This window comes from Salmo salar, chromosome 15 (genome assembly GCF_965601325.2).
Source record: "Salmo salar chromosome 15, fSalSal1, whole genome shotgun sequence".
Taxonomy (NCBI): domain Eukaryota; kingdom Metazoa; phylum Chordata; class Actinopteri; order Salmoniformes; family Salmonidae; genus Salmo; species Salmo salar.
In genome coordinates, this window is record NC_138305.1 from 12,325,382 (window position 1) to 12,428,268 (window position 102,887).

At 44.9% G+C, this 102,887-nt stretch overlaps 2 protein-coding genes across 5 annotated transcripts in view; both read right to left on the minus strand.

Moving 5' to 3' along the window:
• The window catches only part of ypel1 (yippee-like 1), a 65,366-nt gene extending 48,719 nt beyond the window's left edge, over positions 1-16,647 (minus strand). Inside the window, exons 1-3 of one of the 2 annotated variants that reach the window (XM_082961585.1) lie at positions 15,852-16,643; positions 13,809-14,101; positions 4,316-4,628 (exon numbers count right to left, since the gene is read on the minus strand). In XM_082961585.1, the coding sequence (XP_082817711.1) occupies positions 4,316-4,432 (117 nt within the window). In that variant the 5' untranslated portion in view covers positions 4,433-4,628; positions 13,809-14,101; positions 15,852-16,643. Of the gene's footprint in view, positions 1-4,315; positions 4,629-13,808; positions 14,102-15,851 lie in introns of both variants that reach the window. The other variant, XM_082961586.1, reaches the window with a different exon arrangement.
• A 3,159-nt stretch (positions 16,648-19,806) lies between these two features.
• LOC106570952 (mitogen-activated protein kinase 1) lies at positions 19,807-91,269 on the minus strand. Of its 3 annotated transcripts, none has more exons than XR_014380587.1 (9): positions 90,955-91,269; positions 68,349-68,531; positions 64,096-64,285; positions 58,651-58,767; positions 50,823-50,937; positions 39,302-39,543; positions 36,585-36,714; positions 30,129-31,664; positions 19,807-30,068 (listed from the first exon to the last, which is right to left on the minus strand). XR_014380587.1 is itself a non-coding variant. In XM_082961587.1 (8 exons), exons 1-7 carry the CDS (start codon positions 91,089-91,091, stop codon positions 36,598-36,600), a joined length of 1,101 nt encoding a protein of 366 aa, XP_082817713.1. In that variant the 5' UTR covers positions 91,092-91,269; the 3' UTR covers positions 19,807-31,664; positions 36,585-36,597. The 3 variants fall into 3 exon arrangements, 1 of the variants encoding a protein (XP_082817713.1); XR_014380586.1 differs by having other exon boundaries at positions 19,807-29,768; positions 29,799-31,664; XM_082961587.1 differs by having other exon boundaries at positions 19,807-31,664.
• Between the last annotated feature and the right edge of the window lie 11,618 nt (positions 91,270-102,887).

Sequence of the window (102,887 nt, forward strand, 5' to 3'; positions counted from 1 at the left end):
TAGAGCTGGCTGTCCGGCCAAACTGAGCAATCAGGGGAGAAAGGCCTTGGTCAGGGAGGTGACCAAGAACCTGATGGTCACTCTGACAGAGCCCCATATTTTTATTTTACCTTTATTTATACAGGTTTATTCTCATTGAGATAATATCTCTTTTCCAAGCGAGACCTGGTCCCATAGCAGCAAGGGGAACAACGTTTCAGACAAACCAAATTACATACACTCACACAACATTAAACAAAACTATAAACACACATACAGTACAACAAAAACATATTACATTTAAAAACACAAACATCTTGACTAAAAACAGCTGGCCTAAAAACAATTACACTCTTCTATAATATATACATCGATCAAGTGTTTGAACTCCGCCAATGAAACTAAATCATCACATTTTAAAATGTTCAGGAGAGAATTCCAGGACCACGGAGCTGAGTAACTAAAACTATTTCTACCATGACCTGTTCTAATTCTTGGTACTGTTAGAAGCAAATCAGAATGGGACCGTAATTGATACTTATTTACTGACCTGACTAAAAAAGAACAGAGATAACATGGCATTTTACCCAATATGGCCTTATAAATCAGTGTATACCTGTGTTTAAGCCTACGCAAGGTCAATGACGTCCAGCCAACAGCGCTGCAGAGATCACAATGATGTGTTAGACGTTTCTGATTGGTAATGAACCTGAGGGCTGCATGATACACTGAATGAAGTGCTCTCAGGGTAGTGGCTGAGGCCTGCATATATATAACATCACTAAAATCTAAAACCGACAGTAATGTACATCGTACCAGCCCCTTCCTGGCCTCAAAAGAAAAACAAGCCTTATGCCGGTAATAAAATCCTATTTTCATCTTGAGTTTCCTTATCAAGTTCTCTACATGCACAGTGAAGCTCAGCTTATCATCAGCCCCCACACCCAAATATTTGTACACTTTAACTTGCTCTATAGTATGTCCAGCCAATGTAGCAATGACATGATTTGTAACATGCCTGGCATTTGAAAATACCATGCATTTTGTTTTACCCGAATTTAGAACCAGCTTTAAATCATACAGATTCTGTAGTATGATGTTAAATGCTCTTTGGGCATTTTCAAAAGCTAAAGATAAACTACTACCACTTGAATAAAGAACAGTATCATCTGCATACAAATGAACATCAGCTGTTTCAATAAGATCCCCAATGTTGTTGATATACAAAATGAACAACAGTGGGCCCAAAGTAGAACCTTGCGGAACACCTGAGCACACCTCTATGGACTCAGATTTACAACCATCCGCCATTACACATTGTGTACGATTTGATAGGTAATTTATAAACCAATCTAGAGCAAGACCAGTAATTCCACAACATTTTAACCTTTGCACTAACAGCATGGTCCACGGTGTCAAAAGCCTTCGGCAAATCAATAAACAGACACACAATGTAACTTCTTATCAAGAGCACAGTGGATGTCATTTAAAACCTTCATAGTTCCTCTGTGAAAATGTGAGAACCTTCCAGAAGGACAACCATTTCTGCAGCACTCCACCAATCAGGCCTTTATAGTAGAGTGGCCAGATGGAAGTCACTCCTCAGTAAAAAGGCACATGACAGCCCGCTTGGAGTTTGCCAAAAGGTACCTAAAGGACTCTCAGACCATGAGAAACAAGATTCTCTGGTCTGATGAAACCAACTATTTGGCCTGAATGCCAAGTGTCACGTCTGGAGGAAACCTAGCACCATCCCTACGGTGAAGCATGGTGGTGGCAGCATCATGCCGTGGGGATGTTTTTCAGCGGCAGAGACTGGGAGACTAGTCAGGATCGAGGGAAAGATGAACGGAGCAAAGTACAGAGAGATCCTAGATGAAAATCTGCTCCAGAGCACTCAGGACCTCAGACTGGAGCGAAGGTTTACCTTCCAACAGGACAACGACCCTAAGCACACAGCCATGACAACATAGGAGTGGCTTCGGGACAAGTCTCTGAATGTCCTTGAGTGGCCCAGCCAGAGCCCGGACTTGAACCCAATCGAACATCTCTGGAGAGACCTGAAAATAGCTCCCCATCCATCCTGACAGAGCTTGAGAGGATCCACAGAGAAGAATGGGAGAAACTCCCCAAATACAGGTGTGCCAAGCTTGTAGCGTCATACCCAAGAAGACTCTAGGCTGTAATCGCTGCCAAAGGTGCTTCAACAAAGTACCGAGGAAAGGGTCTGAATATTTATGTAAATGTCCATTTAAAAAAAAAATGTTAAACTGTTTTTGCTTTGTCATTATGGGGTATTGTGACGTCATTATGGGGTATTGTGACGTCATTATGGGGTATTGTGTGTAGATTGATGAGGGAAAACAACAATTTAATACATTTTAGAATAAGGCTGTAATGTGACAAAATGTGGAAAAAGTCAAGGGGTCTGAATACTTTCTGAATGCACTGCAGGTAGTCTGCGGGGTAGGTAGTATGCGGGTAGGTGAGGTAGTTAGCCTGCAGCTTGGTTTCCTGCAGGTACAGCAGGTAGTCTGCAGCTTGGTAGCCTGCAGCTTGGCAGCCTGCAGGTACAGTAGCCTGCAGCTTGGCAGCCTGCAGCTTGGCAGCCTGCAGCTTGGCAGCCTGCAGGTACAGTAGCCTGCAGCTTGGTGGCCTGCAGCTTGGTGGCCTGCAGGTACAGTAGCCTGCAGGTACAGTAGCCTGCAGGTACAGTAGCCTGCAGCTTGGTAGCCTGCAGCTTGGTAGCCTGCAGCTTGGTAGCCTGCAGGTACAGTAGATAGTTTGCAGCTTGGTAGCCTGCAGGTACAGAAGATAGTCTGCAGCTTGGTAGCCTGCAGCTTGGCGGCCTGCAGCTTGGCGGCCTGCAGCTTGGTGGCCTGCAGGTACAGTAGATAGGCCACCAAGCTGCAGACTGCAGGTACAGTAGATAGTCTGCAGCTTGGTAGCCTGCAGCTTGGTAGCCTGTAGGTACAGTAGATAGTCTGCAGCTTGGCAGCCTGCAGGTACAGTAGATAGCCTGCAGGTACAGTAGATAGTGTGCAGCTTGGTAGCCTGCAGGTACAGTAGATAGTCTGCAGCTTGGTGGCCTGCAGGTACAGTAGATAGTCTGCAGCTTGGTAGCCTGCAGGTACAGTAGATAGTCTGCAGGTACAGTAGATAGTCTGCAACTTGGTGGCCTGCAGGTACAGTAGTCTGCAGCTTGGCAGCCTGCAGGTACAGTAGATAGCCTGCAGCTTGGTAGCCTGCAGCTTGGTAGCCTGCAGCTTGGTAGTCTGCAGGTACAGTAGATAGTCTGCAGGTACAGTAGGTAGCCTGCAGCTTGGCGGCCTGCAGGTACAGTAGCCTGCAGCTTGGTAGCCTGCAGCTTGGTAGCCTGCAGGTACAGTAGATAGTCTGCAGGTACAGTAGATAGCCTGCAGCTTGGTAGCCTGCAGGTACAGTAGATAGTCTGCAGGTACAGTAGATAGTCTGCAGGTACAGTAGATAGTCTGCAGGTACAGTAGATAGTCTGCAGCTTGGTAGCCTGCAGGTACAGTAGATAGTCTGCAGCTTGGTAGTCTGCAGCTTGGTAGCCTGCAGGTACAGTAGATAGTCTGCAGCTTGGTAGCCTGCAGGTACAGTAGATAGCCTGCAGCTTGGCAGCCTGCAGGTACAGTAGATAGTCTGCAGGTACAGTAGTCTGCAGGTACAGTAGATAGTTTACAGCTTGGTAGCCTGCAGGTACAGTAGCCTGCAGGTACAGTAGATAGTCTGCAGCTTGGTAGCCTGCGGGTACAGTAGATAGTCTGCAGCTTGGTAGCCTGCAGGTACAGTAGATAGCCTGCAGCTTGGCAGCCTGCAGGTACAGTAGATAGTCTGCAGGTACAGTAGATAGCCTGCAGCTTGGCAGCCTGCAGGTACAGTAGCCTGCAGGTACAGTAGATAGTCTGCAGCTTGGTAGCCTGCAGGTACAGTAGATAGTCTGCAGCTTGGTAGCCTGCAGGTACAGTAGATAGTCTGCAGCTTGGCAGCCTGCAGGTACAGTAGATAGTCTGCAGCTCATCCATAAAGGAGGCTAATAGATGTTGACAACCTGGGTGGGGTTCAGAGGCTGATTACCTGTGGCTCGCTGGGTAATCAGCTTAAGTGTCTGGACCAGCTAGCAGAGCTCTGGATTGGCTCCCTGGTAAACAACTAGATTGATTCTGATCTAGTCAACAAAATGAAGTTGATATTTTTTTGTAGTGTGTGTGAAAATGCACTGGACTTTGCATTGTGTGTGTGTGTGTGTGTGTGTGTGTGTGTGTGTGTGTGTGTGTGTGTGTGTGTGTGTGCACGCTTCCAGCCCCCCTACCTTAGAGATGAGTTCGTCGTGGTTGGCCAGGTGTGCCCGACAGTGTATACAGCTGTAGGTGCGATGACACGAGGGCAGGTAGGCCTGGAACGTCTTCGACTTGGTCATCTTCACCATGTCACATGGGCGGGGCTCTGGGCTAAGATTGGCTGATGTGCCGGGGGCTGCGGCGTCCGGGCTAGCGGCGGACGAGCAGCAGCTCTGCTGAACTTGCTGACAGAAGAAGCACTGGAAGATGCAAGCAAAAGCCGTCGTTGTTGAGGAGTGGGTGTGTGGCGGCAGGCTCCACACAGCAACCACGAGGAAACTACACCTGGAGAGGAAGACAGGAAGAATATTAAGACAGACAGTTAGGAGAGAGGAGAAGAGGAGAAAGGAGAAGGAGAGAGGGAGAGAGGAGAGGGGAGAGAGAGAGGGGAGAGAGGAAAGGGAGAGAGGAAAGGGGAGAGGGGAGAGGAGAAGGAGAGAGGGAGAGAGGAGAAGAGTAGAAGAGGAAGGAGAGGGGAGAGGTAAGGGAGAGAGGAGAATAGGAGAGGAGAGGGAGAGAGGAGAATAGGAAAGGGAGAGAGGAGAATATGAGAGGGAGAGAAGAAAAGGAGATAGGAGAATAGGAGAGAGGAGAATAGGAGAGAGGAGAATAGGAGAGGAGAATAGGAGAGGAGAATAGGAGAGGGGAGGGAGAGAGGAGAATAGGAGAGAGGAGAATAAGAGAGGGAGAGAGGAGAATAGGAGAGAGGAGAATAGGAGAATAGGAGAGCGGAGGGAGAGTGGAGAATAGGAGAGAGGAGAATAGGAGAGGGGAGGGAGAGTGGAGAATAGGAGAGGAGAGGAGAGAGAGGAGAAGGAGAGAGGAGAATTGGAGAAGAAGAGGGGGGAGGGAGAGAGGAGAATAGGAGAGAGGAGGGAGAGAGGAGAATAGGAGAGAGGAGAATAGGAGAGGGGAGGGAGAGAGGAGAATAGGAGAGAGGAGAATAGGAGAGGGGAGGGAGAGAGGAGAATAGGAGAGAGGAGAATAGGAGAGGGGAGGGAGAGAGGAGAATATGATGAAGCAACATCTCAAGACATCAGTCAGGAAGTTAAAGCTTGGTCGCAAACGGGTCTTCCAAATGGACAATGACCCCAAGCATACTTCCAAAGTTGTGGCAAAATGGCTTAAGGACAACAAAGTCAAGGTATTGGTGTGGCCATCACAAAGCCCTGACCTCAATCCTATTGAAAATTTGTGGGCAGAACTGAAAAAGCATGACGTGCAAGGAGGCCTACAAACCTGACTCAGTTACACCAGCTCTGTCAGGAGTAATGGACCAAAATTCACCCAACTTATTGTGGCAAGCTTGTGGAAGGCGATCCGAAACGTTTGACCCAAGTTAAACAAAGGCAATGCTACCGAATACTAATTGAGTGTATGTAAACTTCTGACCCACTGGGAATGTGATGAAATAAATAAAAGCTGAAATAAATCATTCTCTCTACTATTATTCTGACATTTCACATTCTTAAAATAAAGTGGTGATCCTAACTGACCTAAAACAGGGAATTTGTACTAGGATAAAATATCAGGAATTGTGAAAAACTGAGTTTAAATGTATTTGACTAAGGTGTATGTAAACTTCCGACTTCAACTGATCAGTCACTGTGGGGACGACGTCCTCGATTTACTTATTGATAGAGCCAGTGACTCCTCAATGCCATTGGAAGAATCCCGGAACATGTTCCAGTCTTTGATAGCAAAACAGTCATGTAGTTTAGCATCTGCTTCATCTGACCACTTTTTTATTGAGCGAGTCACTGGTGCTTCCTGCTTTAATTTTTGCTTGTAAGCAGGAATCAGGAGGATAGAGTTGTGGTCTGATTTACCAAATGGAGGGCGAGGGAGAGCTTTGTACGCGTCTCTGTGTGTGGAGTAAAGGTGGTCTAGAATTTTTTCCCCTCTGGTTGCACATTTAACATGCTGATAGAAATGAGGTAAAACTGATTTAAGTTTCCCTGTATTAAAGTCCCCGGCCACTAGGAGCGCCGCCTCTGGATGAGCGTTTCCCTGTTTGCTTATGGAATACAGCGGAACACAGCTCATTGAGTGAGGTTTTAGTGTCAACCTCGCTCTGTGGTGGTATGTAGACAGCTACAAAGATTACTGATGAAAACTCTCTCGGTAGGTAGTGTGGTCTACAGCTTATCATGAGATACTCTACCTCAGGCGAACAAAACCTCGAGACTTCCTTAGATATCGTGCACCAGCTGTTGTTTACAAATATACATAGACCGCCCCCCCCTCCTTGTCTTACCAGAGGAGGCTGTTCTATCCTGCCTATAAGAGTGTATAACCCGCCAGCTGTATGTTCTTAATGTCGTCGTTTAGCAACGAATCGGTGAAACATAAGATATTACAGTTTTTAATGTCCCGTTGGTAGGATAAACGTGCTTTCAGCTCATCTCATTTATTTTCCAGCAATTTAACGTTAACTAGAAGGACGGAAGGCAAGGGCAGATTAGCCACTTGTCGCCTGATCCTCACAAGATCTCTTTCCGCGGAATCTCTGTTTCCTTCTCCAGCGAATCACGGAGATCTGGGCCTGGTCTGGTGTCTGTAGTAGTATATCCCTCTCGTCCGACTCATTGAAGAAGAACTCTTCGTCCAGTTTGAGGTGAATAATCACTGTTCTGGATGTCCAGAAGCTCTTTTCGGTCATAAGAGACGGTAGCAGCAACATTATGTACAAAACAAGTTACGAACAACGCGATATATTGTGTATAAACACCATATACACACACACACTCTCACAATTCACACACATAATGACACACAGACACACCTGGGGCCTAAAATTGATAAACAGTACCAATTAAAAGTTTGGACACCGACTCATTCAAGGGTTTTTCTTTATTTTTACTATTTTCTTCATTGTAGAATAATAGTGAAGACATCCAAACTATGAAATAACACATATGGAATCATGTAGTAACCAAAAAAAGTGTTAAACAAAACAAAATATATTTTATATTTGAGATTCTTCAAAGTAGCCAACCTTTGCACACTCTTATTCTCATTCTCTCAACAAGCTTCATCAGGAATGCTTTTCCAACAGTCTTGAAGGAGTTCCTACATATGCTGAGCACTTCTTGTCTGCTTTTTCTTCACTCTGCGGTCCAACTTATCTCAAACCCCCTCATTTGGGTTGAGGTCGGGTGATTGTGGAGGTCAGGTCATCTGATGAAGCATTCCATTACTCTCCTTCTTGGTCAAATAGCCCTTACACAGCCTGGAGGTGTATTGAGTCATTTGTCCTGTTGAAAAACAAATGATAGTCCCACTAAGCCCAAACCAGATGGGATGGCATATCGCTGTGGTAATCATGCTGGTTAAATGTTCCTTGAATTCTAAATAAATTACTGACAGTGTCACCAGCAAAGCACCCCCATCACACCACCTCCTCCTCCATGCGTCACGGTGGAACCACATATGCGGAGATCATCTGTTCACCTACTATGCTTCTCACAAAGACACGGCGGTTGTATACCAACCCTACCTTGTCACAACACAACTGATTGGCTCAAACGCATTAAGAAGGAAAGAAATTCCACAAATTAACTTTTAACAAGGCACACCTGTTAATTGAAATGCATTCCAGGTGACTACATCATGAAGCTAGTTGAGAGAATGCCAAGCGCGTGCAAAGCTGTCATCAAGGCAAAGGGAGGCTACTTTGAATAATCTCAAATGTAAAATATATTTTGATTTGTTTAACACTTTTGGTTACTACATGATTCCATGTGTTATTTCATAGTTTTGTTGTCTTCACTATTATTCTACAATGAAGAAAATAGTAAAAATAAAGAAAAACTGGAATGAGTCGGTGTGTCCAAACCTTTGACTGGTACTGTATGTCACGCAGCGAGAGTTGAGTGGAGGCGAACTGATTGGGTTCAGTCCTCCTGATGAATCCTCCCCAGCTAGCAAGTTTAAGCGTGTGACTAAAAATTTTAAGTGAGAATTTCAGAATGGTCTGACGAAATTTAGACTTGGGAGAGTTTTCAGAATGATTCAGTTTTATCTGACTAAAAAAAGCTATGTAGCTGTCACTCGCCTTTATATGAGCTACGCTATCCAACTACTTTCCTCTCCTTACTGGCCTGATATTGACTACACTATCTGTCATGGTTGTCGTGGGAAGGAGCGGACCAAAGTGCAGCGTGTGTGTCGTTCCACCTTTTATTTACACTGTGAAACTATGCAATACATATAAATAAACTGAATAAGAAAACAACAAACCGTGACGCAGAGTCGAAACATACACAAACTCAAAAACAATATCCCACAAACCCAGGTGGAGAAAAAAAAAACTACTTAAGTATGATCTCCAATTAGAGACAACGAGGACCAGCTGCCTCTAATTGGAGATCATCCCAAACAAAACCCAACATAGAAATACAAAAACTAGAACCCAACATAGAAATACAAAACTAGAACCTGACAACATAGAAAAACGAAACTAGAAAACCCCCGTCACACCCTGACCTACTCTACCATAGAAAATAATATCTTTCTAAGGTCAGGACACTATCCAACTACTTTCCTCTCCTTACTGGGCTGATATTGACTACACTATCTAGCTACTTCCCTCTCCTTACTGGCCTGATATTGACTACACTATCTAGCTACTTCCCTCTCCTTACTGGCCTGCTATTGACTACATTATCCAGCTACTTCCCTCCAAGTTACTGCAGGACAGCAGTGCTCGGCAATCGGGACTCGGGTGCGAAGGAAACCCTGTATTGTTGTTGTGTTGCCGGGTTGCAGCGCCAACTCTCCTCATTGAGTAGTATTACTGCATCACGGTAACATCCAGATGCTTACTACCAATATTACAAAGTTTCTCTCATGTAGGCTGCTTTCCTACTGGAAATATAAAATCAGTGGAATGAAACAAATGTTCTATGTTAGCTACCGCCAGCGACATGAGGATGCAGCCGCGCGGGTGGGAAGCACCTCTAAACAGGGCCGCCGCGCTTGTCGTTACGTTAGCTGGCATGTCAAGGTGACATCCAGATTCTAGACGGTGACCAAATAATACTCAAAGTTATTTCTCCTTCGCAAATCGAAATTAACTTTATTTGACTAGTTTTAAATAGCACCGTGCTAATGTTTTTGCATAAACTATCTGAGAGGGACTCGTCGGGACGACTGACTGAACCCAGTCTATTCATTTCCGCTCCATACTCAACTGTGCGACATATGTCATCAATTTGGGCACCAGGCATGTCCTCGTAGCAGCCTCTCCCGTTCACAACCCTCCCCCTGTGAGGCTGCTACGTTCACAACCCTCCCTCTGTGTTAATTGAACAATCAGCTTGTAAACACCTTTAAAAATACAAGCACATTACCAGAGCACTGCCAAAATGGCGCTGTGTGTATGTAAGAGAGAAAGTCATCTTACGTCCGAAAACAACGACACAGATGAACGAGGAATTTCACCCTGGGGGGACCCTGCTACTGTTTTAATGGGGGAATTTCACCCTGGGGGACCCTGCTACTGTTTTAATGGGGGAATTTCACCCTGGGTGGACCCTGCTACTGTTTTAATGGGGGAATTTCACCCTGGGTGGACCCTGCTACTGTTTTAATGGGGGAATTTCACCCTGGGGGGACCCTGCTACTATTTTAAATGAGGGAATTTCACCCTGGGGGGACCCCGCTACTGTTTTAATGAGGGAATTTCACCCTGGGGGGACCCCGCTACTGTTTTAATGAGGGAATTTCACCCTGGGGGGACCCCGCTACTGTTTTAATGGGGGAATTTCACCCTGGGTGGACCCTGCTACTGTTTTAATGGGGGAATTTCACCCTGGGTGGACCCTGCTACTGTTTTAATGGGGGAATTTCACCCTGGGTGGACCCTGCTACTGTTTTAATGGGGGAATTTCACCCTGGGGGGACCCTGCTACTGTTTTAATGGGGGAATTTCACCCTGGGGGATGAATGATGTGTTTTAATGATACAAAAAGACAGACATCTTTATCTAATGCCATTCTTTATAAACAAAGACCTGCCGTGACGCGTCGAGCACAACTTCTGTAACAGGGCTGTTTATGTTTCCACTTGGCACTGCAGAAATCTGTATTCAATTTGTATGTATTCCTATTGGTTGGTTAAATTTACATATCAATAAGCTGTTATGCCATTGGTCATGCTTACAGATAGGTGGAGATTGCGAATGTTAATTCTTCCCTGTCGAATATTGACATGCAAGCGGTAGGTCACGTTCTGAAATACTGTATTATATTGTCATATTTACAATGTGTAAGAGTCCGCTATGTACACGTCCTGATGTATATATACTGTATGTTACCTGTTAGATATTGTGGGATGTGCTTTTGTATGTTATTGGTGTAAGATCACATTAGCTAGCAGATTAATCAGGAATCTCCTGCTATCGACATAATGTCGTCCTGCATATCTAATGTTCTTCCTATCGTCCGGTACTTAGGTACTTAAATGTATTGTATTTTGTACTATTTCTGTCATTGTTTTACACAAATAGCCAGTCTGATATTGACATGCTATCAGTCCATCATCAGAATAAACACCAATCAACTGGGGCCGCTGGCTGGCCAGTCATTATAAACACCAATCAACTGGCTGGACAGTCCCTTCCTGAAGAGAGTTACTAAGTACGATCACATGTTACACTGACCAGTCACTGCTTGTGAGACATACAAAAATACATACAGAAATACAGCCCCAGACCATTATTCCTCCTCCACCAAACTTTACAGTTGGCACTATGAATTGGGGCAGGTAACGTTCTCTGGCTGGACAGTCCCTACGCACAAAAAAATATGATGCAACCATGTATAAAAAATTATGACGCAAAATTTCTTACAATCAATGGCGGCCATTATTTGAGATGAAGTGAGAGAAAATACACTCCGACTTCGGAATGAAATGTTGCCTATTCACATCTCATATGTCGCCTGACTACAACATTTTATCTTGATAATGTTAATGTTAATTTTGGCATGTTTACGTAATGTAGATTATAAGCCCATAATAAATTAATAGGGCTAACTGGCTAACTACTAGTACTGTTAGCTAGCCAGATAGCCACAAAGAATTGACATCTATCTTGCATAATATTTGTTTTAGGTCATTTTTGCCTGTTAAACTATCTGGTTAGCTACATTATTATGATTCACATATAGATAGCTGATAGTTACGAAGTCAAACTGTTGCTTTGTGTATATCTTCTTTAGTCTCTATTGCCATTATCCTGGCTGGAAGACGGTTCAGTTAATGGGTAAATCCATAGTAAGTCAATAGGGCTAACTGGCTAGCTAGCTAGCCACGAAGAATTGGTAGCTACCTTGCATAACATTAGTTCTAGGTCATTTTGCTTTGTTTATATCTTAGAGGAAGGGGAGGTGAAGCGTGAGGTAATACCACAGAACAATGCAACATATTTCACCCGATGTATAATTGTGAAGCATCCGCTTGGCATTTCCATTCACTACCAAATATGGTAATGACAGGAAGCCCACTGGCCGGCAGTGGGAGAAGATGGAACAAGATGGATTTTGGCCGACATTCTGCAAATTTTGTCATTGATGAAATATTTGATCTCAATACAGTTTGCTGTTCCCAAAACTACAATCTCTTACGAACAGAGTGGACTAAGTTTTGTAGACTTTACCCTTTGCCAAAGTTTAAAAAAAGAATAATGTTGTTTAGAAGGAGTGCAAAGGTGAATTGAATGCGTGCATTTCACAGAATAGGTGTTCCCTAATGGATATATGCAAATAAATGCTAGAAAGCACCAATAGGATCTCGCTAGCTCGTGCTTGGCTCTGCCCACTATGACTCATTTGTTCCAATTTAAAAGGTCGGGCTGTGGTCTCTCTTGGTTCAGTTGAAAAATCTTTGATAATACAGTGCGAGTGCTTCTCAAATGTATTGTTTTATGCATTCTTCACACTCTCTTCCTCACAAGAACGTACTCGGAGAATCATCGGCGCGTGAGAGTGTGGAGCACGGGAGTATGCACATTGAGAAACACCCATAGTGTATGTGGCTGATTAGCCAGCCTGGTCTCATAGACTAGACGTAACATATAAAACGTAAAGCCAGGACACTGATATTAGTATATGTTATGTTTGGTATGGTTACATAAGATAGAAGATTACTTAAGGCAAAAACGAAAGTAGGGTGGGCGTATAACGCGAATGCCTAGCAAACCAAAGGTTGTGTGTTCGAATTTCATCATTGACAACTTTAGTATTTCAGATAATTAGCAAATTCTTACTACTTTTTTAGCTACATAGCATGTTAGCTAACCCTAACATAACGCTTTAACATTGACCGCTAGCCTAGCTCATGTTTGCCATCTAGCTAAAATTACCATTAGCCACCTAGCTAACGTTGCCACAACAAATAGGAATTCCTAACATATGTTTAGCAAATGTGTAACATATTGTACGAATTGCAATTAATAACACGTCATAATAATTGTAATTCGTAACATATCATACGAAAATGGATGATGGACATCCACAATTAATATCATACTAATTTGCCTGCCCTCGCTCTACGTTTAATATGTAACGTCTACCCCTGAGTCCAGGTTGGTCTGGCTGGTGAGATGAATGTATTTGGTTTCCTTGTTTGGCTCCTTGATGCCTCGCTCCCTCAGAAAGACCACGGGAGCTTCCGAGCCTGGCGGGTCTCACAGCCAGCCAACCAAACCAGCATGGATATATTTTTCACGTGTCCAGGCATCCGCATACACACACACACACACAATAGGAAAAGGCTCTATTATACATTATGAAAAAATATAAATCCACAGCAAATGTTAACTTTTGACGTCAGCTAAATGAACTTGCACTATTGCCATTGAGCTACATATAAGGGATGTGTGATTTAAGAGTTATGACTGGAAACCTCGAAGCAGCAGTGTGAAAATGTAACAAAAGAAAAAGAAGCGCACGGCAGAACAGAGCAGAGCGCAGGAGCTGCGGTTCGTAACAAAGGAAGGCAGCGTGCTTCATGACCACTGAGGTATGGTCTAGGTAACCAATACAGGAAGAAGAATGAAGAACAACACCAAACAAAAGGACAGCTATCGTTTCTCTCCCCAAAATCAACAACACAAAAACAAACCAATGAGCAAAACATTGGATGAAGCAACAGGAGACACGTTTTACGACCCCCCCCCCCCCCCCCCAAAAGACAGCAATAATATTTAAAAAAAGGCATTCTCATTTCAACAACATCTAGTTTGTTTTTATGTTATTAATGTGTTAATACAACCAAATGCATGAAATATGTACTTGTCTTTATGGTCAACGACAATTGTTTTGTTCTGGCTGTCAAATCTAAAACAATAAGAACTACTACCGTACAAAGAAAAACAACTCCACACGTCAAAATCAACTTTAACAATACACACAGTTATCTCTCCCATCATCAATACTGTCTGTAACAATTTATAACACTCACCACCTGAAGCGAATCTGCTCAGAGCGAAGCTTGACATATATTGACTTGTGTGCTTGATGGTAATGTTTTTCATATCATGAGACGGTTGTCCTCTTTCTAGTGTACTTGTGTAATGGTCAAGGAGTGATGTTGTCAGGTGTCCAGCAGTAGAGATAACTAAAAGCTTTCCTTCCCTCTGTCCGCCTTTGTTGTTGTCTTTGTGTTCGTGGTTAGCCTCGTCTGACGTCACTGCTGGGGGACAGACCCCCAGGTTATGACAGACAGCTACAGCGGCCAATAAGGTGGGGCTGCGGCTGAGGTTGGAGAAACACCCGGATGTGTAAATAAATACAGGGAGATATTATCATATGTGAACACGACATGATACACACTTATTATACGTGCAGGTGAGGCTGTTTATACAATACATATGTTGCCTAAAAAAATAAATAACATAGGTTTATATTCTGTAGGTCCCTTAGATTAACTGGTTAGTGGAAATACAATATAATTACTTCCTATAAAATATTCATATATTTGTTCTGTCTTCTATATGTGAACAAACACAGACACAAGGTTGATATTTCATGATAATATTTCTGACCAAATCAATTTCTAAATGAGATCTTCAGGTAGTTTTATGGGAGGTGGGAGGGCTATGCATCCATATTACTGCTGACCTGTTGCACCCTCTGTAACCACCTTGATTATTATTGGACCCTGCTGGTCATCTATAAACATCTTGAAGAACGATCTGGCCTTAATGACAATGTACTCTTATAAATCTCCACCCGGCACAGCCAGAAGAGGACTGGCCACCCCCTCTGAGCCTGGTTACTCTCTAGGTTTCTTCCTAGGTTCCTGCCTTTCTAGGGAGTTTTTCCTAGCCGCTGTGCTTCTACACCTGCATTGCTTGCTGTTTGGGGTTTTAGGCTAGGTTTCTGTGCAGCACTTTGTGACATCTGCTGATGTAAAAAGGGCTTTATAAATACATCTGATTTTGATTGAGAAATGTAAAAACAAACAAAAAAACATCCACTGACAGCATAGCCTACAAGTGGCATGTAAAATATTTAATCGATTGCTTTCTGATTCCAATCTTTAAAACAAATCCTGTCCTCAGCTCTCACTGGCTATGCGTCACCTTAGAACATCTATCAGCCTGGGATATATCTCATACTGTAAATAATAACTGAGTCTGTATGGGATGTCTAAGACCGCCACCACATCTCCTCTGCGCCAGCCCTCACCTCTTCTCTACATGCACAAATCTCATTATCTCACATTACATTGGCCAGATTAAAATTAAAATTAAAAAAAACATTTAGATATTAGGCTACGACCCAATTCCCTGTAGACGTCTCTGCCTCGACATTGTTGACGACGGCTCTCTAGTCACTGCATCACTGGACCCGGATAGAGCAGACCACGACCCATTCATGACTGTTATGTAATATTAGGCTACAGGCGGGAAAGCATCTATAAGGCGCAGTGTGTCATGGAAATGAATGGAATAACTTACAATAATAACTAAAAGTCTGGGTGTTGGTATGATTATGGTAACAGCGGGGGGGGGGGGGGGGGGACATCAATGAACCTATAGGAGGGAAGAAGCGTCGAGCAGGCCTGATGATGTCATGTGTTTTGTATTTCTGCGTCGGGTTTTGTATTTCTGCGTCGGGTTTTGTAATGCTCTGTGCTACATCTCATGTCATTAGCCCACTGCAAGTTAGGACAATTAAGAGACGAAATTGACCGTTGATAATCATTTAACTGGATCATATAGACGAGTGATTTTATTGTCATTGAGCATTATCCTCCAGCTGATCAGCATCATCAATGGGATATCAGTCAATGTGACCTTTGAAAGCGAGTGGCAATGCGAAATAAATTACACAATGTGTTTATTATAGCCTACTTATTACTAGGTTATAACCCATTATAACCAATGGGCTACTTATAGCCTATGTACATGTCCAAGTTTAAACTCTCCAGAACTAAAATAAATAAATAGCTGTAATCATTGTATTGATTAAAGCAGAACCATTATACACAGATACTTACACAAAACAAATGATTTATTCCCCTTTGAACGTAGGAGGCGGAGGAAATAATTACTCCGCTAAAGCTGGACGTCACAGCCCCGCGGCCCCAGGACGGAGACGTCACCTCACTGGGTTTCACTCATGTTTCCATTCGGTCGAGCGGTGCAGGTAACTAACTCAATAATACAGGAGATACTGTTGGCCTAGTCTGATCTGGCTGAAAGACTACCGCTGAACAGCAGCAGCAGCATGCAGGTCCGGGTTCCACACAAACAAACTCCTTCCTATCTGTACATCCTTTTAGGCTTCAATATGTTCAGCTCGGGTCTTTCTCCAGTCTGTGCAAATCATTACAGATTCCTACTGAGCCTCAAGTCATTTATTCCATGCACGAATAACACAGCGGACTGGGGGCAGTTAAAGCAGAGATGTGGAGTAGCCTTGTCTAGGCTGGTTCCTGTCTACACTGTCGGAACAACACGTTTAAGTCCCCAAATGAAAAAGTGTGCAGCTTAATTAGCGGGCTTGGTTTTCTGGATGATGTTAATTCCCATGTAGCTAGGTCACCGCCGGTATCAGCTGGACAGGAGGATATCCCGTCCTTACTGCAGCTTGTCCAATATCTGGAATGGAATTAAAATCCGTGTTGTTTTCTTCTCGGCGAGGTTTAGCATTAGAGATGAAATAATGAACTCCACGCACGATTCTTCAGTATATTCTTAGTATCAATTCTTGCAATTGAATGAGTTGTGTTTTTATTGTGTAATGACAGCTGCTTTCTCAAATGAATCATTTACATTCTAACTTGTTATTAACGAAGAGTCTGAATAAAATCATATTGCCCTCCTCTACAATGACTAAGGACCAATTAAAATCGGAACAACTCTCCAACAACCAATCGCTTTACCTCGGGGGGGCGGTCTCAGATGTGATCGAGGGCCAATAGCTGGACGTCTGCAGGCGGTTAGTGATGCGCGCCCCCGAGGAAGACACGTGCCCAAAATATCAACAATGTCCATTTTATTTATTGATCTGACGTAGTTAACATGACGTAATGTTTTGGTGTTATATATATATATATATAGACTGTAGTCTTCGCTGTTGATCCACGTACTCTTCAGATTAAATATTGAAAGAAGGACCTTCTGGACAGGACAGGCTACAACATTCACTTAATGTAGCTTAATGATAAAAAAAATATATAATATGCAACGACGTTTTCCCTAAATATTGTTAGTTAATAGACTATAATAAACAGTTTCTGTTATTCATGTAGCCTATGAATTGGTAGACTGTCAAGTTATCAAAGAAAAATAGAATAATTAGTTACACTACAGCGCCTCCTTCAGGACATGATACAGATTACACCCCGTTTCTTCATTGTGTTAAGATTTGATTCTATATTTTATAAACATAAACAAAACATCACCTCTGGCCAGAACCACTAACAGAACCACCACGTTGTTTCCTTATAACACATACAGGACATTAAGAGTCATCTGTTCTTATTAAACACTTATTTCTAGAATTACAATCTTTCATTTATTTTTATCCATGTTGTGATTGTGTAAAAGAGGGACCCCACTGAGACTACTTCACAACTGGCACCTTATTAGCTGTACACAGTGTTCAAAACATTAAGAACACCTTCATAATATTTAGGTCAGAACAGCCTCGATTCGTCGGGGACATGGACTCTACAAGGTGTTGAAAACGTTGAAGCAAGGAATTGCATATTCTGATACCATTTGAAAGGAAACACTTTGAAGTTTGTGGAAATGTGAAATGAATGTAGGAGAATATAACACATTAGATCTGGTAAAAGATAATACAAAGAAAAACCAACTGTTCTTTTGTATTTTTTTGTACCATCGTCTTTGAAATACAAGAGAAAGGCCATAATGTATTATTCCAGCCCAGGTGGAATTTAGATTTTGGCAACTAGATGGCAGCAGTGTATGTGCAAAGTTTTTAACTGATCCAATGAACCATTGCATTTCTGTTCAAAATGTTGTATCAAGACTGCCCAAATGTGCCTAATTTGCTGATTAATAACTTTTCAAGTTCAAAACTGTGTACTCTCCTCAAACAATAGCATGGAATTCTTTCACTGTAATAGCTACTGTAAATTGGACAGTGCAGTTAGATTAACAAGAATTTAATCTTTCTGCCCATATCAGATATGTCTATTTCCTGTGAAATTTTCTTGAAACTTACAACGTCATGCTAAGCGCATTAGCCTATGTTAGCTCAACCGTCCCGTGGACGGGACACCGTGTCCCGTGGACGTAGACGGGACACCGATCTCGAAGAAGATTTATAGTACTGAACAAACCCGTGGCTACATTGGATCCCTGTTATTGTACACATGGCTACATTGGAGCCCTGTTATAATACTGTACACATGGCAATTTAAAGAATTTACAAATAAATTCACAGTTGAGATAGTTGATTGATCTTCCATTTATAGTTTAATTCTAAAATGAGAGGTGGAGCCACCTGGATTAAAACAAGTATGAATATTCTCTACCTCACACATCCAGTGGAGTCTTCACATCGCCACAGAGCACTCAGCTGTCTGTAGTCAAGGAAATCGCTCTGCTGCCACGGAAACCATCTGCCCTCTGCTGCCACGGCAACCATCTGCCCTCTAACAAGCCAACGATTTGAAACTTTTTTCCTCTCGGGCCGGCCCTTCCCTCCTCTCCGCCTTCTTCCTGTACGCTCTTCTGAGAGCTGGTTAAGTTCCCTGTCACCATGCCAACCAACAGCCTTGAATGAAGCAGGCGGGGGGGGGGGTTAGATCGACATGCAGACAGACGGACATGCAGTTAGATCGACATGCAGACAGACGGCATGCAGTTAGATCGACATGCAGACAGACGGGCATGCAGTTAGATCGACATGCAGACAGACGGGCATGCAGTTAGATCGACATGCAGACAGACGGGCATGCAGTTAGATCGACATGCAGACAGACGGACATGCAGTTAGATCGACATGCAGACAGACGGACATGCAGTTAGATCGACATGCAGACAGACGGACATGCAGTTAGATCGACATGCAGACAGACAGACATGCAGTTAGATCGACATGCAGACAGACAGACATGCAGTTAGATCGACATGCAGACAGACAGACATGCAGTAGCGTTGTGTTCATCTGTCAACCAAGAAGCCTGCCCTACACAATCTGCTGAGAAGAAGCCAGGTCTGTTTAGTGAATATTATAGTAATGACAGTAAAGGAATAACAGGCTCCATTCAACCACTGCATTAGTGAAGATCTCATGTAGCAATGAAGGATTAAACACGCAGCCTTGTTTCCTCTGACTCAAATGGCTTGTTCTGATCATGTTGCCTATGATCCAACAGTCTCATTCTTGTCGGCATCCTGAATGGCACCCTATTGCCTATAGAGGGAACAATGCCCCCCTAGTGCGCTTTAGAGGGAACAGGGCCCCCCTAGTGCACTATAGAGGGAACAGGGTCCCCCTAGTGCGCTATAGAGGCAACAGGGCCCCCCTAGTGCGCTATAGAGGGAACAGGGCCCCCCTAGTGCGCTATAGAGGGAACAGGGCCCCCCTAGTGCGCTATAGAGGGAACAGGGCCCCCCTAGTGCTCTATAGAGGGAACAGTGCCCCCCTAGTGCGCTATAGAGGGAACAGGGTCCCCCTAGTGCGCTATAGAGGGAACAGGGCCCCCCTAGTGCGCTATAGAGGGAACAGGGCCCCCCTAGTGCACTATAGAGGGAACAGGGCCCCCCTAGTGCTCTATAGAGGGAACAGTGCCCCCCTAGTGCGCTATAGAGGGAACAGGGTCCCCCTAGTGCGCTATAGAGGGAACAGGGCCCCCCTAGTGCACTATAGAGGAAACAGAGTGCCATTTGGGACACAGATGAGACTTTATGAAAAAAACAGCGATTTAATTATGTTTGTTTTCGAAAGAAAAAAAGATCCCCAGAGACGTAGAATAGGACACAAGTGTATTTATTTTCCAGGTTTACGCGTCATGGCAGAGATGTAAAATAACAGATCGATATCATCAACATCAGCAGAAATGCTGCTTCAATATGCCAGATAACCAGATCATGAAGGGTTGGTTTCAACCTCTTTCATATGCACTGTGCACAAAACATATACACTGAGTGTACAAAACATATACACTGAGTGTACAAAACATATACACTGAGTGTACAGAACACATGTTCTTTCCATGACAGACTGACCAGGTGAAAGCTATGATCCCTTATTGATGTCTCATGTTAAATCCACTTCAATCAGTGTAGATGAAGGGGAGGAGACGGGTTAAAGAAGGATTTTTAAGCCTTGAGACAATTGAGACATGGATTGTGTATGTGTGTCATTCAGAGGGTGAATGGGAAAGACAAAATATTTAAGTGCCTTTGAACAGGGTATGGTAGTAGGTGCCAGGCGCACTGGTTTGAGTGTGTCAAGAACTGCAACGCTGCTGGGTTTTTCACACTCAACAGTTTCCCATGTGTATCAAGAACGGTCCACCACCCAAAGGACATCCAGCCAACTTGACACAACTGTGGGAAGCATTGGAGTCAACATGGGCCAGCATCCCTGTGGAACGCTTTCGACACCTTGTAAAGTCCATACTCCGATGAATTAATAAGGCTGTACTGAGGGCAAACAGGGGTTCAACTCAATATTAGGAAGGTGTCCCTAATGTTTTGTACACTCGGTGTAAAATCTGGTTTAGCTACTAACAGAAACCTCAAAAACACAACCAACCAAAATAACAAAACTTGATCTTTGTGGGGGGAGTTTTTTTGCTTGAAAGTGAAATTGACAATTAAAAGGTTTTCTACTGATCAAAACAGAGGAGTATTTCAATTCATGGCAACAATTCTCAAGTTCCCACCTGTGTAACGGGTTGCCAAAATGGATAGGGCTACATTTAAATGTTTCTTACAGAAGGAATATGAAAAGCATATGTATTACCATGGAGGAAACAGTGGAGATTATGGGAAAATCATCAGACCAAAGTTCACTTTACAAGACCGAGTCTAAACATTACGCTATTGGTTTTATGTGCTTTTTACATTTACTGTACTTTTCACCACATTTGTTGATAACAAAATCTGAAAATATTCTGGATACATTCAGTAACATGTTAAGAATATTCCTGGAAAACGTGGTGTAGATGAAACATAAGACCAAACGATTACAAGGGTTTGAGTGAGAAGACTAACTGGTGTCTCCAAGTGGACACACCTCTCCAGAGTTCACAGTTCATAAGACATTTCAATGCACTTTTATGACTCAACGAACAGTCTTCAACAATCAGCACTCCCAGCTATGAGGAACTACAGCACTCCCAGCTATGAGGAACTACAGCACTCCCAGCTATGAGGAACTACAGCACTCCCAGCTATGAGGAACTACAGCACTCCCAGCCATGAGGAACTACATCACTCCCAGCCATGAGGAACTACAGCACTCCCAGCCATGAGGAACTATCATCACTCCCAGCCATGAGGAACTATCATCACTCCCAGCCATGAGGAACTATCATCACTCCCAGCCATGAGGAACTACTGCACTCCCAGCCATGAGGAACTACTGCACTCCCAGCCATGAGGAACTACTGCACTCCCAGCCATGAGGAACTACTGCACTCCCAGCCATGAGGAACTATCAGCACTCCCAGCCATGAGGAACTATCAGCACTCCCAGCTATGAGGAACTATCAGCACTCCCAGCTATGAGGAACTATCAGCACTCCCAGCTATGAGGAACTACAGCACTCCCAGCCATGAGGAACTACAGCACTCCCAGCCATGAGGAACTACAGCACTCCCAGCCATGAGGAACGATCAGCACTCCCAGCTATGAGGAACGATCAGCACTCCCAGCTATGAGGAACTATCAGCACTCCCAGCCATGAGGAACTATCAGCACTCCCAGCTATGAGGAACTATCAGCACTCCCAGCTATGAGGAACTATCAGCACTCCCAGCTATGAGGAACTATCAGCACTCCCAGCTATGAGGAACTATCAGCACTCCCAGCTATGAGGAACTATCAGCACTCCCAGCTATGAGGAACTATCAGCACTCCCAGCTATGAGGAACTACAGCACTCCCAGCTATGAGGAACTACAGCACTCCCAGCTATGAGGAACTACAGCACTCCCAGCTATGAGGAACTATCAGCACTCCCAGCTATGAGGAACTATCAGCACTCCCAGCTATGAGGAACTATCAGCACTCCCAGCTATGAGGAACTATCAGCACTCCCAGCTATGAGGAACTATCAGCACTCCCAGCTATGAGGAACTATCAGCACTCCCAGCTATGAGGAACTATCAGCACTCCCAGCTATGAGGAACTATCAGCACTCCCAGCTATGAGGAACTAGAAGACACTTGTATTGTTTTGTTTGTAACACATCCCTGCATCTCCACCATCACACAATGACTGTTGTTGTTTCCCCAATCCGGTCCATTATAAATCTCAAATCTGGGTCAGGTGGTCTGAAAGCTTGTTCTTTCGCCACGTCATCTTCTAACTGTACATCAAACACAGTGATCATAAACATGGACACTATGTGACATGAGTTTTATGATATGGAAATGTGAAGTCCACATTTGGGGTGTTTGGTTTGCTTCTATGACATCAAAGCGTTATTCATTATAATCCTCAACATCTCATCTTTCAGAATACATGGACACCTCTTAATTTACAGCATTTCCCTCAATCAGACAACAACAAAATGAGTAAAAGTTGCCCAATTACCTGGAGTGATGGGGGGGGGGGGGGGTGACTTCTTGTTGTTTGCGGTGTTCATGTTCAGAACGGCTGTCAGCCAAAACACATACAGAGCTGTGAAGAACAGAGCCTGAGCTCTGACATGTATATCACGTAACTGTACAATCACTGCGTTCCAATTTAGGTGCTTATTAGTGCCCAAATCTGCCATTTCAACCTCTATACAGATACGAGGGTAAAAGGCAATACTATACAAGAGTAATATTCTATAGAAACATTCATTTTACAATAAAAAAAATGTATAAAATAAAAGGATGGAGGGTAAAATATATTATCTCCATTTCAGTCCTCATCACAGAATCAAAGCTTCAGCAACATATCTAATATAAAATCCCATAATCCTCAGCGAGACTAAGTGCATTTGTTTTTCATCCTTTTTCTTTCACAGAATATACTGCGATCCCAACGACCCCCACTAAACACAGAATATACTGCGATCCCAACGACCCCCACTAAACACAGAATATACTGCGATCCCAACGACCCCCACTAAACACAGAATATACTGCGATCCCAACGACCCCCACTAAACACAGAATATACTGCGATCCCAATGACCCCCACTAAACACAGAATATACTGCGATCCCAATGACCCCCACTAAACACAGAATATACTGCGATCCCAACGACCCCCACTAAACACAGAATATACTGCGATCCCAACGACCCCCACTAAACACAGAATATACTGCGATCCCAACGACCCCCACTAAACACAGAATATACTGCGATCCCAACGACCCCCACTAAACACAGAATATACTGCGATCCCAACGACCCCCACTAAACACAGAATATACTGCGATCCCAACGACCCCCACTAAACACAGAATATACTGCGATCGCAACGACCCCCACTAAACACAGAATATACTGTGATCCCAACGACCCCCACTAAACACAGAATATACTGCGATCCCAACGACCCCCACTAAACACAGAATATACTGCGATCCCAATGACCCCCACTAAACACAGAATATACTGCGATCCCAACGACCCCCACTAAACACAGAATATACTGCGATCCCAACGACCCCCACTAAACACAGAATATACTGCGATCCCAACGACCCCCACTAAACACAGAATATACTGCGATCCCAACGACCCCCACTAAACACAGAATATACTGCGATCCCAACGACCCCCACTAAACACAGAATATACTGCGATCCCAACGACCCCCACTAAACACAGAATATACTGCGATCCCAATGACCCCCACTAAACACAGAATATACTGCGATCCCAATGACCCCCACTAAACACAGAATATACTGCGATCCCAACGACCCCCACTAAACACAGAATATACTGCGATCCCAATGACCCCCACTAAACACAGAATATACTGCGATCCCAATGACCCCCACTAAACACAGAATATACTGCGATCCCAATGACCCCCACTAAACACAGAATATACTGCGATCCCAACGACCCCCACTAAACACAGAATATACTGCGATCCCAACGACCCCCACTAAACACAGAATATACTGCGATCCCAACGACCCCCACTAAACACAGAATATACTGCGATCCCAAACCTATGGCCCATTGCATTGTAATGTTATATAAACCTTTGTCCCATGGTATTGTAACGTTGTACAGATGGCATTGTAATGTTGTTGATGGCATTGTAATGTTGTTGATGGTATTGTAACGTTGTACAGATGGTATTGTAACGTTGTACAGATGGCAATGTAACGTTAAATAGATATCATTGTAACGTTAAATAGATATCATTGTAACATTGTACAGATGGCATTGTAACATTGTACAGATGGCATTGTAACATTGTACAGATGGCATTGTAACATTGTACAGATGGCATTGTAACATTGTACAGATGGCATTGTAACATTGTACAGATGGCATTGTAACATTGTACAGATGGCATTGTAACATTGTACAGATGGCATTGTAACATTGTACAGATGGCATTGTAACATTGTACAGATGGTATTGTAACATTGTACAGATGGTATTGTAACGTTGTACAGATGGCATTGTAACATTGTACAGATGGCAATGTAACATTGTACAGATGGCATTGTAACATTGTACAGATGGCATTGTAACATTGTACAGATGGTATTGTAACGTTGTACAGATGGTATTGTAACGTTGTACAGATGGCATTGTACCGTTAAATTGATAGAAAGCAAGTGCTGTTGGTCAAACTAGGAGGAAAAGCAATGACAACTCATAGGGAACTACATGGATAATGTTGTCTTGGCATCTCAACCTGGGTAACTTGGCAAATAGACTGGGTGACTTGGCATCTCAACCTGGGTGACTTGGCATGTCAACCTGGGTGACTTGGCATCTCAACCTGGGTGACTTGGCATCTCAACCTGGGTGACTTGGCATCTCAACCTGGGTGACTTGGCATCTCAACCTGGGTGACTTGGCATCTTAACCTGGGTGACTTGGCATCTTAACCTGGGTGACTTGGCATCTTAACCTGGGTGACTTGGCATCTTAACCTGGGTGACTTGGCATTAGACTGGGTGACTTGGCATTAGACTGGGTGACTTGGCATCTTAGACTGGGTGACTTGGCATCTTAGACTGGGTGACTTGGCATCTTAGACTGGGTGACTTGGCATCTTAGACTGGGTGACTTGGCATCTTAGACTGGGTGACTTGGCATCTCAACCTGGCATCTTAGCCTGGCATCTTAACCTGGGTGACTTGGCATCTTAACCTGGGTGACTTGGCATCTTAACCTGGGTGACTTGGCATCTTAGACTGGGTGACTTGGCATTAGACTGGGTGACTTGGCATTAGACTGGGTGACTTGGCATCTCAACCTGGGTGACTTGGCATCTCAACCTGGGTGACTTGGCATTAGACTGGGTGACTTGGCATCTTAACCTGGGTGACTTGGCATCTTAACCTGGGTGACTTGGCATCTTAACCTGGGTGACTTGGCATCTTAACCTGGGTGACTTGGCATCTTAACCTGGGTGACTTAGCATCTTAACCTGGGTGACTTAGCATCTTAACCTGGGTGACTTAGCATCTTAACCTGGGTGACTTAGCATCTTAGACTGGGTGACTTGGCATTAGACTGGGTGACTTGGTGTGAATGCAATAAGTGTGATAGATGTCGGCAGTTGCTGGAGCAGAGATCTGTAACGCCACAGCCAGTTACTGGAGCAGAGATCTGTAACGCCACAGCCAGTTACTGGAGCAGAGATCTGTAACGCCACAGCCAGTTACTGGAGCAGAGATCTGTAACGCCACAGCCAGTTACAGGAGCAGAGATTTGTAACGCCACAACCAGTTACTGGAGCAGAGATCTGTAACGCCACAGCCAGTTACTGGAGCAGAGATCTGTAACGCCACAGCCAGTTACAGGAGCAGAGATCTGTAACGCCACAGCCAGTTACTGGAGCAGAGATCTGTAACGCCACAGCCAGTTACTGGAGCAGAGATCTGTAACGCCACAGCCAGTTACAGGAGCAGAGATTTGTAACGCCACAGCCAGTTACTGGAGCAGAGATCTGTAACGCCACAGCCAGTTACTGGAGCAGAGATCTGTAACGCCACAGCCAGTTACTGGAGCAGAGATCTGTAACGCCACAGCCAGTTACAGGAGCAGAGATTTGTAACTCCACAACCAGTTACTGGAGCAGAGATCTGTAACGCCACAGCCAGTTACAGGAGCAGAGATTTGTAACACCACAGCCAGTTACTGGAGCAGAGATCTGTAACGCCACAGCCAGTTACAGGAGTAGAGATTTGTATAGATGTTTGGCCACTTTGTAATGTAGTAGATACTACGGCCAGTGAAATGGCAGCAGAGAGAAGCCAGTGTGCAACGGACAATGTTCTCTCTGAGCATCTCAAATAATGACCTGGGAGCTCAAGCTACGAGCCACTAACCTGCTTCCATTGAAATGGTTCTTTATGTAACTGAAATAAGTGTGAAACAGGTATGAAGAACCTTCGACATAACCAGCGGTTAACTATGGCCGCTGTAATGGTATCGGAGAGAAGCCGGCGTATAGATCTAGCGAGATGCAGACATCTTGTGTTACTGATAATGCCTCGGTTAATAATCCTTGGTATTTGTTCCTGTAGTTGAGGGAAGGAGGGCGCAGCAGACGAGCCTAACTTCTGTTGTTACGTCGCGCTCTCACTCATCCAGCAAGTGTTGACATCTTAAAAGGGGCCACGTACATAAACCTGCAAACTAATAAAACGGATCCTATGTATAAATATGGTGTTAGGATAATGTACATGTAATCTGACTCATGACTCTGTACTAAGGTTTCTCAGTATAAATGGCTTTTAATTCCATGACATAGACTGACCAGGTGAATCCAGGTGAAAGCTATGATCTTTTATTGACGTCTCTTGTTAAATCCACTTCAATCAGTGTAGGTGAAGGGGAGGAGACACGTTAAAGAAGGATTTTTAAACCTTGACACAATTGAGACATGGATTGTGTATGTGTGCCATTCAGAGGGTGAATGGACAAAACAAAATATTTAAGCGCCTTTGAACAGGGTATGGTGGTAGGGGGAACAGGGTATGGTAGTAGGTGAACAGGGTATGCTAGTAGGTGAACAGAGTATGGTGGTAGGTGAACAGGGTATGGTCGTAGGTGAACAGGGTATGGTGGTAGGTGAACAGGGTATGGTAGTAGGTGAACGGGGTATGGTAGTAGGTGAACGGGGTATGGTGGTAGGTGAACAGGGTATGGTGGTAGGTGAACAGGGTATGGTGGTATGTGAACAGGGTATGGTTGTAGGTGAACAGGGTATGGTAGTAGGTGAACAGGGTATGGTAGTAGGTGCAACTCAATATTATTAACTTGCTCTTAATGTTTTGTTAGAAGAGAGCGAGACCAGGCCGTAGGGAAGAGCAGAGAGAGAGACCAGGCCGTTGGGAAGAGCAGAGAGAGAGACCAGGCCGTTGGGAAGAGCAGAGAGAGAGACCAGGCCGTTGGGAAGAGCAGAGAGAGAGACCAGGCCGTTGGGAGGAGAAGAGAGAGACACCAGGCCGTTGGGAGGAGAAGAGAGAGACACCAGGCCGTTGGGAGGAGAAGAGAGAGAGACCAGGCCGTTGGGAAGAGCAGAGAGCGAGACCAGGCCGCTGGGTGGAGCAGAGAGCGAGACCAGGCCGCTGGGTGGAGCAGAGAGCGAGACCAGGCCGCTGGGTGGAGCAGAGAGCGAGACCAGGCCGCTGGGTGGAGCAGAGAGCGAGACCAGGCCGCTGGGTGGAGCAGAGAGCGAGACCAGGCCGCTGGGTGGAGCAGAGAGCGAGACCAGGCCGCTGGGTGGAGCAGAGAGCGAGACCAGGCCGCTGGGTGGAGCAGAGAGCGAGACCAGGCCGCTGGGTGGAGCAGAGAGCGAGACCAGGCCGCTGGGTGGAGCAGAGAGCGAGACCAGGCCGTTGGGAGCAGCAGAGAGCGAGACCAGGCCGTTGGGAGCAGCAGAGAGCGAGACCAGGCCGCTGGGTGGAGCAGAGAGCGAGACCAGGCCGCTGGGTGGAGCAGAGAGCGAGACCAGGCCGCTGGGTGGAGCAGAGAGCGAGACCAGGCCGCTGGGTGGAGCAGAGAGCGAGACCAGGCCGCTGGGTGGAGCAGAGAGCGAGACCAGGCCGTTGGGAGCAGCAGAGAGCGAGACCAGGCCGTTGGGAGCAGCAGAGAGCGAGACCAGGCCGCTGGGAGCAGCAGAGAGCGAGACCAGGCCGTTGGGAGCAGCAGAGAGCGAGACCAGGCCGTTGGGAGGAGCAGAGCGAGACCAGACCGTTGGGAAGAGCAGAGAGCGAGAACAGGCCGTTGGGAGCAGCAGAGAGAGAGCGTTAGGTAGCCTAGTGGTTAACAGAGTTGGGCCAGTAGTTGAAAGGTCGCAGTTTGAATCCCCGAGCCGGCGAGGTGGAAAAATCTGCCGTTCTGCCCTTGAGCAAGGCAGTTAACCCTCAACAACAACAGACGTGGAAATAGATTAAGGCAGCCCCCTGCAACTCTCTGATTGAGGGGTCAGGGGTTAAATGACCAACACACATTTCGGTCGAATGCATTCAGTTGTGTAACTGACTAGGTATCCCCATCCTTCTCTGTCTGTCCAGATACTGTTAGTATTACGTCAACCTGTCCAGATACTGTTAGTATTACGTCAACCTGTCCAGATACTGTTAGTATTACGTCAACCTGTCCAGATACTGATAGTATTACGTCAACCTGTCCAGATACTGATAGTATTACGTCAACCTGTCCAGATACTGATAGTATTACGTCAACCTGTCCAGATACTGATAGTATTACGTCAACCTGTCCAGATACTGTTAGTATTACGTCAACCTGTCCAGATACTGTTAGTATTACGTCAACCTGTCCAGATACTGTTAGTATTACGTCAACCTGTCCAGATACTTTTAGTATTACGTCAACCTGTCCAGATACTTTTAGTATTACGTCAACCTGTCCAGATACTGTTAGTATTACGTCAACCTGTCCAGATACTGTTAGTATTACGTCAACCTGTCCAGATACTGTTAGTATTACGTCAACCTGTCCAGATACTGATAGTATTACGTCAACCTGTCCAGATACTGATAGTATTACGTCAACCTGTCCAGATACTGATAGTATTACGTCAACCTGTCCAGATACTGTTAGTATTACGTCAACCTGTCCAGATACTGTTAGTATTACGTCAACCTGTCCAGATACTGTTAGTATTACGTCAACCTGTCCAGATACTTTTAGTATTACGTCAACCTGTCCAGATACTTTTAGTATTACGTCAACCTGTCCAGATACTGTTAGTATTACGTCAACCTGTCCAGATACTGTTAGTATTACGTCAACCTGTCCAGATACTGTTAGTATTACGTCAACCTGTCCAGATACTGTTAGTATTACGTCAACCTGTCCAGATACTGATAGTATTACGTCAACCTGTCCAGATACTGATAGTATTACGTCAACCTGTCCAGATACTGATAGTATTACGTCAACCTGTCCAGATACTGATAGTATTACGTCAACCTGTCCAGATACTGATAGTATTACGTCAACCTGTCCAGATACTGATAGTATTACGTCAACCTGTCCAGATACTGATAGTATTACGTCAACCTGTCCAGATACTGATAGTATTACGTCAACCTGTCCAGATACTTTTAGTATTACGTCAACCTGTCCAGATACTGTTAGTATTACGTCAACCTGTCCAGATACTGTTAGTATTACGTCAACCTGTCCAGATACTGTTAGTATTACGTCAACCTGTCCAGATACTGTTAGTATTACGTCAACCTGTCCAGATACTGTTAGTATTACGTCAACCTGTCCAGATACTGTTAGTATTACGTCAACCTGTCCAGATACTGTTAGTATTACGTCAACCTGTCCAGATACTGTTAGTATTACGTCAACCTGTCCAGATACTGTTAGTATTACGTCAACCTGTCCAGATACTGTTAGTAGTACGTCAACCTGTCCAGATACTGTTAGTAGTACGTCAACCTGTCCAGATACTGTTAGTATTACGTCAACCTGTCCAGATACTGTTAGTATTACGTCAACCTGTCCAGATACTGTTAGTATTATGGTAACCTGTCCAGATACTGTTAGTATTATGTCAACCTGTCCAGATACTGTAGTAGTACGTCAACCTGTCCAGATACTGTTACTAGTATGTCAACCTGTCCAGATACTGTTACTAGTATGTCAACCTGTCCAGATACTGTTAGTATTATGTCAACCTGTCCAGATACTGTTAGTATTATGTCAACCTGTCCAGATAATGTTAGTATTATGTCAACCTGTCGAGATACTGTAGTATTACGTCAACCTGTCCAGATACTGTTAGTATTACGTCAACCTGTCCAGATACTGTTAGTATTATGTCAACCTGTCCAGATACTGTTAGTATTACATCCATGCATAAGTAAGTCGATCTCATCAATGCAGGGTCTTTCTTGGCAGGGTGCTGTGACAACATCCTGTTCATAACTTCAGATAGAAAGATCTAGAAAGACCATTCACAACGTCAAGCTTTTGAAAACAAACCTGACAACTGTGTACCGCTGCATCAGCTGCGCAGGCCAGGAGTAACAATGAGGACTAGACCATAAACCAACACTTACTTGACTGAAGACAAAGCGTCTGATTGAACAGGTGTCTCCAGAGCCAATAACTGTGTCCCAAATGGCTCCATGTTCCCTACATAGCGCACTACTTTTGACCAGGGCCCTATGGCACCCTGTTCCCTACATAGTGCACTACTTTTGACCAGGGCCCTATGGCACCCTGTTCCCTACATAGTGCACTACTTTTGACCAGGGCCCTATGGCACCCTGTTCCCTACATTGTGCACTACTTTAGACCAGAGCCCTATGGCACCCTATTCCCTACATAGTGCACTACTTTAGACCAGAGCCCTATGGCACCCTGTTCCCTACATAGTGCACTACTTTAGACCAGAGCCCTATGGAACCCTATTCCCTATATAGTGCACTACTTTAGACCAGAGCCCTATGGCACCCTGTTCCCTACATAGTGCACTACTTTAGACCAGAGCCCTATGGAACCCTATTCCCTATATAGTGCACTACTTTAGACCAGAGCCCTATGGCACCCTGTTCCCTACATAGTGCACTATTTTCTAATAGTAGTACACTATATTAGGGAATAGGGCACCATTTGGGACACAACCCTCCGTTGATTTTTGACTTGAAACACACAAGACAAGCATCTCCTTAACGATAAGCCAACATGTGACGCCCCTTTACCCCGTAGGCAGAGAGAGAGGGAGAGACAGAGAGAGAGAGAGAGAGAGAGAGAGAGAGAGAGAGAGAGAGAGAGAGACAGAGAGAGAGAGCGAGCAGAAAGCAGAGAGAGAGAGGTTGATTCCTGATACTGTTCCTGAGCATGGTGGTTCGACTGACTAGGGGAGGTAGGAAGTATACAGGAAATGCTGAAGACAGGAGGAACCACAGCACATGACAAAGAGGCGGAGAGAAGAGAGGTGGAGGAGAGGAGTCCAGAGCAGAGTGTGATCTGTGGAGAGAGAGAGAGCGAGAGAGAGAAGTGTTAAACAGAGAATGAGATCTGAAGGGAAGCTCTATCCAATGATCAAACCAAAATTAAATGTTATTTGTCACATGCGCTGAATACAACCTTACTGTGAAATGCTGACTTACAAGTCCTTAACTTTATTTTCTTAAAACTGCATTGTTGGTTAAGAAAATATTTAAAAAATGTAAACAAAATAACTATGAGGCTATATACAGGGGGTACCGGTACAGAGTCAATAAACAGGGGGTACCGGTACAGAGTCAATGTGGAGGCTATATACAGGGGGTACCGGTACAGAGTCAATATACAGGGGGTACCGGTACCAAGTCAGTGTGGAGGCTATATACAGGGGGTACCGGTACAGAGTCAATGTGGAGGCTATATACAGGAGGTACTGGTACAAAGTCAATGTGGAGGCTATATACAGGAGGTACCGGTACAAAGTCAATGTGGAGGCTATATACAGGGGGTACTGGTACAGAGTCAATGTGGAGGCTATATACAGGGTGTTACAGTACAGAGTCAATGTGGAGGCTATATACAGGGGGTACCGGTACCAAGTCAGTGTGGAGGCTATATACAGGGGGTACCGGTACAGAGTCAGTGTGGAGGCTATATACAGGGGGTACTGGTACAGAGTCAATGTGGAGGCTATATACAGGGGGTACCGGTACAGAGTCAATGTGGAGGCTATATACAGGGTGTTACGGTACAGAGTCAATGTGGAGGCTATATACAGGGTGTTACGGTACAGAGTCAATGTGGAGGCTATATACAGGTTATGACGGTACTGAGTCAATGTGGAGGCTACATACAGGGGGTACCGGTACAGAGTCAGTGTGCGGGGGTCCAGTTAGAGGTAATATGTACATGTAGGTATGGGTGAAGTGACTATGCATAGATAATAAACAGCGAGTAGCAGCAGTGTACAAAACAAATGGAGGGGTCCATGTAAATAGTCCAGGTGGCCATTTGATTAATTGTTCTGCAGTCTTATGTCTTGGCGGTAGAAGCTGTTTAGAAGCCTCTTGGACCTAGACTTGGCGCTCCAGCACCGCTTGCCATGCGGTAGCAGAGAGAACAGTCTATGACTGGAGTCTTTGACAATTATTTGGGCTTTCCTCTGACACCGCCTGGTATAGAGGTCCTGGATAACAGGTAACTCGGCCCCAGTGATGTACTGGGCCGTACGCACTACCCTCTGTAGTGCATTACGGTCGGATGCTGAGCAGTTTCCATACAAGGCGGTGATGCAACCAGTCAGGATGCTCTCGATGGTGCAGCTGTTGAACTTTGAGGATCTGGGGACCCATGTCAATTATTTTCTGATACTCTGGTGCAAAGGCACTCAACTCCATCACTACAAAACCCCTCAAAAGGCACCCTACTCCATCACTACAAAACCCCTCAAAAGGCACCCTACTCCATCACTACAAAACCCCTCAGACGCACTCTGCTACATCATTACAAAACCCCTCAAAAGTCACTTTGCTCCATCACTACAAAACCCCTCAAAAGGCACTCTGCTCCATCACTACAAAACCCCTCAGACGCACTCTGCTCCATCACTACAAAACCCCTCAGACGCACTCTACTCCATCACTACAAAACCCCTCAGACGCACTCTACTCCATCACTACAAAAGGCACTCTACTCCATCACTACAAAACCCCTCAAAAGGCACTCTACTCCATCACTACAAAACCCCTCAAAAGGCACTCTACTCCATCACTACAAAACCCCTCAAAAGGCACTCTACTCCATCACTACAAAACCCCTCAAAAGGCACTCTACTCCATCTCTACAAAACCCCTCAAAAGGCACTCTACTCCATCTCTACAAAACCCCTCAAAAGGCACTCTACTCCATCACTACAAAACCCCTCAAAAGGCACCCTACTCCATCACTACAAAACCCCTCAGACGCACTCTGCTCCATCATTACAAAAACCCTCAAGTCACTTTGCTCCATCACTACAAAACCCCTCAAAAGGCACTCTGCTCCATCACTACAAAACCCCTGAGACGCACTCTACTCCATCACTACAAAACCCCTCAAAAGGCACTCTGCTCCATCACTACAAAACCCCTCAAAAGGCACTCTGCTCCATCACTACAAAACCCCTCAAAAGGCACTCTGCTCCATCACTACAAAACCCCTCAAAAGGCACTCTGCTCCATCACTACAAAACCCCTCAAAAGGCACTCTGCTCCATCACTACAAAACCCCTCAAAAGGCACTCTACTCCATCTCTACAAAACCCCTCAAAAGGCACTCTACTCCATCACTACAAAACCCCTCAAAAGGCACCCTACTCCATCACTACAAAACCCCTCAGACGCACTCTGCTCCATCATTACAAAAACCCTCAAGTCACTTTGCTCCATCACTACAAAACCCCTCAAAAGGCACTCTGCTCCATCACTACAAAACCCCTGAGACGCACTCTACTCCATCACTACAAAACCCCTCAAAAGGCACTCTACTCCATCACTACAAAAGGCACTCTACTCCATCACTACAAAACCCCTCAAAAGGCACTCTACTCCATCACTACAAAACCCCTCAAAAGGCACTCTGCTCCATCACTACAAAACCCCTCAAAAGGCACTCTGCTCCATCACTACAAAACCCCTCAAAAGGCACTCTGCTCCATCACTACAAAACCCCTCAAAAGGCACTCTGCTCCATCACTACAAAACCCCTCAAAAGGCACTCTGCTCCATCACTACAAAACCCCTCAAAAGGCACTCTGCTCCATCACTACAAACCCCTCAAAAGGCACTCTACTCCCTCACTACAAAACCCCTCAAAAGGCACTCTACTCCCTCACTACAAAACCCCTCAAAAGGCACTCTACTCCATCACTACAAAACCCCTCAAAAGGCACTCTACTCCATCTCTACAAAACCCCTCAGACGCACTCTGCTCCATCATTACAAAACCCCTCAAAAGTCACTTTGCTCCATCACTACAAAACCCCTCAAAAGGCACTCTACTCCATCACTACAAAACCCCTCTACTCCATCACTACAAAACCCCTCTACTCCATCACTACAAAACCCCTCTACTCCATCACTACAAAACCCCTCTACTCCATCACTACAAAACCCCTCTACTCCATCACTACAAAACCCCTCTACTCCATCACTACAAAACCACTCAAAAGCAGTAGTTGAATTACACCTCCATCGTATTGATTCCAGTCCTCTCAGATCAGGTGCCTGAGAGACGGGGTCGATTAGGGGATTCCCCTTCTCTCATTACAGGTGATGTACTGCACTTGTCTGGAGGAAGTAGATTGGGCGCGCCTGTTTTTCTTCAAGCGGGATGACCGATTCTTGCCCGTGTGAGCAGAGTTCACACCGTTTCATCAGTCTGCGTCCAGCGGTACACGCTGAAAGATCTGCTCACAAAATGCCAGCCATGAGGGGTGGAGTTGACACTGTCGCATTTGCCCGTTTTTGTTGCTGTCTGCCATTAGTTAGACAAAATATTCTTGTTTTTTCCACCCCCTGATATTCTGTGTTTTAGTTACTAATGAGCCCCTATAGCACTCTATCAAACTCCCCTCATACCCAAATGGACCCCTGGACCCTATGCATTTGGGGCAATCTCAGATGATTTGACAGGTGCTATGAGAACTGTGAAAAAAAAAGTCTACATTCTTGTGTCATGTCTGATCTAGAGTACAGTCCAAGCTGTTGTTCCAGACGCTTCCAGAAGCTTCCAGACGCCCACGCAGACATGCCGTGTGATGTTTAACTGCAAAAGTGGATTGGGATTTGAATAAGCTGTTTGTACCTGTGTGTATGGGTTAGGACCTGCAGACTGTGTTGAAGCTGGTTGTACCTGTGTGTATGGGTTAGGACCTGCAGACTGTTTTGGTACGGGTTAGGGCCTGCAGACTGTGTTGCAGACTGTTTTGGTACGGGTTAGGGCCTGCAGACTGTGTTGAAGCTGGTTGTACGGGTTAGGACCTGCAGACTGTGTTGAAGCTGGTTGTACGGGTTAGGACCTGCAGACTGTGTTGAAGCTGGTTGTACGGGTTAGGACCTGCAGACTGTGTTGAAGCTGGTTGTACGGGTTAGGACCTGCAGACTGTGTTGAAGCTGTTTGTACGGGTTAGGACCTGCAGACTGTGTTGAAGCTGTTTGTACGGGTTAGGACCTGCAGACTGTGTTGAAGCTGTTTGTACGGGTTAGGACCTGCAGACTGTGTTGAAGCTGTTTGTACGGGTTAGGACCTGCAGACTGTGTTGAAGCTGTTTGTACGGGTTAGGACCTGCAGACTGTGTTGAAGCTGTTTGTACGGGTTAGGACCTGCAGACTGTGTTGAAGCTGTTTGTACGGGTTAGGACCTGCAGACTGTGTTGAAGCTGTTTGTACGGGTTAGGACCTGCAGACTGTGTTGAAGCTGTTTGTACGGGTTAGGACCTGCAGACTGTGTTGAAGCTGTTTGTACGGGTTAGGACCTGCAGACTGTGTTGAAGCTGTTTGTACGGGTTAGGACCTGCAGACTGTGTTGAAGCTGTTTGTACGGGTTAGGACCTGCAGACTGTGTTGAAGCTGTTTGTACGGGTTAGGACCTGCAGACTGTGTTGAAGCTGTTTGTACGGGTTAGGACCTGCAGACTGTGTTGAAGCTGTTTGTACGGGTTAGGACCTGCAGACTGTGTTGAAGCTGTTTGTACGGGTTAGGACCTGCAGACTGTGTTGAAGCTGTTTGTACGGGTTAGGACCTGCAGAATGTGTTGAAGCTGTTTGTACGGGTTAGGACCTGCAGACTGTGTTGAAGCTGTTTGTACCTGTGTGTACGGGTTAGGACCTGCAGACTGCGTTGAAGCTGTTTGTACCTGTGTGTATGGGTTAGGACCTGCAGACTGTGTTGAAGCTGTTTGTACCTGTGTGTATGGGTTAGGACCTGCAGATTGTGTTGAAGCGAGCCGTCTCTTCAAAGATCAGCTCCTTCAGGGTCTCTTTGGGAAGATCATCCAGCTCCATGTCAAACTTGAAGGGAGCCTCGGTTACAGGCTAACAGAGAGACAGACAGGAGGTTAGGGTTAGAGTCTCTGTTACAGGTTAGAGCAGGATATAGAGATAACTGAATTAATACAACAGAAGAGACTAGTTAGTTACATATCATCACTGGTCAGGGACATTTAGGACATACCTGAAATCTAATCCACTAACATTTTTCATCGACAACTGATTTCTGACAAATACCTCATCTGTAAGGTCGTAGACTGCTCCAGGTAAGTGTGAGTCAGGGTCAGGGTTCATTACCTCATCTGTAAGGTCGTAGACTGCTCCAGGTAAGGGTGTGTCAGGGTCAGGGTTCATTACCTCATCTGTAAGGTCGTAGACTTCTCCAGGTAAGGGTGAGTCAGGGTCAGGGTTCAATACCTCATCTCTAAGGTCGTAGACTCCTCCAGGTAAGGGTGAGTCAGGGTCAGGGTTCATTACCTCATCTGTAAGGTCGTAGACTGCTCCAGGTAAGGGTGAGTCAGGGTCAGGGTTCATTACCTCACCTGTAGGGCCGTAGTACTGCTCCAGGTAAGGGTGAGTCATGGTCAGGGTTCATTACCTCATCTGTAAGGTCGGAGTACTGCTCCAGGTAAGGGTGAGTCAGCAGGGGCGAAAATCTGATATCCACTTTGGAGGGGACAATTACATGAAATTTTCTCAAGAGCAATTCCTGAGGGGGACACCAAAAGTAGTGCTGTAACACATAGCCTACATTGTAATATGGTAAATGTATATTGAGGAACCAAAGAAATAAGGTGTTTGCCGTACTCCTAACTACCGGTACCCAAAACTACACAACTAATCACAACAGCAATACCATTGCCTTTAACAAATCTTAGTTCAGTCACCAGTTTAAGTTGAGAGTGGGGGTATCCATGGTATTTTCCAATTATGTTCCAATTTTACAAGTCAAAAAAATTGAGAACCTTTCCTAATGTTGTCAAACAAAGACTCAACAAACTTACCTGAGACTCCCTGTCTCTGCCAGTCTGTCCCTGCATATCTGTCCCCAACTCTGCTGTCTGTGTGCCATCTGTTGCCTGCTCTGCCTAATGACATCATTGTGAAACATTTCCATTAGAATTTCATTTCTTTCTTATGAACATTTTATCAACTAATATTTGAGATATTAGGCTACTAGGGTTCTTACTTTGCGTTTTGGTGTACTGAAAAATACTCTGATGTCCGTCTTTTATTTTTCTGCCATTTTTCTACCTGGCTGGCTACACACACACACAGTGTGTAGGTTATTTACAGTAGGAGATGGGCTTCTATCATCTTCAATCATTCTATATGGGCTTCGATCTAAAAGGTAGCTAGCAAATGTGAAACGGATTAAAATGAGAAGAGTTGACAGTTGTATGAGTTCACCATTTACACAACATATGCTGCAACCTTTTGTAATTTTAATAGTTTGTTTCATATTGGCTGGCTTCCAACAATAGCTGAATTTGCAAAGCTAGCGAGCACCAATTCAGTTTCAGTGGTGTTTGCTATAATCTTTGCTACCCGGGTTAAATAAAGGTGAAATAAAATAAATAAATAAACGTTCCCTTGCGACAATTTAGCTTTTGCAACGAGACCATTAAATATATTTAAGACAACGGTAGAAGAGAGTGTAGTTCTGTTCAGTTTGGACTTCAGTTTATCGCTAACCTTATCACAGGGACTTTGAAGCACTAACTTACATCATCTGCATGCTGATTCCATCTTTGACGACGCCACATAAATGGAATAGGTACTAGCTAGCTTAATAGTTCATATTTGCGCGCTAGCTCTGCATATTCAGCTAGTGTGTGTGTGCGCGATTGACTGGATGAACCTCACGGCAGTTACGTAGCAAGCTAAGGAACTGGCAGTGGATCAAACCATTGTGAGGCAAAGGGCGGGGGGGGGTCGCAATCTTTTGAAACTTAAAAACGCGCTATTAAGTGTCTATAATCAGCACAATTGCTTTCATTGCGTATTATTAATATTATTTAAATTACGTAGTTATGTTTCAGTGATATATCGGGGGGGACAAATCATATTTTTCCCAGGATGGGGGGGTCGTGTCCCCCCCGTCCCCCCGGGATTTCCGCCCCTGTGAGTCAGGGTCAGGGTTCATTACCTCATCTGTAAGGTCGTAGTACTGCTCCAGGTAAGGGTGAGTCAGGGTCAGGGTTCATTACCTCATCTGTAAGGTCGTAGACTTCTCCAGGTAAGGGTGAGTCAGGGTCAGGGTTCATTACCTCATCTGTAAGGTCGTAGCACTGCTCCAGGTAAGGGTGAGTCAGGGTCAGGGTTCATTACCTCATCTGTAAGGTCGTAGTACTGCTCCAGGTAAGGGTGAGTCAGGGTCAGGGTTCATTACCTCATCTGTAAGGTCGTAGACTACTCCAGGTAAGGGTGAGTCAGGGTCAGGGTTCATTACCTCATCTGTAAGGTCGTAGACTGCTCCAGGTAAGGTTGAGTCAGGGTCAGGGTTCATTACCTAATCTGTAAGGTCGTAGACTGCTCCAGGTAAGGGTGAGTCAGGGTCAGGGTTCATTACCTCATCTGTAAGGTCGTAGACTGCTCCAGGTAAGGGTGAGTCAGGGTCAGGGTTCATTACCTCATCTGTAGGATCGTAGTACTGCTCCAGGTAAGGGTGAGCCAGAGCCGCCTCCACCTCGATCCTCTTGTGGGGGTTAAAGGTCAACATCTTATCCAGCAGGTCCAGAGCTTTGGGGTCGGCTTTAGGGAAGAGGCTGTTCCAGGGGACCTTGCAGCGCAGCGGAAGAGACAGCAGGTAGTTCCTGGCCTTAATGTTGATGATACAGTTCAGATCCTCCTGGGAAGGAGACCCTAGGATACCTTGAGGGGAGGGAGACAGAAACGTTGTGATAACCAACCATCTCATCGCCATCACTGGTAAACCACAACAGAGGTGGAGAGAGATGGGGAAGATGAGAGAGGAGAAGTTTACATTTTAGTCCATCTTATCCAGAGTGACTTATCAAATCAAATTTATTTATATAGCCCTTCTTACATCAGCTGATATCTCAAAGTGCTGTACAGAAACCCAGCCTAAAACCCCAAACAGCAAGCAATGCAGGTGTAGAAGCACGGTGGCTAGGAAAAACTCCCTAGAAAGGCCAAAACCTAGGAAGAAACCTAGAGAGGAACCAGGCTATGAGGGGTGGCCAGTCCTCTTCTGGCTGTGCCGGGTGGAGATTATAACAGCACATGGCCTAGACTTACAGGAGCAGTTAGGGTTTAGTGCCTTGCTCGATGGCACATCGACTGATTTTCAACTAGTCCGCGCAGGGATTCAAACCAGCGACCTTTCGGTTACTGGCCACTAGGCTAACTGCACCCTGAGGGGAGAGGGGAGAGATGAGAGATGGGGGAGAGATGAGATATGGGGGAGAGATGAGATATGGGGGAGAGATGAGATATGGGGGAGAGATGAGATATGGGGGGTGGCAGGTAGCCTAGTGGTTAGAGTGTTGGACTAGTAACCGAAAGGTTGCTGGATCGAATCCCCGAGCTGACAAGGTAAAAATCTGTCGTTCTGGAGAGGTGGAGGGGGGACTGAGAAAAAGCTCTTTACGCTTATGATTGGCTCAGATTGTGATGTCAATTTCTGCCGTTTCTTAGGTGGATAACATCTGTGCCAGGCCACAATCAGCAGCCTGATCATCTCTATGTGAAGGAGATGTGTCGCACCAGATACCGACTGGTTCTCTCTGTATTTAAGGTCCCTGTGACCAACAGATGCACATCTGTATCCCCAGTCACCTGAAATAGATCAGGGCCTAATGGACTGAAATCAGTCCATTGAAATTAGAAGTTGTTGCATGTTGTGTTTATATTTCTGTCCAGTGTAGATGGTTCAGTGTAAATGGTTCAGTGTAGATGGTTCAGTGTACGCTTCTCTCTCAGATGACCAGGATTATCAAAAACTTCACATTCTTTGGGAACACAGCATCAACTTGGCAATCAACCACAATTTACAGAAAACCACAGTTGCGATTTTCCAGAAGAAGGCCAGGATTCAGAGCTAGAAACACCTCTTCAAATGAGTTAATACCATGATTCAACATGTCCAATAGTACAACTACCTGGGCCTAAACGTCAGCGCCAACTACCTGGGCCTAAACGTCAGCGCCAACTACCTGGGCCTAAACTTTCAGCGCCAACTACCTGGGCCTAAACGTCAGCGCCAACTACCTGGGCCTAAACGTCAGCGCCAACTACCTGGGCCTAAACGTCAGCACCAACTACCTGGGCCTAAACGTCAGCGCCAACTACCTGGGCCTAAACGTCAGTGCCTCTGGTGGATTTGGTGAATGCACTGCAAAGCATTTTACTCCATACAGATCCTAACCAAATACAGGCTCAATGACCACCAATTGGCTATTAAAAAAAGGGAGACAAAAAGACATGGCTACCCAAAGAGGAGCATCTATGTGATCACTGCACGATAGTGGAGGTAGAGACAGAGATGCACTTTTCCCTCTACTGTTGAGAAATGCTCACAAATAAGAGAATATTGTTTCAAGAAAATATCGCAATCAATTCCAAACTTCTCTGCATTTACTAGTGACAATAAACCTGGGAATTATTCTGGGTGAGGGAGAAACCACTAATATTACTGGATTATTCTGGGTGAGGGAGAAACCACTAATATTACTGAATTATTCTGTGTGAGGGACAAACCACTAATATTACTGGATTATTCGGGGTGAGGGAGAAACCACTAATATTACTGGATTATTCTGGGTGAGGGACAAACCACTAATATTACTGGATTATTCTGGGTGAGGGACAAACCACTAATATTACTGGATTATTCTGGGTGAGGGACAAACCACTAATATTACTGGATTATTCTGGGTGAGGGACAAACCACTAATATTACTGGATTATTCTGGGTGAGGGACAAACCACTAATATTACTGAATTATTCTGGGTGAGGGACAAACCACTAATATTACTGTATTATTCTGGGTGAGGGACAAACCACTAATATTACTGTATTATTCTGGGTGAGGGACAAACCACTAACATTACTGGATTATTCTGTGTGAGGGACAAACCACTAACATTACTGGATTACTCTGGGTGAATGAGAAACACTAATATTACTGGATTATTCTGGGTGAGTAAGAAACCACTAAGATTCCTGGATTATTCTGGGTGAGGGAGAAACCACTAATATTCCTGGATTATTCTGGGTGAGGGAGAAACCACTAATATTACTGAATTATTCTGGGTGAGGGACAAACCACTAATATTACTGAATTATTCTGGGTGAGGGACAAACCACTAATATTACTGGATTATTCTGGGTGAGGGACAAACCACTAATATTACTGGATTATTCTGGGTGAGGGAAAAACCACTAATATTACTGGATTATTCTGGGTGAGGGACAAACCACTAATATTACTGAATTATTCTGGGTGAGGGACAAACCACTAATATTACTGGATTATTCTGGGTGAGGGAGAAACCACTAATATTACTGGATTATTCTGGGTGAGGGAGTAACCACTAATATTACTGGGTTATTCTGGGTGAGGGACAAACCACTAATATTACTGGATTATTCTGGGTGAGGGACAAACCACTAATATTACTGAATTATTCTGTGTGAGGGACAAACCACTAATATTACTGGATTATTCTGGGTGAGGGACAAACGGCCATGGCTTGAAGGACATCCCATGATCATTAATTCCATGAAGTATTCCACAATACAACAGCAGTAGTGTTGTACCTGTATCCATGATTATATGAACTTGTATTATTACTACTGAAATGACCTGGATTTCATTATCCCCATTGAACTGGATTGACCTGGATTTCATTATCCCCATTGAACTGGATTGACTGAAATGACCTGGATTTCATTATCCCCATTGAACCGAATTGACTGAAATGCTTTCCCACTACACTGCTTTGGCAAGATCTACAAATTGTATTTCACGGTAATAAAGAAATCTGAATCTGACAGAGACGTTAAAGGGCTTGTCCTTCCAATTTCAGACAAAAAAAACGATTAATTTACATTTATTTCAACAGGGAAGTCATATTGAGACTAAAGTCTCTTTTACAAATGAGCCCTGCACAATACAAAAACACACACAGACACATATAGATAAACAAATACATACACATTAAGATACAAATATATACACATTAAGATACAAAACAGTAAATTCAAACATTCATTTTGACGACAACAAAGCCAAAAGACATGAATAATAACAATACAATTCATGTTTCCTTTTGGGTCTTCGGGACAAACGATTCAATCCCCTCTGCTCATACAGAGATATAGTCAGACTTAACCTTAAAACAGACACGACATGACCAACAGTATGTGGACACCTGCTCGTCCAACATCTCATTCCAAAATCATGGCCATTAATATGGAGTTGGTCCCCCCCCTTTGCTGCTATAACAGCCTCCACTCTTCTGGGAAGGCTTTCCACTAGATGTTGGAACATTGTTTCCATTCAGCTACAAGAGCATTAATGAGGTCGGGTAGTTAGGCCTGGCTCGCAGTCATCGTTCCAATTCATCATAAAGGTGTTCAATGGGGTTGAGGTCAGGGCTCTGTGCAGGCCAGTCAAGTTCTTCCACACTGATCGACAAACCATTTCTGTATGGACCTCGCTTTGTGCACGGGGGCATTGTCATGCTGACCCTAGCCAAAACCCTGAGAAATGGCCCCAGACCATTATTCCTCCTCCACCAAACTTTACAGTTCAAACTGTGCATTAGGGCAAGTAGCAGTCATCTGTAAAAACTAGATACATCCATCGGACTGCCAGATGTTAAAGCATGATTCATCATTCCGGAGAACGCGTTTCCACTGCTCCAGAGTCCGATGGCAGCGAGCTTTACACCACTCCAGCCGACGCTTGGCATTGCGCATTGGTGATCTGTCAATCACCACATTCTTATCGGCAGACTCAACAGCCTTGGTTTCTCAAATGACTGCCTCGCCTGGTTCACCAACTACTTCTCAGACAGAGTTCAGTGTGTCAAATCCGGACAACAGGCCCCTTCCGTGATGCAGAAATGTGTTGGTACCCTTCCCCAGATCTGTGCCTCGACACAATCCTGTCTCGGCGCTCTACGGACAATTCCTTCGACGTCATGGCTTGGTTATTGCTCCGACATGCACTGTCAACTGTGGGACCTTATATAGACAGGTGTGTGCCTTTCCACATCATGTCCAATCAATTGAATTTACCACAGGTGGACTCCAATCAAGTTGTAGAAACATCAAGGATGATCAATGGAAACAGGATGAACCTGAGCTCAATTTCGAGTCTCATTGCAAAGGGTCTGAATACTTATGTAAATAAGGTATCTGTTTTTTTTTTTTAATACATTTGCAAACATTTCTAAAAACCTCTTTTCGCTCTGTCATTATGGGGAATTTTGTGCAGATTGATGAGGGAAAAAACATTTTATACATTTTAAAAAGGCTGTAGCATAACAAAATGTGGAAAATGTCAAGGGGTTTGAATACTTTCCAAATGCGCTGTATGCTGACATGTATTCATATGATGAACAGTAACAATGAAATGGCAGTACCTAGATACAGTAAATTAACATGTAAAGGTACTTAACTCCAGTAGGAAGATACAAAGATGATATTTAGATGACCAGCCATCCAGTCTGGAGGTATAGCTATCAGTCAGCCATCCTGTCTGGGTCCTGACTGGAGGTATAGATATTAGTCAGCCATCCTGTCTGGGTTCTGGCTGGAGGTATTGATATTAGTCAGCCATCCTGTCTGGGTCCTGGCTGGAGGTAAATCTATCAGTCAGCCATCCTGTCTGGTGTAGTGGTCCTGGCTGGAGGTATAGCTATTAGTCAGCCATCCTGACTGGGTCCTGGCTGGAGGTATAGCTATTAGTCAGCCATCCTGACTGGGTCCTGGCTGGAGGTATAGCTATTAGTCAGCCATCCTGTCTGGATCCTGTCTGGAGGTATAGCTATTAGTCAGCCATCCTGTCTGGATCCTGTCTGGAGGTATAGCTATCAGTCAGCCATGCTGTCTGGTGTAGTGGTCCTGGCTGGAGGTATAGCTATTAGTCAGCCATCCTGTCTGGGTCCTGGCTGGAGGTATAGCTATTAGTCAGCCATCCTGTCTGGATCCTGTCTGGAGGTATAGCTATCAGTCAGCCATCCTTTCTGGTGTAGTGGTCCTGGCTTGGGGTAAAGCTATTAGTCAGTCATCCTGACTGGGTCCTGGCTAGAGGTATAGCTATTAGTCAGCCATCCTGACTGGGTCCTGGCTGGAGGTAAAGCTATCAGTCAGCCATCCTGACTGGGTCCTGGCTGGAGATATAGCCATTAGTCAGCCATCCTGACTGGGTCCTGGCTGGAGGTATAGCTATTAGTCAGCCATCCTGTCTGGGTCCTGGCTGGAGGTAAAGCTATCAGTCAGACATCCTGACTGGGTCCTGGCTGGAGATATAGCTATTAGTCAGCCATCCTGACTGGGTCCTGGCTGGAGATATAGCTATTAGTCAGCCATCCTGACTGGGTCCTGGCTGGAGGTATAGCTATCAGTCAGCCATCCTGTCTGGTGTAGTGGTCCGGCTGGAGGTATAGCTATTAGTCAGCCTTCCTGTCTGGGTCCTGGCTGGAGGTATAGCTATTAGTCAGCCATCCTGTCTGGGTCCTGGCTGGAGGTAAAGCTATCAGTCAGCCATCCTGTCTGGGTCCTGGCTGGAGGTATAGCTATTAGTCAGCCATCCTGACTGGGTCCTGGCTGGAGATATAGCTATTAGTCAGCCATCCTGACTGGGTCCTGGCTGGAGATATAGCTATTAGTCAGCCATCCTGACTGGGTCCTGGCTGGAGGTATAGCTATCAGTCAGCCATCCTGTCTGGTGTAGTGGTCCGGCTGGAGGTATAGCTATTAGTCAGCCTTCCTGTCTGGGTCCTGGCTGGAGGTATAGCTATTAGTCAGCCATCCTGTCTGGGTCCTGGCTGGAGGTATAGCTATTAGTCAGGCATCCTGATTGGGTCCTGGCTGGAGGTATAGCTATTAGTCAGCCATCCTGACTGGGTCCTGGCTGGAGGTATAGCTATCAGTCAGCCATCCTGTCTGGTGTAGTGGTCCTTGCTGGAGGTATAGCTATTAGTCAGCCATCCTGTCTGGGTCCTGGCTGTAGGTATAGCTACTAGTCAGCCATCCTGTCTGGTGTAGTGGTCCTGGCTTGAGGTAAAGCTATTAGTCAGTCATCCTGACTGGGTCCTGGCTGGAGGTATAGCTATTAGTCAGCCATCCTGTCTGGTGTAGTGGTCCTGGCTTGAGGTATAGCTATTAGTCAGCCATCCTGTCTGGGTCCTGGCTGGAGGTATAGCTATTCGTCAGCCATCCTGTCTGGCTCCTGGCTGGAGGTATAGCTATTAGTCAGCCATCCTGTCTGGGTCCTGGCTGGTGGTATAGCTATCAGTCAGCCATCCTTTCTGGTGTAGTGGTCCTGGCTTGGGGTAAAGCTATTAGTCAGTCATCCTGACTGGGTCCTGGCTGGAGGTATAGCTATTAGTCAGCCATCCTGTCTGGTGTAGTGGTCCTGGCTGGAGGTATAGCTATCAGTCAGGCATCCTGATTGGGTCCTGGCTGGAGGTATAGCTATTAGTCAGCCATCCTGACTGGGTCCTGGCTGGAGGTATAGCTATCAGTCAGCCATCCTGTCTGGTGTAGTGGTCCTTGCTGGAGGTATAGCTATTAGTCAGCCATCCTGTCTGGGTCCTGGCTGTAGGTATAGCTACTAGTCAGCCATCCTGTCTGGTGTAGTGGTCCTGGCTTGAGGTAAAGCTATTAGTCAGTCATCCTGACTGGGTCCTGGCTGGAGGTATAGCTATTAGTCAGCCATCCTGTCTGGTGTAGTGGTCCTGGCTTGAGGTATAGCTATTAGTCAGCCATCCTGTCTGGGTCCTGGCTGGAGGTATAGCTATTCGTCAGCCATCCTGTCTGGCTCCTGGCTGGAGGTATAGCTATTAGTCAGCCATCCTGTCTGGGTCCTGGCTGGTGGTATAGCTATCAGTCAGCCATCCTTTCTGGTGTAGTGGTCCTGGCTTGGGGTAAAGCTATTAGTCAGTCATCCTGACTGGGTCCTGGCTGGAGGTATAGCTATTAGTCAGCCATCCTGTCTGGTGTAGTGGTCCTGGCTGGAGGTATAGCTATCAGTCAGCCATCCTGTCTGGTGTAGTGGTCCTGGCTGGCGGTATAGCTATTAGTCAGCCATCCTGTCTGGGTCCTGGCTGGAGGTATAGCTATTAGTCAGCCATCCTGTCTGTGTTCTGGCTGGAGGTATAGCTATTAGTCAGCCATCCTTTCTGGGTCCTGGCTGGAGGTAAAGCTATCAGTCAGCCATCCTGACTGGGTCAGCAGCTACTCTTCTTCCTGGGGTTTATTATGGATCCCCATTAGTTCCTGCCAAGGCAGCAGCTACTCTTCCTGGGGTTTATTATGGATCCCCATTAGTTCCTGCCAAGGCAGCAGCTACTCTTCCTGGGGTTTATTATGGATCCTCATTAGTTCCTGCCAAGGCAGCAGCTACTCTTCCTGGGGTTTATTAAGGATCCCCATTAGTTCCTGTCAAGGCAGCTGCTACTCTTCCTGGGGACCTCGTGGCATGTCTTGTGGGGTATGCATGGCTGTCCGAGCTGTGTGCCAGTAGTTCAAACAGACAGCTCGGTGCATTCAACATGTCAATACCTCTCATAAATACAAGTAGTGATGAAGTGTGGCGGATGAATCAGAATTAGTTGGGTAACATAGATAATTAAGATGTCTTATCTGCATAATATGCTTTTGTTATATACTTGTTATTAGAATGTATCCCTTTGGACTCTGGTGTTGGCAGTTGCACGTCTTCCCTCACCTGGGGCCCAGTCACCTGGGGCCCAGTCACCTGGGGCTCTGAGCGGAAACTCTGACTTGTGTGATAAGTTTGTCTCTCCTCATTTGAAAGTAGAGAAATAAACCACCAAAGAAGTAAGTCTCTCCTCCACTTTGAGCCAGGAGAGATTTACATGTATATTATTCACATTAGCTCTCTGTGTACATTTATGGGCCGCTATGATAAAGTGTACTATATTACCTATTAGATCACTAAAAAAATACAACTTTTACATTACCGTGTAGTTTACCAATTAAATGGTCTGATGGTGATGTGGATATACTCGGTATACAGATCCTGAAATAAAAACTTTATTTTAAAATGTATTGGAGTGAGAATGTAATCTATTTTTGCTAAGATCTTGCTACCTGTCTATTTGCGGGGAAATCATCCTGATTAACTCTTTAGTCATATCCCAGTTTACCCTGATTAACTCTTTAGTCATATCCCAGTTTACCCTGATTAACCCTTTAGTCATATCCCAGTGTAGGATAAAAAAAATGTAAAAACAATTAAATAGTATATTCTTCACAAATTATATCATAAATGGACTGGTGGAGTTGTCACACATGCAGCTAACAAACATATGGAAATGTCTGCTCTACCCAAAATTACAACCAACTAAATGCAGCATTACCACAAAAATAGAAGAGGAAAGTGGAAGGGGGAAAATGTAAGGAACTTGTCTGTCAGTCCTGCATTAAAGACCATAACTGGTTAAAGATATTGTGATAAATAAATAAAGTATACCAGTTTCATTTAAGGACCAAAAAAAATTCACAGCCGTGCCATATAGATTGCAAAATAGTTGTAAAGATTTGACGTTACCGATTCCATGGCACATGGTTTATGAATTGACATGCAAAACGAAGCCAGATTCAAAACTTTAAAATTGTTCTATTTAAATTATTAAACAAAATTCTTGCAACCTATAGAATGTTATTTATATATGGAGGAATACAACCTTCCCAGATCTGCAGATTTTGCTGCGAAGAGGCAGAATCACTAGATCATTTGTTTTGGTACTGTCCATACGTAGCTTGTTTATGGTCACAGGTTCAGGAACGGCTGAAGAATTGCAACATTTACCTGGAGCTAACTCTGCAGATAGCACTACTGGGTGATCTGAAAAGTCAGTCAAATTGATCAATTATACTTTTAGAATTTTTATTTATTTTCAATTGACAATCTGAAGAAACAATGAGAATAGAAAGGTTCCTTACTTTTGTGAAACATCACAGCACAGTTAAATATATGGCAAATAAAAATCCAATATGGATTGTGTTAAGAGATAGATGGGAGGGGTTGAATGGAGCTGAAGGGTGGGACTAATAACAACAAGATAACCAATGTAAAACATACTGTGTCCGTAAAACGTATATACGAGTTAAGAACGTTTGTGAAAGAGAACAGTTTGAAAGATACGGGAAACAGAAAGTTGAGATGGACTGCAGAGTGAAGGAAAAGGAGCCAACAAGTGCTCAGCATATGTGGGAACTCCTTCAAGACTGTTGGAAAAGCATTCCAGGTGAAGCTGGTTGAGAGAATGCCAAGAGAGACGCAAAGCTGTCATCAAGGCAAAGGATGGCTACTTAGAAGATTCTCAAATATAAAATATATTTTGTTTTGTTTAACACTTTTTTGGTTACTACATGATTCCATGTGTTATTTCATAGTTTTGACATCTTCACTATTATCCTACAATGTAGAAAATAGTACAAATAAAGAAAAACCCTTGAATGAGTAGGTGTTCGAAAACTTTTGAACGGTAGTGTGGTGTATATAATATATAATTAGGGGTCACTTAGAAATGTCCTTGTTTTTGAAAGAAAAGCTAATTTTTTGTCCATTAAAATAACATCAAATTGATCAGAAATACAGCGTAGACATTGTTAATGTTGTAAATTACTATTGTAGCTGGAAACGTCTGATTTTTTATGGAATTTCTACACAGGTGTACAGAGGCCCATTATCAGCAACCATCACTCCTGTGTTCCAATGGCACGTTGTGTTAGCTAATCCAAGTTTATCATTTTAAAAGGCTAATTGATCATTAGAAAATACTTTTAACACCAATCTCAACGTCAACAGTGAAGAGGTGACACGGGGATGCTTGGCCTTCTAGGCAGAGTTGCAAAGAAAAATCCATATCTCAGACTGGCCAATAAAAAGAAAAGATTAAGACGGGCAAAAGAACACAGACACTGGACAGATATACATGTCATGAATAGAGTGTAACAATGTGTCTTCCTGAACATGAGTGAGTGAGTTTGTACCCAGGATGTGGTTGAGCGGGGTGTGTGTGTGTGTGTGTGTGTGTGTGTGTGTGTGTGTGTGTGTGTGTGTGTGTGTGTGTGTGTGTGTGTGTGTGTGTGTGTGTGTGTGTGTACCCAGGATGTGGTTGAGCTGTGTGTGTGTGTGTGTGTGTGTACCCAGTATGTGGTTGAGCTGTGTGTGTGTGTACCCAGTATGTGGTTGAGCTGTGTGTGTGTGTGTGTGTATGTGTGTGTATACATGTGTGTATACATGTGTGTGTGTGTACCCAGGATGTGGTTCAGCTGTGTGTGTGTGTGTGTGTGTGTGTGTGTGTGTGTGTGTGGTGTGTGTGTGTATATATACACATGTGTGTGTGTGTACCCAGGATGTGGTTCAGCTGTGTGTGTGTGTGTGTGTGTGTGTGTGTGTGTGTGTGTGTGTGTGTGTGTGTGTACCCAGGATGTGGTTCAGCTGGTCCAGGTAGTGCCTCCCAGGGAAGATGGGTCTATTGGAGTGTGTGTGTGTGTGTGTGTGTGTGTGTGTGTGTGTACCCAGTATGTGGTTGAGCTGTGTGTGTGTGTACCCAGTATGTGGTTGAGCTGTGTGTGTGTGTGTGTATATACATGTGTGTGTGTGTACCCAGGATGTGGTTCAGCTGTGTGTGTGTGTGTACCCAGGATGTGGTTCAGCTGGTCCAGGTAGTGCCTCCCAGGGAAGATGGGTCTATTGGAGTGTGTGTGTGTGTGTGTGTGTGTGTGTGTGTGTGTGTGTGTGTGTGTGTGTGTATATACCCAGGATGTGGTTCAGCTGGTCCAGGTAGTGCTTCCCAGGGAAGATGGGTCTATTGGAGTGTGTGTGTGTGTGTATATACCCAGGATGTGGTTCAGCTGGTCCAGGTAGTGCTTCCCAAGGAAAATGGGTCTATTGGAGTGTGTGTGTGTGTGTATATACCCAGGATGTGGTTCAGCTGGTCCAGGTAGTGCTTCCCAGGGAAGATGGGTCTATTGGAGAGCATTTCAGCTAGGATGCAGCCCACAGACCAGATATCAATAGACTTGGTGTAACCCTGAAAGAGGAGAGGCTAGTATTAATACAGCAGATACATGTAGTAACCTCTGGCATTAATACAGCAGATACATGTCCCCTGGCTGTAGTAACCTCTAGTATTAATACAGCAGATACATGTAGTAACCTCCAGCATTAATACAGCAGATACATGTAGTAACCTCTAGCATTAATACAGCAGATACATGTAGTAACCTATAGTATTAATACAGCAGATACATGTAGTAACCTCCAGCATTAATACAGCAGATACATGTAGTAACCTCTAGCATTAATACAGCAGATACATGTAGTAGCCTCTAGCATTAATACAGCAGATACATGTAGTAACCACTAGCATTAATACAGCAGATACATGTAGTAACCTCTGGTATTAATACAGCAGATACATGTAGTAACCTCTGGTATTAATACAGCAGATACATGTAGTAACCTCTAGTATTAATACAGCAGATACATGTCCCCTGGCTGTAGTAACCTCTAGCATTAATACAGCAGATACATGTAGTAACCCTCTAGTATTAATACAGCAGATACATGTAGTAACCTCTAGCATTAATAAAGCAGATACATGTAGGAACCTCTAGTATTAATACAGCAGATACATGTAGGAACCCCTAGTATTAATACAGCAGATACATGTGGTAACCCCTAGTATTAATACAGCAGATACATGTAGTAACCCCTAGTATTAATACAGCAGATACAAGTAGTAAACCCTAGCATTAATACAGCAGATACATGTAGTAAACCCTAGCATTAATACAGCAGATACATGTAGTAAACCCTAGTATTAATACAGCAGATACATGTAGTAAACCCTAGCATTAATACAGCAGATACATGTAGTAACCTCTAGTAGTAATACAGCAGATACATGCAGTAACCTCTAGTATTAATACAGCAGATACATGCAGTAACCTCTGGTATTAATACAGCAGATACATGTCCCCTGGCTGTAGTAACCTCTAGCATTAATACAGCAGATGCATGTAGTAACCCTCTAGTATTAATACAGCAGATACATGTAGTAACCTCTAGTATTAATACAGCAGATACATGTAGTAACCTCTAGCATTAATAAAGCAGATACATGTAGGAACCTCTAGTATTAATACAGCAGATACATGTGGTAACCCCTAGTATTAATACAGCAGATACATGTAGTAACCTCCAGCATTAATACAGCAGATACATGTAGTAACCTCTAGCATTAATACAGCAGATACATGTAGTAACCTATAGTATTAATACAGCAGATACATGTAGTAACCTCCAGCATTAATACAGCAGATACATGTAGTAACCTCTAGCATTAATACAGCAGATACATGTAGTAACCTCTAGCATTAATACAGCAGATACATGTAGTAACCACTAGCATTAATACAGCAGATACATGTAGTAACCTCTGGTATTAATACAGCAGACACATGTAGTAACCTCTGGTATTAATACAGCAGGTACATGTAGTAACCTCTAGTATTAATACAGCAGATACATGTCCCCTGGCTGTAGTAACCTCTAGCATTAATACAGCAGATACATGTAGTAACCCTCTAGTATTAATACAGCAGATACATGTAGTAACCTCTAGTATTAATACAGCAGATACATGTAGTAACCTCTAGCATTAATACAGCAGATACATGTAGTAACCTATAGTATTAATACAGCAGATACATGTAGTAACCTCCAGCATTAATACAGCAGATACATGTAGTAACCTCTAGCATTAATACAGCAGATACATGTAGTAACCTCTAGCATTAATACAGCAGATACATGTAGTAACCACTAGCATTAATACAGCAGATACATGTAGTAACCACTAGCATTAATACAGCAGATACATGTAGTAACCTCTGGTATTAATACAGCAGACACATGTAGTAACCTCTGGTATTAATACAGCAGGTACATGTAGTAACCTCTAGTATTAATACAGCAGATACATGTCCCCTGGCTGTAGTAACCTCTAGCATTAATACAGCAGATACATGTAGTAACCCTCTAGTATTAATACAGCAGATACATGTAGTAACCTCTAGTATTAATACAGCAGATACATGTAGTAACCTCTAGCATTAATAAAGCAGATACATGTAGGAACCTCTAGTATTAATACAGCAGATACATGTAGGAACCTCTAGTATTAATACAGCAGATACATGTGGTAAGCCCTAGTATTAATACAGCAGATACATGTGGTAACCCCTAGTATTAATACAGCAGATACATGTAGTAACCCCTAGTATTAATACAGCAGATACAAGTAGTAAACCCTAGCATTAATACAGCAGATACATGTAGTAAACCCTAGCATTAATACAGCAGATACATGTAGTAAACCCTAGCATTAATACAGCAGATACATGTAGTAAACCCTAGCATTAATACAGCAGATACATGTAGTAACCTCTAGTAGTAATACAGCAGATACATGCAGTAACCTCTAGTATTAATACAGCAGATACATGCAGTAACCTCTAGTATTAATACAGCAGATACATGTAGCAACCTCTGGCATCAATACAGCAGATACATGTAGTAAACCCTAGCATTAATACAGCAGATACATGTAGTAACCTCTAGTAGTAATACAGCAGATACATGTAGTAACCTCTAGTAGTAATACAGCAGATACATGTAGTAACCTCTAGTATTAATACAGCAGATACATGTAGTAACCTCTCGTATTAATACAGCAGATACATGTAGTAACCTCTCGTATTAATACAGCAGATACATGTAGTAAACCCTAGCATTAATACAGCAGATACATGTAGTAACCTCTAGTAGTAATACAGCAGATACATGTAGTAACCTCTAGTAGTAATACAGCAGATACATGTGGTAACCTCTAGTAGTAATACAGCAGATACATGTAGTAACCTCTCGTATTAATACAGCAGATCCGTGTAGTAACCTCTAGCATTAATACAGCAAATACATGTAGTAACCCCTAGTATTAATAGAGCAGATACATGTAGTAACCTCTAGTATTAATACAGTGGATACATGTAGTAACCTCTAGTATTAATACAGCAGATACATGTCCCCTGGCTGTAGTAACCTCTATTGTAGACTAATACAGGGGTGTAGTGTAGTGTAGACTAATACAGGCGGGTGTAGTGTAGTGTAGACTAATCCAGGGGTTTTCAAACTGGGGTCCCTACTGCAGGGGGTCTGCGTCATTTAAGAAAAAAAAAAGGAAAACAATTATTTATGAACATTGCTTGAGGCAAAACAGAACGCTATCGTGGGTATCATTTAGTACGTCGTGGACTAATCTCTGTCAACCGCTCTCCCAGCCCCTGATCTAACAGCTTGAGGGATCTCTGTCAAATGCTCACGTGTCCTCTGCTCTCAAAGTGGTTGGCCAGGGACCTCGGCGAAGTCTCAGCTCACTCAACCAATAGCTGCAGATGTACCTATGCCTGTTAGCTCTGATGGGAACGAGCGGAATAAACCCTCCGTCTTTGCGGGGCCTTGGGTTAATTAACCTAAATGTGCCAAGTATGATTTTTAAAAAATGCCAGAATTGACATTTGGTATTCTGGTTCTCTAGGAAACATGCTTAGACGGTTCTGTCTGATAAAAGACGAAGTAAATTATGTATTTAGATGTGACAGATTACAGAAAGGGGGAGTGGCCGTATGTAAAATCTAATTTCATGGTGTCTAAATCTTTAAAAATGTCTGTTCCCAAGAACTGATCTTCAGGTTGTAGACGTGTCCATCAACCAGAACACACGCTGCTGGGATTTACCCCCCCTGCTGCCATGGCTGATGCTATATCTTGAGTGTTTACCATCTTGTCTGTCCTCAGAGTTGGTCATTTTAGGAAATTTGAATCTGGATTCGCTATTCCGGGCCTCAGATCAATAGAGTATTGATTTGAATAGGACTCTGTAGATCTAAACCCACACAGCTAAAGGTGGAAAACCCAGCCTTCCCTGTGGCTCAGTTGGTAGAGCATGGTGTTTGCAACGCCAGGGTTGTGGGTTCGATTCCCACGGGGGGCCAGCACAGAAAAAAAAAATGTATGAAATGTATGAAATTGTATGAAATGTATGCATTCACTACTGTAAGAGCGTCTGCTAAATGACTAAAATGTAAATGTAAATGTAACCCTGTTAACTCCTTATTCATTGATTTCATTCTTACTAGTAACCCCCAGAAATATTTGTCTAGTTGGTTATTTGCATATGATCTCAGTGATCATTGTCCCATAGTGTGTATTAGAGACACCAAACAACAAAATACTAATCCTCAATTAATGAAGAGACATTTTAAAAAAGGTTTTCTGCACAAGGGTTTTTACATGACCAGTTCTACTCTGATTTAGTCACCGTCTCCTGTATTCCCGACCAGGCTCTAGAACACGTCTCCTGTATTCCCGACCAGGCTCTAGAACACGTCTCCTGTATTCCCGACCAGGCTCTAGAACACGTCTCCTGTATTCCCGACCAGGCTCTAGAACACGTCTCCTGTATTCCCGACCAGGCTCTAGAACACGTCTCCTGTATTCCCGACCAGGCTCTAGAACACGTCTCCTGTATTCCCGACCAGGCTCTAGAACACGTCTCCTGTATTCCCGACCAGGCTCTAGAACACGTCTCCTGTATTCCCGACCAGGCTCTAGAACACGTCTCCTGTATTCCCGACCAGGCTCTAGAACACGTCTCCTGTATTCCCGACCAGGCTCTAGAACACGTCTCCTGTATTCCCGACCAGGCTCTAGAACACGTCTCCTGTATTCCCGACCAGGCTCTAGAACACGTCTCCTGTATTCCCGACCAGGCTCTAGAACACGTCTCCTGTATTCCCGACCAGGCTCTAGAACACGTCTCCTGTATTCCCGACCAGGCTCTAGAACACGTCTCCTGTATTCCCGACCAGGCTCTAGAACACGTCTCCTGTATTCCCGACCAGGCTCTAGAACACGTCTCCTGTATTCCCGACCAGGCTCTAGAACACGTCTCCTGTATTCCCGACCAGGCTCTAGAACACGTCTCCTGTATTCCCGACCAGGCTCTAGAACACGTCTCCTGTATTCCCGACCAGGCTCTAGAACACGTCTCCTCCATATTTATTTCTCTGGCAGATGAACACAACTCTTTAAAACAATTCCGAGTTTTTCATCCGAACTATCGTAACTCATTCAGATGAAAAATCTGGCATGGGCCAAAGTAAGAAAAACCGACTGTAGTGGAACGGCAATCTTTTGAATAACAGATGTATCATCGTAATTAAGAAAGCTACTTTTTAAACTCTCCATTTTTGCTGCAGCTCTCCTCCCCCTTAATGATGAATGATTAACCTGACGATCACACGTAGCACTATGCCCAAGGTCTGGACAGGGCCCATGTCCTCCCTCTAACCTGACCCCAAGGTGTGGACAGGGACTCCCTCTAACCTGACCCCAAGGTGTGGACAGGGACTCCCTCTAACCTGACCCCAAGGTGTGGACAGGGACTCCCTCTAACCTGACCCCCAGGTGTGGACAGGGACTCCCTCTAACCTGACCCCAAGGTGTGGACAGGGACTCCCTCTAACCTGACCCCAAGGTGTGGACAGGGACTCCCTCTAACCTGACCCCAAGGTGTGGACAGGGACTCCTCTCTAACCTGACCCCAAGGTGAGGACAGGGACTCCCTCTAACCTGACCCCAAGGTGAGGACAGGGACTCCCTCTAACCTGACCCCAAGGTGAGGACAGGGACTCCCTCTAACCTGACCCCAAGGTGAAGACAGGGCCCATGTTCTCCCTCTAACCTAACGATGATATCTGGTGGTTACCCAAATAACTAAAATAGCCCTATTTCTAAACTTTCTTGCCTCGCTAAAATATTAGTATCCTTGATTAATTCTCAGCTAAGATCTTTGTCTTTGAAATGTCAGTCAGGTTTTAGACCAGGTCGTAGCACCATCTCTGCTGCCTCCCTAGTTATAAATGATGTGGTTAACTGTATGGATAAAAGGCAACATTGTGCTGCCCTCTTCACAGACCTGTCAAAGGCTTTCGATACAGTTGGTCACTGACGGCTAATTCAGAGGCTTTCAATACGGTTGGTCACTGACGGCTGATTCAGAGGCTTTCAATACGGTTGGTCACTCACGGCTAATTCAGAGGCTTTCAATACGGTTGGTCCCTGACTGCTAATTCAGAGGCTTTCAATACGGTTGGTCCCTGACGGCTGATTCAGAGGCTTTAAATACGGTTGGTCACTCACGGCTAATTCAGAGGCTTTCCTCCATTGGCCTTGGCCAGGCTGCATGTAACTGGTTTAAAAATGACTTGACAGATTGAACTCAATGTATATCCACTGATGGTGTTAAATCAGGGTTCGTGGGGGGCCTCCCGAGTGGTCTAAGACACTGCATCGCAGTGCTAGACGCGTCACTACAGACCTGGGTTCGATCCTGGGCTGTATCACAACCGCCCGCGATCGGTAGTCCCATAGTGCGGCGCACAAATGGCCCAGCGTCATCCAGATTAGGGGAGGGTTTGGCTTTACTTGGCTCATCGCGCTCTAGCGACTGTGGCGAGCCGGGCGCCTGCAGGCTGACCCCATCGTCAGTTGAACGGTGTTTCCTCTGACACATTGGTGCGGCTGGCTTCCGGGTTAAGCGAAGCGCGGTTTGGCGGGTCATGTTGTTTCAGAGGACACATAACTCGACCTTCACCTCCCGAGCCCGTTGGGGAGTTACTGCGATGAGACAAGATTAAAATTGGAGAGAAAAAGGGGGTAAAAATATAAATGTACAAAAATTCAGGGTTCCTGGTTATTACGAAACATGTCCCTCAGGGGTCGATTCTAAGTCCTGTACTTTTTACTGTTAACAATAACGACTAATATGTAAAATAAAATACATTTAAAAAAGTCCCACTGTACCTAACATCATTACTAAACTCATTACTAAACTCATTACTAGACAAACGAGTTACCAGACCCGATCTCAGGGATGGCTAACTCTGGAAATTCCATTGGTCTCTACTGAGTCAGCTTTTAGTTTTCTTGCACCTTATTTGTGGAACAACCTTCAAAATGTTCTTCAATGTGATGTCTTTAGGGCAATTCAGAAAGCTGAATGAGGACCTTATTACTGATGAATGTGTTAATGACTTTTTCTTTCTGCTTACATTTTGTATTTATATTGATGTGCGTTTTTTTTTCTTTCTGCTTGCATTTTGATGTGTGTAATTTCTGTAATTCGGACTCCCTGATAAAATAAAGGTTAAATAAATAAAAATGTCTCTGTCCAGTATGAAATAAGTTTGCATTGGGTCATGGTAACCACCTAACTAGCATTAGCGCAATGAGTGGAAGTCTACAGGAACAGTTAGCACGCACGCTTTAAAACAACATCATTTTGTCCCGCCGTAGATGAGCCCACGTCAACAAGATAGTCTATTAGCTAGAAAGGTATGTTAGAGTTTACACTTCCTCTTCCAATAAACTGTGGGAAGGTCAACATAATGAAACTGTCCAACAATTCTATTCCTTTTACACGTTGAACACTTCTACTTTCATTAGCGTTCACCTGATAAGACAAGATGTGATCAATATTTTTACTAACATATGATCACAGTCCCTGGGTCACCGGTTTGCCTGGGCAAGGATAAGGTTGAAAACCCCCTGGTCTAGTGTCATGGTGTGGTGCATTGAGATATTGTATTTATCTGTCTGACCACCAGGTGGCGCTAACCTTGGAGTTGAGCATGATCTCAGGCGCCCGGTACCAGCGAGTCGCTACGTACTCCGTCAGGAAGCCCGTGTGGTCATGGTCTGGGTCAGCCACACGCGCCAGACCGAAGTCGCAGATCTAAGGAGAGAGAAGAGCAGGATGTTAGTGAAGAGAGCAGCGGGGGAGGGGGGGGAGGGGGCAGCGAGCAGGAGGGTGGGAGAGAGCAGCAGCAGCGAGCAGGAGGGTGGGAGAGAGCAGCAGCAGCGAGCAGGAGGGTGGGAGAGAGCAGCAGCAGCAAGCAGGAGGGTGTGAGAGAGCAGCAGCAGCAGCGAGCGGGAGGGTGGGAGAGAGCAGCAGCAGCGAGCGGGAGGGTGGGAGAGAGCAGCAGCAGCGAGCGGGAGGGTGGGAGAGAGCAGCAGCAGCGAGCGGGAGGGTGGGAGAGAGCAGCAGCAGCGAGCGGGAGGGTGGGAGAGAGCAGCAGCAGCGAGCGGGAGGGTGGGAGAGAGCAGCAGCAGCGAGCGGGAGGGTGGGAGAGAGCAGCAGCAGCGAGCGGGAGGGTGGGAGAGAGCAGCAGCAGCGAGCGGGAGGGTGGGAGAGAGCAGCAGCAGCGAGCAGAAGGGTGGGAGAGAGCAGCAGCAGCGAGCAGGAGGGTGGGAGAGAGCAGGAGGGGGGAGAGAGCAGGAGGGGGGAGAGAGCAGGAGGGGGGAGAGAGCAGGAGGGGGGAGAGAGCAGGAGTGGGGAGAGAGCAGGAGTGGGGAGAGAGCAGCAGCGAGCAGGAGGGGGGGAGAGAGCAGCAGCGAGCAGGAGGGGGGGAGAGAGCAGCAGCAGCAAGCAGGAGGGTGGGTGGGAGCGAGCAGGAGCGAGCAGGAGGGTGGGAGCGAGCAGGAGCGAGCAGGAGGGTGGGAGAGAGCAGCAGCGAGCAGGAGGGGGGAGAGAGCAGCAGCGAGCAAGAGGGGGAGAGAGAGCAAGAGGGGGGGAGAGAGCAGGAGTGGGGAGAGAGCAGCAGCAGCGAGCAGGAGGGTGGGAGAGAGCAGCAGCAGCAAGCAGGAGGGGGGAGAGAGCAGCAGCAGCAAGCAGGAGGGAGGAGAGAGCAGCAGCAGCGAGCAGGAGGGTGGGAGAGAGCAGAAGGGGGGGAGAGAGCAGAAGGGGGGGAGAGAGCAGAAGGGGGGGGAGAGAGCAGAAGGGGGGGGAGAGAGCAGAAGGGGGGGAGAGAGCAGAAGGGGGGGAGAGAGCAGAAGGGGGGAGAGAGCAGAACGAGCAGGAGGGGAGGAAAGAGCAGAATGAAAGTAGAGAAAGGGAACATCGGAGGGGACAGCGGAGGACGTTAGTGAGGAGGGGACGGAGGAGGGTTTAGAGAAAATCTCAACATGGAAAATGCCAAAGCACTTAAAGTAGGGGACATGGCATATGTAACAGCACAGCATTTGTAGCTGTCTGCTTGTAGGAGCTGATTTCCCAGACTAAACCTAGTGCTGGAATAAAGATTCTCCATTAAGCAATCGTTTTAGACCCAGACAGTGTCCCGGAAACTGGTCCAAAGTGTAGTATTATTACCGATTACCTTTAGGTTAGGGGCCAAGGTTAGTTACTTTGAGGTCGCAGATGGTATTGAGCAGCAGGTTGAAGAGCTTTAGGTCAAGGTTACGTTAGGGGTTAGGGCGGCTGTTCCCAAACTCAGGGTCGTGACTCCATGTAGTGAAATTGTATTATACACTCAACACAAATATAAACACAACATGTAAAAAATGTTGGTCCCATGTTTCATGAGCTGAAATAAAAGATCCAAGAAATGTTCCATAAACACAGAAAGCTTATTTCTCTCAAATTGTGTACACACATTTGTTTACATCCCTGTTAGTGAGCATTTCTCCTTTGCCAAGATAATCCATCCACTTGACAGGTGTGGCATATCAAGAAGCTGACTAAACAGCATGATCATTACACAGGTGCACCTTGTGCTGGGGGCAATAAAAGGCCACTAAAATGTACAGTTTTGCCACACAATACAATGCCAGAGGTCTCAAGTTTTGAGGAATCGTCATATTGGCATACTGACAGCAGGAACGTCCACCACAGCTGTTGCCAGATCATTTAATGTTAATTTCTCTACCATAAGCCACCTCCGTCATTTTAGAGAATTTGGCGGTAAGTCCAACCGGCCTCACAACCACAGACAACGTGTGGGTGAGCGGTTTGCTGATGTCAACGTTGTGAACAGAGTGCCCCGTGGTGGCGGTGGGATTATGGTATGGGCAGGCATAAGCTACGGACAACCAACACAACTGCATTTTATAGATGGTAATTTGAATGCACAGAGATACTGTGATGAGATCCTGAGGCCCATTGCCCTGCCATTCATCCACCACCATCACCTCATGTTTCAGCATGATAAAGCACAGCCCATGGATGTAGTCTATCACAGTGCCATCCGTTTTGTCACCAAAGCCCCATATACTACCCACCACTGCGATCTGTATGCTCTCGTTGGCTGGCCCTCGCTACATATTCGTCACCAAACCCACTGGCTCCAGGTCATCTATAAGTCTTTGCTAGGTAAAGCCCCGCCTTATCTCAGCTCACTGGTCACCATAGTAACACCCACCCGTAGCACGCGCTCCAACAGGTATATTTCTCTGGTCACCCCCAAAGCCAATTCCTCATTTGGCCGCCTTTCCTTCCAGTTCTCTGCTGCCAATGACTGGAACGAACTGCAGAAATCACTGAAGCTGGAGACTCATATCTCCCTCACTAACTTTAAGCACCAGCTGTCAGAGCAGCTCACAGATCACTGCACCTGTACATAGCCCATCTGTAAACAGCCCATCTATCTACCTACCTCATCCCCATACTGTATTTATTCATTTATCTTGCTCCTTTGCACCCCAGTATTTCTACTTGCACATTCATCTTCTGCACATCTACCATTCCAGTGTTTAATTGCTATATTGTAATTATTTTGCCTCTATGGCCTATTTTTTGCCTTTACCTCCCTTATCTCACCTCATTTGCTCACATTGTATATAGACTTATTTTTCTACTGTATGTTTGTTTATTCCATGTGTAACTCTGTGTTGTTGTTTGTGTCAAACTGCTTTGCTTTATCTTGGCCAAGTCGCAGTTGTAAATGAGAACTTGTTCTCAACTGGCCTACCTGGTTAAATAAAGGTGAATTAAAATAAATAAAAATTAAAAAAGGGGTTCAGTGTGCTGCATGGCTATATTGGGATAGAATGGTGGGTTTTGCACAGACAGGGCTCATCTACGGCGGGACGGCCACTACTCTCTAGATATGGATGAGTCTCTCTCTGCCATACGGACTCATTGTAATGCTAAACCCACTACCAGCTATAACAGATACACCGAGAGCAACTGGAGGCAAAACAGCTGAGCACACAACTCCTTGAGATATACTGCAGCAGGTAAACTACATCCAGCCTGTTTGAAAAACTGAGAGGGGATATGATCAGTGCATGACAATGTTCTGTTTCGCACAGAGGCTCAGTGGTTTGAGGGGGAGAGAGTTGGAAAGAGTTTTTTAATTGAGGAACTGTAAAAATATATATTTTTTTAAATAAAGACTTGATATTCTGTGTGATGAATGTAAAATGTCCTCTTGACTATGTAACTGAATGTAAGCATGCAGAGGAAATATAAAAACATTCTACAGATTGAGAGGAAATAACTCTTACTGGAGAACGTCTTGTCAAAAGCAAACCATGTCCCCTCTTCCCTTGGCTTTAGCAGTATCTAACAGACAACAGCATCGGTGAGTGTCCCACCTCCAACGCTTGGAAGAGCACCATGCTCCTCTTCCCTTGGCTTTACCAGTATCTAACAGACAACAGCGTCGGTGAGTGTCCCACCTCCAACGCTTGGAAGAGCACCATGCTCCTCTTCCCTTGGCTTTACCAGTATCTAACAGACAACAGCGTCGGTGAGTGTCCCACCTCCAACGCTTGGAAGATCACCATGCTCCCCTTCTCTTGGCTGTACCAGTATCTAACAGACAACAGCGTCAGTGAGTGTACAACCTCCAACGCTTGGAAGAGCACCATGCTCCCCTTCCCGTGACTGTAGTTAGCGCTAGTAGAATTAGCACTGCGTTCCAACAATTCTTGCTGAAGTGAATTTAAAAAAAAAGTCAAGCGATGAAATACATAAAGCCATGTTTAACACTAAGACACGATCAATGAAAGTAACTAATCAGAAAGATGAAGTAGATGTAATGTATAATAACAGTTCTGGATTTGATCAAATGAAGTTGGATCTTAGCCATTTGTTTTTAGTTGGACTTAACTTTTAGTGTTTCACAAACACTAATATATGAAGTATATTATACGTAAAAATACATCATGTTGGAAATACTCAAAAGCTGATGCAAATAGTTGCCTATTTTTTTGTTTTTTAAAGTGGAACTACCACAATATTTGTTTTACAGTGTGGTCCCCTTCACCTGATCATATCTGTGTGAAGCTGGATTCCGCGTTCTCGTCGGCATTAAAACCAAATATGGATCCAGGTTGGACGAGAAGAGCACTGTTGACCACGCCCCCTGATTTTGAGAAGCACTGACGCAACATGCACATCCATCTCATTGGTGGAGAGAAAATTATCAGAAATACTGTCAGAATATTTAACAATTGACTGTCAAATAAAAACAAATAAAAACGGTGGCTGTTGATTACATCATTTTTTTTTTACATGTTTGGTGTCACAAGAATTCAGATATTTTCTAAATGGGGTCACGGGCCAAACTAGAATGGGAACCCCTGAGTTATGGTCAGGGGTTAAAGGTTATGCACCTTAAGGTCACAGGTGGTATTGAGCAGCAGATTGGAGGCAATGACTGTGTATATATATAAATGGACAAAGCCATCGATCACGTGAGCATTAATTCCTATGTTGAAATTCAATAACGCATTGAAGCCATATTAAGTTGATTAAGATGGCGTCTCATGGAGACATAACACGCAGCAGTTTGAGCTACTCCAGGAAGTTACGCGCAGGCTTGCTCAGTGCTGCCCCCTCTCCGAGTATCTACTACAGCTGAAGGCCAACCAAGGTACTGCAGGCTGCCATAAGCAACTCAAATGATCCTTATAACTAGTTCTGTGCGCAATTTTAAAATAATCTGTCCCATGATATACATCTGGTGTATTAAAAAGCCATTATTGGTACCACGATTGACTTCTAAAAATGTATTTTTTATTTATATTTTTTTACATGAAAATTGACCAAAGACTGCCATTTTCCCCATCAACTATAACAGGGTATACCGTATTCTGCAAACAATGTCTGCAGTACTGTGATCGGCCTTGAAGTTCCGCGGCTTCAATTAGAGGGGACAGTCTCTGCGAAGGACGTTAGGGGTTAGGGGCCTGTAACTGTAGATCACAGGTGGTATTGAGCAGCAGGTTGGAGGGTTTGAGGCCGCGGTGCAGGACGTTAAGGGTTAGGTTTCTGTACCTTTAGATCACAGGTGGTATTCAGCAGCAGGTTGGAGGGTTTAAGGTCGCGGTGCAGGACGTTGGCAGAATGGATGTACTTCAGGCCTCTCAGGATCTGGTACAGGAAGTAACAGATGTGATCGTTGCTCAGGCGCTGGGTCTTCAGGAGCTTATACAGGTCCGTCTCCATCAGGTCCTGCACGATGTAGCTGGATAACAGAGGGTTAAGGAACAAACTAGACTGGAGTTGTTCAACCCATGTCATAGTGTTAGATTTTAAGGCTCAGCTTGTACAGGTCTGTCTCTATCAGGTCCTGCACGATGTAGCTAGGAGACGAGGGGTTAAGGAATCTGCTAGATAGGGACAACAACTTAACCCCAACACAACCCATGTCATGGTGTTAGATCTAAGGCTCAGCTTATACAGGTCCGTCTCCATAAGGTCCTGAGTAGCTGGGTTACACACTGTTAAAGAACAGTGTATCTTAGTAAACTGATCTATAAAATCTTGCGTAATTTGGTCAGCTGTGTGAATTAAATGTTGATCTATACGTGTTAGAAATTGGGAGTTCCAGAAGTCTCCACCCTCGCAAAAGAAAACTCTCAGTCAAAAGAGACAAAAGACTCACAGCTGTACTCGCTGCCAAAGGTAATTCTAACATGTATTGACTCAGGGGTATGAATACTTATGTAAATTCGATATTTCAAGTTCAATAAAAATTTGTTCGATTTCTAAAAACATGGTTTGTAGATGGGTGAGAAAATACATATTTAATCTAATCTATTTTGAATTTAGGCTGCAACAACATTTTGAGAAAGTCACATGGTGACCTACCACAGCGTGGTGTGACATGGCGACATACTTGTGCGAAGTGCAAATCAATCCCAGAACAACAGCAAAGAACCTTGTGAAGATGCTGGAGGAAACAGGTGCAACAGTATCTATATCCACAGTAAAACGAGTCCTATATCGACATAACCTGAAAGGCCGCTCAGCAAGGAAGAAGCCACTGCTCCAAACTGCCATGGAAAAGCCAGACTACGATTTGCAACTGCACATGGGGACAAAGATCGTATTTTTTGGAGAAATGTCCTCTGGTCTGATGAAACAAAAATGGAACTGTTTGGCCATAATGACCATCATTATGTTTGGAGGAAAAAGGGGGAGGCTTGCAAGCCGAAGAACACCATCCCAACCATGAAGCACGGGGGTGGCAGCATCATGTTGTGGGGGTGCTTTGCTGCAGGAGGGACTGGTGCACTTCACAAAATAGATGGCATCATGAGGTAGGAAAATTATGTGGATATATTGAAACAACATCTCAAGACATGTCAGGAAGTTAGAGCTTGGTCGCAAATGGGTCTTCCAAATGGACAATGACCCCAAGCGTACTTCCAAAGTTGTGGCAAAATGGCTTAAGGACTAAAAGTCAAGGTATTGGAGTGGCCATCACAAAGCCCTGACCTCATTCCTATAGAAAATTTGTGGGCAGAACTGAAAAGGCGTGTGCAAGGAGGCCTACAAACCTGACTCAGTTACACCAGCTCTGCCAGGAGGAATGGGCCAAAATTCACCCAACTTATTGTGGGAACCTTGTGGAAGGCTACCTGAAACGTTTGACCCAAGTTAAACAATTTAAAGGCAATGCTACCAAATACTAATTGAGTGTATGTAAACTTCTGACCCACTTGGAATGTGATGAAAGAAATAAAAGCTGAAATAGATCATTCTCTCTACTATTATTCTGACATTTCACATTCTTAAAATAAAGTGGTGATCCTAACTGACCTAAGAGAGGGAATTTTAACTGGGATTAAATGTCAGGAATTGTGAAAAACTGAGTTTAAAGGTATTTGGCTAAGGTGTATGTAAACTTCGGACTTCAACTGTATAGATAAAAAAAAAAAAAAACGTTTTAAACCCTTGAATGAGTTGGTGTTCTTTCTTGAATTATACAATTTTCTACATTGTAGAATAATACAGCTATGAAAGAACACATATGGAATCATGTAGTAAAAAAAAGTGTTAAAATCAAAATAGAAGTTTACATTTGAGATTCTTCAAAGTAGCCACCCTTTGCCTTAATGACAGCTTTGCACACTTGGCATTCTCTCAACCAGCTTCATGAGGTTGTCACCTGGAATGCATTTCATTTATCAGGTATGCTTTCTTAAAAGTTAATTTGTGGAATTTATTTTCTTCTTAATGCATTTGAGCCAGTCAGTTGTGTTGTGAGAAGGTAGGGGTGGTATACAGAAGATAGCCCTATTTGGTAAAAGACCAGGTGCATATTATGGCAAGAACAGCTCAAATAAGCAAAAGGAAACAACAGTCCATCATTTCTTTAAGACATGAAGGTCAGTCAATCTGGAAAATATCAAGAACTTTGAAAGTTTCTTTAAGGTCAGTCGCAAAAACCATCAAGCGCTATGATGAAACTGGCTCTCATGAGGACCACCACAGGAATGGAAGACCCAGGGTTCTCTGCTGCAGAGGATAAGTTTATTAAAGTTACCAGCCTCAGAAATTGCAGCCCAAATAAATACTTCAGAGTTCAAGTAACAGACATCTCACCATCAAATGTTCAGAGGAAACTGCGTGAGTCAGGCCTTCATGGTCGAATTGCTGCAAAGAAACCCCTACCAAAGGACACCAATAATAAGAAGAGACTTGCTTGGGCCAAGAAACACAAGCAATGGAAATTAGACCAGTGGAATTTTTTTATCAGATCTGAAGTCCAAATTGTAGATTTTTGGTTCCAACCGCTGTGTCTTTGTGAGACGCGGTGTGGGTGAACAGATGATCTCCGCATGTGTGGTTCCCACCGTGAAGCATGGAGGAGGTGGTGTGATGGTGCTTTGCTGGTGACACTGTCTGTGATATATTTAGAATTCAAGGCACACTTAACCAGCATGGCTACCACAGCATTCTGCAGCGATACGCCATCCCATCTGGTTTGCACTTAGTGGGACTATCATTTGTTTTTCAACAGGACAATGACCCAACACACCTACAGGCTGTGTAAGGGCTATTTGACCAAGGAGAGTGATGGAGTGCTGCATCAGATGACCTGGCCTCCACAATCACCTGACCTCAACCCAATTGAAATGGTTTGGGATGAGTCGGACCGCAGAGTGAAGGAAAAGCAGCCAGCAAGTGCTCAGCATATGTGGGAACTCCTTCAAGAATGTTGGAAAAGCATTCCTCATGAACCTGGTTGAGAGAATGCCAAGTGTGCAAAGCTGTCATCAAGGCAAAGGGTGGCTATTTGAATAAAATATATTTTGATTTGTTTTACACTTTTTTAGTTACTAATTGATTCCATATGTGTTATTTCATAGTTTTGATGTCTTCACGATTATTCTACAATCTAGAAAATAGTAAAAAAATAAAATCCCTTGAATAAGTAGGTGTTCTAAAACTTTTGACCGGTAGTGAACTTCAGTATGTTATAGTGTTGTGTTAGACTGATTGCACAAAATATTAGCACGCCCCTTTTGTCCCCAGAACAGCCTCAATTCGTCGGGGACATGGACTCTACAAGGTGTCGAAAGCGTTTCACAGGGATGCTGGCCCATGTTGACTCCAATGCTTCCCACAGTTGTGTCAAGTTGGCTGGATGTCCTTTTGGTGGTGGGCCATTCTTGATACACATGGGAAACTGTTGAGCGTGAAAAGCCCAGCAGCGTTGCAGTTCTTGACACAAACCAGTGCGCCTGGCACCTACTACCATACCCCGTTCAAAGACACTTCAATCTTTTGTCTTTCCCATTCACCCTCTGAATGGCACACATACACAATCCATGTCTCAATTGTCTCAAGGTTTAAAAATCCTTCTTTAACCTGTCTCCTCCCCTTCATCTACAATGATTGAAGTGGATTTAACATGAGACATCAATAAGGGATCATAGCTTTCACCTGGATTCACCTGGTCAGTCTGTCATGGAAAGAGCAGGTGTTCCTAATGTTTTGTACACTCAGTGCATTTGGAATATTTTAAACCAAACTGACCACTGTCCCTCTAACCTTCTCTGATTGCCCGGCAAAGTCCAGCCATCAACGCTAGGACAACGTTCCTGTGGTGAAACGGACTAAGGTCTGACAACATTACTAACAACGTCTGGAAATCATTATGACACTGTCCTGATGAATGTGAGGTACAGCATTACTGTGAGGTGTGAGTGAGAAGAGTATTGTGTGTGTATGTCTCTCTCTCTGTGTGTGTGTGTGTGTGTGTGTGTGTGGCGATGACATCATCATGTAAAGGAAACACGTCCTTCATCTGGTCGATGGAGGGCGTAAGGATGATGTCGTTGATGCTGATGACGTTCTCATGTTTGAAACGCAGTAGGATCTTAATTTCTCTCAGAGTCCTCTGACAGTACGTCTGGTGCTCAAACGGACTGATCTTCTTTATCGCCACGCGGACCTTGTTGTCACGGCAATATGCAGAGCTGGGGAGGGGATAGAGAGAGCAGGTTAGAGTCTGAGTGAGAGAGAATCAGCTGAATGTAATTGAAAAATCCATATAATCTAACCACTTCAGGGGAAAATTGGAACACACTAAACACAAAGACTTATCTATCCAAAACAGAGGTTCTGGATAAACCACTTCTCCAATCTTTTTGTCTCTATAACAAAGAACAAATAGCAAAAACACACATCAAATACAAATCTTAGAATCAACTATTAAAGACTAGCAGAACCCTGGGCCTCTGAGTGACTCAGCGGTCTAAGGCACTGCAGCGGCTGCCTAGCTCGTTGGATGCCTAGCTCGTTGACTGCAGCGGCTGCCTAGCTCGTTGACTGCAGCGGCTGCCTAGCTCGTTGGCTGCCTAGCTCGTTGGCTGCCTAGCTCGTTGGCTGCAGTGGCTAACCTAGCTCGTTGACTGCAGTGGCTAACCTAGCTCGTTGACTGCAGTGGCTAACCTAGCTCGTTGACTGCAGTGGCTAACCTAGCTCGTTGACTGCAGTGGCTAACCTAGCTCGTTGACTGCAGTGGCTAACCTAGTGGCTAACCTAGCTCGTTGACTGCAGTGGCTAACCTAGCTAGTTGACTGCATTGGCTAACCTAGCTAGTTGACTGCAGTGGCTAACCTAGCTAGTTGACTGCTGTGGCTAACCTAGCTAGTTGACTGACAAAAAGGACTCGTTTTGAAAGTTGATCACATTCTTTGAGGCGTTAAGTCCGTGATTTTGATCAGTCAAAGCAACTGGGAAACGTCCACGGCAGCCATTGTTGTCACCTCAGGAAGTACCTCCACCAATCAGCCTACACCACCACACACACACACACACACACACACACACACACACACACACACACTTGTTGTTACTATGACAACTAGTGTAGCCTTGACAGCAAGTGACAGCTGAGTGGACACATTCAACTTGCTGTGTGAACAGTCAGTAGTCCAAAACTGATTTAATCATTAAGTGTGGAGCGAGAAAGCTGCCAAAAAGGTTGAACGTACGTATCGTTAGGATCGTAAGAAAATCCATAAGTAAAATGTGTAAAAAAAGACATGCGTGAAACATGAAAACATTAAATTAGATCTGTAAACTTACAGTAAAACTATTAAAAGACAACGATCTTTTGTTATGCGTACACAAACTTTTGTCAGTAATGTGGCATCTGTAAAGGACATGAACAGAAGTTAGCTAGTCAAATCAAACCACTCTAGCCCAGAAGTTAAAGAGTTACTTTGCAGCTTCCGGTTTCATTTCTGGTTTTAGAACTGCATTCAATAACAACATTAAACCAGTAGATGGCGTAGTAAAGGCTCTGGACTTCAGCAAATGACTTGTGTGAGAATGATAAGGACACATTACAGCCTTGCCTACAATAACCACCTGAGCTACAAAATAGACAGTAAATATGATTTAGGCCTATTCTATGTAAATATGCCATGCTGTTACCATATAATTGCATAATTTATTTTTATAGCCACGTGGGGCTACTGTGGTGATCATGTCACCAAATGAATCCCACTTGTTCCAGTATTTGGGAGCATGGACTGTAGGCCTTATAGTCATCATTTTGACTGTTGTATTAGTGAATTCCACTCTGTATGGAGGCTTGTTAAAGCCATTTGCGTTGCACAACCCCACCAAGCAGAGGCTATATCCATATCAATAAATGAGACAAAACGAAATATTGATTGAAGTCTTGGCTATAACCTGTCCTGAGTTAAATAGCTAAGGGGTCCCAAATGGTCAAGACCATCTACAGCCTATTTTTACTGCCAGATCTGTTTTCCCCATCCGCCACTGCATGTGCTTCATCAACTGTTTTGTTTATGTGACGACCCTCCCACTCTGTCTGCCGTATTCTCTCTCTTTGTTCTTGTTTCCTTGTTGGGATGACGGTGGGTGGAGTTGGGAGGGTCGTCAGCTACATGGGAAACACCTGGGTCCGGGTGTGTCCCAGGATAAAGGCACCTCTTCCACAGTCATTGGAAAGACTCTTTCCACGCAGACACCTTGTTTTTGGTTGTTTGGTGGCTTTTTGGTTGGTTGCTTTGGAACCTTTCAACACTCTGCATTATTACATTCAGGTATGCAAAACACTCACTTACACACACCATTGTTAATTACTTAGTTACTTTATTTAATAAATATATATTTTGATACTCCTTGTCTCCACGTTGTCTCCCTTTTGTTGCGAACTCTGAGCCGGTTCGTAACAGTTTAACATTTAGTTAGAGGCTATATATAGAGGCCATATATAGAGGCCTGTGAGATAGGGTCTCTTCTTAAGGAGAGCCCTGTAATAAAAACAGTTACAGCACACGAGTTCTAAAATGATTCCACAAGACACCAGTACCCAAACTTAGAGCCTAAATTGTGAACGCCTACAAGTTGAAGGCCTATTTTGTATTTGGAAAGCCTAAAATTAAAACAATTAAAATGATAGGCTAAAGAACACACACGTATGGATTTCAATAAACAAATGGATAAGCGTATTCTATTCTCTGCTTTAATTCCTATTGCAACGCAGACAAATGACTGAATGAAACTACATTGTTGGTTAAGGGCTCGTAAGTAAGCATTTCACTGTGAGGTCTACTACACCTGTTGTATTCAGCATTTCACTGTAAGGTCTACTACACCTGTTGTATTCAGCATTTCACTGTGAGGTCTACTTCACCTGTTGTATTCAGCATTTCACTGTAAGGTCTACTACACCTGTTGTATTCAGCATTTCACTGTGAGGTCTACTTCACCTGTTGTATTCAGCATTTCACTGTGAGGTCTACTACACCTGTTGTATTCAGCATTTCACTGTGAGGTCTACTACACCTGTTGTATTCAGCATTTCACTGTGAGGTCTACTACACCTGTTGTATTCAGCATTTCACTGTGAGGTCTACTTCACCTGTTGTATTCAGCATTTCACTGTAAGGTCTACTACACCTGTTGTATTCAGCATTTCACTGTAAGGTCTACCTACACCTGTTATATTCAGCATTTCACTGTAAGGTCTACCTACACCTGTTGTATTCAGCATTTCACTGTGAGGTCTACCTACACCTGTTGTATTCAGCATTTCAGTGAGGTCTACTACACCTGTAGTATTCAGCATTTCACTGTGAGGTCTACTACACCTGTAGTATTCAGCATTTCACTGTGAGGTCTACTACACCTGTAGTATTCAGCATTTCACTGTAAGGTCTACTACACCTGTTGTATTCAGCATTTCACTGTGAGGTCTACACCTGTTGTATTCGGCGCATGTGACTAATAAAATTTGGTAACATACTGAACTGAATGAAGGATGAATTAAGATGTTGGAATGATGAGTTGCACGCATCATGCATGCTCTGCACTTCACTTCACTTGGCTAGAAGGCATATAGTCCTACATTAGGGTATAATGACTGTCTGGCTGCAGGCCTCCAGAAGGACATCTGAGGCTGAGGGGGGCTGGTTACGATTCCCGGTAGACACGACTGGTTACGATTCCCGGTAGACACGACTGGTTACGATTCATGATTCCTGGTATATACTGCTGGTTATGATTGCAGACAGAGCCCAGAGACAGAGCCCAGATAATGGGATGGTGTAATATTGGATGAGTCATATTTTGATAAGTTGCATGCATGGGGATGTCCCCGTCAGCCAGAGAGATATGTCCCCGTCAGCCAGAGAGATATGTCCCCGTCAGCCAGAGAGATATGTCCATGCTGTAGAGAGACACCTAGTGGACTGAAACTTCCCTGTTGTAGACATAATACAGCTAGTGCTATCTAGACTTACGCTGGTAAACAAATCCATTCCATTAGCTACCTAAACAGGAAGTAAACTCAACTGAGGAGTCATAGAGACTTAACTTGAAAACGTGCAGGATCCTTTCAGGTATCCCCAACTTCCGGGTGTTATGATTGTTCAGGTAGAACTCCTCACGGGCCGTTTGGTGTACGTTTTTTTGATGGTGAGATGAAACTGCCAAAACTCTGAAAGGTACATCAGAATTGCAACACAAGATTTGTTCGAGCCTAAAATAGTCTGTCATCGTAACATGGTGTTTGTATGTTCTGAGATTAAGTTTCACGCATGGCTTTTCTTACGATCCAGACAATTTCCATATGGCTTTTCTAACGATCCAAACAATTTACATATGGCTTTTCTTACAATCCTAACAATTTACATATGGCTTTTCTTACAATCCTAACAATTTACATATGGCTTTTCTTACGATGCTAACGATAAGTACGTTCAACCTTTTTTCAGGGATCTCACTCCATAATTAAGGCCTGCAGTGTGAACAAGGCTGAAGAGCTTTCCACACCTGGACTATACAATATTTGCCCATTATTCTTTTCAAAATTCTTCAAGCTCTGTCATATTGATTGTTGATCATTGCTAGATAACCATTTTTCCAACTCTTGCCACAGATTTTCCAAGTACATTTAAGTCAAAACTAACTGGGCCACTCAGGAACATTCACTGTGAGTAACTTCCAGTGTAGATTTGGTGCTGGTGTTTTAGGTTATTGTCCTGCTGAAAGGTGAATTCACTGCTCGACTGAGGGACCTTACAGATAATTGTATGTTGCGGGCTAGAGAGGAGGTCGGCATTTAAAAACAATGTTAAACACTGTTACTGCACACAGAGTGAGTCCATGCACCTTGTGACTTGATAAGCACATTTCATTACATATTTCTCTTTTGTTGTTGTCGCTAACTGTTAATTTGTGTGATTGCCAAAGCAAGAGAAAATAAATAAAAATAAAAAAACACAAGTATGTTTCCCTTGACAATAAAGCCTTTTGAATTGAGAGAGTGGCAGAGTTTCCATGGAAACACAGTACAAGGCCTTAGATATTGCAGCCAGTGTGGAAGGTTATGCAACATGCTGTTACCAAGGCGATGTAGTGGAGGAGGAGGAGGAAGGGAGGAGGCAGACCAGTAGATGTCGAGTTGCAGTATCCTCCATACACAGTTAAAACCATCTGTTACAAAATCACCATTTTTATTTCTCACATTTGCTTGAACACAACAGGTGTAGACTTTACAGTGAAATGCTTACTTTCGAAAGCTTTCCAACAATGCAGAGTTAAAAAGTGAGAAACATTTGCAAAAAAAGGAAATAGTAACAATAAAATAACAATAAGACAATATACACAAGTGGTACCAAGTCAATGTGCAGGGGTACCAGGTAGTTGGGGTAATAATGAGACTATATACAAGGAGCACTGGTACCAAGTCAATGTGCAGGGGTACGAGGTAGTTGAGGTAATAATGAGACTATACAAGGAGCACTGGTACCAAGTAGGGCTGTGGTGGTCATGAAATTTCGTCAGCCGGTGATTGTCAAGCAAATAACGGTCTCACGGTAATTGACTGTTAATTAACAAATCACATTCAGCATCTTCAGGCTTCCACACCCAGCCGACAAGCCACTGATGCAGACCTTTGGAACATCTACATTTTAAAATGTCTATTAAATCCATGTAATATATCCTACACCATCACAAATCCATGTAATATAGCCTACACCTTCACAATAAATCCATGTAATATAGTCTACACCTTCACAATAAATCCATGTAATATAGCCTACACCTTCACAATAAATCCATGTAATATAGCCTACACCTTCACAATAAATCCATGTAATATAGTCTACACCTTCACAATGAATCCATTATTTATTTTAGACAGGTCTAAAGTAACATGATATGAAGAAAATGTAGTCTATTTCAGAAGAACAGAACAGCATACTCTGAATTGTCCTGATGTGGCTGTGGGCGACACTAGTTCATTTAGCAGGTCCTGATGTGGCTGTGGGGCTACACTAGTTCATTTAGCAGGTCCTGATCTGGCTGTGCCAAATGGCTGTGGGGCTACACTAGTTCATTTAGCAGGTCCTGATGTGGCTGTGCCATATGGCTGTGGCTGACACTAGTTCATTTAGCAGGTCCTGATGTGGCTGTGCCATATGGCTGTGGGCGACACTAGTTCATTTAGCAGGTCCTGATGTGGCTGTGCCATATGGCTGTGGGCTACACTAGTTCATTTAGCAGGTCCTGATGTGGCTGTGGGGCTACACTAGTTCATTTAGCAGGTCCTGATGTGGCTGTGGGGCTACACTAGTTCATTTAGCAGGTCCTGATGTGGCTGTGGGGCTACACTAGTTCATTTAGCAGGTCCTGATGTGGCTGTGGGGCTACACTAGTTCATTTAGCAGGTCCTGATGTGGCTGTGGGGCTACACTAGTTCATTTAGCAGGTCCTGATGTGGCTGTGGGCTACACAAGTTCATTTAGCAGGTCCTGATGTGGCTGTGGGGCTACACTAGTTCATTTAGCAGGTCCTGATGTGGCTGTGGGGCTACACTAGTTCATTTAGCAGGTCCTGATGTGGCTGTGGGGCTACACTAGTTCATTTAGCAGGTCCTGATGTGGCTGTGGGCTACACTAGTTCATTTAGCAGGTCCTGATGTGGTTGTGGGGCTACACTAGTTCATTTAGCAGGTCCTGATGTGGCTGTGGGCTACACTAGTTCATTTAGCAGGTCCTGATGTGGCTGTGGGCTACACTAGTTCATTTAGCAGGTCCTGATGTGGCTGTGGGGCTACACTAGTTCATTTAGCAGGTCCTGATGTGGCTGTGCCATGTGGCTGTGGGCCACACTAGTTCATTTAGCAGGTCCTGATGTGGCTGTGGGCTACACTAGTTCATTTAGCAGGTCCTGATGTGGCTGTGGGGCTACACTAGTTCATTTAGCAGGTCCTGATGTGGCTGTGGGCCACACTAGTTCATTTAGCAGGTCCTGATGTGGCTGTGGGCTACACTAGTTCATTTAGCAGGTCCTGATGTGGCTGTGGGGCTACACTAGTTCATTTAGCAGGTCCTGATGTGGCTGTGGGCTACACTAGTTCATTTAGCAGGTCCTGATGTGGCTGTGGGGCTACACTAGTTCATTTAGCAGGTCCTGATGTGGCTGTGGGCCACACTAGTTCATTTAGCAGGTCCTGATGTGGCTGTGGGCCACACTAGTTCATTTAGCAGGTCCTGATGTGGCTGTGGGGCTACACTAGTTCATTTAGCAGGTCCTGATGTGGCTGTGGGCCACACTAGTTCATTTAGCAGGTCCTGATGTGGCTGTGGGCTACACTAGTTCATTTAGCAGGTCCTGATGTGGCTGTGGGCTACACTAGTTCATTTAGCAGGTCCTGATGTGGCTGTGGGCTACACTAGTTCATTTAGCAGACTAGATTTGCTCAGTATTCCGTGGCATTATTTTATAGTATGAAGAATACAATTGAACAAAGCTGAATAAAATAGAGGATATTTTCTCCAAACGATTTGAGGGAGGGCGCCCTTGTGACTATTCTGTGTTGGGCAGTTAAAGAAATAGGTCCTCCTATATGCTTCATTTACAGTTATTAATGTAACTGCAGTTGTTCTACAAACGTTGGGATAAATGTTTTGATGTTTAATACATTGTAAGGCTGCATGATGAGACTAATGATGATTTTGAAAAATATGGCTTGACGCTGCTTTTTGTTTTTTTGTGCAGGCTGTAGACACTACAGTCTCTCACTCACAATGTGAAAAACACTTGATAATGACTCGAATTTCACAGCGGCATCCCCTTTGTGTGGCCGTAATGCACCCTAAAAAAAAAAAATCCATGCCTTTTGCGGCCCCGAGTGCTGCGTTGCGCCTTTATCACTGTGTGCAATCCGAAGGGTCACTCTCACGGTTCTCAGTCACGTGATCTGGTCTTTCTCACAGGCTATAAGTTAAGACAAATCGGGGACGCAAATGTGCGCATCCTTATCCAATTCCGAGGAGCATATTGAAGATATTTGAAGAACTGTCCACATTTACTTTTTCGTCAGCCAAAAGTGCGATTTTGCATGTAATGCTTTTATTATAATTATTTTGTTATAAAAAAGTGCATTTTTAGAGCGAAAATTATCTTTCCCAAACTTGTAACTCACGTGCAGCTTATATATACACCAGTTAGGCTCTACACCTGTTGTAAAGAGGATTAACGTTATTTGGCCACTTTAGTTGTGATACATCCTTATCAAAACATATAGGCCTATGGGCTAGGCTACATGTGTGCGATTACGAATCGAACAAGTCGGGAAAAAAAAAAGGCATCGTTTCTCATGCTGGGCATCATTCACAAGTGATAGTTGTCACCCATCAGACTCTTCCTGATTTAAATCTCGTCTCTTCATATACTAAATAATGTACTTGTGAAATTTGTTTTTGACTAAGAATGGACCATTATCATGCACCTGTATTGAAACAGGGGCAGAAGGGGAAAATACGTGTCATCTATGCACTTAAATATGGTGAACGGAAAACGCTTTTCCTGTGGTTTATTTTCATGCAAATATAAGAAATATGCTTAATATTAGGAAAGCTGAGAAATAAATAAATAAATACAGTAGCCTATAGAGAGCTGATCCACTTTTAAATAGAGGCCATCACTCAAGTTTCTCGGCATACACATCACGGACAAACTCAGATGGTCCACCCACACAGACAGCGTGGTGAAGCAGGAGCAACAGCTCCTCTTCAACATCAGGAGGCTGAAGAAATTTGGCTTGTCACCTAAAACCCACAAACTTTTACAGATGCACAATCGAGAGCATCCTGTCGGGCTGTATCACCGCCTGGTACAGCAACTGCTCCGCCCATAAACGGAAGGCTCTCCAGAGGGTAGTGAGGTCTGCAAAACGCATCACCGGGGGCAAACTACCTGCCCTCCAGGACACCTACACCACCCGATGTCATAGGAAGGTCAAAAAGATCATCAAGGACATCAACCACTCGAGCCACTGCCTGTTCACCCCGCTATCATCCAGAAGGCGAGGTCAGTACAGGTGCATCAAAGCTGGAACCGAGAGACTGAAAAACAGCTTCTATCTCAAGGCCATCAGACTGTTAAACAGTCATCACTAAATACAGAGAGGCTGCTGCCTACATGCAGACTTGATATCATTGACCACCTTAATAAATGGATCACTTCTTAAAAATTAAGAACATTAATCCTCTTTAGAAGTGATGTAGAGCCTAACTTTAATGTTTACTTATCTTACATTACTCATCTCATATGTATATACTGTATTTTATATAATCTATTGCGCTCTGTCATTGCTCATCCATATATTTATGTACAGTTACATCTGAAGTTTTCATACACCTCAGTTTCACAATTCCTGACATTTAATCCTAGTAAAAAATTCCCTGTTTTAGGTCAGTTAGGATCACCACTTTATTTTAAGAATGTGAAATGTCAGAATAATAGTAGAGAGAAGGATATATTTCAGCTTTTATTTCTTTCATCACATTCCCAGCAGGTGAGAAGTTTACATACACTCAATTAGTATTTGGTAGCACAGCCTTTAAATTGTTTAACTTGGGTCAAATTTTCAGGTAGCCTTCCACAAGCTTCCCACAATAAATTGGGTGAATTTTGGCCCATTCCTCCTGACAGAGCTGGTGTAACTGAGTCAGGTTTGTAGGCCTCCTTGCTCGCACACGCTTTTTCAGTTCTGCCCACAAATTTCCTATAGGATTGAGGTCAGGGCTTTGTGATGGCCACTCCAATACCTTGACTTTGTTGTCCTTAAGCCATTTTGCCACAACTTTGGAAGTATCCTTGGGGTCATTGTCCATTTGGAAGACCCATTTGCGACCAAGCTTTAACTTCCTGACTGATGTCTTGAAATGTTGCTTCAATATATCCACATAATTTTGCTGCCTCATGATGCCATCTATTTTGTGAAGTGCACCAGTTCCTCCTGCAGCAAAGCACCCCCACAATATGATGCTGCCACCCCAGTGCTTCACGGTTGGGATGGTGTTCTTCGGCTTGCAAGCATCCCCCTTTTTCCTCCAAACATAACGGTGATCATTATGGCCAAACAGTTCCATTTTTGTTTCATCAGACCAGAGGACATTTCTCCAAAAGTTATGATCTTTGTTCCCATGTGCAGTTGCAAACCATAGTCTGGCTTTTTTATGGCGGTTTTGGAGCAGTGGCTTCTTCCTTGCTGAGCTGCTTTTCAGGTTATGTCGATATAGGACTCGTTTTACTGTGAATACAGATACTTTTGTACCCGTTTACTCCAGTATCTTCACAAGGTCCTTTGCTGTTGTTCTGGGATTGATTTGCACTTTTTACACCAAAGTACATTAATCTCTAGGAGACAGAACACGTCTTCTTCCGGAAAGGTATGCTGGCTGCGCGGTCCCATGGTGTTTATACTTGCGTATTATTGTTTGTACAGATGAACGTGGTACCTTCAGGCGTTTGGAAATTGCTCCCAAGGATGAACCAGACTTGTGGAGGTCTACAATTGTTTTTCCTGAGGTCTTGGCTGATTTCTTTTGATTTTTTCATGATGTCAAGCAAAGAGGCACCGAGTTTGAAGGTATGCCTTGAAATACATCCACAGGTACACCTCCAATTGACTCAAATGATGTCAATTAGCCTATCAGAGGCTTTTAAAGCCATGACATAATTTTATGGAATTTTCCAAGCTGTTTAAAGGCACAGTCCACTTAGTGTATGTAAACTTCTGACCCACTGGAATTGTGATACAGTGAATTATAAGTGAAATAATCTGTCTGTAAACAATTGTTGGAAAAATGACTTAGGACATCTACTTTGTGCATGACACAGACTTGCCAAATCTATAGTTTTTTAACGTGACATTTGTGGAATGGTTGAAAAATGTGTTTTAATGACTCCAACCTAAGTGTATGTAAACTTCCGACTTCAACTGTATACAGTTGTGGCCAAAAGTTGATCATGAAAATGTATATTTGTGTCACAAAGTCTGCTGCCTCAGTTTGTATGATGGCAATTTGCAAATACTCCAGAATGTTATGAAGAGTGATCAGATGAATTGAAATTCATTGCAAAGTCCCTCTTTGCCATGCAAATGAACTGAATCCCCCAAAAACATTTCCACTGCATTTCAGCCCTGCCACAAAAGGACCAGCTGACATGTCGGTGATTCTCTCATTAACACAGGTGTGACTGTTGACGAGGACAAGGCTGGAGATCACTCCGTCATGCTGATTGAGTTCGAATAACAGACTGGAAGCTTCAAAAGGAGGGTGGTGCTTGGAATCATTGTTCTTTCTCTATCAATCATGGTTACCTGCAAGGAAACACGTGCCGTCATCATTGCTTTGCACAAAAAGGGCTTCACAGGCAAGGATATTGCTGACAGTAAGATTGCACCTAAATCAACCATTTATCGGATCATCATGAACTTCAAGGAGAGCGGTTCAATTGTTGTGAAGAAGGCTTCAGGGCACCCAAGCAAGTCCAGCAAGCGCCAGGACTGTCTCCTAAAGTTGATTCAGCTGCGGGATCGGGGCACCACCAGTACAGAGCTTGCTCAGGAATGGCAGCAGGCAGGTGTGAGTGCATCTGCACGCACAGTGAGGCGAAGACTTTTGGAGGATGGCCTGGTGTCCTGAAGGGCAGCAAAGAAGCCACTTATCTCCAGGAAAAACATCAGGGACAGACTGATATTCTGCAAAAGGTACAGGGTTTGGACTGCTGAGGACTGGGGTAAAGTAATTTTCTCTGATGAATCCCCTTTCCGATTGTTTGGGGCATCCAGAAAAAAGCTTGTCCGGAGAAGACAAGGTGAGCGCTACCATCAGTCCTGTGTCATGCCAACAGTAAAGCATCCTGAGACCATTCATGTGTGGGGTTGCTTCTCAGCCAAGGGAGTGGGCTCACTCACAATTTTGCCTAAGAACACAGCCATGAATAAAGAATGGTACCAACACATCCTCCGAGAGCAACTTCTCCCAACCATCCAGGAACAGTTTGGTGACGAACAATGCCTTTTCCAGCATGATGGAGCACCTTGCCATAAGGCAAAAGTTATAACTAAGGGGCTCGGGGAACAAAACAGCTACAGCCTCGGCGCCATGGGTAAAGACAGCTACAGCCTCGGGTGTCAGCGCTGTGGGTAAAGACAGCTACAGCATCGGGTGACAGCACTGTGGGTAAAGACAGCTACAGCCTCGGGTGTCAGCACTGTGGGTAAAGACAGCTACAGCCACGGGTGTCAGCGCTGTGAGTAAAGACAGCTACAGTTCCAGCCTTCAAACAGAGACATGGACCTTAACACCAGGGTGAGGCTGGGTTGGTGTCAGAGCGATAGGGAGGTGTGTGAAATATGTCCTTGGACTGCTATAACATAGAGGGGCTGACTGTTGAGCACTGTAATCAACCACAGACAGCCCGAGGCCTTCCTGAATATAGACCCCACCGCAGACAGCCCGAGGCCTTCCTGAATATAGACCCCACCGCAGACAGCCCGAGGCCTTCCTGAATATAGACCCCACCGCAGACAGCCCGAGGCCTTCCTGAATATAGACCCCACCGCAGACAGCCCGAGGCCTTCCTGAATATAGACCCCACCGCAGACAGCCCGAGGCCTTCCTGAATATAGACACCACCACAGACAGCCCGAGGCCTTCCTGAATATAGACCCCACCGCAGACAGCCCGAGGCCTTCCTGAATATAGACCCCACCGCAGACAGCCCGAGGCCTTCCTGAATATAGACCCCACCGCAGACAGCCCGAGGCCTTCCTGAATATAGACCCCACCGCAGACAGCCCGAGGCCTTCCTGAATATAGACACCACCACAGACAGCCCGAGGCCTTCCTGAATATAGACCCCACCGCAGACAGCCCGAGGCCTTCCTGAATATAGACACCACCACAGACAGCCCGAGGCCTTCCTGAATATAGACCCCACCGCAGACAGCCCGAGGCCTTCCTGAATATAGACACCACCACAGACAGCCCGAGGCCTTCCTGAATATAGACACCACCACAGACAGCCCGAGGCCTTCCTGAATATAGACCCCACCGCAGACAGCCCAAGGCCTTCCTGAATATAGACCCCACCGCAGACAGCCCGAGGTCTTCCTGAATATAGACACCACCACAGACAGCCCGAGGTCTTCCTGAATATAGACACCACCACAGACAGCCTGAGGCCTTCCTGAACATAGAGAATATAGAGTATTACTTTAGTTGGTTAGTCACTGAACACCATAGAGATATTCAATGTGTTGTTCTATTTAATTGTGGTGACTACCATCAGGCTGGCTGAGACAAAAATACAACAACAAAACACTTCCCTTACTGTTTCATTTCTTCAGTTCTGGCTTTATAATGACCCATCCTGACCCTAAACCTGACCCAAACCCATATTAACCCTGACCCATACCGACCCAAACCCATATTAACCCTGACCCATACCGACTCACACCCATATTAACCCTGACCTATCCTGACCCATACCGACCCAAACCCATATTAACCCTGACCCATACCGACCCAAACCCATATTAACCCTGACCAATACCGACCCAAACCCATATTAACCCTGACCCATACCGACCCAAACCCATATTAACCCTGACCTATCCTGACCCATACCGACCCAAACCCATATTAACCCTGACCCATACCGACCCAAACCCATATTAGCCCTGACCCATACCGACCCAAACCCATATTAGCCCTGACCCATACCGACCCATACCCATATTATCCCTGACCCATACCGACCCAAACCCATATTAACCCTGACCCATACCGACTCAAACCCATATTAACCCTGACCCATACCGACCCAAACCCATATTAACCCTGACCCATACCGACCCAAACCCATATTAACCCTGACCCATACCGACCCAAACCCATATTAACCCTGACCCATCCTGATCCATACCGACCCATACCCATATTAACCCTGACCCAATCCAACCGAAACCCATATTAACTCTGACCCATACCAACCCATACCGACCAAAACCCATATTAACGCTGACCCATACCGACCCAAACCCATATTAACCCATCCTGACCCATACCAACTCAAATCCATATTAACCCTGACCCATCCTGAGCAATAGCCGAGCGGAATAGGCAAGATGCAATACATGGTATAGAGTACAGTATATACATGTAATATGAGTAATGTAAGATATTTAAACATTATTAAAGTGGTATTTTTTTAAAGAGGCCAATGAGTTGAGTCAGTATGTTGGCAGCAGCCACTCAATGTTAGTGATGGCTGTTTAACAGTCTGATGGCCTTGAGATAGAAGCTGTTTTTCAGTCTCTCGGTCCCAGCTTTGATGCACCTGTACTGACCTCGCCTTCTGGATGGTAGCGGGGTAAACAGGCAGTGGTTCGGGTGGTTGTTGTCCTTGATGATCTTTTTGGCCTTCCTGTGACATCGGGTGGTGTAGGTGTCCTGGAGGGCAGGTAGTTTGCCCCCGGTGAGGAGTTGTGCAGACCTCACTACCCTCTGGAGAGCCTTACGGTTATGGGCGGAACAGCTGCCGTACCAGGCGGTGATACAGCCCGACAGGATTCTCTCGATTGTGCATCTGTAAAAGTTTGCGAGTGTTTTCGGTGACAAGCCAAATTTCTTCAGCCTCCTGATGTTGAAGAGGCGCTGTTGCGCCTTCACCACACTGTCTTTGTGGGTGGACCATTTCAGTTTGTCCGTGATGTGTACAGAGAGGAACTTGAAGCGTTCCACTTTCTCCACTGCAGTCCCGTCAATGTGTTGGTAATCAAGCCCACTACTGTTCTGTCGTCTGCAAACTTGATGATTGAATTGGAGGCGTGCATGGCCACGCAGTCATGGGTGAACAGGGAGTATAGGAGGGGGCTGAGCACGCACCCTTGTGGGGCCCCAGTGTTGAGGATCAGCGAAGAGGAGATGTTGTTTCACCACCCGGGGGCGGCCAGTCAAGAGAGTCCAGGACCCAATTGCACAGGGTGGGGTTGAGACCCAGGGCCTCAAGCTTAATGATGAGCTTGGAGGGTACTATGGTGTTGAATGCTGAGCTATAGTCAATGAACAGCATTCTTACATAGGTATTCCTCTTGTCCAGATGGGATAGGGCAGTGTGATGGCAATTGCATCGTCTCTGGACCTGTGGGGGCGGTATGCAAATTGAAGTGGGTCTAGGGTGACAGGTAAGGTGGAGGTAATATGATCCTTGAATAGTCTCAAAGCACTTCATGATGACAGAAGTGAGTGCTACGGAGCGGTAGTCATTTAGTTCAGTTATCTTTGCCTTCTTGGGTACAGGAACAATGGTGGCCATCTTGAAGCATGTGGGAACAGACTGGGATAGGGAGCGATTGAATATGTCCGTAAATAACTACACTGTTTATTTTCGGCCATATTCCTAGTCATCTTTCCATGGTTAAATGTGGTGGTTCGCACTTTCAGTTTTGCGTGAATGCCGCCATCTATCCACGGTTTCTGGTTAGGGTAGGTTTTAATAGGCACAGTGGGTACATCATCTCCAATACGCTTCCTTATCAACTCACTCACTCATATATATAAGTTATTCTCGGAGGCTTCCCGGAACATTTCCCAGTTCTCGTTGTTGTGTCTCTAGTATGATTAAATGAGATGACAGGCCGTGATTTAATTAAACCAATAAACTCGTTAATAACCTGGGGCACCACGGAAGAGTATTTATAAAGCTGCTGTCTTCCGAATAAACTTAAAGATCTTTTATATCAATAGCAGTCAATTATTAATAGTCACCTTATTCAGTCTCATCTGAACATTGTAAAATTCTTGGTTATCTGCACGAATCGTGGCTAACAAGTTGAATCAGCAATACAAAAACTGGCTTAAATATTTATTTACTAAATAAATCACACAGAATTACATATACACAGGATAGATGATACATCGATTACTAATCATGTCATAAAAGAAAAAGTCCCTAGCGGACGAAACCAATATGACGGCTGGTTACACAAAGAAAGAGGGTTGGGTTTGAATGAAAGAGCGGCAAGACTGAGGGACAAAGGGGATTGGGTCTCTATCGGACCTTGAGAAGCTATGCTACCGTAAATACAGAATCTAATGCATTCTAATAACTGCCCATTCGGAAAAGGAAAATGGAAGATATATATTTACTCAGCTCGTGCTGTATTCTGGCTGGTCTAGTCAAAATTCATCCTTCCAGCGTGGTGATCATCACCTCCACTTTGAAATTAGCCCTTTTAAACGTATGGACATCGGGAACTAAATGTAAACGTCGTTAGTGTTGCAAAAGAACGGAGATTTTCCGGGAAATTTCCAGAAATTTTCTATGTGAATTTAAGCCTGGGAATTTCGCTTAAATTCATCAAAATCTAGCTTATAACAGTGAACCCTTTTTTGTGGGATACACATGGCAATTCTATGTCTTATATTTTGGTTAAACTATCCCCAATTTAATGGAATTGCAACCCTCTGCATGCACAGTGCATTCTTCCATCACATGTACAGCTGATTCTCAAGATCTTGCACACTAATGAGATGCTATTGAGCCCACACTACTACACTGTCTGAGCCAAGGACTACATGCTTTCTGGTAAGTTTTCATTACAATACTGGGTGGGGTGAATATGTTTTATATGACAACTAGTAAATAGTAGCCTACAACAAAGTGGGTTTAAATCATTTATAACTTGTTAATTTCTGCTAGTTAGTTTTTTCTACCATGTGGGTTTTAGATTAGGAAAGGCACACACCTGTCTAGATAAGGTCCCACAGTTGACAGTGTATGTCAGAGTAAAAACCAAGCCATGAGGTCGAAGGAATTGTCCGTAGAGCTCCGAGACAGGATTGTGTCGAGGCACAGATCTGGGGAAGGGCACCAAAACATTTCTGCAGCATTGAAGGTCCCCAAGGTGTGTGTAGGTGTGTAGTTGTAGGTGTAGGGGTGTGTGTGTGTGTGTGCATAGGTGTAGGGGGGCGTGCGTAGGTGTAGGGGGGGTGTGTAGGTGTAGGGGGGGGGGGGGGGTGTAGGTGTAGGGGGGGGGGGGTGTAGGTGTAGGGGGGGGGGTGTAGATGTAGGGGGGGTAGTAGGTGTAGGGGGGTATAGGTGTATACACTACCACTACTACCTACTCTTCTTTATGTGTAGGTACGTAGGTGTAGGTGTATAAGTGTAGGTGTGTGTGTGTGTGTGTGTGTTGACAAAGGGAAAGGAGAGTGATTGAGTGAGTAGGAAGGATGGATGTGTGTTTGCTCGGTGCATGAGAGAGGCTGGGAGGGGCAGGCTGGAAAAACAGAGAGTATTCCAAGTAGAGTCATGTTGCTGCCTGCCTGCCTGGCTCCACTGAGAGGCAGCCTGCTCCCTACCTGGCTCCACTGAGAGGCAGCCTGCTCCCTACCTGGCTCCACTGAGAGGCAGCCTGCTCCCTACCTGGCTCCACTGAGAGGCAGCCTGCTCCCTACCTGGCTCCACTGAGAGGCAGCCTGCTCCCTACCTGGCTCCACTGAGAGGCAGCCTGCTCCCTACCTGGCTCCACTGAGAGGCAGCCTGCTCCCTACCTGGCTCCACTGAGAGGCAGCCTGCTCCCTACCTGGCTCCACTGAGAGGTAGCCTGCTCCCTACCTGGCTCCACTGAGAGGTAGCCTGCTCCCTGCCTGGCTCCACTGAGGGGTAGCCTGCTCCCTGCCTGGCTCCACTGAGGGGTAGCCTGCTCCCCGCCTGCCTACCTGGCTCCACTGAGAGGTAGACTGCTCCCTGCCTGCCTACCTGGCTCCACTGAGAGGTAGACTGCTCCCTGCCTGCCTACCTGGCTCCACTGAGAGGTAGTCTGCTCCTTGCCTGGCTCCACTGAGAGGTATTCTGCTCCCTGCCTGGCTCCACTGAGAGGTAGTCTGCTCCCTGCCTGGCTCCACTGAGAGGTAGCCTGCTCCCCGCCTGCCTACCTGGCTCCACTGAGAGGTAGCCTGCTCCCCGCCTGCCTACCTGGCTCCACTGAGAGGTAGCCTGCTCCCCGCCTGCCTACCTGGCTCCACTGAGAGGTAGCCTGCTCCCCGCCTGCCTACCTGGCTCTACTGAGAGGTAGCCTGCTCCCCGCCTGCCTACCTGGCTCTACTGAGAGGTAGCCTGCTCCCCGCCTGCCTACCTGGCTCTACTGAGAGGTAGCCTGCTCCCCGCCTGCCTACCTGGCTCTACTGAGAGGTAGCCTGCTCCCCGCCTGCCTACCTGGCTCTACTGAGAGGTAGCCTGCTCCCCGCCTGCCTACCTGGCTCTACTGAGAGGTAGCCTGCTCCCCGCCTGCCTACCTGGCTCTACTGAGAGGTAGCCTGCTCCCCGCCTGCCTACCTTGCTCTACTGAGAGGTAGCCTGCTCCCCGCCTGCCTACCTGGCTCTACTGAGAGGTAGCCTGCTCCCCGCCTGCCTACCTGGCTCTACTGAGAGGTAGCCTGCTCCCCGCCTGCCTACCTGGCTCTACTGAGAGGTAGCCTGCTCCCCGCCTGCCTACCTGGCTCTACTGAGAGGTAGCCTGCTCCCCGCCTGCCTACCTGGCTCCACTGAGAGGTAGCCTGCTCCCCGCCTGCCTACCTGGCTCTACTGAGAGGTAGTCTGCTCCCCGCCTGCCTACCTGGCTCTACTGAGAGGTAGTCTGCTCCCCGCCTGCCTACCTGGCTCTATTGAGAGGTAGCCTGCTCCCCGCCTGCCTACCTGTCTCCACTGAGAGGTAGTCAACGTCTCAAATGGCACCCTATTCCTTATGCAGGGCTCTACTTTTGACCAGGGCCCATAGAGCTTTATGTAGGGAATAGGGTGCCATTTGGGATTCAACCCCTTTCCACCCCTCGTTTCACTCTCAACTGAGCCTAGGGATAAAGATAGGTCTCACAGCTCCTGGGATCCAATTCACCGACGCCTTCCATTATTTAAATCACTGAGCTAAATGCACACAACCAAAGTGTATACATCTGAGTGCCTGCCTGCGTGAGAGCTGGAGACTTAGCGACTAGGCAACCTGAACAATCTTTGTGGGTTGCTATCGAGAGAGAAAGACTCTCTGTATGGGATGATGTAACAGCAACGCTGTAATACTGGACTAGTTGAGTGTCGCTCCTGCTTTCTGAAACGTTATTCAACAACTTTATGATCGTCTCTCTGCAGACTGGATACCCAGGAAGCCTAGTCTCAGAACTAGAGGAACAAATTGTATGACTGTCAAGATCAAATAGACCTACTTTACTTTTACATGAAGCCTTTTAAACTCCTTTGGCTTATTCAGCTCAGTAGTGTGATGCTTCATGATGCAGCTTGCAGTGTTCTGTTGAAGCTTGCCCCAGTAATGGACTAATGGAGTCTAACGTGACTCCTTAGTCTAAGGACCTGTTTAAAGGGTGAATTTGTTCTGGAAGACAAAACAGCCAAATACTCCATCGAAACGTGAATCAATTCTCAGTTGTTCAGTTCTAGAAACATAAATCCTCTACTTTCATATCGCATCAAATGGTCGTAATTTCACAGATGCAAAATACACTTACTGTACACCATGTTAACCGGTGTTTATTTAACCTTTATTTAACTAGTCAGTTAAGAACACATTTTTATTTTACAATGACGGCCTAAGAACAGTGGGTTAACTGCCTTGTTCAGGGGGAGAACGACAGATTTTTACCTTGTCAGCTCAGGGATTCAATCTTGCAGCCTTCCGGTTACTAGTCCAACGCTCTAACCACTAGGCTACCTGCTGGTTACTAGTCCAACGCTCTAACCACTAGGCTACCTGCTGGTTACTAGTCCAACGCTCTAACCACTAGGCTACCTGCTTCTAACCACTAGGCTACCTGCTGGTTACTAGTCCAACCCTCTAACCACTAGGCTACCTGCTTGTTACTAGTCCAACGCTCTAACCACTAGGCTACCTGCTGGTTACTAGTCCAACGCTCTAACCACTAGGCTACCTGCTGGTTACTAGTCCAACGCTCTAACCACTAGGCTACCTGCTGGTTACTAGTCCAACGCTCTAACCACTAGGCTACCTGCTGGTTACTAGTCCAACGCTCTAACCACTAGGCTACCTGCTGGTTACTAGTCCAACGCTCTAACCACTAGGCTACGTGCAGGTTACTAGTACACCGCTCTAACCACTAGGCTACCTGCTGGTTACTAGTCCAACGCTCTAACCACTAGGCTACCTGCTGGTTACTTGTCCATCCCCCTAATCACTAGGCTACCTGCTGGTTACTTGTCCATCGCTCTAAGCACTAGGCTACCTGCTGGTTACTAGTCAAACACTCTAACCACTAGGCTACCTGCCTCTAACCACTAGGCTACCTGCTGGTTACTAGTCCAACGCTCTAACCACTAGGCTACCTGCTGGTTACTAGTCCAACGCTCTAACCACTAGGCTACCTGCTGGTTACTAGTCCAACGCTCTAACCACTAGGCTACCTGCTGGTTACTAGTCCAACGCTCTAACCACTAGGCTACCTGCTTCTAACCACTAGGCTACCTGCTGGTTACTAGTCCAACCCTCTAACCACTAGGCTACCTGCTTGTTACTAGTCCAACGCTCTAACCACTAGGCTACCTGCTGGTTACTAGTCCAACGCTCTAACCACTAGGCTACCTGCTGGTTACTAGTCCAACGCTCTAACCACTAGGCTACCTGCCTCTAACCACTAGGCTACCTGCTGGTTACTAGTCCAACGCTCTAACCACTAGGCTACCTGCTGGTTACTAGTCCAACGCTCTAACCACTAGGATACCTGCTGGTTACTAGTCCAACGCTCTAACCACTAGGCTACCTGCTGGTTACTAGTCCAACGCTCTAACCACTAGGCTACCTGCTGGTTACTAGTCCAACGCTCTAACCACTAGGCTACCTGCTGGTTACTAGTCCAACCCTCTAACCACTAGGCTACCTGCTGGTTACTAGTCCAACGCTCTAACCACTAGGCTACCTACTGGTTACTAGTCCAACGCTCTAACCACTAGGCTACCTGCTGGTTACTAGCCCAACGCTCTAACCACTAGGCTACCTGCTGGTTACTAGCCCAACGCTCTAACCACTAGGCTACCTGCTGGTTACTAGTCCAACCCTCTAACCACTAGGCTACCTGCTGGTTACTAGTCCAACTCTCTAACCACTAGGCTACCTGCTGGTTACTAGTCCAACGCTCTAACCACTAGGCTACCTGCTGGTTACTAGTCCAACTCTCTAACCACTAGGCTACCTGCTGGTTACTAGTCCAACGCTCTAACCACTAGGCTACCTGCTGGTTACTAGTCCAACTCTCTAACCACTAGGCTACCTGCTGGTTACTAGTCCAACGCTCTAACCACTAGGCTACCTGCTGCCCCACAACAGTTGCACCCAACATTTTTCTGTGACAACACGTTCGTGGCATCTGGCCATGTGGGAACACTAACCCTACGATATGGAAGAGAATGTCCTTACGCTTCCAAAACCGAACCAAAACCGAAGCGATGCATGTTAATACTCTGACTGCGCGTTGCGGCTCTTAAAGCTGCAAAATGCAACAAAATAAAAAATAATTAAAAAAAAAAAACTAAATTTCCTTGTTGCTAAAATTCTACTATTTCACCTAATTTCAGTTTGCGACAAAACAATCATATGTTGTAGAGAATCATTTGTTCAATCTAAACCAGTGAGACAGATTTTCCAAGAGCCAAAATGTTTGTATTTTTTTAGCTGGTGTACAAAACAAACTCAAATTAGCAAAAACTAAAACTTAACGGGGAAGCATATAAATAGTGCGCATAGAACACATCTACCGAATGACAGATCTATAACTAATGTGTATTTGGTTGGGTCGACTAAAAAGTGACATATTGCCGCTTTAACCCCCCTCTTCCCCTCTACAGAAGAGGCCATGATCAAGGGCTAACCTTCCCCCTAAACAAGTTGTCTCGCGTCAGTAATCGGGCCCATTTATCCTGGTCACTAGTACTACAAGTGATGTCAACGCAACATGCACACAGTGAATACTGCAGTTTTATGGGTTACCGAAACCAGCCTACCCGTAAATCTGAATTTGATTCAGAGTTTTCAGGCGTATTTTAAAATGACAAATTGACGACTAAAAACACGACTCGAATTTGACATTCAGGCGTTTTGCGTCGGTGGTTTTTCGGATAAATTATTCTGCTGAGTATGCAGATAAGAACGAAATATGTTGGCCTAATAAAAAAAGTTGGTAGAGGAAGATTTTGTCGAAATTAATACAATAGTCTGTTAAATGGAATAAAAATAATTTGACAAACACTGAGTTATGTGTTTATGTAATAAGAAATCGACCCGAGTTACCAAATCCTACAGTCGATCCAAGATCAACAAGTCGCCACTGTAACACATGCCTTCACTCACTGCAAACTGCCATATCAACAGCAACAAATCTATTAAAAAATAAAATACTTACTTTCCATATTATCACGTGGCAGTAAAGAAGTGAAAACGGAGGGTAATTCTACTCATTGAAGTCTACAAAGTATCCAAACTTGTTTGACTACCGTCAGTAGTGAGTGTGTGGCTCTGCCAGTGTATCTTACCACACGGTTCCGTAGGCGCCCTCACCGATATACGACAGATTGTGGTAGCGAGGCCCGACATCGAAGGCTTGTCCCCGGACCAACTCAGCGCCGGATCCGGGGTTGGGACCACTGGCACATACCGCAGCTGTCGCCATAGTGAAAACCAGCTGCCTCTTTACACGTTCTCCACTGCCACAAAGAAAGGAGAAAAATCACCGCAGTAAACAACGTTATTACAGGGAGCCTTTCTGAAGTCCTCAGTATGATAAAGTGATTTATCGGCGCTACTGACTGCGGTACGCTCGCTACACAGAGAGACTATGGACACGCCTGGTGCCCAAACTGATGACGTGTATCGCGCACCTGGGAGTCGCCTGTGGAGAGGAATGGATTCGTCTAAGTCAGTCATCTCTTTTAAGTCAGTCATCTCTAATCAGTCATCTTTTTTAAGTCAGTCATCTCTGTCAGTCATCTTTAAGTCAGTCATCTTTTTGTCAGTCATCTCTAAGTCGGTCATCTCTTTTAAGTCAGTCATCTCTTTTAAGTCAGTCATCTTTTTTAAGTCAGTCATCTCTAAGTCAGTCATCTTTTTTGTCAGTCATCTTTAAGTCAGTCATCTTTTTTGTCAGTCATCTTTTTTGTCAGTCATCTTTTTTTGTCAGTCATCTTTTTTGTCAGTCATCTTTAAGTCAGTCATCTTTAAGTCAGTCATCTTTTTTGTCAGTCATCTTTTTGTCAGTCATCTCTAAGTCAGCCATCTCTAAGTCATTCATCTTGATGACCAGCTAGCTAGTTAGGCGCAGAAGGCAATACCCAGATATATTTCTCTCAGAGTGTTATTACTGGGGCTTGCAGGAGTCCTCACCTTAAAATCTTCTACGTACTTTTAGTGTGATTGGGAAGCAACACACTACTGTTATTTATCATACTTTAACTGTTAATAATTAACTAGCTATTAGTTAACAATTATGTTGTTCTCTAGAGCGCATAAAAATAAGTCTGATGATTTAAGCATACCTACTTTGGATGGTGTTCATATTGATGAGTTAGTTAGGAAGCTGAGAATAAAAATGGACTTCTTCTATAGGAATAGGTCCTGCCTCTCGCTAAACTAGTACGTTCCTATCCGTCATCTATATGAACGCAGCTGCCACTTCATTAAAACCGTTATATTCAGTTTTATCATAGCGCTCTGCGGTTATTTACCAGTAACAATTTTGGTACTCATCAATGCATTCTCTAGCAGAAGGTTGGTTGGCCCTCTGTGATGTCATTAATGCATTCTCTAGCAGAAGGTTGGTTGGCCCTCTGTGATGTCATCAATGCATTCTCTAGCAGAAGGTTGGTTGGCCCTCTGTGATGTCATCAATGCATTCTCTAGCAGAAGTTTGGTTGGCCCTCTGTGATGTCATTAATGCATTCTCTAGCAGAAGGTTGGTTGGCCCTCTGTGATGTCATCAATGCATTCTCTAGCAGAAGGTTGGTTGGCCCTCTGTGATGTCATCAATGCATTCTCTAGCAGAAGGTTGGTTGGCCCTCTGTGATGTCATCAATGCATTCTCTAGCAGAAGGTTGGTTGGCCCTCTGTGATGTCATCACCGCATTCTCTAGCAGAAGGTTGGTTGGCCCTCTGTGATATCATCAATGCATTCTCTAGCAGAAGGTTGGTTGGCCCTCTGTGATGTCATCAATGCATTCTCTAGCAGAAGGTTGGTTGGCTCTCTGTGATGTCATCAATGCATTCTCTAGCAGAAGGTTGGTTGGCCCTCTGTGATGTCATCACCGCATTCTCTAGCAGAAGGTTGGTTGGCCCTCTGTGATATCATCAATGCATTCTCTAGCAGAAGGTTGGTTGGCCCTCTGTGATGTCATCAATGCATTCTCTAGCAGAAGGTTGGTTGGCCCTCTGTGATGTCATCAATGCATTCTCTAGCAGAAGGTTGGTTGGCCCTCTGTGATGTCATCAATGCATTCTCTAGCAGAAGGTTGGTTGGCCCTCTGTGATGTCATCAATGCATTCTCTAGCAGAAGGTTGGTTGGTCCTCTGTGATGTCATCACCGCATTCTCTAGCAGAAGGTTAGTTGGCCCTCTGTGATGTCATCAATGCATTCTCTAGCAGAAGGTTGGTTGGCCCTCTGTGATGTCATCACCGCATTCTCTAGCAGAAGGTTAGTTGGCCCTCTGTGATGTCATCAATGCATTCTCTAGCAGAAGGTTGGTTGGCCCTCTGTGATGTCATTAATTCATTCTCTAGCAGAAGGTTGGTTGGCCCTCTGTGATGTCATCAATGCATTCTCTAGCAGAAGGTTGGTTGGCCCTCTGTGATGTCATCAATGCATTCTCTAGTAGAAGGTTGGTTGGCCCTCTGTGATGTCATCACCGCATTCTCTAGCAGAAGGTTGGTTGGTCCTCTGTGATGTCATCAATGCATTCTCTAGCAGAAGGTTGGTTGGTCCTCTGTGATGTCATCAATGCATTCTCTAGCAGAAATTATAAAAAACTATCGGCCTATATCGAATCTTCCATTCCTCTCAAAAATTTTAGAAAAAGCTGTTGCACAGCAACTCACTGCCTTCCTGAAGACATACAATGTATACGAAACGCTTCAGTCTGGTTTTAGACCCCATCATAGCACTGAGACTGCACTTGTGAAGGTGGTAAATGACCTTTTAATGACGTCAGACCGAGGCTCTGCATCTGTCCTCGTGCTTCTAAATCTTAGTGCCGCTTTTGATACCATCGATCACCACATTCTTTTGGAGAGATTGGAAACCCAAATTGGTCTACATGGACAAGTTCTGGCCTGGTTTAGATCTTATCTGTCGGAAAGATATCAGTTTGTCTCTGTGAATGGTTTGTCCTCTGACAAATCAATTGTAAATTTCGGTGTTCCTCAAGGTTCCGTTTTAGGACCACTATTGTTTTCGCTATATATTTTACCTCTTGGGGATGTCATTCAAAAACATAATGTTAAATTTCACTGCTATGCGGACAACACACAGCTGTACATTTCAATGAAACATGGTGAAGCCCCAAAATTGCCCTCGCTAGAAGCCTGTGTTTCAGACATAAAGAAGTGGATGGCTGCAAACTTTCTACTTTTAAACTCGGACAAAACAGAGATGCTTGTTCTAGGTCCCAAGAAACAAAGAGATCTTCTGTTGAATCTGACAATTAATCTGGATGGTTGTACAGTCGTCTCAAATAAAACTGTGAAGGACCTCGGCGTTACTCTGGACCCTGATCTCTCTTTTGAAGAACATATCAAGACTGTTTCAAGGACAGCTTTTTTCCATCTGCGTAACATTGCAAAAATCAGAAACTTTCTGTCCAAAAATGACGCAGAAAAATGAATCCATGCTTTTGTTACTTCTAGGCTGGACTACTGCAATGCTCTACTTTCCGGCTACCCGGATAAAGCACTAAATAAACTTCAGTTAGTGCTAAATACGGCTGCTAGAATCCTGACTAGAACCAAAAAATGTGATCATATTACTCCAGTGCTAGCCTCCCTACACTGGCTTCCTGTTAAGGCAAGGGCTGATTTCAAGGTTTTACTGCTAACCTACAAAGCATTACATGGGCTTGCTCCTACCTATCTTTCCGATTTGGTCCTGCCGTACATACCTACACGTACGCTAGGGTCACAAGACGCAGGCCTCCTAATTGTCCCTAGAATTTCTAAGCAAACGGCTGGAGGTAGGGCTTTCTCCTATAGAGCTCCATTTTTATGGAATGGTCTGCCTACCCATGTGAGAGACGCAGACTCAGTCTCAACCTTTAAGTCTTTACTGAAGGCTTATCTCTTCAGTAGGTCCTATGATTAAGTATAGTCTGGCCCAGGAGTGTGAAGGTGAACGGAAAGGCTGGAGCAACGAACCGCCCTTGCTGTCTCTGCCTTGCCGGTTCCCCTCTCTCCACTGGGATTCTCTGCCTCTAACCCTATTACAGGGGCTGAGTCACTGGCGTACTGGTGTTCTTCCATGCCGTCCATGGGAGGGGTGCGTCACTTGAGTGGAATGAGTCACTGACGTGGTCTTCCTGTCTGGGTTGGCGCCCCCCCCCCCTTGGGTTGTGCCGTGGCGGAGATCTTTGTGGGCTATACTCGGCCTTCGTCTTAGGACGGTAAGTTGGTGGTTGGAGACATCCCTCTAGTGGTGTGGGGGCTGTGCTTTGGCAAAGTGGGTGGGGTTATATCCTGCCTGTTTGGCCCTGTCCGGGGGTTTCATCGGATGGGGCTACAGTGTCTCCTGATCCCTCCTGTCTCAGCCTCCAGTATTTATGCTGCAGTAGTTTATGTGTCGGGGGGCTAGGGTCAGTCTGTTACATCTGGAGTATTTCTCTTGTCTTATCCGGTGTCCTGTGTGAATTTAAATATGCTCTCTCTAATTCTCTCTTTCTCTCTTTCTTTCTCTCGGAGGACCTGAGCCCTAGCACCATGCCTCAGGACTACCTGGCATGATGACTCCTTGCTGTCCCCAGTCCACCTGGCCGTGCTGCTGCTCCAGTTTCAACTGTTCTGCCTGCGGCTTCGGAACCCTGACCTGTTCACCGGACGTGCTTGTTGCACCCTCGACAACTACTATGATTATTATTATTTGACCATGCTGGTCATTTATGAACATTTTAACATCTTGACCATGTTCTGTTATAATATCCACCCGGCACAGCCAGAAGAGGACTGGCCACCCCTCATAAGCCTGGTTCCTCTCTAGGTTTCTTCCTAGGTTTTTGGCCTTTCTAGGGAGTTTTTCCTAGGGAGTTTTTCCTAGCCACCGTGCTTCTTTCACATGCATTGCTTGCTGTTTGGGGTCTTAGGCTGGGTTTCTGTACAGCACTTTGAGATATCAGCTGATGTACGAAGGGCTATATAAATACATTTGATTTGATTTGATTTGAAGGTTGGTTGGCCCTCTGTGATGTCATCAATGCATTCTCTAGCAGAAGGTTGGTTGGTCCTCTGTGATGTCATCAATGCATTCTCTAGCAGAAGGTTGGTTGGCCCTCTGTGATGTCATCAATGCATTCTCTAGCAGAAGGTTGGTTGGCCCTCTGTGATGCCATCAATGCATTCTCTAGCAGAAGGTTGGTTGGCCCTCTGTGATGTCATCAATGCATTCTCTAGCAGAAGGTTGGTTGGCCCTCTGTGATGTCATCAATGCATTCTCTAGCAGAAGGTTGGTTGGCCCTCTGTGATGTCACGTAGGTTGATACATTGCTATGTTTTCATTTATAAAAGCCCTTTTACAATGTTATTTTACGTTTCAATCATTTTTTCCCCCTTCCTTCGCCCCCCAACAAAACGCCTATGCAAAGACCTAACTCTGTCACTCAGAAACTTATTACAGTGTTTGCCTGCAAGTTGAAAATCTTCACCTGTGCGTGTTTATGCTTCCTGCCCCTCCCCACTCCGAAGCATAGGCTTCTGTGCTGACATTACAAGCTTGTTTCAGAAGATAGGGAGTGAGTTTAAATTTGTTTTTGCTATAGAATAATGAATGAACTGTTTCAATGCTAGTTAAGGATACTATAGGCCTAGTTATCTTGTTTCACTTTGGATTTACTGTCACGTCCTGACCATAGAAAGCTTTTATTTTCTATAGTAGAGTAGGTCAGAGCGTGACTGGGGATTTTGTCTAGTTTATTTATGTCTATGTTGGTTCTAGTTTCTTTTTTCTATGTTGGGGGTTTTGTCTAGTTTCTGTATTTCTATGTGGGGTTCTAGTTCCTGTATTTCTATGTTGTTGTTTTTTGGGATGATCTCCAATTAGAGGCAGCTGGTCATCGTTGTCTCTAATTGGGGATCATATTTAAGTGGTTGTTTTTCCCCACTAGGTTTTGTGGGAGATTGTTTTGAGTTAGTGTATGTTGCACCGCTTCGTCACGGTTTGTTGTTTTGTTTATTTGTATGTCTTGTATAGTTTCACAGTTAAAATAAAATGTGGAACGATACACACGCTGCGCCTTGCTCCCATTCTTCAGACAGCCGTGACATTTATTAACTACAAAAACGTGTGGTTTTTATTTCCAGTGCACGCACAGTGCACGCACAAGCATGTTAGCTATTTCAAATGACATTCAAAAAGGTTTCTCCATAAAACCCGCTCCTCCCAGGTATAATTCTGTGGACCTAATTCATATAATGCATGTCACAACAAGATACCCAATAAGCCTCCTCTCACCTGCTCGCCACCTGCAGAATTTCAGCTGCGTCTTGGCAAATGCTACACTTGTCTATCCATTGTCTATCCATGGTCACTGTAGCTCAGTTGGTAGAGCATGGTGTTTGCAACGCCAGGGTTGTGGGTTCGATTCCCACGGGGGACCAGTACGGGGGAAAAAATGTATGAAATGTATGCATTCACTACTGTAAGTCGCTCTGGATAAGAGCGTCTGCTAAATGACTAAAATGTAAACGTAAATCACACACACATCAGCAACCACAGATAAGTCACTGAAACCCTTAAAGAGTTGCAGTCTATCGGAATGGGTGGCCAGTAATAAACTGGTATTGAACATCCCTAAAACTAAGAGCATTGTTTTTCAAATCAAATGTTATGTCACATGCGACAAATACAACAGGTGCTTACTGACAAGTCCTTAACCAACAATGCTTTTAAGTTAAGAAAAAAAAAAGTGTTAAGTAGAAAATAGAAAATAAGAACAAATAATTAAAGAGCAGCAGTAAAATAACAAGCAAGGCAATATACAGGGGGTACCGGTACAGAGTCAATGTGGAGGCTATATACAGGATATTACGGTACTGAGTCAATGTGGAGGCTATACACAGGGGGTACCGGTACAGAGTCAATGTGGAGGCTATATACAGGGGGTACCGGTACAAAGTCAATGTGGAGGCTATATACAGGGGGTACTGGTACAGAGTCAATGTGGAGGCAATATACAGGGGGTACCGGTACAGAGTCAATGTGGAGGCTATATACAGGGGGTACCAGTACCGAGTCAATGTGGAGACTATATACAGGGGGTACTGGTACAGAGTCAATGTGGAGGCTATATACAGGGGGTACTGGTACAGAGTCAATGTGGAAGCTATATACAGGGGGTACCGGTACAGAGTCAATGTGGAGGCTATATACAGGCAGGGGCGAAAATCTGATATCAACTTTGGGGGGGACAATTACATGAAATTTTCTCAAGAGCAATTCCTGAGGGGGACACCAAAAGTAGTGCTGTAACACATAGCCTACATTGTAATATGGTAAATGTATATTGAGGAACCAAAGAAATAAGGTGTTTGCCGTTCTCCTAACTACCGGTACCCAAAACTACACAACTACTCACAACAGCAATACCATTGCCTTTAACAAATCTTAGTTCAGTCACCAGTTTAAGTTGAGAGTGGGGGTATCCATGGCATTTTCCAATTATGTTCCTATTTTACAAGTAAAAAAAATTGAGAACCTTTCATAATGTTGCCAAACAAAGACTCAACAAACTTACCTGAGACTCCCTGTCTCTGCCAGTCTGTCCCTGCATATCTGTCCCCAACTCTGCTGTCTGTGTGCCATCTGTTGCCTGCTCTGCCTAATGACATCATTGTGAAACATTTCCATTAGAATTTCATTTCTTTCTTATGAACATTTTATCAACTAATATTTGAGATATTAGGCTACTAGGGTTCTTACTTTGCGTTTTGGTGTACTGAAAAATACTCTGATGTCCGTCTTTTATTTTTCTGCCATTTTTCTACCTGGCTGGCTGGCTACACACACACACACAGTGTGTAGGTTATTTACAGTAGGAGATGGGCTTCTATCATCTTATCTTTTATCATTCTATTTTGGCTTCGATCTAAAAGGTAGCTAGCAAATGTGAAACGGATTAAAATGACAAGAGTTGACAGCTGTATGAGTTCACCATTTACACAACATATGCTGCAACCTTTTGTAATTTTAATAGTTTGTTTCATATTGGCTGGCTTCCAACAATAGCTGAATTTGCAAAGCTAGCGAGCACCAATTCAGTTTCAGTGGTGTTTGCTATAATCTTTGCTACCCGGGTTAAATAAAATAAATAAATAAAAGTTCCCTTGCGACAATTTAGCTTTTGCAACGAGACCATTAAATATATTTAAGACAATGGTAGAAGAGAGTGTAGTTCTGTTCAGTTTGGACTTCAGTTTATCGCTAACCTTATCACAGGGACTTTGAAGCACTAACTTACATCATCTGCATGCTGATCTCGGAATAAATTGACGATAGCAAAGATTCCATCTTTGACGAGGCCACATAAATGGAATAGGTACTAGCTAGCTTAATAGTTAATATTTGCGCGCTAGCTCTGCATATTCAGCTAGTGTGTGTGCGCGATTGACTGGATTAACCTCACGTCAGTTACGTTCATTGAGTGCCTTTCAGACAGTGGCTACGACCCCTCTGTTTCCTTGCCAGTGGATCAAACCATTGTGAGGAAAAGGGTGGGGGGGTCGCAATCTTTTGAAACTTAAAAATGCGCTATTAAGTGTCTATAATCAGCACAATTGCTTTCATTGCGTATTATTAATATTATTTAAATTACATAGTTATGTTTCAGTGATATATTGGGGGGGACAAATCATATTTTTCCCAGGATGGGGGGGTCGTGTCCCCCCCGTCCCCCCCGGGATTTCCGCCCCTGTATACAGGGTATTACGGTACAGAGTCAAAGTGGAAGCTATATACAGGGGGTACCAGTACAGAGTCAATGTGGAGGCTATATACAGGGGGTACCGGTACAGAGTCAGTGTGGAGGCTATATACAGGGGGTACCGGTACAGAGTCAATGTGGAGGCTATATACAGGGGGTACCAGTACAGAGTCAATGTGGAGGCTATATACAGGGTGGTACGGTACAGAGTCAGTGTGGAGGCTATATACAGGGTGTACCGGTACAGAGTCATTGTGTGGAGGCTATATACAGGGTGTTACGGTGCAGATTCAATGTGGAGGCTATATACAGGGGGTACCAGTACAGAGTCAATGTAGAGGCTATATACAGGGGGTACCGGTACAGAGTCAATGTGGAGGCTATATACAGGGGGTACTGGTACTGAGTCAATGTGGAGGCTATATACAGGGAGTACCGGTACAGAGTCAATGTGGAGGCTATATACAGGGGGTACCGGTACAGAGTCAATGTGGAGGCTATATACAGGGGGTTACGGTACAGAGTCAATGTGGAGGCTATATACAGGGGGTACCGGTACAGAGTCAATGTGGAGGCTATATACAGGGTGTTACGGTACAGAGTCAATGTGGAGGCTATATACAGGGGGTATCGGTACAGAGTCAATGTGGAGGCTATATACAGGGGGTACCGGTACAGAGTCAATGTGGAGGCTATATACAGGGGGTACCGGTACAGAGTCAATGTGGAGGCTATATACAGGATATTACGGTACTGAGTCAATGTGGAGGCTATACACAGGGGGTACCGGTACAGAGTCAATGTGGAGGCTATATACAGGGGGTACCGGTACAAAGTCAATGTGGAGGCTATATACAGGGGGTACTGGTACAGAGTCAATGTGGAGGCAATATACAGGGGGTACCGGTACAGAGTCAATGTGGAGGCTATATACAGGGGGTACCAGTACCGAGTCAATGTGGAGACTGTATACAGGGGGTACTGGTACAGAGTCAATGTGGAAGCTATATACAGGGGGTACCGGTACAGAGTCAATGTGGAGGCTATATACAGGGTATTACGGTACAGAGTCAAAGTGGAAGCTATATACAGGGGGTACCAGTACAGAGTCAATGTGGAGGCTATATACAGGGGGTACCGGTACAGAGTCAATGTGGAGGCTATATACAGGGGGTACCGGTACAGAGTCAATGTGGAGGCTATATACAGGGGGTACCGGTACTGAGTCAATGTGGAGGCTATATACAGGGGGTACCGGTACAGAGTCAATGTGGAGGCTATATACAGGGGGTACCAGTACAGAGTCAATGTGGAGGCTATATACAGGGTGGTACGGTACAGAGTCAGTGTGGAGGCTATATACAGGGGGTACCGTTACAGAGTCATTGTGTGGAGGCTATATACAGGGTGTTACGGTGCAGATTCAATGTGGAGGCTATATACAAGGGGTACCAGTACAGAGTCAATGTAGAGGCTATATACAGGAGGTACCGGTACAGAGTCAATGTGGAGGCTATATACAGGGGGTACCGGTACAGAGTCAATGTGGAGGCTATATACAGGGGGTACCGGTACAGAGTCAATGTGGAGGCTATATACAGGGGGTTACGGTACAGAGTCAATGTGGAGGCTATATACAGGGGGTACCGGTACAGAGTCAGTGTGGAGGCTATATACAGGGGGTTACGGTACAGAGTCAATGTGGAGGCTATATACAGGGTGGTACGGTACAGAGTCAGTGTGGAGGCTATATACAGGGGGTACCGGTACAGAGTCATTGTGTGGAGGCTATATACAGGGTGTTACGGTGCAGATTCAATGTGGAGGCTATATACAGGGGGTACCAGTACAGAGTCAATGTAGAGGCTATATACAGGAGGTACCGGTACAGAGTCAATGTGGAGGCTATATACAGGGGGTACCGGTACAGAGTCAATGTGGAGGCTATATACAGGGGGTACCGGTACAGAGTCAATGTGGAGGCTATATACAGGGGGTTACGGTACAGAGTCAATGTGGAGGCTATATACAGGGTGTACCGGTACAGAGTCATTGTGTGGAGGCTATATACAGGGTGTTACGGTGCAGATTCAATGTGGAGGCTATATACAGGGGGTACCAGTACAGAGTCAATGTAGAGGCTATATACAGGGGGTACCGGTACAGAGTCAATGTGGAGGCTATATACAGGGGGTACTGGTACTGAGTCAATGTGGAGGCTATATACAGGGAGTACCGGTACAGAGTCAATGTGGAGGCTATATACAGGGGGTACCGGTACAGAGTCAATGTGGAGGCTATATACAGGGGGTTACGGTACAGAGTCAATGTGGAGGCTATATACAGGGGGTACCGGTACAGAGTCAATGTGGAGGCTATATACAGGGTGTTACGGTACAGAGTCAATGTGGAGGCTATATACAGGGGGTATCGGTACAGAGTCAATGTGGAGGCTATATACAGGGGGTACCGGTACAGAGTCAATGTGGAGGCTATATACAGGGGGTACCGGTACAGAGTCAATGTGGAGGCTATATACAGGATATTACGGTACTGAGTCAATGTGGAGGCTATACACAGGGGGTACCGGTACAGAGTCAATGTGGAGGCTATATACAGGGGGTACCGGTACAAAGTCAATGTGGAGGCTATATACAGGGGGTACTGGTACAGAGTCAATGTGGAGGCAATATACAGGGGGTACCGGTACAGAGTCAATGTGGAGGCTATATACAGGGGGTACCAGTACCGAGTCAATGTGGAGACTGTATACAGGGGGTACTGGTACAGAGTCAATGTGGAAGCTATATACAGGGGGTACCGGTACAGAGTCAATGTGGAGGCTATATACAGGGTATTACGGTACAGAGTCAAAGTGGAAGCTATATACAGGGGGTACCAGTACAGAGTCAATGTGGAGGCTATATACAGGGGGTACCGGTACAGAGTCAATGTGGAGGCTATATACAGGGGGTACCGGTACAGAGTCAATGTGGAGGCTATATACAGGGGGTACCGGTACTGAGTCAATGTGGAGGCTATATACAGGGGGTACCGGTACAGAGTCAATGTGGAGGCTATATACAGGGGGTACCAGTACAGAGTCAATGTGGAGGCTATATACAGGGTGGTACGGTACAGAGTCAGTGTGGAGGCTATATACAGGGGGTACCGTTACAGAGTCATTGTGTGGAGGCTATATACAGGGTGTTACGGTGCAGATTCAATGTGGAGGCTATATACAAGGGGTACCAGTACAGAGTCAATGTAGAGGCTATATACAGGAGGTACCGGTACAGAG

What these genes read in the sequence shown, in the direction of transcription:
- LOC106570952 (XM_082961587.1), bottom strand. Translation starts at nt 91,091, where the DNA reads ATGGCGACAGCTGCGGTATGTGCCAGTGGTCCCAACCCCGGATCCGGC. An exon ending in GGCGCCTACGGAACCGTGTG is followed by an intron (nt 68,532 to 90,954) that starts GTAAGATACACT and finishes TCCCCTCCCCAG; the next exon opens with CTCTGCATATTGCCGTGACA. An exon ending in AGATCATGCTCAACTCCAAG is followed by an intron (nt 50,938 to 58,650) that starts GTTAGCGCCACC and finishes CTCCTCTTTCAG; the next exon opens with GGTTACACCAAGTCTATTGA.